This window comes from Pelodiscus sinensis, chromosome 2, assembly GCF_052426305.1.
Source record: "Pelodiscus sinensis isolate ZL-2025 chromosome 2, ASM5242630v1, whole genome shotgun sequence".
Taxonomy (NCBI): domain Eukaryota; kingdom Metazoa; phylum Chordata; order Testudines; family Trionychidae; genus Pelodiscus; species Pelodiscus sinensis.
This window is the reverse complement of record NC_143053.1, coordinates 132,344,281-132,488,459: the sequence shown is the minus strand read 5'-3', so window position 1 is coordinate 132,488,459 and position 144,179 is coordinate 132,344,281. Positions and strand designations below refer to the sequence as shown.

General features: G+C 46.3%; 1 protein-coding gene across 1 annotated transcript; it reads left to right on the top strand.

Moving 5' to 3' along the window:
* The first annotated feature begins 23,170 nt into the window (after positions 1-23,170).
* Positions 23,171-142,982, top strand: BASP1 (brain abundant membrane attached signal protein 1). Its single transcript, XM_006135811.5, has 2 exons — positions 23,171-23,382; positions 141,385-142,982. Exon 2 carries the CDS (start codon positions 141,395-141,397, stop codon positions 142,127-142,129), a length of 735 nt encoding a protein of 244 aa, XP_006135873.3. The 5' UTR covers positions 23,171-23,382; positions 141,385-141,394; the 3' UTR covers positions 142,130-142,982.
* Positions 142,983-144,179: the final 1,197 nt, after the last annotated feature.

The following is a 144,179-nucleotide window of genomic DNA, read 5'->3' as shown; positions in this document are numbered from 1 at the left end:
TCTGCAGATCCCTGTCTAGACAATCGCGCTGTGCCGACAAACAGCTGATCGACACAGGGCAGCGGCCATTTTGATGTAAACGAAGCGGTGATTATTTAAATCGCCGCCTCATTTCCCTTTGCCGAGTAAACTCATCTACATGGCTCTGTCGATGGAGCCATGTAGTCTAGACATACCCAGTAAGTATAAAATCAGCAACATGTAGCACCCCCTCTCCACCTGGTTACGTTCTTTAAAGCCAATCTCCTTACAGGTTTTGATGGATAGGTCTGGGTTCTTCTGGATCCCGCCACCCACTCAACTTTATTTTTTCTGATGGATTTATTTGGCGGTGCCTCCACCCCCCTCACTCCTTCCTGGCAGGGTCACCAGGGCAGCTTGGGAGGAAAATTCTAGCCCAGGGCAAAATCCCCTCGTATTTGCCAGATAGTTGGAGACTCCCAGAAAATAGCACAAACACATACACTATAATAAACACAATTATAATAAACAGGAGACAAATATAACAGAACAGGGTAAAACACTATATTTGGGTCACCGGTGCCCAGCAACTGTAAGATCAGTGTCCCGTTGGTACGCATACTTTGTTGGGGCCCTTGATGACTGTTGACCACAAAAGACTTCTCTGCAGTAGTTTAGCAGTGGGGCTGACTAGGTCCAGTACAGCCCAAAGAACTCACAAATGGGAGCAGGCAGTAAAATCCCTCCACAGGTTTAATATGCTTCAGGTAATAAAATCCCCAAACAAATTCCCTGAGGGTACGTCTACACTACAGCGCTAATTCGAACTAACGCGTCTAGAACTAAAAACTAGTTCGAATTAGCGTTTTGCTAATTCGAACTAGCATGTCCACATTAAGTGGACCCTGAACAGGGCTTAAGGATGGCCAGAAGCAGTGCCGGCAGGGCATCAGAGGAGGACTTAGAGCGTGGAGCTGCTGTCTCAGGCTAGCCGAGGGCTGCGTTTAAAGGGTCCCAACCCCCACCCCGGACAGACAGTTCTCAGGGGTGCCCCGCTTGCAAAGCAGTCCTGGCTTGGAGTGCCCGGAGTACCCACACTGGGCACATCACAGCACTCGGCCATCAGACCGGCTGCACTTGCCGCAGGCTGCCATCTGAGGAGAGGGGGCAATTGGGGGGCTGCGGGAGAGCTTCCACCCCAAAAGCCCGCAGAGCCAGCCCAGTCCTCCCCATCGGGGGCTCGTACCCCATTCCTCCCTCACTTCCTTCCACTTACTCTTCCCTAGCCCCCCTTCTTGATGTACAAAATAAAGGACAATTGTGTTCAAAAATGGAATCTGTCTTTATTGAACAAAACTGGGGTAGTCTGGGAAAAGGAGGTGGGAGAGGGGAAGAGAGAGGCTGGGAGAGGGGAGGGCAACTAAAATGATCAGGGGTTGGGAACAGGTCCCATATGAAGAGAGGCTAAAGAAACTGGGACTTTTCAGCTTAGAAAAGAGGAGATGGAGGGGGGACAGGATAAAGGTCTCTAAAAGCAGGAGTTGGGTGGAGAGGGTGCATACAGAAAAGTTCTTCATTAGTTCCCATAAAGAAGGACTAGAGGACACCAAAGGAAAGGAATGGGTAGCAGGCTTCAAACTAGTAACAGAAAGTTGTTCTTCACAAAGCAAAGAGTCAACCTGTGGAACTCCTTGCTGCAGGAGGCTGTGAAGGCTAGAACTAGAACAGAGTTTAAAGGGAAGTGAGATCAAGTCATGGAGGTTAGGTCCATGGAGTGCTATTAGCCAGGGGGTAGGAGTGGTGTCCCGGCCCAAGGTTTGTGGAAGGCTGGAGAGGGATGGCACGAGACAAATGGCTTGGTCACTGTCTTCGGTCCATCCCCTCCAGTGTCCCTAGGATTGGCCGCTGTCGTCAGACAGGCTACTGGGCTAGATGGACCTTTGGTCTGACCCAGGATGGCCATTGTAAGCTCAGGGCTCAGGGTCGGGGGTCTCAGTGGACCCCCTTGATTTTCATGCACACCTGCTCCTGGGTGGCCAGGCTGGCAGCTCTCCTGCCCTACCTGGCCACTTTCCTGTGCCTATTGCAGAGATCGTGGACAAGGTCCACGATGTCTGCACTAGCCCAGGCGGGTGCCCGCCTCTTGCGGTCCCGGGCAAGCTTCCGGGAGCTGCCAGCCTGGTCCCGGGAAGAGGGGGAGGGCTGGGGGGCATCGGGTGGGTGCTCGAGCCGTGCCAGGGTCTGCTGGCTGGGTGCTGGCAGGCTTGCACCTGGCACGGGCACCGTAGCCAGCCCGTGCCCCTTTAAGGGGTCCGGGGCCGGGAGGGGGGCATACGAGTTTCCCTGGTGTTGGCCAGAGTGGCCACCAGGGAAACCTGGGGAGGGCTAGCCTCCCACTAGTTCGAATTAAGGGTCTACACAGCCCTTAATTCGAACTAGTAAGTTCGAACTAGGCTTAATCCTCGTGGAATGAGGTTTACCTAGTTCGAACTAAGTGCTCCGTTAGTTCGAATTAAGTTCGAACTAACGGAGCGCTAGTGTAGCGTCTATGAAAGTTAGTTCGAACTAACGTCCGTTAGTTCGAACTAACTTTGCAGTGTAGACATACCCTGACTTACTAACTAAAATTGACGCACTCACACACTCCATGAATGAGCCTCAGGTTGAGAGATGACTCAGTCACTGCAGAGGGGCTGCTCTCTTCCCGCAGGGATCCTCTTTGGGCAGGAATCAGGCTGCTTCGGTACCAGGATTTCCCCTCACCGTGAAGGGGTACAGGGCTCAACGTGCAGGCCACACAACTGCACCAAAATTCAAACTATAACCTCCTAGCCCAGCATTCAGACCCACACAGCAGGCAGCAGCCCTGAACTCCAGCTAGAGCAGAGCTGACCATGCAGTGACTGGTCTCACCCAGGGAGCTGGAGCCAACTCAGCCTGGCTGGGGAAGTCTCCCAGCAAACTCCACAAACTGGGAATCAACAGTGGAGACATAAAACCCAGCTGAGGGATCCTGCCTTCAGGTCCATAGAGGCCAGTTCTCAGGGGGAACCCTGCATGCAGGCCTGGGGCTTACTAGCTCCCACACAGCCAGTCCTGCCCTTGCCCTGGCTGGCTCCAGACTCTCTCCTTTCCCCTGGGAGGGGCATCTCACTCCGTGTGGGTTGCCGGGCAGACTCTGGCCCTGCGAGGGAGGGGGAGCCAAGGCAAACTCAGAGTGCCTCTCCCTGAGCTGCCAGCAGACAAGGCCCCGAGAATCTAAGTAATCTCTTTGGGGGTTACAAACATAAAGTGGCTCCAGCGAGAAGGGGGAGCACAAGGTAACAAGGGGTATGTCTAGATTACATGCCTCTGCCGACAGAGGCATGCAAATTAGACATACCGACATAGTCAATGAAATGGGGATTTAAATGTCCCTTGCTTTATTAGAATAAAAATGGCTGCCACATTGTGCTGGCTCAGCTGTTTGTTGGCACGAAGCGGCAGTCAAGACGGGGATCAGTCGGCAAGGAAAGCCTTTGCCGACCAATCCTGTAAACCTCGTTTACAGCCGCAGCAGCAGCCATTTTTATTCTAATGAAGTGGGGTATATTTAAATCCCCGCTTCATTGACTATGTCAGTATGTCTAATTTGCATGCCTCTTTCGGCAGAGGCATGTACTCTAGACATACCCAAGGAGTTGAGCTTCTTCTCCGCAGGCAAAGGGGATGAAAAATCCTGGAAGGAAGAGATGAAGTACTTGGAGTGAGGATGGGACTGCTGGGCTGGAGTAGTGACCATGGTGTATAGGCTGGGGGAATGGCAGTGAGAAAGGACTGGCAAGGAGGATGAGATTCCATTGTGGCAGAACTGCTGGTGGTTGGCCGGGGAGGACAGCTGTAAATTGCTGGGTGTTTTGCAGAGGGAGGGGCCGTAGGCTGTGGGGCAAATAGTGGAAGGGATTTAGGAGAGGCCAGAGAGCTGCTGTGCTAGGGCCTGCTGCACACCTTCTCCCAGACAGCTGTATCTCATAGCACTGCTGTTCATCTGTTTCAGGTAAGCTTGCTTTGCAGTGGCTCCTCAGCATGCAAGCTCCAGAATGCAAGTGCTGCAGACTGCAGCCATTTCTAATTATAGTTAGGCAACAGCTGTATTTTTGACATGTTCTTAAACTCCCAGGGCATTTAACTGCCACCAGTGGCTTTTCAATGTAACCGAAAGGAAATGATGTAGCCCTGGACTTCCTAGCACTTCTGCTGACCTCTGCCTGTCCCTCCACACTTCCATTATTTGCAAATTAGAGTGTATGTGTATGAAAACTTGGCAGAGTCTTTGGAGATTAGGCTGTAGCAAAGAAAACAAGTGGGGGCTATGAGCACAGCAATCCCTGCTGTCCCAGGCCTCATCCAGCTGTGCTAAGCATCAGGAATTAGACCTATGGTCTGCATCTGACTCAGCAAACTTCTGGCTCTGGCTCACCACTAGCCTGCAGCCCAGAGAGAACCTTGGGTACACTCCCTGTGCTCCTGGATGCCACTTAAAGTGGCCAATTATGGAGGCCATGTATATCTGTGCATGTCATGCACCCAAGGGGTGTGTGTGTGTGTGTGTGTGTGTGTGGTGGAGGTGGCAGTTGTGTGCGTGGCCCCTGCCCCCAGCACAATCTCACAGCTTCCATTGTCCAATTTCTGACCAATGGGAACTGTCTGAGCTGTGCCTGCAACCAGGGGCATGTGTTGCTTTGAGCAGTGTGCAGGGGAGCAGCAGGCAGGGTCACGCTGGGCTGCTGGCCGGAAGCTGCCTAAGGTAAGCGCCTCCTGCCAGAACTTGGACCTAGCAGTCCACCCCTTCCCTCCCCTCCCCTCAATCCTCTGCACCCCTGATCCTGCACCCATATCCCCTCCCAGACCCTGCAGCCCAATACCCTGCCCCAGGTCACAATCCCCCTCCCACATCCTGTACCCACTCTTACACCCTCCTCATCCATACCGCCTACCCCCTTCCTGAACCTTAGTGCCCTATCCCAAACTCTTTTCTGCACAACCTGAAACCCAGACCTTGCACCTCCTTCGTTAATATCATGGAATATCAGTGGCCCTTGGTCACTTACCAAATTCTTAGAGTGACCCCCACCCCATCAAAAATTATTGCACACCTCTGAGTTAGACTGTAGCAGGGTAATGGCATACCAGGTGTGGGTTTTTGTTTGGTTTGACCACATGTTCTCAGTTTATATATAGTTCTATTATATTTTAGAAATTAAATGTGTGTCTGTTTTTCTGTCTGTCTGTCTGTTTGTTTGTGCAAGAACTCCTCCTAAACTGGAACAGCTAGAGCCACCAAATTTGGTAGGCAGCTTCCTCTTTCCCTAACTTAAAGCAAGGTCAGAGTTAATTTATGCTGGGAACATAGGAAATGGTGGGAATGGGGCTGTTTTCCACAATGTGGAAAGGGAGGGGCAGAGAGAAGGGACGTGATCCTCACACTCACCACCAGGAGCAGTGAGTGGAAATGGGATACTGCAGAGTGAGCATGGGGGACAGCCACACCAGCATTAGACTGATCAGCTGGGGATGGATCTCTGCGCGTTGCCAGCCATGCCACCTTCTATCAGTAAGGTTACTCTCCAACTCCTCTTGCCCCGTAACTACAGGGCCTAGGCATTATCCCCCATCCTGCTACAGGGCCTCGGGGTTTCCCACTCCTGAACACTACAGGGGCCTGAACACTCCCCCTCTTCCACTGCTCCACATGGCTGTAGGAAGTTCCCCTCCCCCCCCACAGACAGCTGTGAGGTTCTTATGGAGCCTAGTAATTTTCTCCTCTTCCACACTTCACCCGGAGCGCGGGGATTCCCATGCCCTCCCCCATCTCGGACCTCCTCATTGGGCCTGAGGATTCCCTCACCCTTTCTCCCATGCTGATTCATCCGGGATCTGTGGATTTCGTTGCTCCCTGCTGCACGCCTCCTCACAGGGGCTAGGGATGCCCTAGTTCTCCTCTCCCCCACAGGGCTCCTTTCAGGGCCTGGAGATATCCTCCTTCCCTCCCCCGCCCATGCCCAGGTGTTTAGTTCTCAACAAAACCTAATCAACCATTTCTAGAGTTACATACCTGAGCAGTGCCTACGGTAGTTCTACAAAGAAGAGAGGGTATGTCTACACTACCACCCTAGTTCGAACTAGGGTGGTAATGTAGGCATACCGCACTTGCAAATGAAGCCCGGGATATGAATTTCCCGGGCTTCATTTGCATAAGCCGGCCGGCGCCATTTTTAAATGCCGGCTTGTTCGAACCCCGTGCCGCGCGGCTACACGCGGCACGGGCTAGATAGTTTGAACTAGCAAGCCATTCCAAACTATCTGTACGCCTCATGGAATGAGGTGTATAGATAGTTCGGAATGGCTTGCTAGTTCGAACTATCTAGCCCGTGCCGCGTGTAGCCGCGTGGCACGGGGTTCGAACAAGCCGGCATTTAAAAATGGCGCCGGCCGGCTTATGCAAATGAAGCCCGGGAAATTCAAATCCCGGGCTTCATTTGCAAGTGCGGTATGCCTACATTACCCCTCTAGTTCGAACTAGCGGGGTAGTGTAGACATACCCATAGAGTGCTAATTGGTGAAGTACCTGCTGGCATACTTTCAGTTTTGCCCTCTGCTTAATTAACTGAGAAAAATAGCTCTCCCAGGTGTGATAAAGGGAAACCAGTCCAAAAATATCCTAATGAAGAACTTTTCTTTATTCACCCTCTCCACACCACTCATGATTTTAGAGACCTCTATCATATCCCCCCTCAGTCTCCTCTTTTCTAAGCTGAAAAATCCCAGTCTCTTTAGCCTTTCTTCATATGGGACCTGTTCCAAACCCCTAATCATTTTAGTTGCCCTTTTCTGAACCCTTTCCAAGGCCAAAATATCTTTTTTGGGGTGAGGAGATCACATCTGTACACGTACTGAAATTATGGCGTACCATAGTTTGATACTTCCCCTCCTCCTTCTTCCCCTGGCTTCCGCCTTCCAGCTCTCTCCTCCCAGGTTTCCCCCTTCCCTCTTCCACCCTTTCTCTTCCCCTCTCCCACCTCCTTTTCCCAGTCTACCCAGAGGTTAATCCCCCTCCCTCCCGTTTTGTTCAATAAAGAGCTTTTCTATTTTTGAACACGTGTCCTTTATTTTTTACATCAGGAATGTGGGCTAGGAAGGGGTAAGTGGAAGGAGGTGAGGGAGGAATGGGGCACGATCCCCCGATGGAGAGGACTGTGGTGTCTCTGCGGGCTCCTCGGGGTGGAAGCTCTTCGGCAGAGCCTCCTGGATCTTGTCAGCTCCTCGATTGTTCCCCCTGGATAGCAGCCTGCGGCAAGTGCAGCCGGGCTGATGGCCGAGTGCTGTGATGTGCCGAGTGCGGGCACTCAGAGCACTCCAAGTCAGGACTGCTTTGCTGTCCCTCATTGAGTTAGACAAGAAAGTGGGGAACCCTGAGAACTGTTTGTCTGGGGTGGGGGTTGGGTCCCTTTAAGCACAGCCCTCGGCTAGCCTGAGGCAGCAGCCCCACACTCCAAATCCTAACCTGATGCCCTGCTGGCACTGGTTCCAGCCAGCCTTTACTTCAGTTCAAGGTCCACTCAATGTGGACATGCTAGTTGGAATTAGCAAAATGCTAATTCGAATTAGTTTTTAGGTCTAGATGCACTAGTTCAAATTAGCTTAGTTTGAATTAACTAATTTGAATTGTAAGGCAGAAATGGATATTTAAATGTAAAGTGTAAATTATAAATGCAAATGTAAGCTATTTAATGTAAATTCTTCTTGTGAATATTTGTACAGTGTATGGAACTGGTGTTGTGTGAATTAATATACTCTTTACTATGTATAAAACCTTAATTATAATGGAGTTCTGCAATATCTCAAAATGAAGTCTGAAACTCCATTTTGAAATCTTAGAACTTTCTTTAGACTTCCATTTGAAATATACATTCTGTCACATCCACAGGTAACTGTTAGATTTGAAAACAGCAATGCAGTTACCTGGCAAGATTTGAATAAACTATGAATATTCATTAGCTGTTGTGCCAGCCAATCAGCTTATAACACACATCTTTCAGGAGCCAATCAATTTGAACCAGGCAATAAGAGCATTTCACCGACCAATCATTTTAAACCTCAAACCCTCATGCATATTCATGAGTGTTGAGTATAAAAGGGCTTTGCTGCATAGCAATTGCTGCTGGCCCCTAGGCTTATCCTTGGGTCAGACAGCGTCGGGTCGTCGGGGGTAGGTCTGAGAGAGAGAGAGAGAGAGTGTAAAGTTCTAGATACTCTTGTCCTAGGTTGGATGAGTGAGGTCTTATACAGAGTTTCTCTCTTAGAAGGAACTGACGGAAAGTCATGCTCCCTCAATTTAGTCTAATTTAGTCTTTTACAGGGATAGGCTGATGGAAGGTCAGACCTACTCTGATTAGGTTAGGTATTTAGTTAGGTAGTGTTTAGTTAGGATAGCTCCCGTCATCGAGTTTGTACGTCAGGCTGCGTCGGTCACTGCCTGTCGGCCGTCATCGTGTCTGTTCGTTGGGCTCGTCGGGTTTAGATAGGGTTTTATTTTTAAATTTAGTTAGGATAGATAGGAAGGATCTGATCCGGCTGATCCGGCTGCACCGAAGTGCAGAGATTATGTTTTTAATAATATAGTCTTGTGGTTTCCAGTTAAATCCAAGTCTCCAGTTTTCATTTGTGCGCCATATAAATCTAAGATTGGTACTTCCGGTGATCAGATACGGATTTGAGAGTCACTACCTTATATACCATCCCTTGTGGATGAGCCGAGTTATTAGATAACTCTCGGGGAAGTTGTCCTTAAGACATTCTTCCTAATTCTGTCAAAGAGACACCATAACAGAATTAAGTTAGTTTGAATTAGTGCGGTAGTGTAGACATACCCTAAGAGTGGGATGGAGTGCAGGGGGCTCATAGGGTTAGGGTGTATGTGGGTGTGGGAGAGCTTAGGGCAGGTGGCAGGAGGTTTGGGAGGTTCAGGGCAGGATTTGAAGATGTGGAGGGTGCAGGAGTCAGGCTCAAGGGTTGGGAGTTGTGGGGCTCAGGGCTAGTGGTTGGGAGTGCAGGAGTCAAGGCAGTCAGGGCTCAGGGCAGGGATATGAAGGGACGGGATTCTCAGGGCAGGCAGTTAATGGTGTGCAGGGGAACTAGGGGACGGGAGTGTGTCTATTACACTGCCCAGCTGCCGGATCCCCAGGGCTGGCCAGGGCAACAAGTATGGCATTGCCCGACTGGATCACCCTGGCTGGCCATGGGGACTGTGCTGCCTAGCCACTCGCGCATTGGGGCTGGCTCCTGGGCACTCTTGCTAATGTGCAACACTGGGGTGAACTGGCCTTCTTTCAACTTTGCCTGCAAGGCAAAGTAAGAGCTGGCAGAATTCTGTGCAGATGGCTTGGATGGCTAACAGACCACGACTGTCAGTGAGCAAAGTGGAGACAAGTTGAGATGGCGGCGACTCACAAATCAGGGCACCCCACAACAGCTTCTCACCCACTTCTTGTGGAATTTTGAATTCATATTGAAGAAAGTAACATCACTGACTTTCTGTGAGCCTAAATAGAACTTCCAAACTTTAAGCTTAGGGCACCCTCTAGAGACCTGTGCTCCATAACATAAAAACATTTAAAGATAGTGGGCTAATTCGAAAGTAAAAGTCTGAGTTAAATGCTTTACATAAAAAACACAATAGTACTTGATTACCTGAGTTGTACTACTGTGTTTATTATCAATATCATATCAGGGAGCCACAGAAAAGGGGGATATTCTGGAAACTCCATAGAAAAGGGAAATTTTAACAATCATGATTTTACTCAATTAAATCATGTCTTACAATTATCGTGATATAAGTGAACACTTAAGAATACAACCTAGAGCAACCTTGCAGTAAGAAACAATGGATTTTAAAAAAAATAACATAAATCTTCTTAACATAAAGCTTCTTTGAGAATGTCATTCTTATTTAGGGTCTGCAGTGTAATTATATCTGTATCAGTCCAGAATACTTGAGACCAGTGGGCAAAATAGTATCTTTTTATTGGACCAACTTCTGCTGAGCTCTGTATGGCTCCAAAGCTTATCCCTTTCACCAACAGCAGCTGGTTCAATAAAAAATATTACCTCACCCACCTTGTCATCCTTATTTAGAATATTCATGTTCTCTGCTCTCTTCTGGAGCATTCTGATATTGAAAACTCCTTCCTAAATGTTGCACCTTACTTTGCCTTACTTAAGATTCTCATGAATCTGAATGGCTAGGGTTTTAACTCCACTGGTAAGAATGGCAACTTTTTTTTTCTGAACTCTAGTTTCTATGGGTATGTCTACACTACAAAATTAATTCAAACTAACGGACATTAGTTCGAATTAACTTTGATAGGCGCTACACAAGCGCTCCGCTAGTTCGAACTTAATTCGAACTAGTGGAGCGCTTAGTTCGAACTAGGTAAACCTCATTCTACGAGGACTAAGCCTAGTTCGAACTTACTAGTTCGAATTAAGGGCTGTGTAGCCACTTAATTCGAACTAGTGGGAGGCTAGCCCTCCCCAGGTTTCCCTGGTGGCAACTCTGGCCAACACCAGGGAAACTCGTATGCCCCCCTCCCGGCCCCGGACCCCTTAAAGGGGCACGGGCTGGCTACGGTGCCTGTGCCAGGTGCAAGCCTGCCAGCACCCAGCTAGCAGACCCTGCACCTAGCACAGCTCGAGGCAGCCACCCGATGCCCCCCAGTCCTCCCCCTCTTCCCGGGACCAGGCTGGCGGCTCCTGGGAGCTTGCCTGGGACCGCAAGAGGCGGGCACCCGCCTGGTCTAGTGCGGACATCGTGGACCTCGTCCACGATCTCCGCACTAGGCACGGGAAAGTGGCCGTCTCGGGCACGAGAGCTTCCAGCCTGGCCGCCCAGGAGCAGGTGTGCATGAAAATCAAGGTGGTCCACTGAGACACCCGACCCTGAGCCCTGAGCTTAGAATGGCCGTACTGGGTCAGACCAAAGGTCCATCTAGCCCAGTAGCCTGTCTGACGACAGCGGCCAACCCTAGAGACCTTGGAGGGGATGGACCGAAGACAGTGACCAAGCCATTTGTCTCGTGCCATCCCTCTCCAGCCTTCCACAAACTTTGGGCAGGGATACCACTCCTACCCCCTGGCTAATAGCACTCCATGGACCCAACCTCCATCACTTTATCTCACTTCTCTTTAAACTCTGTTCTAGTTCTAGCCTTCACAGCCTCCTGCAGCAAGGAGATCCACAGGTTGACTCTTTGCTGTTGGAAGAACAACTTTCTGTTACTAGTTTGAAGCCTGCTACACATTCCTTTCCTTTGGTGTCCTCTAGTCCTTCTATTATGGGAACTAATGAAGAACTTTTCTTTATGCACCCTCTCCACCCAACTCATGCTTTTATAGCCCTCTATCATATCCCCCCTCCATCTCCTCTTTTCTAAGCTGAAAAGTCCCAGTCTCTTTAGCCTCTCTTCATATGGGGCCTGTTCCAAACCCCTCATCATTGTAGTTGCCCTCCCCTCTCCCACCCTCTCTCTTCCCCTCTCCCACCTCCTTTTCCCAGTCTCCCCCAGTTTTGTTCAATAAAGAGAGATTCTATTTTTGAACACAATTGTCCTTTAGGGTATGTCTACACTACCCTCCTAGTTCGAACTAGGAGGGTAATGTATGCATACCGCACTTGCTAATGAAGCCCGGGATTTGAATTTCCCGGGCTTCATTAGCATAAGCGGGGAGCCGCCATTTTTAAATCCCCGCTGCTTCGAACCCCGTGTAGCGCGGCTACACGGGGCTCGAACTAGGTAGTTCGGACTAGGGTGCCTATTCCGAACTACCGGTACACCTCGTTTCACGAGGAGTACCGGTAGTTCGGAATAGGACCCTAGTCCGAACTACCTAGTTCGAGCCCCGTGTAGCCGCGCTACACGGGGTTCGAAGCAGCGGGGATTTAAAAATGGCGGCTCCCCGCTTATGCTAATGAAGCCCGGGAAATTCAAATCCCGGGCTTCATTAGCAAGTGCGGTATGCATACATTACCCTCCTAGTTCGAACTAGGAGGGTAGTGTAGACATACCCTTATTTAGTACATTAGGAAGGGGGGCTAGGGAGGGGTAAGTGGAAGGAGGTGAGGGAGGAATGGGGTACGAGCCCCTGATGGGGAGGACTGGGCTGGCTCTGCGGGCTTCTGGGGGTGGAAGCTCTCCTGCAGCCCCCCCAATTACCCTCTCTCCCCAGATGGCAGCCTGCGGGAAGTGCAGCCGGTCTGATGGCCGAGTGCTGTGATGTGCCCAGTGTGGGTACTCCGGGCAATCCACGCCAGGACTGCTTTGCAAGCGGGGCACCCCTGAGAACTGTCTGTCCGGGGTGGGGGTCGGGTCCCTTTAAGCACAACTCTCGGCTAGCCTGAGACAGCAGCTCCACGCTCTAAGTCCTCCTCTGATGCCCTGCCGGCACTGCTTCCGGCCATCCTTAAGCCCGGTTCAGGGTCCACTTAATGTGGACATGCTAGTTCGAATTAGCAAAAGGCTAATTCGAACTAGTTTTTTAGTCTGGATGCGTTAGTTCGAATTAACTAATAGCATGAAAATAGCATGTGTAGATAATAGCAAACACTGACATTTATGAAACAAAACCATTTGTTAAAATTCTGAAGCTCATATAGTGTGTATTCTTATGAATTTCAACATTTCTTTAAGCCTGGGAAAAATACCTAGTTTGCTCAAAGACTGTAACAGTCACTACTTCTATTTAAGGTATCTATCTTCTGATTAAATAGTGTGATTTGGCAAATAATGAGTGCTATGGAAATATATTTGTTGTCAGACATATTATATTTCACAATGCACCTGTTGTTTATTAATGAGAATTTTGCAAGCATATAAGAACCTGAAACCAAAATTGATTGGGGACTCACTGGATGTAATTATCCCTACTGAAGAAAGTGAAGGAGAACATCATTCTGTGAAACATAGGCCACATGCGTGTTTTGTAACTCCTTTAATAACCTTATCGCTCTTCTAAGTTAGGTAACTTCTTCTTTAAAAAAACCCCGAACCACCCCCCCTCAAACATATCAATTTTTGAACCTAGAAATGGACATAGGCTTTGTATGGTGCAGGGATGAAAGGGAAGGCATGATGAATCTTCCCGAGAAGGCAGGACTGCAACAAAACCACATTTCTCCAGTCTTTTTTTTTTTAAGATAACTTCTCTGTTGTTACTGCCATTAGTCATTTCTTCTTAATATACTCATTTACACTTACACCAGCTTGCTCAGTAAAATACACCAGGGATAAGGAGAGAGAAATAAGTATCTGAATACTAACAACTCTGGAGAAACTGCTACTGCATAATGTACTAATTAAAGCCTTCTGCCACGAAGAGTATTCATTTGACTTGTCAGTAACACATAAACACAATTTACATCATACCAAGTAAGAAAATTTAAATGTAATTCTTTTTATAACTGATGATACATTTTCTTAACAAAATCTTTTCCTCTTAAATTCCTGGGGCCAAATCCCTCTCTAAAGACCTTGGAGTTGCAGAGTAAACAACACAAATTGTAACATACAAGTCTGGAGTTCAAGGTCAAAATTCAGTAGTTTGCATTTTCTCTATAGTCATGGTATCTCAAGCTGTTAATTAATAACTTTCAGCCCATTAATCACACTGCTGAGCTACGTCTACACTGGCATGAATTTCCGGAAATGCTTAAAACGGAATACTATTCCGTTTTCAGTTTTTCCGGAAAAGGAGCGTCTACATTGGCTGCGGAGTTTTCGTGATAACGATGCACTTTTCCGGAAAAGCGTGTCTACATTGGCGGCACGCTTTTCCGGAAAAGCAAAAGCCCGGAACCATTTTGAAGAGGGCAAAGGCCACCAGACCTTTCCGGGGGCGGGGCCGGAGCTCCGTCCAGACGCGTGGTTAAAGGGGTCTCGCCGGGCAGCCGTTGGTCTCGTGCTCCCGTGCCTTGGGGCCTCTGCCAGGGACTGGCACCCTTCGCAGGGTCAGTGGTTGCCCTGTGAGTTTTGGGGACACCACCCTTTGGCCCCCCAACAGCTTTTCCCGGCATTTTGTTTTATCTGTCCTGCTCTCTGCCATGGAGCCGTGGGTGGCCATGTACCTGCTCGGGCCCCTGTTGCAGCTGTACAGGTGCCTGGAGCTCGTGCTGCAGGCTGGTGCCCTGGTGTTCATGTACCAGGAGGCAGAGATCGCCTTGGACTCCCTCACCAGGGAGGTCCTGGCAACCGTGTGGCATCAGCGCCCCACTGTGGAGAGGCCCATCTGGACTTTGGAGACCAGCACCGACTGGTGGGACCGGGTGGTCCTCGGACGATGGGACGACTAGCAATGGATCGGGAATTTCCGAATGAGAAAGCGGACCTTCTTGACGCTGTGCACCTGGTTCACCCCCGCGCTGCAGAGAACTGCCAACCAGCTGCGGACACCCATCCCCGTCAACAAGAGGGTTGCCATCGCGCTCTGGAAGCTGGCCACACCGGACAGCTACCACTCGGTGGCACACCAGTTCGGGGTGGGAAGATCCACCGTCGGAATGATTGTCATCGAGGTAAGTCCCAGGGGGAGTGGGATGGGGGGAGGGTGCTGCACTCCAGTCCCAGGGACAGCCAAGACTCCAGGCTGGGTCACCATGGGGTTTGGGCCGTCCCTCCCTTGCACAGGCCCGCTGGTGGGGGGGAGCGTGGGGGGCCCTGGTGTGTGTGTGTGTGTGTGTGTGTGTGTGTGGACAGAGGGAATCAAGGGGGGGGGACCCAAGGGAGTGCACACTCACCCCTGCCGTATGTGATGTATTCCCTTGTGTTTCTCTGCACCCTTCTGCAGGTCATCCACGCCATCAATGACGTCCTACTCCCACGAATCATCCGCCTGCGCGACGTGGATGATACCATGGCCGGCTTCGCTGCCCTCGGGTTCCCCAACTGCGGGGGAGCCCTGGACACCACCCACATCCCCATCCGGGCCCCGGAGCATCGAGCAGCCCATTTCATGAACCGAAAGGGGTACTGCTCCATCATTCTGCAGGCCCTCGTGGATCACCGGGGCCGCTTCGTGGACATCTACGGGGGCTGGTCCGGCCGGGCACACGACGCCTGCATCCTCCGGAACTCAGGACTATTTCAGAGGTTGGAGGCGAGCACCTACTTCCCCCGGTGGGACTTGACTGTCGGGGATGTGCCTATGCCCATCTGCGTCGTCGGGGACGCGGCCTACCCCCTGATGCCCTGGCTCATGCGGCCCTACACGGGGCAGCCGGACCAAAACCGGGCCCGGTTCAATGACCGCCTCAACCAGGCCTGAAACCCAGTGGAGCTGGCCTTTGGACGCTTAGAAACCCGCTTCCGTTGTTTGCTCACCTGTCTTGACATGGGTGAGCAGAATGCAACGGAGGTGCTGGCCACGTGCTGTGTGCCCCACAACATTGTGGAGCGCAGTGGGGAGGCCTTCCTCCCTGCATGGGTGGCAGCTGAGGTACAGACCTTGGACCAGCCCGACACAGCTGCCATCCGCCAGGCGCGCCAGGAGGCGGTGCGCATTAGAGAGGCCCTGGTGGACATGTTTGCCCAAGCCCCGTAGTAGGGTCGCCTGGGTCACCTCAGACTACTCCGTCCCATCTCCTACCCTTCCCCACCTCCTCCCCTTACCTCCCCCCCCCCGCAATATTAAAGCGTCGGGTCACAGCACATCGGCCGTCATCGTGTCTGTTCGTCGGATGCGTCGGGCGTAGTTAGGGTTTTTCTTTTAAGTTAGGCTAGGGTTTAGGCCACCATCGCCTGTTCTGAAGAACAGCCAACAGGATTTGGGACTTGTGCGGAAGGCTCACGTCAGTGCCATCTTCGACAGATCTCCTGGCTCTTCCTCTCCTGAGGCCCGGAAGGCCCAAAGGACTGACATGGCCAGCTTCGCTGTCATCGTCCGTCGAGGGATCTCCTGGCTCTTCCTCTCCTGAGGCCCAGAAGGACCAAAGGATTGAGGTGGCCAGCTTCGCTGTCATCGTCCGTCGAGGGATCTCCTGGCTCTTCCTCTCCTGAGGCCCGGAAGGACCAAAGGATTGAGGTGGCCAGCAACACCACAATCGTCCTCCCTGCGCCTAGACTATGTTTTAGAATCTGTACTGTGCATCTTTTAACCATTTGTGCTTGTTTGTTGCTATGTAAATATAGTTTGTGGTTTACATCTTTACTGAAAAGTCTCAGTATTTCTTTATGTGCCGCAAACCAATGACCACTGAAAAAGGTCCCCCCCCCCGGTAATAGAGTCATGAATTTGTTGTCCACAGTCTGCCGCTGCTGCTGAAGTCGTGGGTCTGGTGCTGGGTCCCGCTGCAGGGAAGAGAAGAAAGGACGGGTCAGTCAGGCAGGCCATCCACTGTCCCCACACCGCATGCCCTCCACCCCAGAGCCCAGGTGACCGCACAGTTGTGTGGCTTGGGCCCACTCGGTTCCCCTCCTGCTCCCATGTTGTATGTTGGCAAGGAGAACCGCCCCTGGAGTAGGGTCCTGCCTCCAGTATTGTAAGCACCGGTCTGTATCCTGGCCCCGTGGAGGGCGGGAGGGTTCTTGTGCTGCGTTCACCTGTGGAACTCCCTGCCAGTGGAGACTGTGAAAAGCTTTGGGCTAATCACTGGTGTTTGACAGGGAGCGAGATGCATCCCCACAGCAGTGCCTGGGAGCACACCTGTCAGTGGCGGTCTGGGCTCTCAGATCCCCTCGCGTGGGATATCTCCTGGATGGAACCAGAAAGAGTGACTGGGTGGGGGGATGTCCCATCCTTGCAGCAAAACTCAGGGGCCCTTCTCCCTCCCACTATCCCTCCCACAAGCCCGGTAGCCCAGGGACAGGTGTGGCCACAGTGGGGACTTCCCTCGGGGAACCTGCCAAGGCACCGGGAGCAGGTGAGGGGCTTGGTGGGGGTCCACGGTCACAGGACTGTGACGCTGTGCTTTTCCCAGGAGCAGCTGGCTATGCCTCACAGCCAGGCATGGGACAGTGTGCCGTTCTCTGTGCTGCACCCTTGGTGGAGCAGCGGGCTCTGAGCTGAGTCCCTGGGGCCCTGGCTGGTTCCAGCCAGCATCCACCCTTCCCCCTGGTCCCGCCGAATGTGTGTGAGCAGCACGGTCCCAGGCATGCCCTGCAGCTGCCTGCCACGGCCACCTGCCGCTCGGTCACCAGGCTGCATGTGGTTGCACGTGCTGCTAACTGCCTCATGCTACGCAGCGTGCAGCTCATGTGGCCTGAGTGACATGCTCTCTCCCTCCCCCCACCGCCCTCCGCCCCCCACCCTTTGGGAGTGTAACCTGCAAAGACTTACCAGTGGGTTCCTCCCCAGCCTCAGAGGAGCTGCTGGAGGGGGCCTGCTGGGTGGCAACGCTGGCCTCCTCTCCTGACACGCCGCCACTGTCCTCTCCCTCCTCCGGCTCGGTGGGACGGTTGATGGGGGGGTGCTGGCAGGTGTCCACAGGGACAGCTGGGGCTTGCAGGGCTGGCTGGCCCAGAAATGAATTCAGCCGCTCAAAATAGGGGCAGGCATCGGGTCCTGCTCCCCTCCCCTCCGAGGCCCGCACGTACCCCAGCCGCAGCTCCTTCACCTTCGACTGCACCTGCTCGCAGTTGCAGCTGGGGTGTCCTTGCTGGGCCAGGTTCCGTGCCAGACGGTTGTAGATGTCTGCGTTCCGGCGGCGGGACTGCAGGTCATGGAGACCCTCCTCCTCCTCCCACAAGTCCAGGAGGGTCTCCAACTCCCTGGGGGTCCAGGATGGGGCCCTGTGTTTGCGGCCCCTGGGAGCTTCCTCCCCTGCCCCGGGTGATGGTGGCTGACCACCCAGAGCTGCCATGCCTGCGCTGTGAGGTGGCTGGGCAGCACAGTTGGCATGTTGCAGAGCTGGGAAGGGTGGTCTCCTGCGGGCTCCTGCCACATGCGGCCAGTAGCGTCCGCGCTCTTTAAGACCTCGGCTTACCCGGAAGTCCACGGCTTCTATGGGGTCTCCCGCCGTCCAAACCGCTTTTTTCTGTTTCTTCTGCTTTTCCGGAAAAGCTGTCTACACTGGCCCTTTTCCGGAAAAGCTTTTCCGGAAAAAGGACTTTTGCCCGAGCGGGAGCAGCGTAGTGTTTCCAGAAAAGCGGCTGATTTTGTACAGTACAGCGTTAATGCTTTTCCGGAAATTCAAGCGGCTAGTGTAGACAGCTCGCAGCTTATTCCGGAAAAGAGGCTGCTTTTCCGGAATAAGTGGCCCAGTGTAGACACACCCCTGATGTTGAGAAGTCCAGGAGTAACATGTCTCCAGCCTGTTTAACACATTATAAAATCACTCATCTTTGGCTAGAATGATTGCATAGTGATTATGATACATAGTGATTATGATAGCTGCATGATATATTAAAGATATTTTGGTATGTAGGGCCATTTCTATGTAAATATTAGTTGCATATATATATGAACTATAATAATATATAGTAACCTTCCTATAATAAATAACTTTAAATAAATAAATTTCTGACTTCCATTTTCTCTTTGATCTACCTATAGGAGGAACATTTGGAAATATTGTACATGGACCTCGTAATTCCATTTTCCTTTGTTATATGTGGTCTAATTCTGTTAACCCTACAACTAATGAACAGATCAGAGCCATATAAATGAATGTGCATATTCATGTAAGAACTGGTGGTACTCTGAATTTAGGGAAGGCAGGGATTCCATCTAGTAGCATTCACTTCACAATCTATCCAGAAATTACGTACTTCTGCAGATATGGTGTTTCTTCTATGAAAAAGTAGCTTGGAGAAACCAATATACACAGAATGTCCATGGACCTGAGTCTCGCCTCTCTTGCTACTTGTATGATCATTTTTGCCTGTGCAAAGCCAATGTAAAATGTTACCACCATTCTGACTGGACTTTTTACTTCTACTTTGCACAAGCATAACTGATGACACAAAACAGAGGGCAAACATAGGGAATCCTATGTTTTGCACATATATAAATGTTAAAAGATTGCAAAAGGTGTGCTGCAATTCTTCCTCAGTCTTCCCACTTTACTACTTTTGATTTCTATGTGAAGAGGCATATGGGGTAAAAGGTCTCTTATGCAATTTGGACGGCCAGCATCTCTTTCAGAAGTTGTCTGAGTACCTTTCGTTCTGTAATTTTCACACTAAAACTAAGCAGGTCACTTTTTTTCTGTCCATCCAAGAAACACTCCAAAGCTTCTTAAAATGTCATTCTTGCCTTGGGTGCTTCCAGAATCTCAGGAGGTAAGAATAGTAAAACTGATCAGGATCAGGTACCACAGGTGAGCACATAGGTTGTGAGCAGGAGCAGTAGTGACTCTGCACACCCAAAAGTGGACACCTCAAAATAAGTGAGGGTGAAAAAAAGCAACATTGGGCCCTTGTAGTTAGGCAACAAATTCAGCCTCATCCTTTCTTGTCAAACCCTTGCTGAGCATTAGGAGAATATTAGTCAGCTTAGTCAACATAGCTACTCCTGCAATGTCATTGTACCTAACTCAAAACCTAGGGCCATCCTTACCCACCTGCAGAATATGAAAATGCATAGGGCACCCAAAAATTTGGTCTGAGTCTTAATGTCCACCCTCCCGCTGAGTTAACTTAAAAATGAAAAAACCTGCCAGAGCTATTAGCAGAACATCTAACTTTGTGAAAGAGCCATTCAAGGGCGAATTAAGCCATTTAACAGTTATTTAGCAACCCCAGGTACACACTATCAGTTTCTGAATTTACTGTGTTAGTCAACATGACCCTAGTTTAAAATTTGCTTTAAAAACTATTTCATTATTATGTTGCTGAAGCTTATTAAAAAACAATCTGTAAAAAATCATACCTCCCTCCCAGGCTATGGTATTGGGACTAGGGGCACCAGTTTAATAATAGTGTGTAAGGCCCCATAAATCCTAAGGTTGCCCCTGTCTGAACCTATCCTATATTAGAATTACTTTAATTTGGTGGAAAATCCCTTCTAATTCTTAAACATGACCCTAAATTTCAACTCTGGGTACCAATTAGTCAGGTTCCTTTAACCACACTAGTTTCAAGGCTCTGCAGTCAGTGAAGTTAATGCATAAAGATGTCAAACAGCCATTTTACATTACAATATTTTACCATTTCACCATACCTAAATTGCAAATGATTGCTCAGTGGAAGAGAGGTTTAAAAGTTAATAAGAAATCTCCCTAACTGTATACATTGGGAACTGTCAGAAGACATTTTTACAAATACGAAATTGTTCTTCATTTACAGGCTTAAAGATATTAAGAGTGGCATTAGTTAAACACTGATTTATGTTAAGACTTAGAATTTCGAGATTTGTTATGCTAATAAAACCATGTAATCATTGCATACACAGGGTGCAGCATTTTTTATCTTGATAAGAACAAGGAAACCACAACCTGTATTCTTGTGAATTTGCAGCCCTTAATCCCAGTGCAGGCTCTCTCTCTAGTTTCTATGGTAACTTGTGGATCTATATTCCAGTCACGCGCTCTCTCATGCTTGATGTCTCCAGCATAAAAGCAAGTCAGCAACACAGTACGTGTGGCTGGCTTGATGCTTTCCATTTTTGGAAATGTACAGGAATGGCATAAGTATGGCATACTGAAAGAGGCAGATTAGCCAGGCTGAAAAGACAATTTTGAAGGCAGAAATTTGCATGTCACACACAAACTGTGTATTTGAATTTCTGCAGAACCCTGGCTTGTCATTACTCCTGAGATATAGACAGCATATTATGTGTAATACTCCAGTGGTATCACTTTGGTGAGAACTTTATGAGCTTGTGTTCACTAGTTTCCCCAGTCTAATATATTTATGTAATTCTTTGTAGTATAAAGAGTCCATATAAGGAAAATGGGAAGTGTATTACTTTGCTACCTATGCACTCCTCTCATAACAGTATGATTTATTGATTTGTATAGGATGGGTTTTTGAAGTGGAGCAATATATGCATGCAAGCAGAACCTTCTTACAGAAGTCTTCAGTTCAATTTGATGGTAAATTAATCTGAAGTACCTAATAGCCACAATTTATATATTATGGTAGTCATAAGAAATGCATTTTACTACATTTTAAAACAAGTCCTGCTGTATTACTGTTCACCAGGGTATGTCTAGACTACAGGGTTTTGTCGACAAAAGTGGACTTTTGTCGACAAAACCATACCTGCGTCTACACTACCGCTGAGTTCTGTCGCCATAACGTCGACAGAACTCAGCAGTTTTGTCGACAGTAGTAAACCTCATTCTATGAGGAATAATGCCTTTTGTCGACAGAGTTCTGTCAACAGAAGGCGTTATTGCATCTATACTGTCCTTTGCTTCTACACTCTCATATCGACAAAGCAGCTTGCTTTGTTAACAGAACAGGTAGTCGAGATGCTCTTTGTCGACAGAAACCTCCTGGAATGAGGTTTACCTGGGAGGTCAACAAATGCCTTTGATGTTGACCACAGAGTGTCCAGACTACCACGTTGAGCCGACAAACAGCTGATCGGCTCAGCACGGCAGCCATTTAAATTTAAACGAGTGGCGATTATTTAAATCGCCGCTTCATTCTCCTATGCTGGGTAGCCTAATCTACATGCCTCTGTCATCAGAGGCATGTAGTCTAGATGTACCCTGTCAACAAACCTCTGTCGACAAAAGCCTGTAGTCTAGATATACACTCTCTGCTGCGAAATCGTATCCCTGAAGCAAACTTGCTACTGTAGTCTGGTGTACTCAGAGATATAGAGTCTCCATAGCATAATGCAAGTTCTGAATTTCTTCTTTCATCGTGTTGTACTCTGTTCATTTCTGCTATCTAGAATGTGAAACTGAATCGGTCTCATACTTATTAATCATTTACAAGTAGGCATATTATTTCGATTCTTTACCTCCAAGTAAGTGAAGAGAATACTTTGATTTGCTGCCTTTTAAAGTTCTGGCATAGCTGTCAATTCCACTTCCAGACTATGAGACCCTCAGTTCCACGATTTTTAAATTTTGTCCTATGAAATGAATCCAGATTTACAGTGTCAGATTCTTTCCCCCTTTACTATATACTCATGAGCACTGTAACAAATCATATCCCTTTACTTGTGTTTACAAACTGTCCTGACCTTTTTTAAAGCACAGAGGGCGTCAAAGTGCTGCAAATCAAATATCAGGTGAATAGGGAGGCTAGCATTTTCATTGATATATAGACCTTTAATCAAATAAATAACCGAGTTAACTGAAAATAATGTTGTTTCCCAAAATTCTGTGTTTGGGGAAAAGCTACGATTCCAGACTGCGTGTATCATTCACTTTCACGTGGGGAACGGGGGAGAAGGGAAGATCCAAGGGCACACGGTCTATGCAGGCTTCAAACATGACAAGAACTGTGGGGCGGTCGGACCTCAAAAAAACCTTGTGATTTCCAGGCTAGTTGGTCAACAGCGGGCGCGATCGAGAAAAATCCTCGCCATACACTTGAGATACGAGTGGCCTTCGTGGCTTTTAAAAGGCAGAGCTGGTCCTGGGCTTGTTAATGGAATAAACGCCTGAGAAGAGCTCTCCCCGCCGCCACCTCGCTGGGTTTCTTTACTCTCTTCCAGAAAAGGTGACATTGGAGGCAAGCAGCCCAGTTTGCAACTGAATGGACCCATCGCGTTTCCCCAGCAGCACCGGCGGTCTCCTGCTCAGACTTCCCGAGCTCTGGCTAACTGTAGGAAAGCGCTGCTCTGCGGGTACTGCGTGGGCGCCGGCCGCTCTGCTGCACGAGTGAGGCGTGGAAAGCTCTGTTGTCTTGCTCCAGATGCAAATCGTGTGGAAAGCGGCCAGGGCCAGCCTGGCCTCGCAAAGGGCACCTGCCGCCCTGCCCCTCGCCAGAGACAGGCTGTGCGAGAGCTCTTTGGGAAGGCGGCATGGTCCCTCGCCTCCCAACAAATCGCCGCCAAGGTCCTTTCGGGGACCCTAGAGTGGTACATGAAAAAGAGAGTTATGCACCTTCCCAACAAAGCCTCCTCTTGCCTGCAAGCCTCTATTTAAAAGCTTGGGTCAGCGCGCCCCCTATTCGTGGGCGTGGGCAAGCGCCTCGCCTGCTTAGGAGCCTCTTCCGTAAATAAATAAATAACTAGTGCGTGTGGCGTTTGAACTGCCCACAGACTGTCACAGAGAGGGCGGGGGAGTGAGAAATGCAGAGGCAGCAGCAGCAGTAGCAGCAGCGGCGGCGGCGGCATTGCTCCAACAAGCACTAGTCACTCCAGTCCCAGCGATCGAGCAGGGGACCGGCTCAGCTGAAGGCAAGCGGGCGCTAGGCTACCTAAGACTCTCTCTGTGACACCAGAGCACACAAACACACAAAGGGGGAGAGAGGAAAATATAAACAAAAGGTAAGAAACGCAGCGTCTCCCTTCTGCCATTTCCGTGGCAGATACCATGAGCTTTGCATTTGTTTCGGTCTAGATTGAGCTCAAAAGTGGGGAAAGGACTTTTTGTTTTCTGTTAAATAAACAGCTCTGGGGAGAAAGAATAGCAGATTGGGTGGTGCCCTAGCTAAAACCCCTCTCTTACCACGGGCGGTATGAAGGGCTCGATTCCTCGAAAGGGAAAGAGCCTATGCATTCACGTGGGAATCACAAATGGATTAAATTCTATTGCTTTAATTTAAATACCTCTTACCGCCCTTTGGGGATCGTGCGTGTCTTTGAGGGAGGAGGTTGGGGAAATAGGGTGTTTGTAATTCTGCGTAATTTTTAGTGGCTTCTCAGTAAGGTTGCTTTAAACAACACATCTCTTAATCTACTCACGAAATGAAGCACATAGAGAAGAAAATGCATCCATATTAAGAACATGGAGAGGAGGAGAAGAGACATTCTAGCGTCTAACATATACCTGATACTAGGGCAATGTCGTAGATTTGAAAGGATGGCTTTCTGTTTTACCTGTAGGGCATTTGGTTTTTGGAATAGGAAATGTATTTGAGTAAAATATAAATGTTGACGCAAACCCTCACTAAGCTAGAACCTTTCTAAATGGAAGCTTGCCAATTAACCTATTGTGGCTTTTAACAATGTGATTGTTCTTGATTAGGCAATACAATAGCTTCCCTTTTGTTTTAACAAGCACGAATGGGTTTGAAAATGACAGCATATGCTGCAAAAATTTTAATCCTCAGATTTGTCAATTCTTTATGCAAATTTCTGGAGGTTTAGTAGCGTGTTAATTCTGTCAGGGCAGCACCTAACAAACCTGACACCCACACCCCAAATCCAAAACCCCTCCTCTCCTAACGCAGCCTAAAAGTGCGTGACTCCTAAACGCATTTTCCCCTATTCTTTCTCTGTATCTTCACCCTCCCAGTGAAATCTACATGGTCAAGTAATATTTTTGCCTTATTTTTCCCCTCCACCAGCTCCTTATAGTTCAGGGAAGGATCTCTCTCTCTCTCACACACACACACACACACTGTATTTACAATGAGGGAGTTTATTGACTAATACCAATACACACACAACCCGTTTGCCGGGTGTGAATAAACCACATGGCATTGGTTCTTTTTGCTAAAAGAGCAATACTGCAGTGAAAATGAATGAAACTGTACTGTAATTACCTATTCCTTTGTCTTTGCCTCACGCATGCGCCAAACACCAGGGTGTGGAGAGCGGGACAAGTCAGAAAGATCTCTTCATCATTAATCAAGCTCATATTAGAATCAATAGAACAAAGGCATTCAGAGATGTTGCAGTAGACACATGGAAGCCAGGATGTTTGTAGATTCAATCTCCTGCACATTCCTCTCCCACGATCTCATTTTTTAAAAAATAACAGTATTTTTTTCCTTACTGGAGAATTTTAAGAGGGACTACATTACACACTCGTCAAATTCCATGTAATTTTTCTGCAATATTTTCTACGTAATTGTTACACTAAATGAGAATTAGATTTTGTATTGGTACTAAAACTATAGTTTGAGTTGAAGTAGCCATCTGGTCTCCCATATCTTGATCAAGAAAGAACATGAGGTTGGAATTCGCTATCTTCTAGCAAAATGGCCTTTCAAGGTCTGTGCTGCAAATGGGGTAACCATATTCGGCTGCCATGGTTTGACGTTCCGTTTCTTGTGGGAACTGCTGTCTGGCTCGCTCATCTGTAGACAAAGGGGTATTATATAGTAACTGTGAGGAGGCAGATCCATTTGTGAGTCCACTGGAATCGTGGCTGAAGACGATTAAGCGGGTTTAATGTATCTTCAAGCAGTTACACTCCACGTTAATGATCTTGTAAAAGAAACCGTGCTGGGGTGGGGGAGAGACACTTGCTGTGACGGATCATGCCGGGATTCCATCTAGATGGGGATTCTCATGGGTTTTATATATCAAGGGCTGTCTTTTAAAGCACCTCCATTTTACTCGATTTTTATATAAGAAATGTTCTCTCATTTAGAGTGCTGCGTGTTAACATCTCAGCTGTTAGTCCACGCTCTTGTCAAGGATTCTGATGAATACTTGCAGGCTATTACTGTTTTCTGGAGGTTATTACGCGTGGAGATTGTGCAGATCTTGTAGATTATGCCTGCTGTGTCGCAGCTACAAAACGAGCGGGTCCATATGATTAGCTTTGGCCAAAACGTGGAAGTTGTAGACTCTTCCCCCCGCAGGCTGCAGTCATTCACCAAGACGATTTTGGCTATAGATGTTATTGCCTCTTCTCAAACCTCACTTGCAAACATTGATTGGAATTCTTAGGCCTTTTGTCCCCAGTGGATACTGTTTAATCCGATAATCAAGAACAAGGAGTCGAGTGGCACTTTAAAGACTAGCAGATTTATTTGTGCATAATCCAGAGGACTCCATTTTATTTCTTTACAGATACAAACTAACAGGGCTATCCCTCTGAGATTGCCATTAAGGACACTTGTGAGAGAGGGGGAGGAAGCAGATGCACTGTCCATCAGTGCCTTTGAATTTGTCTTTGAATCAGTGCCTTTGAATTTGAGTGGAGCCTGTCATGGCGTACAGATGCATGCCAGACAGTTCCTACAGGGCTGATCAGACTTTAAACACGCAAACAATTTTTAAGCCTATCTGTTTCTCCTCCCCCAACAAAAGTCTCGCAGGAGAAGCAGCAGGAGATTGGGGGATGGGGTAACTGTGTCAGTGAAGCTGCAGTGTCACTACCAGGAGAAGCACCCTCTCTACTAGCAGCCTCTGTCTGCTTTGATGCTTATAGAGTGCGAGAGGGAGGAAAATGCAATAATAATGTTTTAATACAACTGGTAGCAGGAGATAGAAGTGTGGATGGAGAAAATGGGTTCTTGCCTTTGCTGTCGCTCCATGATTTCTTACAGGACTGGAACTTCCTATCAAAGAGAGGCTTATGATCTTCCTCCCTGCAGTATGTGTATATAGGGATTTCAGTTTTAGTTTCAGATGGAGAAAGTAAACTAAATTCCATGGTATGACACCCCCCCCCCTCAGAGACAGGAAACACAGTGGTTTCGCCTGGTGTGTTAATGTATAAAACAGCTGATTGTGTAATTCAGGGAATTTGTTAGTACATAGCTGCTGGAACTGCACACCACACTGAACCCTTGGGGATATCCTAATTGTATCCCATTAAAATAAAATCTGGGCTAAAATATGAAACTATTCCGTTCTGGGTTTTGTGTGCAGTAATTTTTCGAGTTTTGCTTGTTTTCCCTATGGGTTTCAAAGACAAGATAAGTGACATGTTAATGATTTCTGAAACTGTTTCAGTTTTTCTTATCCCACACATCTTGAACACCTATTACATTGAAAATCACTTAGGGAACCAATCCTTTAATTTTGAACCTTCCTAAATCTCCATGAAAATATTTGCATATAGTCATCTTTAAACATGAAACCACTGGAATAAATATTACTATTTAGCTAATAGTTCATGTATTTTTCCTGTCTTTCATTGATGGATTTTCCCATATTACATCTACCCCTGAAATCCTGAAAAGAGTGTCCTGTGTGTTCTAGTGATAGAAATGTGTTCTGGGACTCTAAAACATTTTTAGTGAAAACACCAGTATTACAAAAACCTTTCCTGCATAGAACTTCCCCATCTCAACTGATCTTTATCTCTGTAGCAAGATTACTTCCTGCTTAGTGGTTAAATCATCTGATGAAACAGTTATTCATCAACTGTTTACACAGTTAAGTCTAACATACACTAATCAAACTTGCACATCATAGGCTCAATGTAGATATGCAGAATATCTTTTGATCAGCATAGTTTCCTTTCTCTTTGGAGGCAGAATCTTTTTTTACTTACTTAGAATATTTATTCTTTTATCCATTACAGATGTATGAGAATTAATAAATATTCATTAGTAAATAAAAGAGTAAAACATGTGAGAATTAACACCTGGAAATGAACTGCAGCACCAAATGACATAGATTCTTTAATGTGCAAGAGACCACTCTGCAACCATTTTTGTTTTAGTGTTCATACCAGACAAGAGTCCTTGATATGCATACAAAATGGTAGTTGGTCAGGCTTATTAGAGGTTTGGTGGCTCTCTGGGGGTATGTCAACACTACAAAGTTAATTCGAACAACCGTTAGTTCGAATTAACTTTCATAGGCGCTACACTTAATTCGAACTAGCGGAGCACTTAATTCGAACTAGGTAAACCTATTCTACGAGGACTAATGCTTAGTTCGAATTAAGGGATGTTTAGCCACTTAATTCGAACTAGTGGGAGGCTAGCCCTCCCCAGCTTTCCCTGGTGGCCACTCTGGGAACCACCAGGGAAACTCTTCTGCCCCCCTCCCGGCCCCGGAGCCCTTAAAGGGACACGGTCTGGCTACGAGGCAGCAGCTCCACACTCTAAGTCCTAATCTGATGCCCTGCCGGCACTGCTTCCGGCCAGCCTTAACCTCGGTTCAGGGTCCACTCAATGTGGACATGCTAGTTCGAATTAGCAAAATGCTAATTCGAACTAGTTTTTAGATCTAGATGCACTAGTTCGAATTAGCTTAGTTCGAATTAACTAATTCGAATTAAGTTAATTCGAATTACTGCTGTAGTGTAGACATACCCTGGGTGAGGGGGACAGAGGGCCAGGTTGGCTCCCAAAGCAAATGCCTTATCCACTATATCCACTAAGTCACTTACGAGCCCACCTTACCTCCCTACCATCAGGATGTTCCTTATCCTGTCTTCAGGGTGCTGGTTGCTCCCAGGGTGGGCAGAGAGGGGTGGGGCTAGAGCCGTGGTCTCCAACCTTTTTACACCCAAGATCACTTTTTAAATGACAGACCAAGCCAAGATCTATCGCCCCGCCCCTTCCTTGAAGCCCCGTCCTCTCTATTCTCCTCCTCTCCATCACTTGCTATCCCCAATCCTTATACTGCTACTTTAAAAAAAAATTCCCACCATTCCTCACAGCTACTCACCTGTGCTGTTGCTCAGTGAGTAGCTGCTCCTCAAATGAGGAAATCTAATGTAAATGTACTGTGCAGGCGTGCAGTTCAGAGAGGGCTCAAGAGCTACTCTTAGAGCCTCCAAGATCTACCGGTAGATCGCGATCTACTGGTTGGTGACCACTGGGCTAGAGCCTCCTACCCTCTGCTCCCCAGGTGAATACACTAGTGCCCTAAGCCATGGGGGAAATCCACCCTACCTACTTACCAACCTTCCTTCAGGTCATCCCTTACATCCTGTGTTGGAACCCTCTGCACCCCAGGCCAATGCCCTATCCTCGGAGCCATGCAGGAACCCACCCAAACACCAGGATGACCCTTTTACACTGGAACCCGCCCCACCTCTGGGAGGTCCCTTATATCCTGTATTGGCAGTCCGGTGGCTCCCAGGACCAGGCTAGAGCCCACCACCTGTGGCTCCCCAGGCCAATGCCACAGGGGACTGCACCTTACCTTCAGACTGGTGGGTTGGCAGTCAGGTGGATCCTGGGGTGGGGCTAGGACCAGTCACTCTCCGCACCCCAGGCCAATGTCCTATTCCCTGAGCCAACCACCCCACCATGCTCCTGTCAGGAGGATCCTTATACACTGGAACCCACCTCACCTCCCTACCTTCGGGAGGTCCCTTACATCCTGTGTTGGCAGTCTGGGGGTTCCCAGGACAGAATTAGAACCCACCACCCTCTGCACCCTGAGGCAAGTGCCCCTATTCCCACCCCCCTTCATGATGAGCTTTATACAGTGGAACCCACCCCACCTCTGCACCTTCAGGTTGTTCCTTATTTCTTGTGTTGGTGGTCCCGTGGCTCCCAAAGGGGTCCAGATCCCTCCACCTGCTACTCCCCTATCCCATGCAGGAACTCACCTCATCACTCTACCTTCAGGAGTTCCCTTATAGCCTATGTTGGCAGTCCAGTGGCTCCCAGGGTGGGCAGAGGCGGCTCTAGAATCCAGCACCCTCTGCTACCCAGGTGAATGCTCTATCCCCATAGCCAGGCCACCACCCTTCTTTCAGGGCATCCCTTATATCCTGTGTTGGAGGTCTGGTTGCTCCCAAGATGGGGCTAGAACCTGCCATCATCCGCTCCCCAAATAATAAAATGGACAGTATTCATTGTTCTAATACCAGGAAGTGATAACTACTTAATTTTTTTAAGGTAGTTTTCTTTCACCTGCCATGCACAAAAAAGAGAGGGAGGAGGAGCCCATAAGGCTAAATGTACATTGCGGTGCTATTTCGGGATACCGGAATCCCGAAATAGCTACTCTGCATCTTTTGAGTTCACCCATTATTTTGAAATAGATTTTGAAATATCTGGTGTGCTATTCTGGCATCCCTATAATCCTCGTTCCATGAGGGTTAAGGGACATTTCAGAATAGCAGTTCATTTTGAAATTTCAAAATAAGATATTTCAAAATTAGATTGAAATAAGCTACGCAATTTGTGGGGTACAAATTGCGTAGCTTATTTCAAGGTAAGAATGCAAGGACCAAGATAGATCCAAAGCACGAATGTTTTTGAATAGTTTCTTCTTTGACCAAGAGAAAACTAAGGGGAGACTCTGACAAGGAACAAATCAGTGTGAATAAGAGTGAACCACCAACCAGAGAAGTGAAAGAAGAAATTCCTGAAAGTATTAAAACCCTGAAAATAGAAACCATATGCAACATAATGGAGACTTAATGAATTAGGAAATATTTTCAAGACAAAATATTGAGAAAATGTCTTATGGAGACTGAAAAGGACTCAAGTTTCATCTCTTCTCTTCAGCATTTTAGCATCCTACTAAGCAGAACTTTCTTGGTCAAAAATAGTGATGTCAAGTAGGCATCTTGTTTCAAAATGGGGAAATTTTCTTATTACAAATACGTTGACATTGGCTTTCTGATTTAAAAATTGTGTTTTATAATTTGATATTTGATTATATTTGGAAAATATGGCACTTTTAGTATGTGTAAAGGGGACTTGTATAATAGTATGATTTGGTAGATTTTTGAGAATCCCCCTTGGCCTTTTACAATTTTATTTCAGCATTCCAGTAGATATAAAGAGGACTAATTTTCAACAGGTGACATAGTCAGAATTTCCCCAAGAGCAAGCTATGTAGTAATTCCTGTCTCAAATGTGATTTAATGGACTTTAATTCTAGAAAAATAGTTTTAATAATAAAAGCTTGCTTACTTAGTTTTGCCTTCTTATCTAAGCATTGTCTTTTGATCTGTTTTATTCTTCTAGGCTGCAGACTGCTATGTACCATCACCATGACTGAAAGCCATGTGGCACTGTCTGTTATATGCTACATAGTTTGAATTTTAAGCTAGAAACATAGGTGCCACATGATTTATGCCAGAATATTCTGATGATTTTCTGGAATTTTTCATTAGTTGTGTCCACCACCTAGGATGTTGGATTATTTTTTTGTAAGATGAGAACTGTAACTATGTAAATTTCTTTTTTAGCTATTCAGAGAACAGCACCCATTTGGTGTTGAATACCATGGGCTCTGTCCAAGTGAGTTTCAATATTGATTAATTATATGTAGAGTCTCAAGGAAGTTAGTATTAATACTGAAACTTTTAAACGTAATAAGACACTCAGATTTTTACTAATAATGTGTATAATTACTAATAATGTGTTAGAATAACAACTATAGAAACTTCCATTGCCCTGAAAAAGAGTTACTTTAATGCTCCATTGAAGCATAACTGTCAGCTACTGGTAAAAGTAGCTGAGCTACAAAATAAATCCTGTAAAGTTAATTGCAAAAACACGTGCCATCAGCACAAAGTGAAAAATGTAAGTTTCCATATGTGAAATTAGTAAATCCAGTGACTAATATCCAAGTTACATTTAAGTAAACCTTGAAACACTCCAAGGGCTGGCTATTGCTGTACAGTAGGAATCGTCTAATTGATAAGGTCTTTTATCTTCATGGTATATTCTACACTGATAGTCATCACTCTTCCTTTGATTTATTTGATTCCTTGATGATAAAGTAGAAATAGAGTCCTCGTGTTCAAGAATGTCTGTTGGAACTGCTAACTAGTTTAGAATCAAATTAGTGTTCAAATAAGTGCAACACGTGATTGCATTCTAAACAAAGCTAAATTGACAATAGCGGCATAGAAGGGAAACAAAACAAATCTACAGACAGGACAGACTAACAACAGGGCTGCCACACTTAGTAAATATGTAGAATATGATCACACACTGTGAGGTAAAAATACAGAGAGTCAGTATGCCTGCGACAAACTAAATCACAGCCCACAGATCCTTATTACACTGAACTTTCAGAAATAATAATTCTTCCTCAAAGCAGAGAAGAGTTTAATTGTGGGAGAAAGTACAATAGTATAGAGTAAATTGCTACTGAACTGGAAATGGACATTGACCAATGGAGAGAGAACAAAGCCCTATTCACTATTGTTAATAATGAGTGTACTGGGCAAATGTTTGATGTACTGAGGAATTGCCCACATATACTCCAAAGCATTTTTTTTGTTTCTGTTTGTAATTTGTTTTGTTAACAGGAAAATCTATGTGACTATTGCCAAAGGTATGTGTGTTAGTTTATTACAGCAGTGAATGACTTGCTTGCCCCTTGCTTGTTCTGAGGGGAGCAAAATTACACTGGATGGGGGTGGGAGGAGAGAATGCAAAGATGGCTGTGCAGAATGGAAAGCAGTTCCTTTGAGATTCTTGCCTTCTCCTAATGCGATTGAGGTAAATGGGGACAAGCTAGCACCTGCTCTAAAGAGTATGGCTCTGTGTGCAGAGTGAAGCTGGCTGTGGAAGAGTATCTTGAGTATTCTAATGCTACACTCAGAGTAGGTACAGCCCATGCTGGGAATATGTGCCTGACTGGGGCATGGGCCAGAATTTCATGAGGATCTCTGCTTTTCCTATTTTTTACTTCATGTCTGCCAGCTTTCAGGGATGCATTTTGTATTTTTGCTTCAAACAATGTAAAATAAAGATCATGTACCTTTATATAGCTACTTAATCTCTGCCATAACCTAAAAGGGAGGATGGATATAGGAGCATGCTTCTGACGAATCATTTGAAGTTTGCATTTGCAGTTTGGCTGAGACTGTCCTTTCATGTGTTTCTTCACTGCTAATGCTGAAATGGTGATGATGTGACGTAGTGCTGCCTCTGTGGCATTCTCTTTCCTTGCAGATCCTCTTTTATGATTGAACAGAAGTAATATGACTAGATTTGTGGAGAGAGGTCTTGGAGCAGTAAAGAGCAGGTCACTGCTCATGTTCTGTGTTCTCTGTGGATTGGCTAGTTTTTGATGTCAGATGTCATGCAACTGTGTGCATTAGCACTGTATGTTCCCTGCATGGTTTATACTGAGCAACTGCAGGGGCCTAGCCAATGGAAACATGGCACTTCCAGAGCCATGTTGTCAGAATGAAGCGTGTATAGCCAAGCAGCTTGGAGATACAAGTCATCCACACAGATGACTTATCAGTATGGATCTGGTATTTTCCTTCCTGTGGATATGAGAGTCTGGGAGGCCTTGTTCCATTTTCACTCTACATTCCTGCCTCTGGAAAGATTTCTTCTATATGAAAGTTGCAATGAACAGTATAGAGATCTCCTTAGGCTCACTCACAAACAGCTTGGAATGTAGCTTGTGTGAATATGTTACTTTACAGCTATGTCTACACTGGCATGATTTTCCGAAAATGCTTTTAACGGAAAAGTTTTCCATTAAAAGCATTTTCGGAAAAGCGCGTCTAGATTGGCAGGATGCTTTTCCGCAAAAGCACTTCTTGCGGAAAAGTGTCTGGGGCTTTTTTGCGAAAAACAGTACTGTGCTGTCTACACTGGCCCTTTTGCTCAAAAGTCTTTCGGAAAAAGACTTTTGCCCGAATGGGAGCAACATAGTATTTCCGGAAAAGCACTGATGATCTTACATGAGATCGTCAGTGCTTTTCCGGAAATTCAAGCTGCCAGTGTATACAGCTGGCAAGTTTTTCTGGAAAAGCGGCTGATTTTCTGGAAAAACTTGCCAGTCTAGACACAGCCTACCTGTTTAATTCAGTCTTACATAGCATTACAGGCAGTCCTCTATCTCTTGCCTCTTAGGATGCAGGAGTTGAAGGACATTGATAGCTCAGTATAAAGCTGGAAGATCCCATTTTAAGCTCAATTGCCCCAACTTAATTACACTGTTCCAATGAGAAATACATTTTTCAGCACAGATGTCAGTAATTGCTGGAAGGCCTCCTTACTGACTTGAAGATAGTCAAGAATTATATTAATAGAACACTGAATAAAGTCACCAGAATAGCTCCAGAAAATGAACAGTACTTTTTTTCCACAGACATTTGAGTAATTGTTAGGTCAATGAAAGTTCAGCTGTCATGCTTTTCTCTAGATGAGCCAGTCACTGACAAATGGATATATAAACAGATTATTGATAGTAATATCAAGAGAAGTGTGGAGTTCCTCATAGCAACTCAAACTTTGCTGAACAATATAAAGTATTGGCAAAGTCCTTTAAGGCGTAACATCTAAAGCTTTTGTGTTGAAGGTCACTTCCCACAGTTGGTTGCTTTTGTTTCTAAGTGCTCAAACTTGGCTGAATTATATTTAAAGGTATTTCTTTATGTGAACTTCTTTTGTGTAAGTACTATTACCAAGCAATATAGCCAAGCAAAAACATCTCCAGGTTAACAAAACATTAGATGTTTTGTAAGGTCTTTCTTGTATAGCTCATGAAAGAGTGTTAAGTTAAGAGACTTAAGCCAATATGTGAAAGCAACTCAAAAATTGAGGGGAAGGAGCAGAATTTATGTTGCTTGTTCCTCTGCAGTTATTTGGGTATAAAGCTGATAATGTGGACTAACAAGTCAAATAGCAATGCCCTGTTAGGCACCCCTACCACCAAGACACCCTCCTGAATAACTTGACTTCCTGTCCTTTTTACAGGATTGCAATTCAGAAGAACTCCAGGAAAGAAATACACTGTGGAATCATGACAGTGTCTCCATAGGCTGATAATGGAAATGTTTCCCTCAGGAGCTTCTCCAAATATAAAAAGGCTTTCATTGTCGTGAAAGCTCAGGCTCCTCCTGAAGGATAATGCCATTAAAGGATAATGGGGTGTACAGTGTGTGCCTGAGTAAAGTAATTTTTCATTTTTCATAAAAATTGTTCTGTGGTGACATACGTGGGTCCTCCCACCCACCTAAATATTGTACACTTTGTGGCAGAATGGTGGTTTTGTCTTTCTGAAGACCTATGAATTTTTTAATATAAAATTCTAGAAGATTTACTGTGTTGTTCAGGTTCCTCAATTACGATTTTTTTTCTTCATTTAAATAATTGTCATGGAGTGGGGCTAGAAATGAGGGGTTTAGTATACAGACTGCCCTGGGAGAGAGGACAACTCCAGCTCTCCCTCACAGCGTTAGCTTACAATCAGGTAAAAAGCACCTGTCCATGGTTGCTATAGCTGCAACAGGCACAGTTAGGGGAGTGGTGCATGTCCTCCAGACAAACACATGGATAGAAACACAAACAGAAACTCTCTGAAATATATAGTAGATAGCTTGTCCCTTTCTCCACCCCTGCCTCCTGTTGACAGTGAGGTTATAGTTTTACATATAATGGGGCTATAGCCAGGGGCGGATATAGGGTAGGGCGAATGGGTCGGCCGCCCCGGGCCCCGCGCTTCAGAAAGCCCCATGCATGCGCCATGGCAAAGGAGGGGCCCCGCGGAATTATGCTGCCCGGGGCCCCGCAAAATGGTCATCTGCCCCTGGCTATAGCTGTCCCAGTACCCATCTCTGGCCCCTTATGGTCATTCTTTAGTAATTTTTCACGGGGGAGAGGGGACACTTCATGAATTTTAGTACCTGGTAATGGGCCGGCTCCAGGCCCCTCAGAAAGAGTGGGGCTTCGGGCAGAAGGGGTGGGGTTAAGGGCTACAGAAAGAGACAAAGAGAGTGTGTGAGTTTGAGAGCCACTCTGTGTGGGAGAGCAGGGCCGACCTTATGGAAAATGGCACCCTTGTCAAACTTGTATGTTGGGTGCCTGCCCCTGCTACCCTCCATTTCACTTGGCTGCCATGGGGTCTCCCACCCCTGGACTCCCATCCTGTTCCCCCTTTGCCATTAACTCCTGACTCTCCTGCACTCTAACTCCTACACTGTGCCCCAACCCCAATTTTTTGTCACCTTTATCCTAAACTCTGCACAATGCCATCTTTACCCCAACCCCTGTACTTCCTTCCCACCTACACCCCCAGCTCCAGTCCTGTGTTGCCAGTGTGCCTGCCACATTGCCTCCCTGACCAGTATCACCCAATACCCAGCAACCCCCATTCCCACTAGCACCTCACTGAGAGATACCTGACAAATACCTATGTCCAGTGCACCCCCACCCACAGACCCTCCACACTGTCCAGCACCAAAACTGCCTAGCATCCCATATTTCTGAGGGAAGGAGCAGGCTGGCGGGAGGGTGTCTGGGCAGAGGGAGGGTGCAGGAGCAAGTTGGAAGTATGGGGTCTTTGCGGGGTGGTGGTGCATGAGGGGGCTGGCAGTGCAGGGGGCTGGGTATGAGGGGGTGGGAGGCACTTACTTGCCTTTGTGCCCCATGCTGGGCCCAGGAACGGCCTTCCGCTGCTCCCATTGGCTGGATTCTGTTAGAGCGCCAGTGCCGGCTTCCCATTGTTGGGGAACGCCCATGTGTTGCTGTTTCCCCCTGCCAGGAGAGAGGGATGGAGAATGCTTCTTCCCTGCGACACAGATTGCTCAGCAAGGCTTGGGGCTTTCTCTTGGCCCCCCTGCCAGTGGGAAGCTGGAACTCAAACCATGCAGGCGGGGAGGGAGGGCGAAGCTGCAGCACCAATGCAGGCTCCCTGCTGTGAGGGGAAGGAACAGAGCTGAGCTCAAGCTGTGGACCACCAGGAAGGCCACTGTGGAACCCCCTCACACTGACTTGGGGGACCATGGGAGGGGGTGCGTTGGCACCCTTTGCACCCGCCCTGCGTAGAGGCCTGAGAAAGCAGAGGGAAGGGGAAAAGAGGAAAGCCAGCCAGCAGGAGAAAGGAGTCAAAAGTGAGGGTAGGGTCAGAGCCCTTTGCAGTGCCCCTTTGGCTGCAGCACCCTGGGCCTAGGTCCGGATGGCCCAGCCCTAAAGCCGGCCCTCTGTGAGACAGACTTTGTGACAGATTGAGTTTGTGCAGCAGGGTGTATGGCACAAACTGGGGGGGGGGTGTGTGAGAGTGATATGGAGAGAGTCTGTGCTGGCTGTTGTAGGGTAAGTTCCTGAGAGAAGCCACTCTGTTTCTTTAAGGGAAACATGTTCTGCTCTGTTTCCCCCCTCCTTGGCTGAGTATTCTTCTGAGTCACTTACCATCCACACTTCAGACTGGAGCAGTACTGCTGTGTGCCTCCCTCTCCCAGATCCCTGCCCTGCAGAGACTGGGTCCAGGGCAGGAAGATGCCCTGACTTCAGCACTCCCTCTCCCCTTATTGTCGCCCTTCCCAACTGCACAGCTAGCAGGAGAATCCTGGGAGCAGCTCTGCTGTAAGACCAAGCAAGGTGGAGGGAGGGTAGCTGAACTCAGGCTGCCAGCTGTTAAGTATGCACCTGTTAATCATCTGGGCTGGCCAGAGAGAAATGCTTGGCAGGCTGGATCTGGACACCAGGCCTGATTTTATCCACCTGGGTTCTACAGTATAACTCTCTCCTACCAGACTCCTCCATTTCCATTTTATGAGAAACAATTGAATTCCAGGCACATCCCATTGTCTTGGCACAATCAGACCTTGACCTTGCTCTAAGTTATGATAAGAGGAAGTTACATACCAAATGTAGTGCTCCCAATTCTTACCATTTAGGAGGAGTTCTTGAACAAATGGACTCACAGATAGACACACAGTTCTAAAATAGATAAGAAGATTGATTGGCTGTCAACTGAACCTAGGTATCCATGACTTTTAAAAACATTTGAAAAGGCTGAATGGTTAATCTTGGAGTTATTACTTCTAATAACAAGCTTTATGAAGCCTCTAGCAGTTTATAAATTCTTCAGGAATGTCTTGCCTACTCCCTAATCCCCATAAAACCAAATAGCTCTTCTTTATGGAGCTTCCAGCAGACATTTTATCAACACACTGAGTTGAGCAGAGTGAATTGCCTCTGAGCGTTAAGGTTGTAAGCTGACAGGTTTTGCTGTCTGAACTTACAATGTCTGCTTGTGCAGCCCATCAACCTCCTTGTGCTGACTGACACAGAGATCAAATGTTCTGATATTATCTACAGAGTTCCCAAAGTGACCACAAGCATGAAGTGAATAACTGATTTGTCAGCAATTTCAAAAAATCAAAACCAATTTGTTCTGGGACACAGTCTAAATGCAAACATTTCAAACATTTTTGGCATATTGAAAAGTTGAAAAATTAATTGTGTTGTACCAAATGTTCAGCTCAAAATGATTTTTTTCAAGCTTTTAAAATGTCTAAAAACTTCTAAATAAAATTTCAAAATGAAAAGTTGTTTCATACAAAACCAAATATTTTTTGTTGTGAAAATATATACATGAAAATTTTTTTTTTTTAAATTTTTAAATCCATGAAACATTGTCTCAATGAATCTGATGTATGTGTTTTTGATACGTAAAATTTTGTCTGGCTCCATTGATCACTTCAGAGTCCTTGCAGAGTTGGGCCTGTGGACCTTATCCTGTGTACTTGACACATTGTTACAAAAATGAAAGAACAACATTTGCCAAACTAGACTCAGGTTTTACTTTTTCACCAGAAAGGTTGGGAGGAGCAGCCAGCAGTTGTGTGGAATGTAATAAGATGTTGTTTGTAGTAAACAAGGTGGACAGCTTTTCTTGTACAACATTAATAGTATTAATTGTGAGTAATCCTTAGTCTGACTAAAGATGTACAGGGAGCTGCAGGTTCATTTTTTTCTTCCCATTCTAAAACTAACTTTGGGTTTTGAGGGTAGCTGGCTCATGCCTCAATGAAAAACTGTATGGTTGCTTGCCTATACCAACACTTTCTTATTTTCAGAACAATCAGACCTGTGTGGTTCTTGTGGTGTATTTAACTAATCACTGAATTACTGCAGTTGCTTTCCAAAGTGCCTGTATAGTGGTAACAAATATCCTGGGTAAGAGTTGTTTGGCAAGCTGTGGCTATTCAGAGTGGTTATTAAGTAAAGGGCTGCTATTGGCTCCATCCTATTTATTTGCCTTATATTGCATGTATTAAAACAGGTAGCACATTTTCTTTGAAACTGCCATCATGCCTGATTAGAGTGTACCATCTATAGATGATGGGTGACATTTGTATGATTGCGCTCAGAATTCATTATGAATGCTATCCAGATGAGTGCCATGGTTGGGCCAAATGGATTGATCATGGCATGACTGAGGTAAATAAACTGAAGATAAAATGTGAAATTCTTCTTTCAGTTACAATTTTGTGCCCATGTTGGTTTTAATGTGTTCTCAGGCAGAGCATAGCCCAGGGTGCTTGGCATAAGTGATTGTAGTAAATAGTATCATGAGCTTTTGTGGGCAAACCCACTTCTTCAGATGACCGGAGTATAATACAGGCAGTCCCTGGGTTACGTACAAGATAGGGACTGTAGGTTTGTTCTTAAGTTGAATCTGTATGTAAGTCGGAACTGGCGTCCAGATTCAGCCGCTGCTCAAACTGATCAGTTTCAACAGCGGCTGAATCTGGACGCCAGTTCTGACTTACATACAGATTCAACTTAAGAACCCCAGGCATCCCCAAGTCAGCTGCTGCTGAAACTGATCAGCGGCTGATTCCAGGAAGCCTGGGGCAGGGGCTTCCTGTAGTCAGCCACTGGTCAGTTTCAGCAGCGGCTGACTTGGGGATGCCTGGGGCAGAGCAGCTGGGGTGCTGCTGGGTTGGTCCAGTAGCGCCGCCGCTCCTCGGCGCTACTGGACCAACCCAGCAGCACCCAAGCTGCTCTGCCCCAGGTGTCCTGATTCAGCTGCTGCTGAAACTGACCAGCAGTGGCTGAATCAGGACATCTGGGGCAGAGCAGCTGGGGTGCTGCCCGGTTGGTCCAGTAGCGCCCAGAGCGGTGCTACGGGACCAACTGGCAGCGCCCCAGCTGCTGTACCACAGGTGTCCGGAGCAAAGCCGTGGAACACGGGGGCAGCGGGACAGCCCAGACGTGCTGTGGCTGTCCTGCTGCCCTCGGGCTTCGTGGCTTTGCTCTGCTTTGCTCCCCGTCCCCCTGGTCTGCAGACCAGGGGGACGGGGAGCAAAGCGGCAGAACACGCGGGCAGCGGACAGCCCAGACGCGTCTGGGCTGTCTGCTGCCCGCGTTCTCCGCGGCTTGGCTCTGCTTTGCCCCCCATCCCCCTGGTCTGCAGACCAGGGGGACGGGGGGGACAAAGAAGAGCCAAGCCACGGAGCATGCGGCCAGCTGACAGCCCAGACGCGTCTGGGCTGTCAGCTGGCCGCACGCTCCGTGGCTTGGCTCTGCTTTGCTCTGCTTTGCCCCCCCATCCCCCTGGTCTGCAGACCAGGGGGACGGTGGGGGGGGGCAAAGCAGAGCAAAGCAGAGCCAAGCCGCGGAGCGCATGGGCAGCGGACAGCCCTGTCCGCTGCCCGCGTGTTCCGCCGCTTGGCTTCCTTTCCCTGGTCTGCTGGAGACCAGGGAGAGGAAGGACCCCGTTCGTAACTGCGGATCCGACATAAGTCGGATCCGCGTAACTCGGGGACTGCCTGTATTGTAAAACCTGATGGTTAACAATTAAAATGAACGCTATAGATGCTTTGGCAACCTTTAATTAAAGCAATCTAGTGATTTTGGTCCTTGGTTTAAGTGGCTAGGGAGGAAAATTTAAATATAATCCTGTGATTCTGGACTACTATAACTCGTCCCCCAGCTAGTGAAATCCACTTGCAGTTCCTAATAGACTAAGTAGGCAAAGTTAAATATAAAGGTTTAGAATACTTAGCTAATTGTACTGCATGTTTGCTAGAAACACAAATGTGCCACTTTTGTCTTAAATATTGTTCAGTTTAATAAAAAGAAACATTTGCATTTAGCACTTTTATAAAAAGTGTTTTATAGAAGCTGGTAGGAATTTGCCCTATTCTATGGGTGGAGAATTTCAATGATCAACTGGTATTGCTTCCATCATTTGAGAGGATGCATGCAACCTTAAGATTCTCTAGTGAGCGCTCTATTCAGAAAAAGTTAATCTCCAGATCAGATTCTGTCCTCTCACTCAATATAATTGACCTTAACTGATTAATATGGGCATGTGAACCAGTGCAAAAGGTAAACAGTAATTTGTGAGAGTTCGAGTCATTCAAAATTATCTTTAAATTTTATTTAGATATAAACATTCCCCTGTGATGGGCCAGATACTCTGCTTTGCTAACACCTCTTTTGCACCACCAGGAAAGCACAAAGGGATCTTAAAGGGAGCTGTCCAAAAGATCAGCTGAGGATTCCTCTGGCTTATTTTGGCTATTTAATATTCAAAATGTGTTAGCTGTGATTGGTCATGAAATAGAAATATTGCTCTAATGCATGAACATGCAAACATGTGTGATGCAAACACATGAGTGACGTTGGTGTCTGAGAACTTCTGAGTTTATCACCTAGCTCTGTTCACAGAACTTCAGGCACAAGGGAAGCAAGTCTTACTCAGAGGCACTGAGACCATTGACAAGGAGAGTGAAGCTTGCTCTACAGCCATAGTAAGGGCTAGTTGGCTTTTAGCTCATACAATAGAGGCTCATAGCTTTAACACCTCAGGTTCCCAGGTTCAATTCTGCCTGCTGATAACCCAGCTCTGCCATATTACAGGAGCATGGGTGAAGCTAATTAACTTTACAAATTGAATGACCACTGGTAAAATTCTCAGACACCTATGCTTCATTTTCAAAAGGGCCTAAGTCATTTAGGCCCCTATTTCTAATTTCAAGTCAATGGAACTTACTGTCTGAAGTTACTTAGGTGCCACTGAAAAAGTGTATACCATCACACATTGGAGTCCATAGTGATGTGTAATATAGGTGACCCCTGCACTTACTACCTAATTGGTTCCTGGAGAACTGTCATAAGTTGGGCTGTAGTAAGTCAAACCCTTATTGCCCATGGGGGCAATGTTATGAATGGGGTTCCATTCCTGGCCTGTTTTGCCTCCTGGGAGTTGTAGTCTCCTGGAGCCAGCGGAGTGAATGGGGCCCAGAGTTGGCTGGGGGCTGTGCCGGGCGGTAGGCAGCCCTGAGGCTCCCAGAGCAGGGTGTCCATAAATGTGGGGGGGGTCGTAGGTAGGGCGGTTATTAAATTGGGGGTCTCCTGTATTATATGCTTGTGCAGTGTTGACTTGAAAGGGCAACAGTAGTATACACTATTGCCTGAACCAGATACTTGCAATAAAGCAAAAGTAAATCTATATAAACAAACAACACCCCCCTTGCTTATCTTTATCCAACTTCTGTTCATTTCTCTCTTCTTCCTCTCCTATAGTATTTATTCTAGTATATTGACTCTGCACCAAAGGTTCATACATTAACTTACAACAGGAAAGCCTCTAGTAAGTTCAAATATAGCAGCTCTGTTCATGGTCCTGCATTTATTCTAGTAACCTAAATGTAAAGTCAGAGGAGAACTAATATAGTACTTCAATACTGATTCCATTGACGTTAGGGTCAAAAGTCTCATTGGTGACAGCAGAAGCAGGATTGGATCCTTAATCTCTAGAAGGCACCTATCTGTAGCAATGCAATTGCACCATGATGGGAAGCTAGGTCAAGAAAAGACAAAACTGAGAACAAAGCTGTTGTAGGATTTTTCTGACCAGTGGTAAAAGTCTCCTAGATCATGACCACATAGCTACTTCCTAGTATTAGTTAAGGGCCCACATAACTGTTACAAATGAGATCTGTAAGGCATGCATAAACCACTTCCCTTCAAGTACTCCTGTTCAAAGGACATCTGTACCAGCCACAGAAGTGATGGTGATGTGCACTGAAGAGAGTGGAATATATAGCAAGGAAGGAAGAGGTGTGGGCTGGGCTATCTTGCAGTCCTACCATAGATGTTTGCACTGGGGCCATTGAAATTCCTGAGTTATACTAGCCTCAGGACTACCCTAGCTTGCACTTGGGTTTGCCTCATCCTCCTGTGACTAGAGTGGGTAGATACTGTTTGCCTGAAGCTATTTTACTGAAAAATGCAGATTTGGGTTGACCAAAATAGATCACAAATCCATGTTGGTTTCAATTATTAAACCACAGAAGGAAGAAAGGAGAGCAGCACAATACAGATCCTAGACTTCAGAAAAGCAGACTTTGACTCCCCCAGAGAACTGATGGGCAGGATTCCCTGGAAGGCTACTATGATGGGACTGTAGTAAAATGGGGGCCTGAAACATAAGCCTATGTATTACAGGCCAGGTATGAATAGAAATGTTTTGACATTTCATGAATAAACCATTTAGCCCTTTTTAGGCTACATTCACAAGGAAACTTAAGCACCACTGACATTCACAAAGTAAGGGTTGTGGTGGTGCCCTGTAGCCCAATGGTTAGTGCCCTCAGCTGTCAGGGGAGAAGCCCAGGTTGGAATTCGCACTCTTGAGCCAGGAACTCAAACTCAGATTTGTCCCCTGCCAGGTGAGTGCCCCAGCCATAAGGCTTCCAAACTTCCTTTTGAACCTGTTCTACTCTGTATAAATATTAACTGGAATCTGAGTGTTTGCCACCACCCACACTGTCCAAAACTATTGTATCTGTCTCTCGCTCCTGCTCTGGATCAGTGAATATTAAAGTAATTCATGCTTCAATAGGAATGATTAAAAGAGACCTGCCAGAATACCCAGTAGCTCACTCACTGATTTGGGTACTTACCTGGAAGTATGGCGAGTTCTGAGTTAAAGTCCCTCGTCCAGAGTGGAGATTCAAACCTGGGTACCCACAATCAGGTGACTGCTCAGTGTTCAGGTGTTGGAGTGTAAGGAGCACCATTTTATGACTGCCAAACTCTCCTTGTCAGTCCACCACATTTTACTTTAAAAATGGGGAAAATGCTGAACACAAAATATTTTTTTTCAAACTCTTATTTTTGCTGAAATTTTGGAAATACTTGATTTCAAGTTTACCCAAATCAATCCTCTTCTCTCCCATAACTTCCAGAATTGCTAGAACTGACAAACTGAAAAACAAGTGAGTACCACTATTCTAACAGCAGCCATCCATTTGTTCATGTGCTGGCCTGAGCAGTGGTGCAGCAAATGAATTTGTCCTGGGATGAACTGCTTTGCCTGTGTGTCCATAAGAAATCCAGTCAGATTCAGCAAGTGCTACTGGTGATCTATAGCACAAGCAATACGAGTGTAGGATGAAGTGCTAAAAATTCTTGTCAGAATTCAATTCAGAGTTAACATGCTCTGGAAAATATCTGCTTTTCCCCACTTGCCCAAGCATTATGTGAATGCTGAAGATTATACTCTAGAGTAGTTGTTTGTTGTAGGAAACATATGACATGTATAACCCAGACAAGAGACAAGTTAATAAAAATAAATAAATCAATGAGAAGTCCCGTGACACCTTGAATACTAACAATTTTGTTTGGACATAAACTTTTGTGGGCTGGAAACCTATTGGTCAGGTACATGAAATGGAACTTTCTATTTGGCAAGTAATAAATACAAAGATGTGTGTGTTGTATTACTATGCAGAGGAAGAGTGTTAATGAGGTCCATTCAGTCAGGGTGGATGTGGCCCATCCTAAAATCAATCCCAAAGTTTGCACTGAATGATTAAAATGTACTTTCAATCTGCGCAGTCAGAGGAAAAAATATCCCCATTTTCCAGCACGAGGTGACCAGACACTTTCCACAGTTCCATCTTCTTGGGAGTGTTTGGATGCAAGGCCTTGAAACTTGTAACACTGAACACTCCTCATGAGCTAGTGAGTGCTGTTTGAGGGTTGATGAAAAAGCAAAACAGCTTGCCACAATGACTATGCCATCATCTTAAAACTGAATAACTGTAGTGGGTATTTGGTGACTTCCATACTTGTTTTCTGATCAATTAGTGATTTCTGAGGGAAGCAAACTTGTGTAAAGTCCCATCAGCAGTTTTGAGTGAAGTAGGGATATAAACATATTTATTTTAAATTCTAACCCTGTATGTATTTAATTTATTACTAGGGCTATCCCTAAAAAAGCTTGAGCTTTGAACATTGTCACTAACATGGTCTTGAAGGTTATAGTATCAGAGGGATAGCCGTGTTAGTCTGAATCTGCAAAAGCGACGAGGAGTCCTGTGGCACCTTATAGACTAACTGAAGTGTAGGAGCATAAGCTTTCGTGGGCAAAGACCCACTGAAGAAGTGGCATCTGACAAAGTGGGTCTTTGCCCACGAAAGCTTATGCTCCTACACTTCAGTTAGTCTATAAGGTGCCACAGGACTCCTCGTCGCTTTTGAAGGTTATAGTTTTGCTTGCATTTGTAAATCAAATTCCTATGCAGGCATATATTTCCCCCACTCTCTTGAAAAATACCATGAACCTTGAAAATAGCAAGCTGAACATTCTCAGAAGATGTTTTTCCAATTAAAATGTAGATATATCAAATATATGGTGTATGTTTAGATAGGACTTGATATGGCTTCAGTTTAAGCAAATGGCAAAACATGAGGTGAACTTCTGCCTGCCCCTTGTGTGTGCCTCAGGGTATGTCTACACTACAGCGCTAGTTCGAACTAACTTAGTTCGAATTAGTTAATTTGAACTAAGCTAATTCGAACTAACGCATCTAGAACTAAAAACTAGTTCGAATTAGCGTTTTGCTAATTCGAACTAGCAAGTCCACATTGAGTGGACTCTGAACAGGGCTTAAGGATGGCCGGAAGCAGTGCCGGCAGGGCATCAGAGGAGGACTTAGAGCGTGGAGCTGCTGTCTCAGGCTAGCCGAGGGCTGCGCTTAAAGGGTCCTGACCCCCACCCCGGACAGACAGTTCTAAGGGGTGCCCCACTTGCAAAGAAGTTCTGGCTTGGAGTGCCCGGAGTACCCACACTGGGCACATCACACCACTCGGCCATCAGCCCGGCTGCACTTGCCGCAGGCTGCCATCTGGGGAGAGGAGGCAATCGGGGGGCTGCAGGAGAGCTTCCACCCCCAGAAGCCCGCAGAGCCAGCCCAGTCCTCTCCATCGGGGGCTCGTACCCCATTCCTCCCTCACCTCCTTCCACTTACCCTTCCCTAGCCCCCCTTCTTATTGATGTACAAAATAAAGATAACGTTTCTTCCAATATTGACTCTGTCTTTATTGAACAAAACTCGGGGAGACTGGGAAAAGGAGGTGGGAGAGGGGAAGAGAAAGGCTGGGAGAGGGGAGGGCAACTAACATGATCAGGGGTTGGGAACAGGTCCCAGATGAAGAGAGGCTACAGAGACTGGGACTGTTCAGCTTAGAAAAGAGGAGACGGAGGGGGGACAGGATAGAGGTCTCTAAAAGCAGGGGTTGGGTGGAGAGGGTGCATTCAGAAAAGTTCTTCATTAGTTCCCATAATAGAAGGACTAGAGGACACCAAAGGAAAGGAATGGGTAGCAGGCTTCAAACTAGTAACAGAAAGTTGTTCTTCACAAAGCAAATAGTTAACCTGCGGAACTCCTTGCTGAAGGAGGCTGTGAAGGCTACAACTAGAACAGAGTTTAAAGGGAAGTGAGATCAAGTCATGGAGGTTGGGTCCATGGAGTAGTCTTAGCCAGGGGGTAGGAGTGGTGTCCCTGCCCAAAGTTTGTGGAAGGCTGGAGAGGGATGGCACCAGACAAATGGCTTGGTCACTGTCTTCGGTCCATCCCCTCCAGGGTCTCTAGTTTTGGCCGCTGTCGGCAGACAGGCTACTGGGCTAGATGGACCTTTGGTCTGACCCAGGACGGCCATTGTAAGCTCAGGGTCGGGGGTCTCAGTGGACCCCCTTGATTTTCATGCACACCTGCTCCTGGGTGGCCAGGCTGGCAGCTCTCCTGCCCTAGACGGCCACTTTCCTGTGCCTAGTGCGGAGATCATGGACGAGGTCCACGATGTCCGCACTAGCCCAGGAAGGTGCCCGCCTCTTGCGGTCCAGGGCAAGCTCCCGGGAGCCGCCAGCCTGGTCCCGGGAAGAGGGGGTGGGCTGGGGGACATCGGGTGGGTGGCTCTGTGCCGTGCCAGGTGCAGGGTCTGCCGGCTGGGTGCTGGCAGGCTTGCACCTGGCACGGGCACCGTAGCCAGCCTGTGCCCCTTTAAGGGGTCCGGGGCTGGGAGGGGGGCATAGAGTTTCCCTGGTGTTGGCCAGAGTGGCCACCAGGGAAACCTGGGGAGGGCTAGCCTCCCACTAGTTCGAATTAAGGGGCTACACACCCCTTAATTCGAACTAGTAAGTTCGAACTAGGCTTAATCCTCGTAAAATGAGGTTTTCCTAGTTCGAACTAAGCGCTCCGTTAGTTCGATTCAAATTCGAACTAGCGGAGCGCTAGTGTAGCGGCTATGAATGTTTGTTCGAACTAACGTCCGTTAGTTTGAACTAACATTGTAGTGTAGACATAGCCTCAGTTACACTGTGGAATTTTTGAAAAATATTTGACTTTAAAATCTATTTTGCAAATTAAAATCAATACATGAATACTTTCAGTGAGAAAATATTACAAAGACTAACATGAGTTCAAGAAACTTGAAATTTTGTAGAAAACTGTTTTGATTAGCTCTGCCATAGATTTATTAAAAATACACTGAAGTTTCAAAGGCCCAATTTGTAATAGTTAAATGATAACTTGTTTCAGAAGATCAGGCATAGAGTTTGCTTTTCAGCTGTAACTTTTGGTCTCTATTAGGGTATGTCTACACTACCCCGCTAGTTCGAACTAGCGGGGTAATGTATGCATACCGCACTTGCTAATGAAGCCCGGGATTTGAATTTCCCGGGCTTCATTAGCATAAGCGGGGAGCCGCCATTTTTAAATCCCCGCTGCTTCGAACCCCGTGTAGCGCGGCTACACGGGGCTCGAACTAGGTAGTTCGGACTAGGGTCCTATTCCGAACTACCGTTACTCCTCGTGAAACGAGGTGTACCGGTAGTTCGGAATAGGCACCCTAGTCCGAACTACCTAGTTCGAGCCCCGTGTAGCCGCGCTACACGGGGTTCGAAGCAGCGGGGATTTAAAAATGGCGGCTCCCCGCTTATGCTAATGAAGCCCGGGAAATTCAAATCCCGGGCTTCATTAGCAAGTGCGGTATGCATACATTACCCTCCTAGTTCGAACTAGGAGGGTAGTGTAGACATACCCTTAGAGACTAGCTTATTCAAAGTATAAAGTATACTACTTGATATAACTAAGAAGTTCTGTGATTGATAAATGAACATATGAAAATACTAGCAGATTTACTTGGTATTGCTCGGGTCCTTAACTGCTGTACACAGGCAATCCAGGAAGGTTTTGGAGAACGTTGGGGACAACCTTCTGGTACAAGTGCTGCAGGAACCAACCAAGGGCCATGTGCAGCTTGACCTGCTTTCACTAACGGGGAGGAATTAGTAGGGGAAATAGAGGTGGGTGACAACCTGGGAAGCAGTGATCATGAGATGGTAGATTTCAGTATCCTGACAAAAGGAAGAAAGCAGAGCAGCAAAATACAGATCCTAGACTTCAGAAAAGCAGACTTTGACTCCCTCAGAGAATTGATGGGCAGGATTCACTGGAAGGCTACTATGAGGGGGAAAGGAGTCCAAGAGAGCTGGCTGTATTTTAAAGAAGCTTTATTGAAGGTGCAGGAACAAACCATCCCAGTGTGCAGGACCTGGGGATTACAGTGGATGAGAAGGTGGATATAAGTCAACAATGTGCCCCTATAAACAAGAAGGCTAATGGCATATTAGGTTGCATTAGGAAGATCATTGCCAGCAGATCTAGACAAGTGATTATTCCCCTTTATTCAGCACTGGTGAGGCCACATCTGGATTCTTTGGCCAATTCGGGACCCCTCATTACAGAAAGGATGTAGTCTCAGCTGGAGAAAGTCCAGCAGAAGGCAACAAAAATTATTAGGGGGCTGGAGCACATGACTTAGGAGGAGAGGGTGAGTAATTTGGGCTTATTTATAGTCTACAGAAGAGAAAAGCAAGGGGAGATTTGATAGCAGCCTTCAACTACCTGAAGGGAGGTTCCAAAGAGGATGGAGAGAGGCTGTTCTCAGTGATGACAGATGACAGAATGAGAAGCAATGGTCTCAAGTTGGAGTGGGGGGGATCTAGGCTGGATATTAGGAAAAACTATTTCACTAGGGCTGTGTCTAAACTGTAGGTTTTTTTCGAAAAAAGTAGCCTTTTTTCGAAAATACTTCACCTGCGTCTAGACTACAGCCACGTTCTTTCGCAATTAAATTGAAAGAACGCGGCTTTTCTTTCGAAGGTGGTACTCCTCATTTCACAAGGAATAACGCCGTTTTTTGAAAGTGCTCTTTCGAAAAAAGGCGCTATGTAATGCAAACTGTGCTTTTTTGAGAGAGAGCATCCAGACTGCCTGGGTGCTCTCTTTTGAAAAAGCGGCTTGCTTTTTTGAAAGTACTGGTTGCAGTCTAGATGCTCTTTTGAAAGAGGCTTGCAGTCTAGACATAGCCTAGGAGGGTGAAGTATTGGAATGGGTTACCTAGAGAGGTGGTGGAATTTCTATCCTTAGAGGTTTTAAAGTCCTGGCTGGGATGATTTAGTTGGGATTTGTCCTGCATTTAGCAGGGGGATGGACTCGATAACTTCCTGAGGTCTCCTCTAACCCTATGATTATAACTCAAAATTAAGTTTTATTTTTCTTCATTTAACTCATTGCTCTGGGGTGGGGCTGGCAATGAGGAGTTCAGTATGCAGGCTACCCTGGGGATAGAGGACTACCCCAGCCCAGTCTCACCACAGCAGTTTGGGGTCAAGTGAGAAGCACTTCTCCATGGCTGCTGTAACCAATTAGTTTTAAGTTTCCTGTTTCAAACAATGGATGAAAACTGGAAGTAGCCTACCTCAGTAAATTTAGGCCACTATACATTCATTTCCTTTTGCAGTCATTAAAATGAGTGATAATGTTTCTATACAGGCTGAACCTCTCTAGTCTGGTACCCTCAGGACCTGACTGACACTGAACCAGAGAATTTGCTGAAGCATTGGAGGTCAATATTGTCTAGCAGCATTACCAACAATTCCACTGCTTATTGGGCTCTTAAAAGACATTTAAGGGTAAAATAGAGCTAAATAATAGTACAGAAGACTGACACTTAATGGGACCACAGGAAACTTGGTCACACCCATAATAAGTGGACATCTGGCTAACTAAAATCATGCCAGACCATAGATGTTGCCAGACTAGAGAGTTTCAACCTGTACTAGTAATGGCTGCATAATAGACTATTCAATGTTTTTATTTAGTTGTTTAAACTGAATAAAATAGTACTGTACAGAATCCAATTTCGAATGTTGCATAGACATGCAATGGAAAACAGTTGAATGGGTCTTCTCTAATTTTATTTAAATTTTTTGATTTAGTGATCTTGACTCTTTATAAATAGCTGCAAATTCAAAGTTTTTAAAATGACTGTGAACTTTTATATTACTTTAAAGACTGCTAGTCTTTAAAGTGATACCAGACTATTTGTTGTTTTTTAAGTTTATCCTGTACAGACTAACTCGGCGGCTACTCTGAAGCTTTTAAATTATTGAATACTTAAAATTTGTATCCAGATGTTGACTTGAGAAATTGAAAGAGAGGAGTCTTGTTCTATCCATCTAATTCATTATATTAGACTTGAACAGATGTATGAGTTTTGTACAAATGAATGATACATATAATTTTTCAATCTCTACTATCATGCCTATTGTGCAGGGGGCAGTTCTCTAATATGGTTCACACATTTGCAAAACTGTTATAGCATAATGGTGTTTTAGGACTCTGGCTCCAAATTGCTTAAGGCTCTTATTAATTTATAATATTGGCTATCCATAACGTACACTTGGCTTGGCTCCCACAGAATAAGAGAACAATGGTACAGTAGTTTTACATTCATATGGCAAGTACTGTATAGGTGAGTTTCTATTATGTAGGTCAAGGATATGAATCTATTAATAATAACCATCCAAGATGAAATTGAAGTTTTGCGAGTAATGTTTCAGGAGATTGTGATCAGATGGAGTAACCAGTTTACCGCCTGATTAAGGCAATGTGAATGCCCTTTAGCTCTGAACCCAGATAGCTAGTCTGAGCTGCTTCCTCTGCCACAATGTCCACACTGATATTTTTAGTGTGCTAGCTCCAGTTAATATAGTGTGAGTCTGTATACTCAGGCTGGGACACCTCTCAGCTATAGTGTAGGACCTGATTCAAAACTTGAAAACAATGGAAAGACTTAGCTGATTTCATGGGTTTTTGATTAGGCTCAAAGGATTGCTATGGCTTATCAGAGTAAGAAAGTTGGTGAAAAGAGCCCTTTGTGACAACTGGAACAGACAGACTCTATATTAATTTTGTATCAGATCTCCTTATTGATGGTATCTGGTCATTTCAAAAATCTAGTATGGATGTTAACAGTACCCTGCACTCTTCAGGAAGGACAAACTTTTTTTATAAATTGCAGCCAAGCGAGTTTCCAGCATGGATCAAATGCAAACCTCGTTTATGAAAAAGCAGCTAAAGACAACTTGATTTTTAATTTCAATAAAAGAGGCTCCTCGTTGACCCTTGAAGGCATGTCAATGGAATCTTCCAGCACATGCCTCAGTAAACAACAAACGATTCACTGAGGTGCTCTAACAAGGATTGCTGTGTTTACCCAATTAGAGGGATATGAAGAGCTCTCTGTTGAAATTCTGAGTTCATTTTAGTTACTCTGTTGTTTCCCCAAACTAATGCTGAAGCACCACTTGAAGGATATTGTTGGCATCAACTGACTTGTATGCTAATTTTTCTATATAACAAATGTTATTCTGTCCATGTTGAAACAGCTACATTTAAAAAAAATTTGAATATTAGAATGAAGCCAGCCAATACTCTCAACTCAACAACTAAGTACAAGGGCTTTTCTAAATATAGTATCACTATTATATATAATCTGAGAAGACTCTGGAAACTATAAACACCTATTTTCAGGTGCTTATAACATCCCAGATTTACTTTTTGGAGCCCAAGTTTCTCATGCCAAAAATTTGGTTTTAGTTTCTGTGCATGTAGTGCTCTTGGTACAGATTTCTATGCATGTAGTGCTCCCTGGTTCGACACTTTTGGGACCTGACCCATCCCAAATGAGGGAATCTGCCAGATTGGGGAGGTCCCCCTGCCTCTGACCTCTCAGGATACTGCCCCTCTTTCCAGGGCTGCTTTTACAGGGCTTGGATGTGGCTCTGGCCAGCTGCTGTCAGCCGGCTGAGGCTCTTTGGGAAGTGAGCTCCCCAGCCGCTGCGGCCCCACTTCTGTCCCACCAGGACGGGACTCCACGGCTGCTCCACTGTGCTGCCTCCGGCCGGGTCCTACTGAGGACAGGGCTCTGTGGCTGCTATGCTGTGCCATGTCTGGCTGAGGCTTCCAAGGGGCAGGGCTCTGTGGCTGCCTCACTGCTGCTGAGTCAGGTTGGTCTCCATGGCTGCCCGGCTATGCTGCACCCAGCTAGGTCTTTCTTGGACAGGGCTTGCCTGTTCCGCTGCTGCCCCGTCTGGCAGGGCTCCCCAGGGACGGGGCAGACAGGTCCCGATAGTGGGGCTCCCCATCACTGGATTCCAGACTGGCTCACACTCCCGGTCACCAGGGCTGTTTGGTCCAGCAAAATCCGTGATCTTGTCCAACCACAGATGTTGCTGGACCAGAAAAATCATAGAATCATAGAACTGGAAGAGACCTCAGAAGGTCATCAAGTCCAGCCCCCTGGTCTAGGCAGGACCAATTCCAACTAAATCAACCCGGCCAGGGCTTGAGACTTAAACACCTCTAGGGATGGAGACTCCACTACTTCCCTAGGTAACCCATTCCAGTGCTTCACCACCCTCCTAGTGAAATAGTTTTTCCTAATATCCAACGTGGACCTCCCACCACAACTTGAGACCATTGCTCCTTGTTCTGCCATCTGTCACTACTGAGAACAGCCTCTCTCCATCCTCTTTGGAACCTCCCTTCAGGAAGTTGAAGGCTGCTATCAAATCCCCCCTCACTCTTCGCTTCTGCAGACTAAACAGACCCAAGTCCCTCAGCCTCTCCTCATAAGTCATATGCTCCAGCCCCCTAATCATTTTGGTTGCCCTCCGCTGGACCCTTTCCAATGCGTCCACATCCTTTTTGTAGTGGGGGGCCCAGAACTGGACAGAATACTCCAGATGCGGCCTCACCAAACCCGAATAAAGGGGAATGATGACATCTCTGGATCTGCTGGCAATGCTCCTCTTAATGCAACCTAAAATGCCATTAGCCTTCTTGGCTACAAGGGCACACTGTTGACTCATATCTAGCTTCTCATCCACTGTAACCCCCAAGTCCTTTTCTGCAGAACTACTACTTAACCGGTTGGTCCCCAGCTTGTAACTATGCTTGGGATTCTTCCGTCCCAAGTGCAGGACTCTACACTTGTCCTTGTTGAACCTCATCAGATTTCTTGTGGCCCAATCCTCCAATTTGTCTAAGTCATTCTGTACCCTATCTCTGCCCTTAAGTGTATCTACCTCTCCCCCCAGCTTAGTGTCATCCGCAAACTTGCTGAGGGTGCAATCCATCCCCTCATCCAGATCATTAATAAAGATATTGAACAAAACCAGTCCTAGAACCGAACCTTTTGGGCACTCCGCTAGAAACCAACCGCCATCCTGACATCGAGCCATTGATCACTACCCGCTGGGCCCGGCCTTCTAGCCATCTTTCTATCCATTCTACCGTCCATTTATCCAATCCACAATCCCTTAACTTGCTGGCAAGAATATTGTGGGAGACTGTATCAAAAGCCTTGCTAAAGTCAAGGTATATAACATCCACTGACTTCCCCATGTCCACCGAGCCAGTTACCTCATCATAGAAGCTAATCAGATTGGTCAGGCACGACTTGCCCTTTGTGAATCCATGCTGATTATTCCTAATCACTTTCCTCTCATCCAAGTGCCTCAATATGGATTCCTTAAGGATCCCTTCCATGATTTTTCCAGGAACCGAGGTAAAACGGACCGGCCTATAGTTCCCTGGATTTCATCTTCCCTTTTTTGAAGATGGGCACTATATTTGCCTTTTTCCAGTCATCCGGGATTTCTCCCGATCTCCACGACTTTTCAAAGATAATAGCCAAAGGCTCCACAATGACATTTGCCAACTCCCTCAGTACCCTCGGATGCACTAAGTCCGGACCCATGGATTTATGTACGTTTAGCTTTTCTAAATAGTTCCTAACCTGTTCTTTACCCACCAAGGGCTGTCCATCTTCATCCCATCTTGCGTCACTTGGCGCAGAAGTCCAGGAGCCGACCTTGTCCGTGAATACAGAGGCAAAGAAAGCATTGAGTACTTCAGCTTTCCCCACATCATCTGTCACTAGGTTACCTCCTTCATCCATTAGGGGCCGCACACCTTCTCTGATTACCTTCTTCTTGTTAACATGCCTGTAGAAATCTTTCTTGTTATCCTTCACATCCTTAGCCAGTCGCAATTCCATTTGCGCTTTCGCCTTCCTGATAACCCCCCAGCATTCTCGAGCTATACCTTTAAACTCCTCCCTGGTCATTTGTCCAAGTTTCCACTCTTTGTAAGCTTCCCTTTTGTGCTTAAGTTCATCAAGGATTTCCCCTGTAAGCCAGTCCGGTCTCCTACCATGTTTGCCTCTCTTGCTACGCGTCGGGATGGTTTCTTTCTGTGTCTTCAATAAGGCTTCTTTAAAATACTGCCATCTGTCCTGGACTCCTTTCCCCTTCATGTTAACATCCCAGGGGATTCTGCCCATCAGATCTCGGAGGGAGTCAAAATCTGCTTTTTTGAAGTCCAAGGTGTGTATTTTACTACTCTCTTTTCTTCCTTTGGTCAGGATGCTGAAATCTACCATCTCATGATCACTGCTTCCCAGGTTGCCACCCACCTCCACTTCCCCTATTAGTTCCTCCCTGTTTGTGAGCACAAGGTCAAGCTGCGCACGGCCCCTGGTCGGATCCTTCAGCACCTGTGTCAAGAAGTTATCCCCAACATTCTCCAAAAACTTCCTGGATTGCCTGTGTACTGCCGTATAGGTTTCCCAGCAGATGTCAGGGTGATTAAAGTCCCCCACGAGAACCAGGGCCTGCGATCTGGAAGCTTCGCTCAGTTGTCCGAATAAAGCCTCATCTACCTCATCCACCTGATTCGGTGGCCTGTAGCAAACACCAACCACAATATCAATGCTGTTGTTTGCTCCTTTAAACTTAACCCATAGACTCTCAACAGGTTTTTCTCCCTCTTTATACTGGAGTTCAGAGCAATCGTAGTGCTCTCTTACATATAGTGCAACTCCTCCTCCTTTTCTCCCCTGCCTATTGTTTCTGAACAGTCTATACCCTTCCATGACATCGCTCCAGTCATGCGAGTCATCCCACCAAGTCTCTGTTATCCCAATTAAATCATATTTCTTTGTCTGGGCCACGGCCTCCAGTTCTTCCTGTTTGTTGCCCAGTCTTCTCGCATTAGTGTACAAACACTTCAGGTAACCAGTTGATCATCCTATCTTCTCCATTCGAAACATGGGTCCTCCTTTCTTGCCCCTTCCTCTCTGCATTTCTTTCCAGTATCCGACTTTCCCACTCCCCTCAGGGTTTTGGTCACCGTCCCCTGACGAACCTAGTTTAAAGCCCTCCTCACTAGGTTGTCAAGCCTGCCCACGAAGATGCTCCTTCCTCTCTTCGTTAGGTGGATCCCATCTCTTCCTAACAATCCTTGCACCCGGAACAGAGTCCCGTGGTCGAAGAAACCAAAGCCCTCTCTGAGACACCATCTGCGCAACCACGCATTTACGTCCTCAATTCGACAATCCCTGCCCAGTCCTTTCCCTTCAACAGGGAGGATGGAGGTGAATACCACTTGCGCTCCAAATTCTTGGATCCTTCTTCCTAGCGCTACATAATCCGCAGTAACACGCTCAAGATCATTCTTGGCCGTATCATTAGTTCCCACGTGGAGAAGCAGGAAGGGGTATCGATCCGAAGGTTTGATCAGCTTGGTAAGCCTCTCAGTGACATCCTGAATGCGAGCTCCCGGTAAGCAGCACACCTCTCGAGATTCCGGGTCCGGACGGCAGAGGGATGGCTCAGTCCCTCTTAGGAGGGAGTCCCCGACCACCACCACCTGTCGTTTCCTTTTGGGCGTGGTGGCCATGGAACCCCCATCCGTAGGACTACGCATCCCATGCCTTCCAGTAGATGGTGTTCCCTTCTGGTTTCTTCCTTGTGAGGTCCCTTCCAGAGCTTTCAGCACTGCAGAGCCTGTGGAGAGAGCTTGAAAGCGATTGCTTACCTCTATAGCATCGGGGGATTCCCGTGCTGGCCTTTTTCCCCTTTTAGAAGTTACATGCTGCCAGTTCTCTTCTTGGTCACGTACTGCCCTCTCTGGCTCTTCTGCCTGCCGTGCTTGAAGGATTAAATGCTGCCTTCTATCGAGGAAGTCTTCATCCTCTCTGATCAAGCGTAGGGTCGACACTTGGGCCTCCAGTCCTCTAATTTTTTCTTCCAAAATGTCGACCAGCTTGCATTTGGTGCAGATGAAATCCGTTCTTTCTTCCGGGAGGAAGACAAACATGGCACACGCTGTGCAGGTAACAACAGCAGACCCATCCCCAACCATCGCTGCTGTCCTGGAAAAGGGATTTAAAAAGAAAGGCAAGAGAACCTCCCGCCCTTCCCAACTCCCTCTCAAAACTCCCTGTTAGCACTCACCTGTTCGCAAGCTCCTTGGTCGCTTGCCCACTGCCTTATAAAGCCCCTCCCACTACCAAGGCTCAGCCAATCAGCAGAGGCTTCTAGAATTCAAACTTTAATTAGAAGCCAACAGTTTCCTTCTGCCAATCACAGCCAATCACAGCACAAACTCCATCAAGGGGAGGGGGAGGGGGAGGGGAAAGCCTCACTCTCAAACACAGGGGCAAATAAATAAATAAATAAACAAAAAACAAAAAAGAACACACACCAACCCTCACTCACAAACACAAGCTCAGCACACAGCAAGAAAGCCCCAAACACAACACCCACTTCCCTCAAGACTCCCGTATCTGCTTCTCCTCTACCTGGGAGAACTCTCTCTCCAAAGCCTCACTCAAACAGGGAAAGACAAAATAAATAAATAAATTAATTAATAAAAAAAACACACCACCACCACACACCAAACAAACACAAACTCAGCACACAGTAAGAAAACCCCAATAACAAAACACACTTCCCTCAAGAGTCCTGTATCTGCTTCTCCTTCACCTGGAGAACTCCCTCTCAAAACTCCCTGTTAGCAATCACCAATCATGGATTTAGGAGGTTCAGTCTATGCAGTGACTTAACTCAAGTGGACAGATGGAGCAGTGAATAGAAAGTTAATCAAGAACTTTTTCTTTTGAAACATTTCTTTCACTTACCATTTTACCCCTTGACTTTTACTGCTTCAGAATTAGTTTCTTATTGCCATCTTAATAGAAAATTAGAAATAATGGTAATGTTCTCCAACTACAGAGTATGTCTACATTTTGAGATAACTAGCATTATTTCAAAATAACAAAGTGAGCATCTGTACAGCCATTATTCTGAAATCTGTAAACCTCATTCTATAAGGAATAACACATTTCTGAAATAGCTATTTTGAAATAAGGCCTGTGTAGATACTCCACAGCTGCTATTTCAAAATAGCCCATCCCCAGGGTCATTCTAAGTTATTCCTCCCCAGTGCCTCCTGGGTCTCTACATCTAGATAGCATGTTCACATTAGGGAAGCCTGCCTCGGACTAATTTTGGGGCTTCCCTGCAGTGTAGATGTGCTATTCCAAAATAAGCTATTTTGGAATAACTATTCCAGAATATTTTACTTCAAAATAAGCGTGCAGTGTAGATGAACCCAATAGAGATTATTTCCATTCCTGAAAAAGCACACTACATGTCTTTTATAGAATAACATGTAAAGCAGTCATATGCAGGACATTAGGGAGGGTATTACCAAAATACAACAAACCACACAGAGATCAGGTTACAGTTGATTGTTTCAGCCAGATACTCTGTGGTGTGAGTTCTACATTAGTGCCTGAAGCACTTAAGCTCTTAAGTCTTGTAGACGCTTTACGACTTCACTGTGACAAAATGTTGCAATTAAAGATGTACTACCTTAACTATGGTTCCAGTAAAAGAAAAGTACATCATGTGCTGTACAGGGTGCACTGAAAGTTCAGAAATATCAGACATTGGTATGTGTGTAATTCCGTTTCCTAGACAACAAATGAAACTCTAACTTGTGAAGCAAATAATCTAAATCTAGCAGCAAACCATTACAATATTGCACATCAAAAGAAGACCAACTGATTTACCTTTTACTTGTACACCTGTAAGGAGCCAGCACACATGTAGAATAATGGAACTACTGTAACTCCTCATTTAACATTGCCCTTATGTTCCTGAAAAATGCAACTTTAAGCAAAATAATGTGAAACTAATCCAATTTCCCCATAATAATTAATATAAATGGAGAGGGCAGATTCCAAGAATGTTTTGTCGTTACATATATAAACAGTATAAGTTTTAAACTAGTAATTTTATAAAAGTTTAAACAAACTATATAATAGAGGAGAAAATAATGTTTGCTGCAGGACTGTGCCCCTCCCTTCTGTGTGTATGCAGGGGCAGAGAAATGCAGCTCATTAGTGGGTGTATTGTGGACATCCGGCTGAGGGAGCTATGCCGGGAAGGAACTTGGCTCATGTCAGCCGTACAGCTCCTGAACAGCCACACAACATACTTGGGGCTCCAGGGGAAGTGTCATAGGGAAGGATGGAAGATAAGCCCTTTTCTGGAAGATCCCTTATTCCTACTTGAATAAGGGATCTTCCGGAAAAGGGCTTATTTTCCGGAGAATCACGTCTACACTGGCACTTTTCTCCGGCAAAAACCCCGAGCCGGAAAAAAACGGCAGCCATGTAAATGCAAATGCCGCAGGGGATATTTAAATCCCCCGCGGATTTGCAATTCCGAAGTGTCTCCTTAGCATCCCTTTTCCAGAAAGGGATGCCAATGTAGACACAGTCCTGGGCTACATCTACACTGCAGGCTTCTTGCTTAAGAACTGTTTTGCACAAGAGTTCTTGCGCAAGAGCGTGTTCACACTGCCATGTGCTTTTGCACAAGAGCGTCCATGGCAGTGTGGACGCTCTCTTGTGCAAGAAAGCTCTGATGGCCATTTTAACCATAGGAATTTCTTGTGTAAGAAACTCCTGTTGCCCATCCACACTGCCTTCTTGCACAAGAGCTCTTGCACAAGAAGGTTTATTCCTCATGGGGAGAGGAATAACTCTTGTGCAAGAAGCCCTCTGTTCTGATGCTTTACTGTAAATTTACCTGTGCAAGAATGCACGTGCAGTGTAGACGCTCTGCAAATTTTCATGCAAGAACATTCATTCTTGCTCAAAAAGCTTGCAGTGTAGGCACTGAGGTTTAAATAAACCATCACTGGAGGATTCCTGTATAAAGAAATGTGCAAACTTAGTTGTGAGATAAAGAGAAAGGAAGAGCAGGGGCGGATATATGGCAGGGCGAACGGGGCGGCCGCCCCGGGCCCCGCGCTTCAGAAAGCCCCACGCATGCGCCGTGGCGCTGCTGCGCATGCGCATGGTGTCACTGTGCACGTGCCGTGGCAAAGGGGGGCCCCGTGGAAGTATGCTGCCTGGGGCCCCGCAAAACTGTCATCTGCCCCTGAGGAAGAGATACTGTAGTGCTAGTGCTTACATTTCAAAACAATAAAAGTTTGAAATATATAATTGTGACGGGGTAAACAGCAGAAAACTAGATCAAGGTAGTCTTGCCCCTCTTGGCCCTGCAGAGCATATTCAACTGCAGATAGAGTTAGGAAAGAAGCGACCTAGCTCAGAAGTGGGAGGTGGGTTCCTGGGAAAGGGGCTAGAGAAGCCTCCCTGAGGAACAGGGCTATATGCGAAGTGTGCCTGAAGCTGATGGTTTGGTTTCTTTTTCTTTTACCTTGTTTGGGACCAGAAGCAGAGGGAGAAACATGAGGTGACTCAGGGAAGGTAACATAGAGGGGACAAACACTGCCCCTGTTAGGGCCTTGGGCTGAATCCTGGTGGAGGAGGCCTTGACTCCTCTTCTACTGCCACAACTACTGGGGGGGGGGGGTACCAGCCACTAGGTCACCAGGCCCTCCAAGAACCCTGTTACAATTATGCAATATAAAAACAATTTGCTTTACTAAAAAAAAAGGGAGAAGATCTGACATGTATAAAATTAATTAACTGAAGACAGCAACTGTCAAGCCTGATGAAGGCTTTCTCTTGAACAAGTGTGACCTACTTTTCTTGGATTGGTTTATTCATTTTTTTTATATCTAACACAAGATTATTGTATTAATTGATTCCCTGTGTATGAGATTTAATTTTTTTTATTTCTATTGTTTTATGTGGTTTTTGGTCACTGACCCTTTAAAAATGCAGTAGCCTACAACTCAGAGGTCCAAAGTGTACATATCAGTCTTGAGTCATTGGCCTTTGTGTCTATAAACTTATTTGCTGCTGTCTAGTCATAATTATGGTTGCTAAGTATATCTGCATACCAAAGCGTTGACTGTACAAATGAACCAATGTATATTTAATAATTGAGGCTTTTTTGTTTAAGGCTTTGGCACAGGAAAATGCTAAAACTAAAATTCTTAATTAATTGTGGTGACTGAGATACCATCTTTAAATGATGAATAACTCTAATAGATCAGATTAAACATTCAGGAGGGTGGAAGAACTTGGTTGGAATTAGTGCATCTGATGCTACTTCATTGCTTTTCATGTTCATTTAGAAAATATTTATACTTTGGGTTTTGTCGCTTCTGTTTCTTTATATTACTTTCTTACACGTGTTAATTTCTCCTGCATCATACCTTCCCAGCCCTGTATATGTAATAATGAATGTACTGTTACCTGCCTTAACAATTGCAGAGTATCCTGGAAACTAGCAACTGCTCTTTTTTTAGATGGCCACTGGCCACTTCATCAATTGGATCTTGCTGAAATTGTCCTAAGGGTCACTTAATGCCTTAAGTTTCATTTTTTTCTAATTATAGTTAATTATTTCTAAATAAATATCTGAGAGCAGGATTTGGATTATCTTATTTATTGGAGTTTTATTTTTTTAAATGCCTTGTTTTAAAATTCTTAGAGGAAAATTATTTCATACACATTTCATTACATGCTCCAAATCCTGGGTCAAATATAGTGAGAAAGCTTGGGCAGGGCCAGCCTTAGGGAAAATGGTGCCCTGGGTGAACTTGTATTTTGGCACCCCGTGGCTGTGTCTAGACTGGCAAGTTTTTCCGCAAAAGCAGCTGCTTTTGTGGAAAAACTTGCCAGCTGTCTACACCGGCCGCTTGAATTTCCACAAGAACACTGACGATCTCATGTAAGATTGTCAGTGTTCTTGCGCAAATACTATGCTGCTCCCGTTCGGGCAAAAGCCCTTTTGTGCAAATGTTTTTGCGCAAGAGGGCCAGTATAGACAACGCAGTATTGTTTTGCCCAAAAAAGCCCCGATCACGAAAATGGCGATCGGGGTTTTCTTGCGCAAAAGCGAGTCTAGATTGGCATGGACGTTTTTCCGCAAAAAGTGCTTTTGCGGAAAAGCGTCCGTGCCAATCTAGATGCTCTTTTCCGCAAATGCTTTTAATAGAAAAACTTTTCCGTTAAAAGCATTTGCGGAAAATCATGCCAGTCTAGATGTAGCCCTTGAGTTTAAGCAGGTACCAGTGTCAATGAACATTTCAGAAATAAAGTGATAATCTCAAAAGTTTTCATACATTTACTGAAAAAATGACACAAAATTTGATTCAATTTTATTAAAGTGTCAGAAACAAAACATTAAACACTAAACTAATGAATAAGAACAAACACAAAATGTTGTTCAGCAAGATGTTTTTGCTGCTGCAAACTAGGACAGTGCTTGTGACAGGGTGAGATTGTGAGCCACAGCATTCTCCATAGACAGGAGATGGAACTGGAGTCTCAGGAGATTAAGGAACAAGGCATGTCCTTGGGGCATACAGGCAGTCCCCGAGTTATGCGGATCCGACTTATGTCGGATCCGCAGTTACAAACGGGGCCCTCTCCCTGGTCTCCAGCAGACCAGGGAGAGGAAGCAAAGCAGCGGAGCACGCGGGCAGCGGACAGCCCAGACACGCGTCTGGGCTGTCTGCTGCCCGCGTGTTCCGCCGCTTTGCTCCCCGTCCTTCTGGTCTGCAGACCGGGGGAACGCGGAGCAAAGCAGAGCAAAGCCGCGGAGTCCAAGGGCAGCAGGACAGCCACGGCGCGTCTGGACTGTCCCGCTGACCCCGTGCTCCGCGGCTTTGCTCCAGACGCCTGTGGTACAGCAGCTGGGGCGCGCTGGTTGGTCCTGTAGCGCCGCTCTGGGCGCTACTGGACCAACCCGGCAGCACCCCAGCTGCTCTGCCCCAGGTGTCCTGATTCAGCCACTGCTGGTCAGTTTCAGCAGCGGCTGAATCAGGACACCTGGGGCAGAGCAGCTTGGGTGCTGCTGGGTTGGTCCAGTAGCGCCGAGGAGCGGCGGCGCTACTGGACCAACCCAGCAGCACCCCAGCTGCTCTGCCCCAGGCATCCCCAAGTCAGCCGCTGCTGAAACTGACCAGTGGCTGACTACAGGAAGCCCCTGCCCTGGGCTTCCTGGAATCAGCCGCTGATCAGTTTCAGCAGCAGCTGACTTGGGGATGCCTGGGGTTCTTAAGTTGAATCTGTATGTAAGTCAGAACTGACGTCCAGATTCAGCCGCTGTTGAAACTGATCAGTTTGAGCAGCGGCTGAATCTGGACGCCAGTTCCGACTTACATACAGATTCAATTTAAGAACAAACCTACAGTCCCTATCTTGTACGTAACCCGGGGACTGCCTGTATGAAGGAAGCTGCTTAGTCCTTTGCTCCTCTGTATGCAGGGACTGCAATTATCTCTGACCCTTGCAATTTGGTCCTTTGGCCAAGTCCTTCCTTTAAGAGCTACATGGGCACTGGATTATTTTAGATTAAATATTTACCCTAAGACATGAGGCACAGAAGGCAGGCTGCTATTTTTGAATGGCATCAGATTGTGAAATGACATAGTGGGTGAAAAACCTGAGTGTGTCACTCTCCCTTTCTCAGTTTGAGCTGCTTTCCAGAAGCCCTGGCAGCTCCCTTGCCGCAGCTGCATTTCCCCCTTTTGTCTGGTGCTTGGCCTTCAGCTCAAGGTGTGCTCCATGCTGTCAGATGGGGGCTGCATCTTGCCTGAGCTGATGGCCCTCCTGTAGCCCTCTAAACACTCCTGACTTACCATGGGTGCCATTTCAGCTTTGGGGGACAGGGAGAGCAATTGTGTTTCCAGAGGATACTTAGGGTATGTCTAGACTACAGGGTTTTGTCGACGGAAGTTTTGTCGACAGATACTGTCGACAAAACTTCTGTCGACATAGAGCGTCTAGACACATTCAGTTCTGTCGACAAAGCAAGCTGCTTTGTCGACAAAACCCTGTAGTCTAGATGCAACCCTACAGGCAATAACACCTTTTGTCGACAGAACTCTGTCGACAGAAGGTGTTATGCCTCGTAAAATGAGGTTTACCAGCGTCGACAAAACTGCTGAGTTCTGTCGACGTTATGTCGACAGAACTCAGCGGTAGTGTAGACGCTGGTATAGTTTTGTCGACAAAAGTCCACTTTTGTCGACAAAACTCAGTAGTCTAGACACACCCTTAGGCTCCTTAAATCTCTAGGATTTTTTTTCAAATAGCTTAGAAATTAGCTGTTGATTTCACAGGACACACAAATCCTGAAATATTTCCATCAGTCATATTAAATGATTTATAGATAGGAACAGTAAGAAAAAATGCTGCTTGAGAACTTGTTAGAGTTATAATTAAGTGATATCAACTTCTGAACTGGGCCGTTACAAATGAGTGATTGAATGAATAGTTAAAATCAACAAATCATGTCTGGTTTTAGGATATTTGTTTTGTATATCTTGACCTGTGATAGTGACAGTAGTGATAGCAGTTTTTGCTGTTTTGTTGTAGTCATGTTGGTACCAGTTTGAGAGCTGGATCTGGCTGGTGACAGAGACAACCTTTGGAACTCCAGAGAGCTCTTTTCCATGTCTGTGGAGCTCAAAAGGGCTAATCTCTCAACAACCAAAGCTTGTCCAAAATAAAAAAAAAATTATTCTTAGAGTGCTTGCTCATGGACATTCAAATTATATGTGCTCACGTCGCGTGCATGGACTCTGGAGCTTTTTTACCCCAGCGGTATCTGTCGGGCCAGTAGGGAGCCCCCTAGAGTGACACCGACATAATGGTGAACAAGTATCCCTGCTGGCCCTTCCCTCCCTCAGTTCCTTCTTACTGCCCATGACGGTAGCTGGAGCGCCTTGTCTCTCTGTCTTTAAGACCTAGGCTACGTCTACACTGGCATGAATTTCCAAAAATGCTTTTAACGGAAAAGTTTTCCGTTAAAAGCATTTTCGGAAAAGCGCGTCTAGATTGGCAGGATGCTTTTCCGCAAAAGCACTTTTTGCAGAAAAGCGTCCGTGGCCAATCTAGACGCGGTTTTCCGCAAAAAAGCCCCAATCGCCTTTTTCACGATCGGGGCTTTTTTGCGGAAAACAGTACTGTGCTGTCTACACTGGCCCTTTTGCACAAAAGTCTTTCGGAAAAAGACTTTTGCCCAAACGGAAGCAGCATAGTTTTTCTGGAAAAGCACTGATGATTTTACATGAGATCATCAGTGCTTTTCCGGAAATTCAAGGGGCCAGTGTAGACAGCTGGCAAGTTTTTCCGGAAAAGCAGATGATTTTCCGGAAAGTCTTGCCAGTCTAGACACAGCCCTAGTGTTTAGATAGTTTAGTTTGCAGTTGTTCTTTATAGTGTAAATAGTTAATAAATAGTTAGATAGTTCCTAGTTTACCATCCCTCTCCTGTCCGGGGGAGGGTTATGCCAGGTCCACAGGGTTTTAAACCTTGTGGCTGTGTCTAGACTGGCAAGTTTTTCCGCAAAATCATCTGCTTTTGCGGAAAAACTTTCCAGCTGTCTACACTGGCTGCTTGAATTTCCGCAAAAGCGCTGACGATCTCATATAAGATTGTCAGTGCTTTTGCGGAAATACTATGCTCTCCCGTTCGGGCAAAAGTCTTTTTCCAAAAAACTTTTGCACAAAAGGGCCAGTGTAGACAGCAGAGATTTGTTTTCTGCAAAAAAGCCTCGATCACGAAAATGGCGATTGGGGCTTTTTTGCGGAAAACCGCGTCTAGATTAGCCACGGACGTTTTTCCTCAAAAAGTGCTTTTGTGGAAAAGCGTCCTGCCAATCTAGACGATCTTTTCCGAAAATGCTTTTAACAGAAAACTTTTACGTTAAAAGCATTTCTGGAAAATCATGGCAGTGTAGACGTAGCCTGTGAGTCCTGTTCAGAGCCCATGTCCTGCAGGGACTCTCATGACTCCTGTTTAAAGTGTCTGGGGGAGGACCATCTCACAGATTCCTGCAAAATCTGTAAAAGCTTTAAACCTCATATTAAGCAGGAGAGAGATTCCCGCCTAAAACTGACACTTTTGGAATCTGCTCTTCAGCCGGCTTCGGAGCAAGTGCTGGCAGTGCACAGTGCACCGGTGTCGGTGAGGGAAGCCCCACTGGCACCAACACATACGACGGCACCGAGAAAATCCACGGTGCTGAGGCAGGTTTCCAGGGAAGCAAGGACATGGGAGTCAGTACCAGGCCCACACCCTGATAGTGGACTCTCCGCCGCAACACTGAGGCATTCCAGCCCAGTCCAGACACTGGTTGGGCTCTGTGCAGGCGAGAAGCCCAGGGCAAGACAGACCCTTACAGATAGACAGGCTGTCCATGCCACAGACCTTTGCTGCTGCGAGGGAGCTCATAGAACTCATGGCCTTGCCGGCTTCGTCCCTGGCACCAGACCAGACATCTCGTCACCACTTGGGGCAAGTGGTGCCAGTAGCAATGGTACCAGTAGTCATGGTGGCACTGGCAGTACCCATGGCACCGAGGGCCTGGTTGGCACCGAGATCATCGTCAGCACCAATGACCTTTTTGGCAGCCCTCAGTGGCAGCGATGTCCTCATCGGCACCATTGCCGGCACAGGGAGCCTTGGTGGCACCGGGAACACTGTTGGCACCTGCAATATCTCTGGCAATGGAAGAGCAGCTATCCACAGCACCAGTTTGGATGGTGCAGGGTGCTGAAGGGGTGGGCACAATCCAGATGGCTTGTTTGTATATGAGGGCCCCGCAGCCAGTACACTGGGGAAAACCAGAATCCATGGCTCGGCACCATCCTCGGCACTTCTCACATGCACCTTCAATGGCCCTGCCCTGGTCCGCATCAGAATATTCATCTGAATTTGAAGAGGATTTGTTGTGGTCAGGGGCATCTTCTCTGTGACCATCCCGGCACTGCTCCCACTTGCAGCATCAGTCCCAGCACTGGGAGTACCAGGCCCATCAGACATGGCTGATGCAGATGCAGCCGCAGTGGCCTTTCTGGACCCTCTGGGCCTACCATCAAATGCAGGGACCCATGCTATCCTCTCAAGGCTTGGGTATACCTCGGTCTAGGGGTACCCCATTGGCCCCCCCAATGTCAGATGCCCCTGCATCTGAATATAGGGGCAGCCCACAGAGGGTCGTGCCATGACCAGTGGCAGAGGGGGATGGCTCGAGTGCCCAGGACCAACCAAAGGTTGAGCCAGGCCTCCAGGCAGCAGAGGCTCCTCAGGACCAACCCCCAATGACAGAGTCCTCATCCCCAGATGAAGCAACTGTGGACGCTAGGGCCCAACAAGAGCTGCTGCGCTGCCTGGCAGCAAATCTGAGGGTGAAAGCAGAGCTCGTGAACGAGGACTCGGATCCCATGGAGGACATTCTATCGGTAGACACACTGGCAAAGCTGGCACTGCCTCTGAACAAAACACTGGCTAATATCACCACTAATCTGTGGCAGACTCCAGCATCCATCCCTCCAACTCACAAAGGGGTGAAAGATGTTATTTCAGCCCACAGCCTGGGCCCAAAATTTATATTCTCACCCCACACCTGGCTCATTGATGATACAGGCAGCAGGTCAGAAAGAGAGACAGGGTCAACCTGGGCCTACCCTCAAAAGCAGGAAGCCAAAAAAGCTGGATCTGCTTGGCAGGAAGGAATATGCTACAGGGGAGGGGTCTGCAGTTACCCATTGCCAACCGACAGGCAATGCTGAGTAGGTGTGCATACAATAGCTGGACAGCAATGGTTAAGTTAAGGGAGCACCTGCTTCAAGACTCTTGCCAGGAGTTCACAGCTCTGACAGAAGAGGGTAGAACCATCTCCCTAACAGCGCTGCAAGCTGCGTTGGATGCGGCAGTCTCAGCAGCACGCACAGTGGCCACAGGGGTAGTTATGAGATAGGGTGCCTGGCTTCAGGTCTCCAGTATACCCCCAGAAGTACAGAAAACCATCCAGTACCTGCTGTTTGAGGGAAAGGACTTGTTCTCTCAACAGACAGATGCCAAAAGATTCTAAGGCTACACTTAGATCCCTGGGAATCCCTGGCCACACAGAGGAGGTCATATAACCCTAGGCCATTTGGGAGACCTCCCTACCAGGCCTTCAGGCATGACCAGGCACAATGTAGACCTCATAACATGGGGAACAATAATAACAATAATGGTGGCAATGGCTGTAACAGGAAACAGCGGTCATGATCAGACATGGAGAGGAGTGGAGGGCCATCCCCTCCCCAGCAGCCAAAGTCCTCATTTTGCGGGTGCGCCCAAGGACAGAGTGCCAGTCCCATAGATAGACCCTCCCTTTGGGGACAGGCTATTCCACTTTTACCATGCTTGAGCCTGGATTATGTCCAACAGATGGGTCCTCAACCTGGTATCAGAGGGGTATTCTATCTCCTTCCGCTCTTTGCCCCCTTCCCACCACCCTTTCCCATCCCTCTTCAGGAACCTCTCTCATGAACTTCTTTTAAATTAGGAAGTGATAGGGTATGTCTACACTACAAAGTTAATTCGAACTAATAGCCGTTAGTTCAAATTAACTTTGATAGGTGCTACACATACAAACCGCTAGTTCGAACTTAATTCGAACTAGCGGAGCACTTAATTCGAATTAGGTAAACCTCATTCTAGGAGGACTAATGCCTAGTTCGAATTAAGCAGTTCGAATTAAGGGCTGTGTAGCCACGTAATTCGAACTAGTGGGAGGCTAGCCCTCCCCAGCTTTCCCTGCTGGCCACTGTGGGCACCACCAGGGAAACTCGTCTGCCCCCCTCCTGGCCCCGGAGCCCTTAAAGGGGCACAGTCTGGCTACGGTGCCTGTGCCAGGTGCAAGCCTGCCAGCATCCAGCCAGCAGACCCTGCACCTGGCACGGCTCGAACCAGCCACCCGCTGCCACCCAGCCCTCCCCCTCTTCCCGGGACCAGGCTGGCAGCTCCCGGGAGCCTGCCCAGGTCCGCAAGAGGCAGGCACCCACCTGGTGTAGTGCGGAGATTGTGGACCTCATCCATGACGTCTGCAGAAGGCACAGGAAAGTGGCCGTCTAGGGCAGGATAGCTGCCAGCCTGGCCACCCAGGAGCAGGTTTGCATGAAAATCAGGGTGGTCCAGTGAGACCCCCGACCCTGAGCCCTGAGCTTAGAATGTCCGTACTGGGTCAGACCAAAGGTCCATCTAGCCCAGTAGCCTGTCTGACGACAGCGGCCAACACTAGGTACTCTGGAGGGGATGGACCGAAACAATGACCAAGCCACTTGTCTCGTGCCATCCATCTCTAGCCTTCCACAAACAGAGGGCAGGGACACCATTTCTACCCCCTGGCTAATAGCACTCCATGGACCCAACCTCTGTGACTTTATCTCACTTCTCTTTAAATTCTGTTCTAGTTCTAGCCTTCACAGCGTCCTGCAGCAGGGAGTTCCACAGGTTGACTATTTGCTTTGTGAAGAAGAACTTTCTCTTATTAGTTTGAAGCCTGCTACCCATTCATTTCATCTGGTGTCCTCTAGTCCTTCTATTATGGGAACTAATGAAGAACTTTTCTTTATGCACCCTTTCCACACCACTCATGCTTTTATAGACCTCTATCATACCCCCTCAGTCTCCTCTTTTCTAAGCTGAAAAGTCCCAGTCTCTTTAGCCTCTCTTCATATGGGACCTGTTCCAAACCCCTGATCATTTTAGTTGCCCTCCCCTCTCCCACCCTCTCTCTTCCCCTCTCCCACCTCTTTTTCCCAGTCTCCCCGAGTTTTGTTCAATAAAGAGAGTTTCTATTTTAGAACACACGTGTCCTTTATATAGTACATCAGGAAGGGGGGCTAGAGAGGGGTAAGTGGAAGGAGGTGAGGGAGGAATGGGGTACGAGCCCCCGATGGGGAGGACTGGGGTGGCTCTGCGAGCTCCTCAGGGTGGAAGCTCTCCTGCAGCCCCCCGATTAACCTCCCCCCCTTTGGATGGCAGCCTGTGGCAAGTGCAGCCGGGCTGATGGCCGAGTGCTGTGATGTGCTGAGTGTGGGCATTCAGGGCACTTCAAGCCAGGACTGCTTTGCTGTCCCTCATCGAGTTAGACAAGCGAGTGGGGAACCCCTGAGAACTGTCTGTCTGGGGTGGGGGTTGGGTCCCTTTAAGCACAGCCCTCGGCTAGCCTGAGACAGCAGCTCCACGCTCTAAGTCCTTATCTGATGCCCGCGGCACTGCTTCCGGCCATCCGTAACCCCGGTTCAGGGTCCACTCAATATGGACATTCTAGTTCGAATTAGCAAAATGCTAATTCGAACTAGTTTTTAGGTCTAGATGCAGTAATTTGAATTACCTTAGTTCGAATTAACTAATTCGAATTAAGTTAGTTCGAATTAGTGCTGTAGTGTAAACATACTCGTATCGCTTCTCCACCGGGGAGTGGCGGAAAGGGTCCCACTAGAGTTCAGGGGGACAGGGTTTTATTCCTGGTATTTCCTCATCCCCAAAGCAAAGGGGGACCTCAGGCCCATTTTGGACTTACAAGACCTCAAAGACTTTATAAAAAAGCAAAAGTTTAAGATGGTCTCTCTGGCATCTATTATCCCCTCATTGGAACTGGGGACTGGTACGCTGCCTTCAATCTCGATAAGATCCGCTCACAGGAGATTTCTCAGGTTCATGGTGGGACGGGAACACTACCAGTTTACTGTCCTCCCATTTGGGTGGTCTATGGCACCAAGGGTGTTCACCAAGTGCATGGCCACGGTGGCCACCTTCCTCAGGAGACACGGAATCCAGGTTTTCCCCTACTTGGACAACTGACTTAAGGGCCAATCAAGGAACCAGGTGTTGGAACACATAAGCTTCATCAGGTCTCTGTTCCACGAGTTAGGGCTCCTGATAAATGGGGCATGCCAGGTTAAGACTCAGACCATTGCAAGCTTGGCTGGCCTGGTCATTCAACCAGACATGAGCTCCATGGAACTCAAGCTTCACAGTTCCATAGAACATCAACCAGTCCCTCGAGTGGTAGACACAAGAGGATGTGGTATGTGCAGGAGTACCCTTTGGGTATGTCTACACTTGCACCCTCTTTCGAGAGAGGGATGCAAATGAAGACATTTGAAATTGCAAATGAAGCCGGGATTTAAATATTCCGTGCTTCATTTGCATTTTCACGTTATGGCACTATTTTGAAATAGCACTATTTTGAAATAACAGACGCTGTTAAGACGCGGTTATTTCAAGAGAAAACCCTTCTCTTGAAATAACTGGCAAACCTCATTGTATGAAGAATAAGGGTTATTTTGAGAAGGGTTTTCTCTCGAAATAACCTCATCTTAACAGCATCTGTTATTTCGAAATAGCACCATAACGCGAATATGCAAATGAAGTGTGGGATATTTAAATTCCGGCTTCATTTGCAATTTCAAATGTCTTCATTTGCATCCCTCTCTTGAAAGAGAGTGCAAGTGTAGACATACCCTTCGTGAGTGAAGGCCCAGCGGTGAGGCTAGTCACTGGCACTTCAGACACAAGATGGGGTGCACACGTGGGCGAACTGTGGACCCAAACAATATGGTCATCCTCGGAATAGGAACTCCACATAAATGTCAGGGAGCTAACGGCGGTCAGGCTAGCCTGCCAGGTGTTCTTGTCCCACCTGAGTCACAAGATGGTCTCAGTGATAATGGACAATATGGAGGCAATATTTGATATCAACAGACAGGGTGGAGCTCATTTCTCTCCCCTCTGCCAAGAAGCCCTCCTCCTTTGGGATTTCTGTATAGCCCACAACCTTCAGTTGGAGGCAGCATGCCTGCAGGGTACCAACAATGTTTTGGCGGACACTCTCAGCTGCACCTTCACGACCCACAAATGGTCACTCAAGGCAGAGGTGTTAGAGGAAATATTCTGGAGGCAAAGTCGTCCCCGGGTGGACCTATTTGCCTCTCACGGAAACAAAAAGTTCCCAGACTACTGCTCTTCCCTGGGGCAGGGCCTAGGGTCCTGGGGGGATGCCCTGGTAACCAATTGGCTCCCAGTCCTCCTCTACGCATTCCCCCCATTTCCATTGATACACAAAGTCCTCATCAAGGTGAAGGGGCACAAAGCATCAGTCATCCTAATAGCATCGGCGTGGTCCAATCAGTATTGGTTCTCTATCCTCCTGGACATGATCTGGGATGATCCCCTAACCCTGCCCAAAGTTCCAGATCTGATCACCCAGAATCTGGGAGAGGGCTTCCTTTGCCACCCGAAGTTGCCGTCTCTACACCTAACTGATGGAGGAAAAGAGGGCATGTTTGGATGCTGTAAAGGTGGTCTTGTTGGGAAGCAGAAAACCTGCCACTAGAGCTGCCTACTCTGCTAAATGGAGGCATTTTTCCAAGTGGGTTTTACGAAAGGGGGTGCAGCCTCTGCGAGCTCCTATCCTGCTAATTCTCGATTACCTTCTACAGTTGTGTAAGTTGGGTCTCTCTGGGTACGTCTAAACTATATGGCTCCATCGACGGAGCCTTGTAGATTTGTTGTTTTGGCAAAGGCAAATGAAGCCGCGATTTAAATGATCGCGGCTTCATTTACATTTACATGGCTGCCGCGCTGAGCCGACAAACAGCTGATCAGCTGTTTGTCTGCTCAGCGCGCTAGTCTGGACGCTCCCCTGCCGACATCAAAGCCCTTTGTCGGCAGCCCCAGTAAACCTCATTCCATGAGGAATAACGGGGCTGCCGACAAAGGGCTTTGATGTCGACACCCGCGCGTCCAGACTAGCGCGCTGAGCGGACAAACAGCTGATCAGCTGTTTGTCGGCTCAGCGCGACAGCCATGTAAATGTAAATGAAGCCGCGATCATTTAAATCGCGGCTTCATTTGCCTTTGCCTATGTGTCTAATCTACATGCCTCTGACGACAGAGGCATGTAGTCTAGACACAGCCTCTATGTCCTCGCTTAAGGTTCACTTGGCAGCCATAGTGGCCTTCAACCGGGGAAAGGGGGGGTAAGTCCGTGTTTGCTAACCACATAGTCAAGAGAGTCCTTAAAGGAGTGCACAGGCTATTTCCACATGTCAGCGACGCAGTGCCTCCATGGGATCTCAGCAGCGTGCTCATCAGGCTGATGTCCTCACCCTTTGAACCACTGGCCATATGTTCTCTCAGACACCTTTCATTCAAAGTGGCCTTCATTGTGGCTATTATGTCAGCAAGGAAGGTCTCTGAGCTCAGGCCATTGATGGTAGACCCTCCATATATGATTTTTTCGGCAGACGGTATGGATGTGCCCTCACCTGGCCTTCCTTCTTAAGGTGGTGTCTGCATTCCATATGTCACAGGATAGCTACATGCCAGTATTCTTCCCAAAACCCCATGTAGCCCCCAGGGAGTGAGACTTGCATTCACTAGACACAAAGAGGATGGTGGCTTTTTACAATGATAGGACAAGAGATTTTCCTTGGTCATCTCAACTCTTTATTTCAATAGCAGAAAGAATGAAAGGTCTGCCAGTATCAGCACAACGGTTGTCTTCCTGGATCACATCCTGTCTCAGGGAATATTACAAACTGGCAGGCAAAGTGCCACCTTGCATCACAGCCCATTCCACTCATGCGCAGGCTTCCTCAGTAGCGTTCCTAGTGCAGGTTCCTGTAGTGCAGCATTTCCCAAACTATGGGCTGCGGCCTGGTACCGGGCCACAAGAAAAAAATACCGGGCCTCAGTGTGGCTGCCAGGAGGGGAGCAGAGAGGGGCGGGATGGGAGGAGGTGTGTGTGTGGGGGAGGGGGGAGGGCAAAACCAGCCACCGGGAAGCAGAGTTGGGGGCAGCGGGGCTGTCCCGCAGAGATCTGGGCAGGTGGGCGGTGGAATCAGGGTTGGGGGCAGCGGGGCTGTCCCGTGGAGATCGGGGAGGGCAGGTGGTGGAACCAGGACTGGACAGGAGCCAGTGGGGCTGGCTGGGGGAGATCAAGAGGAGGAGAAAGGGAGAACCAGCTGCTGGAAGCAGGGCTGGACGGGGGCAGCGGGGCTCGTCAAGGGAGGGGGTCATCAGGGGAGCAGGACTGACCAGGGGAGATTGGTGGGGGGTGGGTGGAACTTACCTCCGGAAGCAGGGCTGGACGGGGGCAACAGGGCTGGACTGGGGAGATCGGGAGGAGAAGGGAGGGGGAGCAGGACTGACCTGGGCACATGCAGACCCTGGCACATGAGTGAGTCTGGCCCCAGGGATTCCATTTTGCACCCCCTCCATACCCTTCCTCGAGTAGTTGCAAACTGCCTGGCAGGTAGACACAGTCAGGCAGTGTGAGCACATCTACCAGCCAGGCAGTTTGCAGCTAAGGACTGATACACCTAATTATAATAAAACTTACCTAATTAGAAAGTACCAGACATTTTATATGTCTGGTAATTTCTCAATTTGTTTCTTGGACAAAACCCTCAAATACCAGACTGTCCAGTACAAAACTGGACACCTGGCAACCCTGCCCTTCCTTGCACCCTCCCTCCTAGCCAGATACTCTACTCCCAATCTGCTCCTGCTCCCGCCTCCTGGAGTGCTCATGCAGTGCCGGGTCCCCCAAGCCCTGGCCCAGGCTGGAAGGATGCAGCCGGGTGAAACACTGGCAATTTATTCATTTTTCATTCTTTTTTTATATGTGTTTATATTTTTGGGCTGCAAAAAACAGAACTGAAAAAAAACTCGGGTTCCAACTAAAGTAAAATTCTAACAGGCTCTAGGCATCATTTAACTCCACTTCAGCAATTGCAGTGTTTGTTCCCAGTGCATCTTTTGTTCCTCCAAGAGGATATTTGCTGCATCTTAGCTTTCTATTTTACATAGAATATGGGTCAAGAATAGGAGTGACTCTGTCTTGAGTCAAACTATTCAGTTGCTTTAGGTAGCGGATTCTTCTTGGGGAAGCTGATCCAAACCTGAGTGATGCTGTGACCCTGTGCATCAGGTTGCAGTGCCACTTTCACGTACAATGGAGGGCTGGCTGGGACAAACTTGAGGCTATGTCTACACTGCGTTTGTTTTTCAGAAAAAGATATGCAATTTGCGAACCTTTTTTCAAAATTTTTTTTTTGGGAAGAGGCTTTTCTAACATTTGGCCCATATACACGGAGCCAAATGTAGGAAAAACCTCCTTTTTCAGAAGAGCCCTTCTTCCTTATAAAATGAGGAATACAGGGCTTCTGTATTTCTGGTATCCTGGAAAAACTCTGTAGTGTAGACATAGCCTAAGTGAGTGGGGATATGACCTGGTGCGTCTTCCCTTCATTTCTGCTATAATCACAGAACCATCAGAAAGCTTGATGTGCCTCCTCGCCTCTGAAAGCCTGAAATGCCTCCTGTTTGAGGAACCTCTATTCTAGGTAATAGAGATATAGCCGTGTTAGTCTGGTCTTGCTGAAACAAAAGACAGGACTTTAAAGTGCTGCATAGTCCTGTCCTCTATTCTAGGTGTGAGAATGGGTGACACACTCAAGCTTTGCCCAAGGCAGGCTCTCATCAGGAATGACTGACATCACCAACCACATAAATTCTTGTCATTTTCTTTTTTTTTAAAACCAAACCCATCATTTCCTTGTAATTGTCAAGAAAGGTAGATTGAAGTGATGCCAGTTCATCCTAAAACAGGTGGAATTCAGTTTATTTTAAGTTGAGTTGGCTCTTGTTGGCTAATCCGCTCCCCCCCCCCCGCTAATCTCTGGGCCACATGATTGAGGGGAAAGACTGGAACTGCTTCCTGTGCTCACCGGCAGTGGAAAGTGGAGTGACATGGCTAGGAGTCAGTGGAGTGGACTGGGGCCAGGTCTCTCTGCTTCCTGCCACCACCACATTACATGTAAGTTCTTACCCTAAACAATGTTATTATCTCAGGCAGAGTTGATCTTTTTCTGACCTGGGCCCAGCAGCTTAGCCTTCTTTACCCTTTCTCTATAGTTCTTAGTTTCTAGGTCTCTTCCTGCATATCCTTTTAGGATGGCAAGGCAAGTTCAAAAGCCAGCTGATGACCAAGACCTGATTGTTTTCCATTCCTTAAATAGACTTTCCCCAGGATAGGACCCCTTTTTTCAGTCTCTCATCCCCATGTAAAAGTACCAGATTCAAGATGGATTCTAGTACCAGGTGGCATCGTTCACATATCTCTCTAGGACCAGCCTCATTTTATACTTATAGGAAAATAAAGTAATTCATGGGTTGCTGGTATGAGTACTGAGCCATTAAGTTCCTAAAGTGTCACTAATGGCCCTCATTAGCATATTTAAAATTTAAAACTAGAATCACACTTAATATTTCTAACTTCACATACAAGAATGATATATGCACAAAAATAGAAATATACACATACAGCAGTTTGTAACTTACATGACCAGTTTTGCATAAAGCATCTTTGAGTTATGCATTTTCCTATTAATAAGCCAATTTTCCTAAAGCATGGGGGGCTGTGAAACTCTCATGCTGAATAATTAATCTGCAAACAATTCTTATAAAACTTTCAGTTGAGATTTATTTGAGAGAATGCCAGCTGTACCAATGGAAGCTTAGTTTTGGAGAAACTTTGAAAATATGTAATGATTAATGCTGGACTGGATTTGATGTTCTGGAATGCAAACAAGACTGTTCTACTAGCTCGTGCTTCAGCAGCTCAAGCATTAAATAGTTGTATTTATTACAGTAGATCAGGAATGCCAGAAATAACTCTGGTTCCAACTAGTAAGTTCTACAATCTACAGTGCATTGCCAAACAGTTATAAATTCTTTCTCAGGCTGCTTTTGCATCGACTCTGCACTGCTGGAGGCAAGACCATCTAGCATGTTACTGAAAGAAAGCCTAAACCTTTTCCTAAATGGTTAAGACTGCTGGGAATGCACATCTCAGACAGAGGGGGAACCTTCATTAATTTATTTATTAATTTAAGACCAAAGGTTACAATTTAAGAAGTAGGCTTGCTGCAGAATGAAAGAAATATGCTCCCGGATCTGACATGCTACTAGTTAGAGTGGAGCAAATGTAGCAGTTGGATTTAATAAGATTTGGTACCTTTGCAGTAGTATGTGGCAATTTGTAATTAAGATCACTACAATTTCATTTAGTTCTGTTTGTGTCTGAATATGAAAACTGATTTTTGACAAGCTCTTGTTTCTGGGCTGCTTGGAACTGATAATTTATTCTCTTATCTTTTGGTCATTTTATCACTGTTCTTTGCTTTGGAAACCAATTTACACAGATGATGCCGTATTCTTCTTCTCTAAGAAGAAATAATATTGTCATTCCTGTCTCCTACCAGCCCTAATGAAGTCCAAGGTTGAAGAAGCATTTTTCACTTTTGCAATTCTGTTGGCTGGTGGTGAAAATATGGTTGGCCAATCAGGTAGAAATAGTCTTCTGTTGCTACTGCCTCTACTTTTCTGTCCGTGGTATGACTTCATGATCTTGGTCTGAAAAACTACTTGCACTTTTTTTGCTATGGGCAATAGAACCTTAACTGCTTGGAGTCTGACAAATATTCTACTTTGCTTTAAGAGTCCACTTAGAAAGGTTATCTATGGGTATGGAAAATTGGAATGTGTACCAACTGTAGTTGATATAAAAGCATCCTATAAGGGTCATTGACAGGAGTGGGAAGGAAAGGGGCAGTTGCCCTGGGGCTAGGGATTGAAAAGGGGCTCTGGCTTTGGTTACCACAGCACCAAAGGCGGCTGGAGCCTCAGCCCCTTTAAATCACCGCTGGAGCCCCATGTGGTCCGTTCTGGGCAGCACTGAGGGCTGGAAGAGGAGATGTGGCCCAGTCTGGGTAGTGCTGAGAGTTAGCTTCCCCTAGCTCCACCCCTTTGAGGGGTGCCTGGAGACAAGCCTCCCCCACCACGTTGCCCAGGACCCAGGGTATGTCTACACTACAGCGCTAATTCGAACTAACGCATCCAGACTAAAAAACTAGTTCGAATTAGCGTTTTGCTAATTTGAACTAGCATGTCCACACGGAGTGGACCCTTAGCCGGGGTTAAAGATGGCCGGAAGCAGTGCCGACAGGGCATCAGATGAGGACTTAGAGCGTGGAGCTGCTGCCTCAGGCTAGCCGAGGGCTGTGCTTAAAGGGACCCGACCCCCACCCCGGACAGACAGTTCTCAAGGGTGCCCCGCTTGCAAAGCAGTCCTGGCTTGGAGTGCCCGGAGTACCCACACTGGGCACATCACAGCACTCGGCCATCAGCCCGGCTGCACTTGCCGCAGGCTGCCATCTGGGGAGAGGGGGCAATCGGGGGGCTGCAGGAGAGCTTCCACCCCCAGAAGCCCGCAGAGCCAGCCCAGTCCTCCCCATCGGGGCTCGTACCCCATTCCTCCCTCACCTCCTTCCACTTACCCTTCCCTAGCCCCCTTTCCTGATGTATAAAAAAATAAAGAAAACGTGTGGTCAAAAATAGAATCTCTCTTTACTGAACAAAACTCGGGGAGACTGGGAAAAGGAGGTGGGAGAGGGGAAGAGAGAGGGTGGGAGAGGGGAGGGCAACTAAAATGATGAGGGGTTTGGAACAGGTCCCATATGAAGAGAGGCTAAAGAGACTGGGACTTTTCAGCTTAGAAAAGAGGAGATGGAGGGGGGATAGGATAGAGGTCTATAAAAGCATGAGTGGGGTGGAGAGGGTGCATTCAGAAAAGTTCTTCATTAGTTCCCATAATAGAAGGACTAGAGGACACCAAAGGAAAGGAATGGGTAGCAGGCTTCAAACTAGTAACAGAAAGTTCTTCTTCACAAAGCAAAGAGTCAACCTGTGGAACTCCTTGCTGCAGGAGGCTGTGAAGGCTAGAACTAGAACAGAGTTTAAAGAGAAGTGAGATAAAGTGATGGAGGTTGGGTCCATGGAGTAGTCTTAGCCAGGGGGTAGAAGTGGTGTCCCTGTCCAAAGTTCGTGGAAGGCTGGAGAGGGATGGCACGAGACAAATGGCTTGGTCACTGTCTTCTGTCCATCCCCTCCAGGGTCTCTAGTTTTGGCCGCTGTCGGCAGACAGGCTACTGGGCTAGATGGACCTTTGGTCTGACCCAGTACGGCCATTGTAAGCTCAGGGCTCAGGGTCGGGGGTCTCAGTGGAGATTTTCATGCACACCTGCTCCTGGGTGGCCAGGCTGGAAGCTCTCATGCCCTAGACGGCCACTTTCCTGTGCCTAGTGTGGAGGTCGTGGACGAGGTCCACGATGTCCGCACTAAACCAGGCGGGTGCCCGCCTCTTGCAGTCCTGGGCAAGCTCCCAGGAGCCGTCAGCCTGGTCCCGGGAAGAGGGGGAGGGCTGGGGGGCATCAGGTGGCTGTCTCGAGCTGTGCCAGGTGCAGGGTCTGCTAGCTGGGTGCTGGCAGGCTTGCACCTGGCACGGGCACCGTAGCCAGCCCGTGCCCCTTTAAGGGGTCCGGGGCTGGGAGGGGGGCAATAGAGTTTCCCTGGTGTTGGCCAGAGTGGCCACCAGGGAAACCTGGGGAGGGCTAGCCTCCCACTAGTTCGAATTAAGTGGCTACACAGCCCTTAATTCGAACTAGTAAGTTCGAACTAGGCTTAGTCCTCGTAGAATGAGGTTTACCTAGTTCGAACTAAGCACTCCGCTTGTTCGAATTAAGTTCGAACTAGCGGAGCGCTTGTGTAGCGCCTATCAAAGTTAATTTGAACTAACGTCCATTAGTTTGAATTAACTTTGTAGTGTAGACATACGCCCAGAAAGGTCTGTTGCCAGTCTTGCTCCCATATAATGAAGTTCAAGAATACTACACCACTTTTAACTGTCAAAAGTCCAGGGTAATTGTGTGCAGATGTGTGGGAGCGGTAGAAATATGACTTTATAGGTCCATTCCTTAAACAGCTATATATGTACTGCAGTACTTGAATAGTAGTACAACATTAGGATTAATGATTAGCACAACTTACATAGGCCTAACAGAATAAGACTCTTAAAAGGTGATAGACTAATGGAAGTTTTTGAAACATGTTAGGGCTTGTGTATTAAGGCTGTCTGCGAAAACAAAACTGGTTGAATTAAATGAAACGTCAAGATTATTGACCTGTTTAGACCATCTCCAAAACTATTTAAATCTAAAATTCAGTGTTTGTTCAGAGCTTCCTTTACCATTTTTCAATTAGCTTGCATCTGTACACAGTTACATTGCAGAAACTACAACTGCGCAGTAAAATTACTTCACTACCATGCAATTGCACTGATCCAATACTACCTTATTTTTCTGCACAGTCAGGCATATGGATGTGAATCTCTCCTCTTTATGAACTGTGCTCAGAGTAATGAATAAGAGGTAGCCATGTTGCAATGCTAGGAAAAAGAGCAATTGAAAATGTCTCTCAACCATTTTGTATCCCACGATCTGATTAGTCTGATTATCTCCTTGAAAAAAGGTTGGACAAAAGTACTGTTGTTTTTCATTTTAACTTGACTAACCTGTAACTTCCTGGTGCTTGAAATCACACAGCCACCTTTAAAAGCCTTTCAGAATTTTACTTAGGTGGAAACTTGAAATATCTCATTCCTACCTTCCTGCATAACAAGATCCTAGTAGAAATTGTAAGGTTAGGTCAACTTGCATTTAGGGATGTAAGTGACTAGTCAATTAGTGATGTGACTAGTCGCTCCCCCACAACCTTCCTGCCTCTACAGAGAGAGGGAGAAAGGGATGGGGGAGCAGAAGTCAGTTCTGTGGGGAGCTAGCTTAAAAGCTGGACCTGCTTCGTCTGGCAGCCTCGGGATCTGACCAGTTCCAAATGAGGGAGATTGCTGGACCAGGGAAGGTCAGTGCCCCTCCTGGTGGCTGCTCCCTGCTCCCAGGCTCCCTTCCCAACCACCAACCCCATTGTTGGCCCCTCACTGGGCTCCGCTCCCAGCCCTAGCCAGGTTTCTGACCATTGGACCCCTGCCGCCAGCCCAGCTCCACTCCAGGCCCAGTTGCTCTTCTGGCTGCTGGCCCAGATCCGCTCATAGCTGCTGCTGGCCCCTCTGCCACCGGACTCTCAGCTGGTCCCTGCTTCCAGCCAGACCACGAATGTTGCCGGACCAGAGAGTCCCAGATCAGAGCGGTTCAAGTATATTTATATTGGAAGGCTTAAGCCCTAAGAACTAAGCTAAATCTTACTCCCATTGCCACTGCCCCTGCCTTCCAACCGTCCTGCCCACCCTCCTATGGCCCTTGCCCATCCATCTGCCCACCCTGCTATGCCTCTGCTCCCTCCCCATGCTATGCCTCTGCTCTCTGCCTTCCCCATGTCCATCCTCTGTCCCCAAGTGATGCCTATGCCCCCTCCTCCTGCCCCCCTGCGAACCCTAGCCCAGCTGTAGCTGCCCCTCCTGCCCAACCCTTTCAAGTCCCCAGACCACCCAATCCTGAACACATCCCCACACTCGAGGTGGCAGAGTAGGCTGCCACACTAACCTTCCCAGTCCTGAACCTCCCTCCCAGTTCAGGCAATCTCCATCCCCCTGTCTCTCTTCTCATTATGTTGAATAAAAATAGACTCATCTTGTTTTCAAACCAAACAGGTATGTTTATTGGGAGGTCAGTAAAGGGGCAAGGAGAGGGGATGAGAGGGGGAAGGAAGAGAGTGGAAAGGTAGAAGCTCCTGTTGGGGAGGCCCTGGGGACAATTACTGGGGGGGCCTCAGAGAAGCTGTCCCTCAGGGCTTCCCGGATATGCACCCCAACTGATGGGCCTGGTGGATGGCAGCTGTCTGGGGCTATTGAAACACTCGGCCCTCGTGGCCAGCCTCCCCCTTGCACTCCACAATATTGTGGCGCACACAGCACGCTGCCACCACCTTGGGGATTTTGCACTCCCTGATGTCCAGGTGGGTGAAGAGACCGCGGAACCGTCCCTTGAGATTCCCAAAGGCGCACTCTACCTGCATCCAGGCTCACTTGAAGTGGGCCTTGAACAGGTCCTTACTGGCCTCGAGGTGGACAATGTAGGGCTTCATTAGCCAGGGCATGAGTGGGTATGCCGCATCCCCCACTATGCATATGGGCATGTTGTGCTCACCCAGCAAAGTCCCGGCAGGGAAAAAAGGTGCCCACGTCCAGCTTCACGCACAGTCTTGAATTACGGAGCACTTGGGCATTGTGCACCCTGCCCAGCCATATAAATGTAAGTAAGGTGGCCCCAGTGGTCCACCAGGGCCTGCAGGAGAAGTAGCCCTTTCTGTTAATGAACTGGGCTGCTTGATGTTCCGGGGCCCGGATGGGGATGTGTGTCACGTTGATGGCTCCCCCAAAGTGGGGGAACCCCAGGACAGCAAATCCACCCAAGGTTGCCTCCAGGACTTGGAACCAGATGACTCTGCACAGCAGCAGGGAATTGTTGGCCCAGACGACCAGCAGAAGGAGACAAAGAAACACAGAAGAGAGAATGAGAGAGGGGTGGTGCGAGCCCTGGGAGGTTCCTGTCCCCCTCCTTTCCTGTGCTCCCCCAAGCTCCCAGGAGCCACCCCTTACCAGTCCGTGCCACCCTCCCCAGCAGCAGGGCTGTGTAAGGGTGGGACTGAACCAGCCCCTGAGGCCAAACCTCTCCCCCTAACCCCAGTTCATCCCCTACAGTCCCCAGCCCCCCCCTCTCCCCAAACTCCCCCTTATCTCGCACCCTTTCCCCCGCCCCGGGCAGGCACTGCAGCCCGTGAGCTCCTTACCTGCATAAGGATAGCCCCAACGGTGGCCTTCCCCACCCCAAACTGGTTGGCCACTGAGTGGTAGCTGTCTGGGGTGGCCAGCTTCCTTATCTAAATATAAGGGCAAGAGGATTGTTAGGAACAGATGGGATCCACCTAATCAAGAGAGGAAGGAGCATCTTTGCGGGCAGGCTTGCAAACCTAGTGAGGAGGGCTTTAAACTAGGTTTGTTGGGGGATGGTGACCAAAGCCCTGAGGTAAGTGGGGAAGTCGGACACCGGGAAGAAACACAAGGAAGAACAAGCAACAAAGAGGACCCCTGATTCGAATGGAGAAGGCAGGGCAATCAACGGGTTATCTAAGGTGTATACAAATGCAAGAAGCTTGGGAAACAAACAGGAAGAATTAAGCCCTGGCCCAGTCAAAGAACTGTGATTTGATTGAAATAATGGAGACTTGGTGGGATGACTCGTATGACTGGAGCACTGTCATAGAAGGGTATAAACTGTTCAGGAAGAACAGGCGGGGGAGAAAAGGAAGAGGAGTTGCACTATATGTAAGAGAACAGTATGATTGCTCGGAGGGAGATAAGACTGTTGAGAGTCTATGGGTTAAATTTAGAGATGGAAGCAACAGGAGTGATGTTCTGGTTGGTGGCTGCTATAGACCACTGGATCAGGTGGATGAGGTAGACAAATCTTTTGTCAGACAACTGAGAGAAGCTTCCAGATGACAGGCCCTGGTTCTCATGGGGGACGTCAATCACCCTGACATCATGGGAGACCAATACAGCAGTACACAGAGATTCCAAGAAGCTTTTGGAGAATGTTGGGGATAACTTCTTGGTACAAGTGCTGAAGGAACAGACCAGGGGCCATGCACAGCTTGACCTGCTGCTCACAAACAGGGAGGAACTAATAGGGGAAGTAGAGGTGGGTGATGACCTGGGAAGCAGTGATCATGAGATGGTAGATTTCAGGATCCTGACCAAAGGAAGAAAGAAGAATAGCAAAATACACACCCTGGATTTTAGAAAAGCAAACTTTGACTCCCTCAGAGAACGATGGGCAGGATTCCCTGGGATGCTAACATGAAGGGGAAAGGAGTCCAGGAGAGCTGGCAGTATTTTAAAGAAGCCTTATTGAAGGCACAGGAAGAAACCATCCCGATGCGCAGTAAGAAAAGCAAATATGGTAGGCGACCAGTTTGGCTTACCAGGGAAATCCTTGGTGAGTTTAAACACAAAAAGGAATTTTACAAGAAGTGGAATCTTGGACAGATGACTAGGTAGGGGTATAAATATATTCCTTGAGAATGCAGGGGAGTTATCAGGAAGGTGAAAGCGCAATTGCAATTGCAGTTGCAGCTAGCAAGGATGTAAAGGGTAACAAGAAAGGTTTCTACAGGAATGTTAGCAATAAGAGGGTGATCAGAGAGGGTGTGGGGCCCTTACTGGATGAGGGAGGTAAATTAGTGACAGATGATGTGGGAAAAGCTGAAGTACTCAATGCTTCCTTTGAGTCTGTCTTCACAGAGAAGGTCAGCTCCCAGACTATTGCACTAGGCAACACAGTATGGGAAGGAGGTGGGCAGTGCTCGGTGGAGAAAGAACAGGTTAAGAACTATTTAGAAAAGCTAGACATACACAAATCCATGCGTCCAGATTTAATGCATCTGAGGGTACTGAGGGAGTTGGCAAATGCCACTGTGGAGACTTTGGCCATTATCTTTGAAAACTCATGGAGATCGGGAGAGATCCTGGGTGATTTTTTAGATAAAGGAAATGCAGTGGATCTAATCTACCACGACTTTAGTAAGGCATTTGATACAGTACCACATGGGGAATTATTGGTTAAATTGGAAAAGATAGGGATTAATATGAAAGTTGAGAGGTGGATAAGCAACTGGTTAAAGGGGAGACTACAGCGGGTCCTATTGAAAGGTGAACTCTCAGGTTGGAGGAAGGTTACTAGCGGAGTTCCTCAGGGATCAGTTTTGGGGCCAATTTTATTTAATCTTTTTATCGCTGACCTTGGCACCAAAAGTGGAAGTATCCTGATAAAATTTGCAGATGACACAAAGTTGGGAGCTATTGCCAATTCAGAAAAGGATTGGGATATCATACAGGAAGACCTGGATGATCTTGTAAATTGGAGTGCTAGCAATAGGATGAAATTTAATAGTGAGAAGTGTAAGGTTATGCATTTAGGGATTAATAACAAGAATTTTAGTTATAAGCTGCGGACACATCAGTTGGAAGTAACGGAGGAGGAGAAGGACCTCGGAGTCCTGGTTGATTATAGGATGACTATGAGCCGCCACTGTGACATGGCCGTGAAAAAGGCTAATAAGGTCTTGGGATGTATTAGGCGAGGTATTTCCAGTAGGGATAAGGAGGTGTTAGTGCCATTATACAAGGCATTGGTGAGACCCCATTTGGAATACTGTGTGCAGTTCTGGTCTCCCATGTTTAAGAAGGATGAATTCAAACTGGAACAGGTACAAAGAAGGGCCACTAGGATGATCCGAGGAATGGAAAACCTGTCTTATGAAAGGAGACTCAAAGAGCTTGGCTTGTTTACCTTAACCAAATGAAGGCTGAGGGGGGACATGACTGCACTTTTTAAATATATCAGAGGGATAAATATCAGGGAGGGAGAGGAATTATTTAAGCTTAATACCAATGTGGACACAAGAACAAACAGATATAAGCTGGTTAGTAGGAAGTTTAGACTTGAGATTAGACGAAGGTTTCTAACCATTAGAGGAGTGAGGTTCTGGAACGGTCTTCCAAGGGAAGTAGTGGGAGCAAAAGATCTATCTGGTTTCAAGATTAAATTAGATGGGTTTATGAAGGGGATGGTTTGATGAGGTAACATGATTTTGGTAACTAATTGACCATTGATTATTAGTGGGAAATAGGTCAATGGAGGGATGATAGGAGTTACTATAGAGAACTTTCTGGGTGTCTGGCTGGTGAGTCTTACCCACATGCTCAGGGTTTAGCTGATCGCCATATTTAAGGTCTGGACTGGCGCGATCCTCCGGAATAAAGCCCTATTCCGGAGGATCTCTTATTCCTACTTGCAAGTAGGTCTGGAGCCAGTCTGGACGCTTTTCTCCGGCTTATCTCCAAGCCAGAAAAAAGCGGCGGCCATGAAAATGCAAATGCCGCGGGGGATATTTAATTCCCCCGCGCATTTGCCTTTTCCAGAGTTCTACATTAGCATGCCTATTTCGTAATAGGGGCCAGTGTAGACATAGCCTATGAGTCTATGATTGGAAAAAGGCAAATGTAGTGCCCATCTTTAAAAAAGGGAAGAAGGACAATCCAGGGAACTACATACCAGTCAGCCTTACCTCAGTCCCCTGAAAAATCATGTAGGGGATCCACAAGGAATCCATTTTGAAGCACTTGGAAGAGGGGACTGCGAACAGGAATAGTCAACATGGATTCACCAAGGGCAAGTGATGCCTGATCAATCTGATTAGCTTCTATGCTGAGATTACAGGCTCTGTGTTATATGGGAAAGTCAGTGGATGTGATATAATTTGACTTTAGCAAAACTTTTAATATGGTCTCCCACAGTATTCTTGCCAGCAAGTTAAGGGAGTATGGATTGGATAAATGGACTGTAAGATGGATAGAAAGCTGGCAAGACTGTCGGGCCCAACAAGTAAAGATCAACTGCTCGATGTCAGGTTGGCAGTCGGTTTCTAGTGGAGTGCCCCAAGTATCGGTTCTAAGACCAGTTTTGTTCAAAATCTTTATTAATGTCCTGGATGAGGGGATAGATTGCACCTTCAGCAAGTTTGCAGATCACACTAAACTAGGGGGAGAGGTAGATTCACTGGAGGGCAGGGATAGGGTCCAGAGTGACGTAGGCAGATTAGAGGACTGGGCTAAAAGAAGTATGATGAGGTTCAACAAGGACAAGTACAGAGTCCTGCACTTGGGACAGAAGAATCCCAAGCATTGTTACAGTCTAGGGACCGACTGGTTAAGTAGCAGTTCAGCAGAAAAGGACCTGGAGATTACAGTGGATGAGAAGCTGGATATGAGTCAACAGTGTGCCTTTGTAGCCAAGAAGGCTAATGGCATATTAGGGTGCATTAGGTGGAACATTGCCAGCAGATCTAGAGAAGTGATTATTCCCCTTTATTTGGTTCTGATGAAGCCACATCTGGAGTATTGCATCCAATTCTGAGCTCCCACTACTGAAAGGATGTGGACACATTGGAAAGGGTCCAGCGGCGGGCAACCAAAACGATTAGGGGTCTGGAGCACATGACCTATGAGGAGAGGCTGAGGGATTTGGGCTTATTTAGTCTGCAGAAGAGAAGAGTGAGGGGGATTTGATAGCAGCCTTCAACTTCCTGAAGGGAGGTTCCAAAGAGGATGGAGAAAGGCTGTTATCAGTAGTGACGGATGGCAGAACAAGAAGCAATGGTCTCAAGTTACAGTGGGGGAGGCCTAGGTTGGATATTAGGAAAAACTATTTCACTAGGATGGTGGTGAAGCACTGGAATGGGTTATCTAGGGAGGTGGTGGAATCTGCATCTCTAGAGGCTTTTTAAATCCCGGCTTGACAAAGACCTGGCTGGGTTAATTTAGTTGGGATTGGTCTTGCCTTGAGCAGGGTTCTGGACTTCATGACCTCCTGAGGTCTCTTCCAGCCTTATGATTCTATGAATCTTTGATAAAGGGAAATGCCCAGTTGACTATAAGTCGTTTCAGCGTAAAATTTACATTGTGGCTGTTAAATATAATTTGATATTTAGATGATGTATTGCATTATATGGTTGGTGTCTCAATTACACTGTACTATGCATTGCTGTTTCTCCACTCCCTGAAGTTCTGGCAAAACAAAATGAATGTAGTATGAGACTATCCTGTCAGAACAATCATAAATAAATATGGAGTGATGCAAGAGAGAGAAATAACACATTTTATTCTATCAAAGTGTAATATAGCAAGAACAATGAGACAGGTGAAGTAGGAAGCTAATGTTTATGAGGCTTTGTCTGGAGTGCAAAGCTTTTCCAGGATTGCAGAGGTATCCCATAAAAGCTATGTCGCGTTCAAGGAAGGCGTCTCCTTTTTTGGAACAATTTCCAAAAAAGCAGATGCATTCTTTCGCCATCCCTGTAATCCTCATTCTATGAGGAAGAAAGGATGTGCCAAAAGAGGAGGTTTTTCCAAAATTTGGTGCCATGTAGACGGGCCAAAATTGAGAAAAGCCTCTTTTGAAAGAAAAGTGGAAAAAGATAAACAAATTGTGGTTCGCAATTTGTGTATCTTTTTCTGACTTTTCTTTGCAATGTAGACATAGCCTGATATTACTATTTACAAAATGAGCTTTGCTGACATTGTCATAAAAAACTACAAACAACTCCTTAAAGAGACCAGGAGGAGACAGGATGACTAGAGTTGATTCTTGCCATGCTCATGAATTATGGACAAATACTGCATTATAAAAAAGCCATGGAATCGGATTATACATTTATCTCCTGTGAAAAGATCTAACTTCTATCTAATCTTCAATTTGGGTAGAAATTTTGGTAGAGATAAGAACAAAGTAAGATCATACATCTTTTCACAACCTGCTCTTCCTATTTGGGGGAAGAAAGGTTGGATATAAGTTGCTAGAACCAAATCCAGTGGTATGGTATTTAGGTGTGTGAGTCAGAACCATAACCAGAAATATGCTATTTCCTGGGAGATAAGTGTTTTCAGTTATCGTCCATGAAGTCTGATATGCTGTTCCCCCTTGAATTACAGCAAAAGGATTTCTTATTAAAGATCACCATGGATACAAATAATTTTGGGAAACCTCTACTGATTGTCTGCAGCTCCAAAAGTTAAACAGCACTGTGTCCTTAGCTGCAGCAATAATGACATGGATTTTTTCCTCCAGAATTACAGTAAAGGCCTTAATAAGATGTGCTCAAAAATCAACCGAGAAGGAAGAGAAAGGAGCAATTAGATGATCGTGGACTCAGTATTCCCTCTAACATTTTCTATCCCTGGTTGGGTTGAATTTTCTTTTGGGCAAGTTGAAATCTCTTATGTGCAACACTAATATTGAGGTAGTGTGTGGGTGAACACCACCAACAGTGATCTGTCCTCCCCCCCCCCCACATGCATGGGCAGCAGTGGGACAAGCAGAGCAATGTAGTAATATTTGAAAGGAGAGCATGATTTTTCTAGTTGACTCATAGGTGTTTTTGTTTGTATTGGTGTTGCAGGCACTAGGCTCTACAGCTAGGCATTGTCTGCTGCCCAGAGGCTGCTAGACTCCCACCCATGGCAGTTGGGGGGCATGCGCCCCCTATGCTTATTCTAGTACAATTGATTAATGCCACCACATTGCCAATCAATGTAATTCAACAGCCAACTTTCTTAGAGGCAGATTAATGTATTTAATGTAAGCTATACAGGTCAGAGAACTGCCTTTCCGTGTGTGTATGAACTGCCAAGCACAATAGAGCCGTGATCTCACTTGTCTCAATGGGTGGAGGGGACTCGAGGGCTGTGTCTAGACTGCATCCCTTTTCCGTAAAAGGGACGCAAATTAGACACATCGCAATTGCAAATGAAGCGAGGATTTAAATCCCCCCCTGCTTCATTTGCATAAAAATGTCTGCCGCTTTTTTCCGGCTCAGAGTTTTGCCGGAAAAAAGCGCCAGTCTAGACGGGGATCTTTCGGAAAATAAACCCTTTTCCGAAAGATCCCTTATTCCTTATTTTAAGAGGAAGGCTTTATTTTCCGAAAGATCCCCGTCTAGACTGGCGCTTTTTTCCGGCAAAGCTCCGAGCCAGAAAAAAGCGGCAGCCATTTTTATGCAAATGAAGCGGGGGGGATTTAAATCCCCGCTTCATTTGCAATTGCGATGTGTCTAATTTGCGTCCCTTTTACGGAAAAAGGATGCAGTCTAGACACAGCCACTGTGTCTGTGCTACACATGACTTTTGGTGGCATATTGGGTACATACTGCAGTGAAAAGCAACCTGTGTCCAGCTATCTGGAGCGGCCCAGGCCTATGGAGTGGGATGAGCACACAGGCAGGGACTGCAGTGGCCCCCCCAGCTTGCTTCCCCTTTAATTGATTAACCAGTTTAAACATCACATGTAAATAGTTAACCTATTAAATGGGATTTTACATCCCTAGAGGCTACTCTACCAAAAATAGCACTGTAACTGGGGAGATACCGTTTGGGTGAGTAGAGAGAGATAGGTAGGGTATGCAGTTGGATACATACCCACACCATTCAGGTGTCTTCTACTCTCCTAAGCCATGCTTTACTGTCTACACTGACACTTAAACCCTTGCAGTAAGGCTGCCCTTTCCCTTTAATGCAGTGGGGCCGGAGTAGTTTGTCCAGTGGGGGTGCTGAGAGCCATTGAACCAAACTATAACCCCTATAAATAAAGGAACTACAGTACCTCCAGCACCTCTTAGATCGAGCATCTATGCTCTCAGGTAAAATCTCTGGTCTCAATTTCCCTCTGCCTTGTACTTTTGTATAGGGATTTATGCCACTGCAAAGTAAATGTAAAATTATACTATTGGTATGCTCTGTGTTACACAAAATGCATCCAGTGGTGAGGGGAGACCACTGTTGGGATGGTTTGTAGTGTGATTATAGAGGGAATGTGGTGAGGGATGGGTCTTTAGTAAGTCACAAGGAAATAGGTATCTACAGGTCCTCTGTATGCATGGGTGTTGCCCCTCGTAGAGGTGGACATGACAGGAAGGCTGTAGCAGAGCTCAGGATTGAACTTCTGCCTCCTCTGTGTGAAGCAAAAGATGGAATGACCTACTAAAAACTCCACAAGAAAGACCTCATGAGATTTTCCTTCCTCAGGTCATTTCCCAATATGTTTTCCATGGGAGGGGTGATTTGTCTTGTGAGAGTGTTTGATATAAAACAAGATATGAGATATATCCCTTCTAAGAATGTTCTCAAGAGATTGGCTGGTTTCTTTGTCACACCAACAAATAAAAACAATCCCCAAAACAAAACCACTCACATATAAAACTCTACTGGACACTACTCACAATTTTAAAATTACCCTTTATGTTTAGCACAGGGCTGATGACAGACTTCTCAAGACTCTGGGCAATGTGGTGGTGGGCTTAGGCAGAAGGGGCAGGTTAGGAGCAGCCAGTGCTCTCTGCTGTCTGGACCATGCCACGCTTCCCCCCAGCAAGCTCCTAGTACTGCCCCTTGAGCATGTTGCATGGGACACCAGCAGCAATGTAAATCGTTCAGCACCCTTTTTGTCACTCATACCCCTGCCAGTGGCCTTGGTTTACTAACATATTGGCTTCTACAAAACTCAGTGGTCTCCCAAAACAACTGGCAGCCTTGGTGGTCTGCAACAGTGTATCTTGAATTTAATGCTTAGAAAATCATGGAACCATGAAAATGGCAGTACTTTTGGCATAATTTCCCCAGGAATATCAGTGCTAATCTGATAAATTATATCTGACACTAGATAATTACACATTCATTTTTCTGTAGGGTATCTTGCAAAATAGATCGTGAGTTTCTATGACAATATTTATCAATGCACATTCTTTCTTCAGAATAGAATAGCCATAGCTCTAATAGAGAGCCTTAGTTTAGTATCTGTTCAGGACTTTCTTAGTTTTGTAATTCAGCACCATCAACTCTTTTGCCTTCTGGTTCCACACACATGATTTTCCTGGCAGCCAGTCCTCTTCTAGTGTCCAGGTGTGATCACAAATGATTTAACCTATGCTTAAGATCAAAAACACAATGCTGTAGGTAACTGAGCCAGAATGCTTCAATAGACTAGTATAAAACAGAAAGCTGTGGGAAAATAGAAAATAAAGTAAGAGTTCAATCACCTAACCAAACTATGCAAAAAACACACTGGTTTCATTATGAACATGAAACTGCATCTAGGTTTCTAAGCATGTGGGATGGGTTATTTTTGTATGAGGTGTGGGAAATAACTCAGGCAAAAATGGGTGAGTTTGGTTATATTTCTATTTCAGAGTGTAGCTGAAATTTTAAATATTAATGGGAGTGGGGAGTTGCATGTGAAGACAGAAACTCACGTAGACCTATAATACTCATGGTGACGCTTAGGGCACATCTACACAGCAGGGTTAAAGCTGAAATAAGCTATGCAACTTCCACTATGTCAGTTGCATAGCCTAAATTGAAATAGCTTATTTTGGCTTTTGGTACTGTCAACACAGCAGGAAGTCTGACGGAGAGCACTCTTCTTCTGACTTCCCTCACTCCTTGTAAAATGAGGGTTATAGGAGTCAGAATAAGAAGTCCTCCAGCTTGACAGCATTTCAACATTATGTTGAAATAACTGCTTGTAGTATAGACGTGGACTGTGTTATTTCAGAAAAATGTCAGTTATTGTGAAATAACACTGCTGTGTAGATGTACCCTTAAGTATCTGATAAGGATTAGTCTTGGGCTAAGTCCACGCTGGCACTTTACTTTGCTGTAACTTTCCGGTTCAGGGGTATGAAAAAAACACTTCCCCAAACACAGTAAGTTAGGGTATGTTTACACTGCCATCCTAGTTCAAACTAGGGTGGCTAATGTAGGCATTTGAACTTGCAAATGAAGCCCGGGATTTAAATATCCTGGGCTTCATTTGCATATTCCTGGGCGCCGCCACTTTTAAAAGCTCCTAATTCGAACTACCGTTATTCCTCCTGCAAAGAGGTTTAACGGTAGTTTGAATTAGGAGCTTTAATTCAAACTACCTAGTCCGTGCCGCGTGTAGCCGCGAGCAGGTAGTTCAAACTACGGGGCATTTAAAAATGGTGGCACCCGGGAACATGCAAATGAAGCCCAGGATATGTAAATCCCGGGCTTCATTTGCAAGTTCGAATGCCTACATTAGCCACCCTAGTTCAAACTAGGGTGGCAGTGTAGACATACCCTTACAGTGCTGTAATGCACCAGTGTGAACCAGGCTACAGCACTGGCAGCTGTGTTCCCAGAGCGGTTAGGTACTTGCCTTGTGGAGATGATTTAGGTTTACATAGAGCACTGGGAAAGCTCTCTCCCAGTACTCATGCCAGGGCCTCACTTTCAGTTTAAAGTGCTGCTGTGGTAGCACTTTAAACTTGTAAGTATAAACAAAGCCTTTCTTAGCTTTGTGGAGACCTGTTAGTAGTTCATGGAACGTGATACATAAGTAAAGTTTGACTAAATGTGCATGCATTAAATTTGAAGAAATGGTTTAGTCTCATGACCATTGTTTCAGTATGGATTTTTGGTTTTGTCCGACTGGTAGTTCTTCCAATAAAGCTGAACAAATGGTCTTTAATAATGAGACTACCTCACCTTTGTGAAGGGATGAGTGCGGAGATATGGACCTTTTCAAACAGTGTTTAATTTATAACTTGTAATGAAAGAGGTGCTGAGCTCAAGCAGTTAGTTCTGGGGCTCAAGTAATTTCTTTTACTTTTAGAAACAATGCGGAAACTCTGGAAGTGCCAGTAATTGGCAATCCTGGCTAGTTAGGATGTAGCTGGAAAGTAGTGCTTTGGCTATTTGGATACACCCGGTTGATCTCAGCCCATTTCAGATCAGCAATTGTGTACATAACAACTAGTATATTTCAGCTTCTAAACAGAAGATCCAAGGAGTCTGCAGGGAAATGCAGAATTAACTTTTCTCTACTCCTAAGGTGAGTAGCTTCAGGTCAGATTTGAGGCAAAATGGTAGAACAGCTTGAGGAAGCTTGCAGTGCCATTCCCATTCTGAATTTGCTCTGTAGAAAGGAAACCATGTTTTTGCAGTGCAGTAGCTTTGTTTCCTTCTTGCAAAAATTAAGTGCTTTCTTTCCTGGTGAATCTAATCTCAGCAATGCTCTAGTATTTCAATTGATTAAAGTGCAAAATATGTCTGTGACAAAAGCTTCTTTCTATCAGCACCTAATCCTTTTTATTGGCAGATTTACCAGTAAGGAGAATTGAGCTTTGTTTCTCTAGTTCAGCCCAGTATTTATTTCCATGAGAGAATACAGACTGTAAATGAAGTCATGTTTTTATTTTTAATAGTTCACTGCATACTGTGACTTACATCTCTGGAAGGTCATGCAAGATGTGGTTAGGCCCACTCATGGGGGTGGGATGGGAAAGGGGGCAACTGCTCTAGGGCCCAGAGATTCAAAAGGCCTTTAAATCACCACCAGAGCCCTGGGTAGCAACTTTACAGTACCAGTTGAATCTCTCTAGTCCAGCCCTTTGGGACCTGACTGGTGCTGAACCAAAGAATTTGCCAAACCATGGTAGGTCAATATTGTCTAGCAGCATTACCAACACTGCCACCACTTGCTGGGCTCTTACAAGACATTTAGGTGTAAATGAGAGCTAATAACAGCTCAGAACATGGAGAGCAAGGACTGGTGGCTGTAAACAAATCTTTATGGGGCCATAGTAAACTTTGCCACACCCTTGATAAATGGACATCTGGTAAATGGACATTAATATCATGCAGGACCAAGGATGTTGCCAGACCAGAGGGTGCAAGACCAGAGAGGTTCAACCTGTGTAAACACTAAGGCAGGTGGAAAGAACTCAAATTTTCAAAAGCACCTGAATCTTAAAGATGTTGGCATGGAAATCTTTGGGACTTAGACAAAGTAGTGACTGAAGTGCTTTTGAAATTTCATCTGATATAAATAAAAATGAGTTGTTCAAAAAACAAATGAGTCTTGCCTCTCTTTCTCATGTGGAAGATCCCTGCTCTCTGTTGAAACAAAAGACAGGACTATGCAGCACATATGCATATTCCTGTCTTTTGTTTCAGCTAGATCAGACTAACACGGCTGCAGCTCTATCCTTGCTCTCTGCTGTAGCATTGCAATAACGTACCGATGTATACATCAGATACCAAGTGACGAAGACAATAAAACATGCCATCTAGGGTGCCTCTAGACTACAATCCTCTTTCGAGAGAGGAATGTAAATGAAGGAAATCGAAAATGCAAATCAAGCACAGATTTACAAATATCATGCTTCACTGGCATAATCGCGTCCAATTACTTTTTCAAAAAATATTTTTTTTTAAAGCAGTCTAGACATGGTTCTTTCAAGAAAAAACACCCTTTTTAAAAAGAACCCTTATTCCTGAAAAAATGAGGTTTATAGGGTTCTTTCGAAAAAGGGGTTTTCTTTCCAAAGAACTGCATCCAGACTGCTTTTTTTTGAAAAAAACTTCTTTGAAAAAGCAATCGGATGCGATTATGCAAATGAAGTGTGAGATTTGTAAATCTGAGCTTCATCTGCATTTTCGATTTCCTTCATTTACATTCCTCTTTTGAAAGAGGAATGTAGTAGTCTAGACGCAGTGGCAACAGTACTCTGAACAGATTTCAGAACTTTTTTTCTAATCTAGACAATAGAAAGCAGCTACTTGTAATAAAACAGATTCACTGATTAACTATTAATTGTAGTGTAATGAGGTCTGGGGAGAAGTGAAGTCTGGAACAAACTATCATAATGACGTACAAAGCAGATAATTTCAAGTTTCCATATTTTCATGTTATCAGTTGTGTGGCTTCTTTATGCTCCATAGCTATTTAACATGGCAGCAAATTTCAAATGACGACATATGCCTTTGTTTCTCTAGAGATGTATTGGAATGCTGTAAGAAATCTAAGAGAGAAACAGAAAATATCAGATAAGTGCAAGTGAACAAAGACAGGCATAAAATAACAGACTCAAAACACAGCAGACTGGTGGATGAAAATGAATTGTGTATGCAATCTTGCAGTGATTTATAAGAACTACTCAGCAGGTTACCTTATCAACTGTTGACATAAACATCACTGGATAATTACAGGAAAAATGTCACAAACTTTGTACATTATGTTTCTTGATCTAACCTATCTTTCTACATGGTCATCTGTACAACCTTCTGGAAGTTGCCTGCTAAATTTGGGTGTCTACACAAAATTATTCTTTTAGCAATTGCCCAAAGGCATAATTAGAAGTGATAGTGTTTATGGTGATGTATCAGATCCATTTTTGATAATAAATGGGGTGAAGTAAGGATGTGTCCTTGCTCCTAGCTTTTTTGATATATTCTTCACTGTGATACTATAGGAAACCCCTCCATGGCTCTTCAAATGATGTCTTTATATGTTTTTGTACTGACAAAATTTTGAATTTCTCTTGTCTACTTGTAAATACAGAGGTATGTCTACACTAACAAGTTTTGTCAAGGAAATCAATGTCAGCTTGCAGAGGTCACCAACAAAAATCACCAAAGTGTGTTTATACTTGCTCCGTCTGTTGACAGATTATGTCCACATCTTTAGCTATTGTGTCAGCAGTGGGAGCAATGCACTGTGGGTATGTGCTCCACAGTGCTTGATGACACCATTTTCCTCTTGGTGTAGTGAGACTGTGGAAAAGAGTGCAGGGCATCTTGAGACCATGCAAAACATCACATCAGGCATGACTTTGTTCAGAGGCTTCCAGCATGCTTTTGCACTTTTTTTCTAACAACCATTACCTGCTGTGCAACATGGCATCTGCAGTGAGAAAGAATGGATCCCGCACTTCTCTTGCACGCTCTGTTAACTAGAGGACATTGCACATGGCAACAGAGGTCATCCTGAAATTATTGCCAGAGGAAGTAGACTTGGAGGAGCCTGACAATGTGCATGATATGGACAGCAGCAGTGTGTCATTAAATTTGGCAGTCACAGAGCAGCTGTACAGGATAGATTGGCAATTTTGGAGTGGGGAAACTAGCACTAAGTAGTGGGCTGCCTCATCACGCAGGTGTGGGATGAAGAGCAGTGGCTACAGAACTTTAGGATGTGTAAAACAACCTTCCTAGAGCTGTGTGTTGAGCTGTGAACTGCTGCATTAAGACACCAGAATGAGAGCTGCCCTCTCACTGAGAAGCGTGTAGCAATTGCTGGGTGGAAGTTGGTGATTCCTGATTGCTGCCAATCAGCTGCAAATCATTTTGGAGTGGGGAAGTCTACCATGTATTACTTGAGCAAGTGTTCAGGGCAATAAATCACGTTCTGCTACAGAGGACCATGACTCTGGGAAATATGCATTACATAGTGACTGACATTGCAGCTTTGGGATTTCCCAACTTGTGGGGGGAAGAGGACAATAGATGGCACGCACATTCCAATTTTAGCGCTAAGCCTCCTTGCCACTGAATACATTGACAGGAAGGGCTACTTCTCAATATGGTGCTACAGATGTTTGTGGATCTCCATGGGCATTTCACAGACATTAGTGCGGGATGATAGGGAAAGCTTCATGATACACACATCTTCAGAATCACTGGCCTGTATAGAAAGCTACAGGTGAGGACTTTTCTTTCCAGAACACAAGATTACAGTGAGGGTTGTGGAAATGCTCCTTGTGATCCTGGAAGACCCAGCTTACCCTTTGCAGTCCTGGCTCATGAAATCAACTGCACATGGACATCTGGACAACAGTAAGGAGCATTTTAACAACAGGCTGAGCAAGCACCTTCTGTCAGTGGGATGCACATTTGGGAGATTGAAGATAAGAGGGAGGTGTCTCTGTGACAGTCTAGACCTTGCTGAAGATAATATTCTCATGGTTATTGCAGCTTGTTGCACTTTGCATAATTTGTGTGAATCTAAGGGAAAATGAGGACTCCCAGGCTATGCCTATACTGCGCCTATTTGGTGTAATAAATATGCAAATGAGGTGAAGCGTGGAATATCGCTGTGCCTCATTTGCATAATTAATGAGCAGCCACTTTTGCACAAGAGGCTTTTGCGCAAAAAACCCCTCTTGGACAAGAGCCGTTCTTTCACATTTTTTTCAGGAAGAACGGCTCTTGCGCAAGAGGGTTTTTTTGCACAAAAGCCTCTTGCACAAAAGTGGCTGCTCATTAATTATGCAAATGAGGCACGGTAATAGTCCATGCTTTGCCTCATTTGCATATTTTTTTGCACAAGAGGGGGCGATGTAGACATAGCTCCAGAGAGGAAAAGGAATGTGAGGGCATAGGGTGGGTGGGGATTGCTGGGCACAGAATTTTGAATTTGCTGTAGAGTGGGGGAATTGCTGTTGGCTCATTGTGCTGTTTCAGCTAAGCACTCCAAGATCTCAGTCTGTTCCTCCTTCACCCTGGTTATTCTGTGGCCTGCCTGGCGAAGACCTGGTTGTCCTTGTGGTTCCTCAGCTCCCTTTCCAAACATTGTTCCCGACATCTGCCGTCACTTACTGATTGATTTAGCACTTCATGAATCTCCCTGTTTTTTCTAAGGCACTTCGTTATCTGTTGTAATCTCTGAGATATAATCCATGGCAGGGTCATCAATGTCTTTACTGTTCAGCACAATACACAAAAAGAAGTCTATTAACAATGAGTCCTACATGGTAACATTTCACTTAAAAACTCTTTTCTAATATTTCCACTCACTTTCCTGCTGACCCTTGCAAGGAATGCATCTCAGCATCCACTGTAATCATAGTGAAGGTGAGGATAGCTGGCAACTATGCATAAAGACAAAAGACATTCCAGATGGGTCTGGAAAATTCCCTTTTCAGGAACATAGTTCTAATTATGCCAAACTGCCCCACAGCCAGGTAACACCCTGGCAGACATCTCCTTGCTCATAGTAAGCAAGGAAATCAGGGCACAACTTCTCCAGACTTGTGGCTTTCACCCTGATCCATATGTAGCCCACCTAAATTCTGGTTTGGTTCCTGCACAAGTGATTGATGAATGGTATGGCCTAATATCCTGCATTGGTGGAGGGGACAAGACTTCACTGCAACAACAAAAAAATAACAAGTACTCCTCCAAAAGTTTCAACAGCCTCTCTCTGCAGGATTCCATTGAGATCCTTTGAGCATCAACATCCTGCTCAGCCATGTGGATTAGCTACACAGGGATGCATGCAGCTCACAGGAACACAGCCAGCCTCCCACATTTCCATGACCTCAGCCCTGCACCCCACAAGCCACAACCACTTACTTTGCATCTTATCCCCTGCTTCCTGGCCCCTGGAAAGCAGCTGATCAGACTGGCTATGTCTGTTGGCAGTGGAGAACAGTTCCTGGGTTCTAGACACACTTGGGGACTATGGAAGGGGTCCTCATTTACCTCAAACTTGCATCTATAGATTCATTCTCTGGCTTAGGTATTCCATGCCTTCTGAATTATCCAGAGGGTTCTTGGTGATGGAGGTGGGTCACTGCCGAGGATAGTGTACAGCTCCTTATGGAAATGGCCGGTCTATGATGAAGCACTGGAGCATCTGTTGACTTCATGGACCTTATGATAGGCTTGTCTCAGTTCTTTAATCTTCTCTCTGCACTGCAGCATCACCCACTCAGATTGCTTTTTCATACAAGATGTAAGAAATGTGCCTGTATATTTTCTCGTTCCTATGGGTCACTTGCAACTGGGGCTGAACAGACTCCTCTCCACATACACTATACAGATATAACAGCTCTGTAGTGCTCCAAGCATGAGAGCAGGTCCAGGTGCTCAGGCAGCAGGAAATGGGATTTAAATTTTATGTGGATAGCCAGGGAGTGGGGTAGAAAGCTGGTCACCTGGCTTACAGGACAGTGGAGTAGAAAATGATGACCAGAGGATCTGAATGAGAATTGTGGGCTGCTTGAGAATTGTGGGAGGTCAGAATCAGCAACAAAATGCCTTATGCTGTCTACTCTGAATGTTTGTTGACAACACAGAGAGAGGGAAAGAAAAATCTGTCGTGAAACTGGAAGATTTTTGTTGCTGAAAAAGTCAATTTTTAGTGACAAAAGTTGTGTTGTAGTGTGAACATTCATGCAATTTTCTCAACAAAGGCACTTTTCCTCTACAGAACTTGCCAATGTAGTCAAAGCCTAAAATGACTGAAGTGTTGATCCAGGAAGTGCACAATACTGATGGTTGAACATTGGTGGTACACTCTGAAGCAGCACAAGATCTTACAAACTACTTTGCTATGGCAGCTTGTATTTTTTCCTTACCATCAATTGGACAAAAATGGACTCCTTGTACCAACTAGTTCCTCAATAACCTTACCAAGATCTACCAATGAGTTTGGAGGTTACCACATTCTAAGAAACCATACTGTTTCCTTATCTTGGTGGCATGTAAAACAATGAAATGACAAACGCTTAGGAAGTAGGTATGTGAATTAAGAAAGCCATCACAGCATATAGTCACCTTTATCACTAAATCTGGAAGTAATATGAAATCTGTAACAAAAATTACAATGTTCAATGCTTTTGTTGTCATGACATTGCTTTGTGGTTGTGAAAGATGGATCTGTTATCAATGGTACATTTTAAAGGTCTCCTGAGGTCTCTTCAAGCCCTAAGATTCTATGATTCTATTATTCTAAAAGCTTGACAGTTTCCATTTATGACACCTACAATTGCTAGGCATCATATAGTGGGACTGGGTCTAGACCAAAGCTGGTCCAGTCAGTATTGAGGTTCATGTGATTTGATTTGCCAGACAAGTAATTCATATGCTCAAGAACTGTCTGTCCAAATAAATTCTGCATCCCAAATTGGAGATTAAGTCCATCAATACTTCTTAGCCTGGATGTGTAGGAATGGTGTGCCTAGCCACTGTTTGCCTGGGGCTGAACATGGGTTACAGGGAAAGGATCACTTGATAATTACCTGTTCTGTTCACTCCCTCCGGGGCATCTGGCATTGGCCACTGTCAGAAGACAGGATACTGGGCTAGATGGACCATGGTCTGACCCACTGTAAACGTGCCCCCCTTCACCCATGGGGGTCTGTCCGTTAGCCCCCTTTCATCACCCTTGTCCTGTGGTCCCAACACCCTCCAAATCGCCTCCCGGCGTCCAAGTCAATCGCACTGTCAATTCCCCAGGTCTCCTCCGAAATGCTGGAGGCTTCGCTTCCCGCGATGGGGAGAGGGAGGTCCGGGCCCGCCTCCTCTCACGGACCCCAGCCCAGGGCCCTAAGGACTCGGACGCAATTCTTGTCTGGTCCGACTGGCGAGGCCGTAGCCAAAACACGCCAGTCCGCAGGCTCCCTTCACCCGCCCTGGGCTGCTTCCTCTCCCCACGCAGGTCTGGCCCGCCGAGTTGGGGCTTACCTCCTCGGCTTGGGGCCCATCCGTCGGCTGCTCTCGGGGGAGGACGCTCTCGGCACTCCCCCCGGTCTCGCTCCCGGCGGGCGTTTAAATCCCTGCACCGCGTCCCGCCGGCGTGGCCCCGCCCGGTGTGGCGTGGGCGCGTTTCCGGTCTGGCATGGCGCCTAGCTGTTGACGTCACCAGCCTGGTGACGTCCCAGGAGATCCCTGGAGTTCCCGGTCGGCGCGCCGCCGCCACCAAACAGCTGGTGCAGCGGCTTGCGGCTTGCGAGGGCTTGCGAGGGCCGTTCTCAGCTTGCTCTGCTTGGGGCTCCCCGGCTTTCCCCCGAGAGCCGCCAAACAGGCGGTCAGCTGGGGGCCCTTAGTGCGGGGTGCCTCTACCCCGTCACACCCACTATGACTGTTCTTATGTTGTTATGAATTAAGTTCTGGCACTTGTAAGCCCAGAGAGGCAGGTAAAATGATTTAAAGATATTCTGAAACAAAATCTGTACAAGACAAATGTTTCTGACTAGATCTTTGACCAACTAGCTATTGATCATATTGTGTGGCACCATGCAGTAACTGTGGGTGTCCATGACTTTGTGCACAGTGAGTCTTCTCAGCTGGAAGTGCAGCATTAGGTAAAGAAACAACATGCAGCTTAATCAACCCAATCAGAGAAATGACTATGTGGTCAATGCAGTAAATATTTTATGTCTCCCAAATTGGTCTGTGGAGCCATGCAAAGCCCGATTAGTGCAAACTGTGATTGTTGTCCTTGAAATTGGAGTGACGAATATTACATTGTTGCATCTGTCGGCTTAGTGCAATTGGGCTTTCCTGAGTATGGCTAATAATTCCCAATGCATCTAATTTTAACACATCAGAAGGGCTTATAGCCATTATGATAATTGGGGGGGGGGGGGAGCAGGGGAGAGAGATTGAGATAAAGAGAGATTTGGCATTTAAGAGGATTGTGAGGGTTTAGTTAGCAATCCCCCTAAAGAAGTTATTACTGCAGCACAATTAAAATTGCCCTGGAAGAGTTAGTGGACCAAACTTGGAGAGTAGTGCAATCACTTAAATAAAAGGGATTTTTGTCCTGCTTTAAAAGCAAATTGTGCAACACTATGAAGTTGTTGCCAATGCCTCCAAGATTAGAAACACCCATCTCAGAATCTCTAAGGGTATGTCTACACTATCCTGCTAGTTCGAACTAGCGGGGTAATGTAGGCATACCGCAATTGCAAATGAAGCCCGGGATTTGAATTTCCCGGGCTTCATTTGCATAAGCGGGGCGCCGCCATTTTTAAATCCCCGCTCGTTCGAACCCCGTGCAGCGCGGCTACACGGGGCACGAACTACCGTTACTCCTCGTGGAGTTACATTCTTATGCAAATGAAGCCCGGGAAATTCAAATCCCGGGCTTCATTTGCAATTGCGGTATGCCTACATTACCCCGCTAGTTCGAACTAGCGGGGTAGTGTAGACATACCCTCAGGGTATGTCTACACTACAGCGCTAATTTGAACTAAGCTAATTCGAACTAACGCATCCAGACTAAAACACTAATCATACCAATAAATAGGTAATAAAATAATTGCTTTTGAATTGTGACCATTCTTCAGAATCAATGACCCTCTTTCCATATTTCTCGAATATTGCTCACTTTGAAGGATAATTCTTGTCTTAGTCTTCCTAGGTCCTAAGTCTATTTGATGTTTCCTTATTTCTGTTATTGCAAATGAAAGTTTCATTATTATTTATTTCCAAACTTCCGAGAGTATTCCACAATATTTAAAGACTTTTGCGTGAATAATTTTACTTTGGGTCTTTAACACATATTGTGTTCCACATTTGGACTGTGAAAGGTGAGATTTTAGGTTTGAATTCTGATCAGAAAACAAACTGGCAAACCCAGACTTCACTGATGGGCAGACAACAACAACACAAGTATTATTTCTAGTAATTTGATAGAGAACTGCAGAAAATGAGTGGAAATAATAGGAAATAGTGTTTGTCTTTCCCTCCAGAAGAAAACCCAACCCTTACACCCTCAGTTCATGTTTTCTCAGATTTCAATATTATTTTTTGTCCTGCTTCCATTTTGTGGTTTATCTTTTTTCAGATGTCTTTGAAATGGTCAGGCTGTGTAATAATAGATCACTGACACTAGCAATTTTAAATAAAAAAGAAAAGTGCAAGCTGTTCTACAGTTGAAGGGAATGCTGAACTGAAAAGACTTTTGCTTTTAAGTATCCCCTTTTCACAATTACAATTTTTTATTATATTCCTTTTCAGTGTTTGCTCTTCAAAATGACATAAAGTTACTAGGCTGGAGTGGTTCTGCTTGAGTAATCATTAAACTAGGATTTTGAATGGTTTGTCTGATCTGAATGTGAATCTCTCAGTAGAACCCTATGGATTTCAGTTGGTTGCTTGCCTTAAGACTTGCCAAAAGGATTGTCTGTTGTCCATTAATATGTGCCTTGATATTAGCATTAGCATGTCTATACTTGTAAGATCTGGTGACAAAAGTGCTGTCAACATGGCCACATCTGCAGTTCTCTCATTGACAGAAGGAGTAATGCATTGTGGGTATGCATCCTGCAGAGCCTTGCCTCACCTTCACTTGCTAAGTCCTGTGGAAATGCACAATGTAGTGCTAGACATGTTGGGAACATGAAAAATGTCCCATCAGCAGTCTGTTTTTCCTCAGCTTCTAGTTTAATTTTGCGCCAGCTTGTGTATCCGTGCTGAGAAAACATGGATACCATACTTCTGTAGGTTGTTGTAAGCAGTGTGCAGAAGATATCACACATTGCAGCATACCTACTTATGGAGCTACTAGCATACAACTATGACTCAGATTCAGGCACAGAAGATGGTGAATTGTTATATCATTGGGCTATGTCAGGCCTAGTATACACAGTGAATTGTCACTTTTAGCTAGGGAAACCAGCTTTGAGTGGTGGGATCACATTGTCATGCAGTTGTGGGATGAAGAGCAATGGCTACAGCAATGGCTAGGAGGTGTGTAAAGCAACCTTCCCAGAGCTGTGTGCTGAACTGGCCCCTGAACTTCAACACAAGGATTCCAGAATGTACACCAGTGTGCTCTGCTGATGGCCTCACTTTGATCACAGATAGTGCTAAAATCCTTGACTGCTGGGCTGAACATTTCCACGAAGTATTGAACCAGACCTTAGCTTTTGACAGCAGCGTTCTTGAAGAGATTCCTCAGTGGGCTAATGATTTACAGTTGGACATACCACCAACTCTTGATGAGGTACAAAAAGCTGTTAAACAGATGAAATCTGGAAAGGCACCTGGCAGTGATACAATTCCATCAGAAATTTATAAAGCTGCTGGTGGCCAGCTGATGTACTGTCTCACCCATTTGTTTAGCACCATTTGGGAGAAGGAGCTACTCCCCCAGGACTTCAAAGATGCCTTGATTGTACATATATATAAGAGGAAAGCTGACCGTGCATGTTGTGATAACCATTGGGGTATCTCTCTCCTCTCTATAGCTGGTAGGATCCTGGCCCGCGTTCTTTACAATCAGCTCTCAGTACATGTGTTTAAAAATGGTATTATTCCTGAAATCCAGTGTGGATTTCATGCCGGTCGAGGCACTGCCAATATGATATTTACAGCCAGACAGACACAGGAGAGATGTAGAGAGCAACATCAGGACCTCTATGTGATTTTCATCAATTTGACAAAGGTATTTGATATGGTCAACAGAAATGGGCTCTGGAAAATACTTGAACGATTTGGTTGTCTGAAAAATGTATCAGCGTTGTTTGGTCTCTCCATGATGGCATGCTTGGTCACGTCCTTAACAATGGAATCACATCAGCACCTTTTGAAATATCAAATGGTACAAAACAAGGATGTGTCTTTGCTCCTCTCCTGTTCAATATCTACTTTGCAATGATACTGTTAGTTGCTTTTAAGGACTGCACATTGGGCATACCTATTCAGTTTCAAACAGATGGCAGTATTTTCAATCTCCAGAGACTCCAGGCTCACACTAAAGTGGTTACTACAACTATTCGTGACCTTCTGTTTGCCAATGACTGTGCATTGCTGGCTCATTCAGTGAAGGAGGCACAGGAGCTTTTTGATCACTTTGTTACTTCTGCTCACCATTTTGGACTCACAACGAGCCTCAAGAAGACAGAAGTTATGCCTCAGCCTGTCTGGAAAGAGCCCAGCACTCCAGTGATTACTGCTGCTGATACAGTCCTTAAGGCTGTTGACTAGTTCTGCTACCTGGGAAGTGTACTGTCTTCTAGCATAAATGTGGATCATGATGTATCTGCTCCACTAGCCAAAGCCAGCGCTGTCTTTGGAAAACCTTCCAAACGCCTTTCCGGAAAAGGGATGCTAATGAGACCAGTCGGAATTGCAAATGCCACGGGGGATTTAAATATCCCCCACGGCATTTGCATGAACATGGCTGCCGCTTTTTTCCGGCTCAAGGTTTTGCTGGAGAAAAGCGTCAGTCTAGACAGGATCTTGTGGAAAATAAGCCCTTTTCCGGAAGATCCCTTATTCCTACTTGAATAGTAGGAATAGTACTTTATTATTATTAAATAGTACTTTACTATTAGGTCTTACCACAAACTGAAATGATAGAAGGAAACACTGTCCTTTACCTACCCATCAAACAGGGCCATCTCTACCAAAATGCAAAATACACAGCCATGCAGGGCACCATGGAAGTAGGAATAAGGGATCTTCCGGAAAAGGGCTTATTTTCCGCAAGATCCCGTCTAGACTGGCGCTTTTCTCCAGCAAAACCCCGAGCCGGAAAAGAGCGGCAGCCATGTTCATGCAAATGCCATGGGGGATATTTAAATCCCCCGCGGCATTTGCAATTCCGACTGGTCTCATTAGCATCCCTTTTCCGGAAAGGGGTGCCAATGTAGACACAGCCCTATGGAATGACCATGGTATTAAACTTCATACCAAGATAGCAGTTTATCAGACAGTTGTCCTGAATGTCCTGGTGTATGGCTCCGAGGCATGGACAATATATCGCCGCCATGTTTTGAAGCTCGATCAGTTCCATATGTGTTGTCTGAGGAAGATTGCCCATGTGAACTGGTGGAACAAAATTCCTAATACAGAGGTTCTTAAGCTGTGTGGTGTCATGGGCATGGAAGCAATGCTTATGAACAAACAGTTTCACTGGATTGGTCATGTTATGAGGATGGATGATACATGGATACCAAAGAAGGTCTTCTATGGCCAGCTTGCTCATGGAAAGCGCTCTATCATGGTCAGTATAAGTGCTATAAAGACATCTTAAAGGCCAATATGAGGTGATGTGGCATATCTCCTAATGATCTAGAAACTCTAGTTCAGGACAGATTGTCCTGGTGACAAACCATTGTACAGACTCTTAATTGCTTTGAGAGTCAGCGTATCCAGGCATTGCAGGAAAAGTGGAGGATCCGAAAAGAACATACAGCACCTGCATTTGGCGGCTTTTTATGTGGCATCTGTAATCGGCTCTGCTGATCAAGAATTGGTTTAGTTGCTCATCAAAGGTGTCATAGAAGATGAGATCTGTCAATTGATGGCTCAGTCCAGGAAGGGCTATATCAGGCCTGGTATACACGGTGGCTGTGTCTAGACTGGCAAGTTTTTCCACAAAATCATCTGCTTTTGCGGAAAAACTTGCCAGCTGTCTACACTGGCCGCTTGAATTTCTGCAAGAACACTGACGATCTCATGTATGATCGTCAGTGTTCTTGAGGAAATACTATGCTGCTCCCGTTCGGGCAAAAGCCCTCTTGCGCAAATCATTTGCACAAGAGGGCCAGTGTAGACAGCACAGTACTGTTTTGCACAAAAAAGCCCCGATGGCTAAAATGGCGATTGGGGCTTTTTTGCACATAAGCGTGTCTAGATTGGCACGGATGCTTTTCCACAAAAAGTGCTTTTGCGGAAAAGCATCTGTGCCAATCTAGATGCTCTTTTCCGAAAATGCTTTTAATGGAAAACTTTTCCATTAAAAGCATTTCCGGAAAATCATGCCAGTGTAGACGTAGCCAGGGGATTGTCACTTTTAGCTAGGGAAACCAACTTTGAGTGGTGGGATCACATTGTCATGCAGGTGTGGGATGAAGAGCAGTGGCTACAGAACTTTAGGAGGTGTAAAGCAACCTTCTTGGAGTTGTGTGCTGAACTGGCCTCTGAACTGCAGCACAAGGACACCAGAATGAGAGCTGCTGTCTCAGTAGAAAAGCATGTTGCCATTGCTTTGTGGAAGTTGGTCACTCCAGATTGCTACTGTTCAACTGAAAATCAGTTTGGAGTTGGGAAGTCTACTGTCAGGGAGCACTTCTGCAATTCAGGGCGGGGGGGACGGGACGACAATAAATCACATTTTGATGAACAGGACTGTGAGTCTGGGAAATGTGGATGACACAGTCTTTGCTGAAAAGAGCTTTCCTAACACACATACCCATTATAGCACCACTCCACCTTGCCTCAGAGTGCATCAATTAGAAGAGGTACTTCTCCATGGTGCTTCAGGTGCTTATGGATCATCATAGACATTTCACAGACATAAATGGCGGGTGGTCTGGAAACATGCATCTTCAGGAACAGTGGCCTATACAGGAGGCTGCAGGCTGGCACTTTCTTTCCAGATCAGAAATTTTCATTGGGGGAATGTGGAAATGCCTATAGTGATCCTAGGTGACACAGCATCTACCCCTTGCAGCCCTGGCTCATGAAGCCTTACACGGGGCACATGGATGAAAAGGAGAGGTTCAACAGGCTAAGTTGCTATCAAATGATTTTTGAATGTGCGGTTAGCAGATTGAAAGGGAGATGGAGGTGTCTTTGTGGCAGGCTGGATCTTTTGGATGATCATATTTCCAAAGAGGTAACCACATGTTGTTGCTTACATAATTTCCGTGAGAGTAAGGGTGAAGTTTTGGGTTGGGTGCACAGTTTGAACAGCCAGACACTGTGCTGTCAGAGAAGCACATAGGATGGCCATCAATATCTGAGGAACCACTTTGACAATGAGGGGACCTGACACTTCTGTGTGTTGAGGTTGCTTACTTGCCTCTAAGGGGATGTCTAGACTACAGGCTTCCGTCGACAGAATTTTTGTCAACAGAATGTGTTGACAAAACTTCTGTTGATAAAGAGTGTCCAGACTACATCGCTTTGTCGACAAAGCCATCAGCTTTGTCGACAAAGAGTGTCCAGACTGCAGGACGCTCTGTCGACAGAAGAAGGCAGCTGGAAGTGCTTCTGGAAGGTCACTGGGGCAGCCTTAAAGCCCAGGCACTGCAGTGTGCTTAAAGGGATACTCCTAGACAGCTGTAGCTCTGCTCCTGCTTCTGGCTTGCTCCTAGAGGGAAAGCAAAGCTGCTGCAGTTTTTCTGGCTCTCGTTGCCCTGCTTTGTCGGACACCACAGCAGTTTATTTCTAGTTTGTCTGTTTGTCTGTTTGTTTCTGTGTTTGCGTGTGTGTGTGTGTTTGCTTGTTTGGGTTTTGGATTTTTTTGGTTTTTTGTTTCTTTGTTTGTATTTTTGTCTTTTGTTTGTTTGTTTCTTTTGTTCTTTTGTTGTTTGTGTGTTATTTTGGCTTTTTTGGCCATGGAGCCTGAGCTGTCCCTGGGCAGGTGATGGCCCCACACCATGCTGATGGAAGCTATGCTGCATGCTCAGGAGAGCATGATGACCTTGGCAGCAGAGCTGGATTCTGAGCCCAGCTTTGAGCCCCTTGCTCAGGCTGCAACCCTGCTGCCCTTACCCCCCAACTTATTCCTGGAGAGGTGAGTTTGGAGGATGGACACCAGTTCCGACTGGTGGGACCAGCTAGTGCTGCAGCAGTGGGACAACGATCAGTGGCTCCGGAACTTCCGGATGCGGAAGGCAACCTTCTGGGAGCTCTGTGTCTGGCTCGCCCCTGCCCTGCAACACCAGGACACCCATTTGCGGCCTGCCATTCCCCTGGAGAAGTGCGTTGCCATTGCGCTGTGGAAGCTGGCCACCCCCGACAGCTACCGCTCCGTGGGGCATCCTGCTCCACAGAACCGTCTGCCTTGGAGACATGCAGACCATCCTGGCTGGATTTGCAGGGCTGGGGTTCCCAAACTGTGGTGGAGCACTCAATGGGACCCACATCCCCATCTGTGCCCAGCCCCATCGAGCAGCACATTACATCAACAGGAAGGGCTACTTCTCCATGGTGCTGCAGGCCCAGGTCGACCACAGGGGACAGTTCCCCGACATTGTTCCCCGACATTGTATTGGGTGGTCAGGCCAGGCACGGACACGGACGAGTGTCAGGCAATGGTTGAGGCTCCCACAGAGTGCTGAGAGGCCTGCGGCTGTGTGGCAATCCCAGCGTCTCCAGCCCATGCCTGCATGTGGCATCCCTGCCTGCAGTAACAGGCGGTGCCTAGCAGCCATGTGAGTGCAGGGGGGTAGCATGGCTCACCCTGAGGGAAGCCATGGGTGTGCTACCCCTTCCTCCCAGGCCGTGCTCAGCATGACATGTCACAGAACTGCACTGTCCCCTTTGCTCCCGCCTGCCCTGCCCTGCCCTGTGTGTGTTGGACCCTTACAGCACTCACCTGATGTTCTCTCCCCAGTGTCCGAGGTGGTCTGTGAGGCCTCCTGCATCTGGGTGCCTGGCTCCTGGTTGCTCTGGGTGCCATCCTCCTCCTCTTCTTCCTCCTCCTGGAACTCCTGGTCTCCCAGCAGGTGTTGCAGCCGCTATACCACAGGGGTCTCCAGCCCGGACTCCACAAGCCTCTCAGGAAGCAGTGGTTCCCCTGCCTCTAGGATCCTGTCCAGGTCCCCGTAGTAGGCGCAGGAGTGTGGCCTTTCCCCGGAGTGGGAGCTGTGCTCACGGGCCCGGACGTACCCCTGCCTCAGCTCCTTCACATTGGTCCTGATCTGCGGTGCTGTGCGGGGGTCGTGGCCTTTCCTGGCCAGGCCATCTGCCAATCTGTTGTAAATGTCCACTGAAGTGCCTCCTCCTCAGCCCACAGCTCCAAAAGGGCTTTAATCTTGGGCCCAGACCAGGAGGGTGCCCGCCGTTTAGTGCCCCGGGGTTCCTGGGGGGGATGAGTCCCTGGAAGGGCCAGAGGGGTTTTGGGGGGCTTGTCCCTGGGAAATGGCTCACCACACAACAGGGCTCCAACATCAGGGTCCTCTCTGGAGGTGGCTTGTTGCCAGAGTGCCGATCCTGGGTGCTTTTAAAGATGGCTGCAGGCAGGAACAATAGAGTGGAAAGCTGTGGCAGGAGTGTCCACTAGGGCTTCTTCCGGGAGGCCTTTTCTGTCGACATAACTTCTCCCCTACGTCCACACTGTGTCGACAAAGGTGTTATTCCTCATGGAATGAGGTTCACAGCTGTTGACAAAACTGCTGAGTTATGTCAACGTTATGGCGACATAAATCGATGGCAGTGTCGACGCAGGTATAGTTTTGTCAACAAAAGTCCACTTTTGTCAACAAAACCTTGTAATCTAGACACACCCAGGGTATGTTTATACTAGCTCGTTAATTCGAGCTAGGTAGGCAAATCAGGCAACCAGAGTTGCAAATGAAGCCCGGGATTTAAATATCCCAGGCTTTATTTGCATGTTCCCATCCGGCCACCATTTTTAAATCCCCCTTAGTTCGAATGAACTGCCTGTGGCTACACACGGCAGTTTAAAGTTAATCCTGAACTAAGGGGGATTTAAAAATGGCGGCCGGACAGGAACATGAAAATAAAGCCTGAGATATTTAAATCCCGGGCTTCATTTGCAACTCCGGTTGCCTGATTTGCCTACCTAGCTCGAATTAACGAACAAGTGTAGACATACCCCAGAGATTGGTATGGGTTGTTTAACACAAAATAAAAACTCATGGAAATATGGATGATATTTGTCATTATTTGTCTTTGAAAACCTTAGAGCTGTGCTAATGTCCAGCTGTTGCAGATACTTTCACAGGGAGTGCAGTGCAAGGGGAAGAAACAGTTACTGGATTGTGATGAGTGTGAGTATGAAAGAAGGATTGCTGGATAAAGAATTACACCTTTGCAGCCATGAATGATGATGTTTGGGGGTAGAGGCACAGTTGCTGGCAAAATTTCTGCATGGAAGGCCTATAATTCTGGTCTCTGTTATTCATCAGAGTGTCCTTTTGGTCTTGCATGAGCTATAGCATGCTCTTGGTGGTCTCCTGTCTCTGTTCATTGGTCCTAGCTTGTCTCTGCTCCCTCTCCCTATTTCATCTGTGCTCTCTCTGCTCCCTGTTCACAGTTCATCTCTACTCTCTTCATTGCTCTTTTTTCTCTGACTCACTTGTTGAGCAACTCAAGAAATCCTTCACCAGATTCTTGTGTATCCTTTGCTTCCTTTTCCTCAGTTGGTGTAGTTTGTCTGCTGGGGGACATGGCTGACTTCTCAAAACCTGGTCTGCAAAAGTAACCATTAACAATAAAGTGACTGTGCTTTTCATGATAAAAATTGTTACATTTAACTAACATGCATACCCCTGAAAAATCTTGCCACTTTTTTGGATTAGCCTCGAGGCAAACATAGATCTTTCCTGACACTATGATCATGGTGGGTATGTCTACACTACAGCACTAATTCGAACTAACTTAGTTCAAATTAGTTAATTCGAACTAAGCTAATACGAATTAGTGCATCTAGACCTAAAAACTAGTTCGAATTAGCATTTTGCTAATTTAGCATGTCCACACTGAGTGGACCCTGAACTGAGGTTAAGGATTGCCGGAAGCAGTGCCGGCAGGGCATCAGAGTAGGACTTAGAGCGTGGAGCTCCTGTCTCGGGCTAGCTGAGGGCTGTGCTTAAAGGGACCCAACTCCCACCCCGGACAGACAGTTCTCAGGGGTTCCCCACTTGCAAAGCAGTCCTGGCTTGGAGTACCCTGAGTGCCCACACTCGGCACATCACAGCACTCGGCCATCAGCCCGGCTGCACTTGCCGCAGGCTGCCATCCGGGGGGGGGGGTCAATCGGGGGGGCTGCAGGAGAGCTTCCACCCCGAGGAGCCCGCAGAGCCACCCCAGTCCTCCCCATTGGGGGCTTGTACCCCATTCCTCCCTCACCCCCTTCCACTTACCCCTCCATAGCCTCCCTTCCTGATGTACAAAATAAAGGACACGTGTGATCAAAAATAGAAACTCTCTTTATTGAACAACACTCAGGGGGTATGTCTACACTACCCCGCTAGTTCAAACTAGCGGGGTAATGTAGGCATACCGCACTTGCAAATGAAGCCCGGGATTTGAATTTCCCGGGCTTCATTTGCATAAGCGGGGAGCCGCCATTTTTAAATCCCCGCTGGTTCGAACCCCGTGTAGTGTAGTTCCTGTACGAGGTGTACCGGTAGTTCGGAATAGGAATCCTAGTCCGAATTACCTAGTTTGAGCCCTGTGTAGCTGTGCTACACGGGGTTCGAACCAGCGGGGATTTAAAAATGGCGGCTCCCCGCTTATGCAAATAAAGCCCGGGAAATTCAAATCCTGGGCTTCATTTGCAAGTGCGGTATGCCTACATTACCCCGCTAGTTCGAACTAGTGGGGTAGCGTAGACATACCCAGGGAGACTGGGAAAAGGAGGTGGGAGAGGGGAGGAGAGAGGGTGGGAGAGGGGAGGGCAACTAAAATGATCAGGGGTTTGGAACAGGTCCCATATGAAGAGAGGCTAAAGAGACTGGGACTTCTCATCTTAGAAAAGAGGAGACTGAGGGGGGATATGATAGAGGTCTATAAAAGCACGAGTGGTGTGGAGAAGGTGCATAAAGAAAAGTTCTTCATTAGTTCCCATAGTAGAAGGACTAGAGGACACCAAATGAAATGAATGTTCAGAAAGTTCTTCTTCACAAAGCAAATAGTCAGCCTGTGGAACTCCTTGCTGCAGGAGGCTGTGAAGGCTAGAACTAGAACAGAGTTTAAAGAGAAGTGAGATAAAGTCATGGAGGTTGGGTCCATGGAGTGCTATTAGCCAGGGGGTAGAAATGGTGTCCCTGGCCTCTGTTTGTGGAAGACTGGAGATGGATGGAACGAGACAAATGGCTTGGTCACTGTCTTCGGTCCATCCCCTCCAGGGTCCCCAGTGTTGGCCGCTATCGGCAGACAGGCTACTGGGCTAGATGGACCTTTGGTCTGACCCAGTACAGCCATTCTAAGCTCAGGGCTCAGGGTCGGGGGTCTCAGTGGACCACCCTGATTTTCATGCATACCTTCTCCTGAGTCTCCAGGCTAGCAGCTATCCTGCCCTAGACGGCCACTTTCCTGTGCCTAGTGCGGAGGTCGTGGATGAGGTCCACGATGTCCGCACTAGACCAGGTGGCCGCCCACCTCTTGCGGACCTGGGCAGGCTCCCGGGAGCTGCCAGCCTGGTCCCGGGAAGAGGCGGAGGGCTGGGTGACAGCAGGTGGCTGGCTCGATCCGTGCCAGGTGCAGGGTCTGCTGGCTGGGTGCTGGCAGGCTTGCACCTGGCACGGGCACCGTAGCCAGATCGTGCCTCTTTAAGGGCTCCGGGGCCAGGAGGGGGGCAGAAGAGTTTCCCTGGTGGTGCCCAGAGTGGCCATCAGGGAAAGCTGGGGAGGGCTAGCCTCCCACTAGTTTGAATTAAGTGGCTACACAGCACTTAATTCGAACTACTTAATTCAAACTATGCGTTAGTCTTCGTAGAATGAGGTTTGCCTAGTTCGAATTAAGCGCACCGCTAGTTTGAATAAAGTTCGAACTAGCGGTTTGCATGTGTAGCGCCTATCAAAGTTAATTCGAACTAACATCTGTGAGTTCGAATTAACTTTGTAGTGTAGACATACCTGGTGAGTTTTAAAAATAGGGGAAAGTGGGAATGAGGGGAGAGAGTTGCTTATGACTCCCCAAGAAAATACAGACTGCAGTTGTGCAGCAGTAGTACAAGGAAAACAATTTTATAATCCTACACTTGTGCATAGGCTGCAGTCACTCTTGTTGACATATCCCTGTTGAAGGTTAACAAACAAACCTGGGCTGAGCTTTCGGAGGTGAATGGGGTGATTCCTGGCCTTTATGCAGCCAAACTATGTGCTACCTTATTTTTGGCAGCACACATTGAGGACTGGTTTGGGAAAGTGTTATACTACGTCATCATCATCATCAACAACAACCATGGGCTCAACACGTGCTCGTGTCCAATGCCTCCCTCACTATTTTCTCCCATCTTTCCCTGTCCAGTGCAGAGTGGCTTAGTTTCTGTAGACTAGCTGCGCACCAATCTGCTATCTCATCTACCCATTCTCTGTGGGGTCTGCCTCGAATACCAGGGTCTTATCTTTATTATACCATGGACGTGGGGCAATTGCAGCCCTGCCATGGAATCTCCATGACAATTTTTCCCAGGAAAACTCTATTGCTACATGTACCTATATCAAAGCTGTGTTTGGCCAAAATGTTGACCAAGGAGAGTGCTAGCCAACTCTCAGAAATACAGCCTCAGGTAATCCCGTATTGTCATCCCGCCTCTCAACGAAATAGAGCAACTCACCACCCCATATGGCTGCCACCCACCCTTCCCCCAACCCTGGACACCTGCGCAGCCATGGCACCTCCTCCATTATTTGATTAGAACACATGATTGTCTCTCAATGAAAGATTTCTATTCGTTCTGATACACTTCTTGTGGGGTCCTCTGATGGCAAGGAGGGGCAGTTGCCCTGGGGATAGTGATTCAAAGGGGCTGGGGCTCCAGATGCAGCTTCTGCTACTGTGGGAGCAGCAGTGTCCAGAAACCTGGGCCCTTGAAATCAGCGCTGGATCACGGAGCACTCTGGGCAGCATTAAGGGCTGGTGAAGCTATGCTGCACTAAGGGCAATGCCAGTGGCTGCCTGGGAGCTGGCATGGTGCATTTGGGCCAGGTTGCCCCCAGCACCGCTCCTTCCCCTAAGGACCTGTCCCTTTCAGGAGTGGGAGCCAGGCCCCATACACAACTTGCTCAGAGGACTGCACAGGCTGTCGGCACCCCTGCTTCTCATTGCTACATGCCACAGACACACAGAAAAAAGAAATGTGCTTCTCTTCTGTTACTCTCCAAAGGTATTAGGCATCTCCACTGAAACTGTGCATATACTGCTAGGAAAATGCAATGTATGTGCCACAGGACAACATCGGTACATAGCTATGCTAAAATCAGCTCTGGGTCAAAATGCTACTTTTGTTCCTGAAGTTTATGGGAATATACCTAATTTTATCACCCAAGGCATCCTTTAATTGTAAATAAGCTTAGGGAAAGGCATATTGAATCATCTCTAAAATGGATAATAGGGGAGAATGTGCAGTTAAGTGCTTAAACTCTCTGAAAAGTTGGTGGTATTTAGGTATCTTCCTTCCCTTTGTTCTTTTGAAGATCTCCTCTAGTTTTTTAAAAGTGACTTCGAAGTAGGAATAAGATCCTCCGGAAAAGGGCGCTTTTTCCGGAGGATCGGGGCCAGTGTAGACGCTCTTTTCCGGCTTTTCTAAAAGCCGGAAAAAAGCGGCGGACATTTTTATTTAAATGCCGCGGGGGATATTTAAATCCCCCGCGGATTTCCCTATTACGATCTCTGAAATTAACATGCCCCTTTCGGAAAAGGGGCCAATGTAGACGTAGCCCTTATGTTTCAATCCAGACCCCTGAAGGGCTTAAGTACAATCAGTGTTCTATAATGCAAAACATGACTTGACTTGTGTTCAATGAATTCTTCACTGCATTGCAGCATAACATTTTGTACTGAAGTCAGACCTATACACATTTTTTTTCCAAAGATGGAATGTAAGCCCTTTCAGGGTCTGCATAGCCTACAAATCCTACTATTATAATTACTGAGCCAATGGCTCCCTCCATGGTACAGCCCCCACTTTCGGCAGGGATGCTTCCAGCACCATCCCCAGGACTTATACCAGCATTGACTCTGGCTCAGAATCATGGCAAGCTGACTCTGCTACAGTGTCGCTTCCTATCTCTTTGGCACCATTTTCTATTGGGCACCATTCTTCCATGGCCTGGCTCCAAATTAGAGGCAAAATCTTTTATGTCCCACAGCGGCTGGTACTGCTCCAGCTCCTGGCACTCCCACAACACCACAGGCATCCTGGTTCACACATTGGCAGGCACGTGTGCAGTGGCCATTCTAGACACCCTGGGCCTAACATCAAAGTCTCGGCCCAGTGTCACATGTGGCTTCAGTGGCCTCGTCTCACCTGCCACCTTTGGTCACCATCATGGCTCCAGTTCCTTCCAAGCACCCTGAGCCACTTCCAGTACAAGTTCCACCTCAGCATTTGTTTACATCTGACATTGAACCACCAATATCTCTCCTGCCCAGTGTCTCCAGGGACACCAAAGAGCCTGATGATCAGCAGGATCCTGTTCCTAGGGTGTCATCCGTCTCCTCCTTGGATGAAGCAGCTATGGGCACATCCTCCTCCCTCCCTGCCCTGAAGCTAAGGAACGCCACAATCTTTTGTGACAGGTGATCCATAGTCTTAATGTTTCTATGGACGAGGTGGTAGAAGATGCGGACCTCATGGCCAACATCTTGGCCACTGAAGGTCCATTCAGGTGGCACTGTACTTGATAAAGACCACCACCAAGATGCGGTAGCAAACAACGGCCTCCCTCCCACTGATGGCAAAGGGGGTTGAGTTACATTTATTTACAACCACTCGCAGCAAGGATCACTTGTGGTCAATGCGGTCAATCATGAGAAGTGGCAAGGGGCAACTGAGACACTGCTCTTAAGAATAAGGATGCCAGGAAGCTGGACCTTTTCAGTTGTAAGGTCTACTCGACCTGCTCTCCAGCTTCGTGTTTCCAACCAACAGGTGCTATTGAGCCACTATGCCCATAACTCCTGGAACATGTTGTCTAAGTTCCAGAAATTGTTCCCACAGGATTCACGCCAGGAATTCATGGTAGTCCTGGAAGAGGGAAGGACCATGGCCCACACCTCCCTCCAGGTGATTTTGGAGTTGGCCACATGGTGAAAAGCTAGGCTCCTTGTGTCTGGGCTTCTCCCAGAGGACCAGATTACCATCCAGGTCCTCCTATTCAACTATGCAGGCCTGTTCTCTGAGAAAACAGACACCAGGATGCACAGTACTAAGGAATCCTGGGCTACCCTCAAGTAGCTCAGTATACATATTCAAGTACCTCAATGTAAGCCATTTAGGCAGCAACCTCCTTCACACGTTTTCCCTGTTCCTCCTCTGCAGAACTACTTTCACAGGCAAGGTAGGAATAACCACCGCAGGAGGCTTTCCCATTCTTCCTCAGGTCAGGGCCAGGGCTACTCCAAGCCATCCTGTGGCCTCAAACCCAACTTTTGAGGGTGTGCCCAAGGACAGATCACCAGTTCATCCCCTCTTCCCCTGCAATGTCTAACTGTTCTTGGGCCAGTATTACCCTGAACCATTGGGATAGTCCATCCAGTTGTCTAGCCTTCCACCTTCCCACATCCTGCCTTTCCCATCCCTCTTCAGGGACCCTTCTGATGAGCAGCTCCTCAGTCAGGAGATTTAGTACCTCCTTGTGTTGGGGGCAATAAAGGAGTTTCTGTACTTAGCCAAGTGGCGATGCTTCTCACTTTGGTCTCTGCAGAAGGGCCAGTTGGTCCTAGATTACCACATGTACCTGAAGAACCAAGGCCTGGCTCTTTCATTCATCAGGGTCCACTTGGCTGCAATTTCAACTTTCCATCCAGGAGTGGGAAACAGACAAAGTGCAACTCTGTCCCCACCTGGCTTTTCTTCCTGACGTGGTCTTCCACTTCCAAATTAACCAGGACATTTTCCTACTCGTGTTCTTCCCAAAACTCCATGCCACTTCTAGGGAGAAGGCCCTTCATTCCCTAGATGTTAGGTGTGCCTTAGCCTTCTATATTGAATGTACCAAGCCATTATGTAAATTGCCATAACCTTTTTATTGCAATAGCAGAATGGATGAGGGGACTACCCATCTCGTCCCAGCACTTCTTTTCCTGAATCATATCTTGCATCAGGACCTGTTATGACCTGGCTAAGGTCCCACCCCTGGCCCTGACAGCTCACTTGTGCAAGTTTCTTGTGCAAGTTCCCATTCAGGACATTCCAGGGCAGAAATATAGTCCTCCACCCACACCCCTGCAGCGTACTATGCCATCACCCAGCAGGCCTGGGATAATGTGGTGTTCAGTAGAGCAGTTCTAAAGACAGTAGTGTATTGCTCTTCAACCCCTTCTCCAGATAAACTGATTGCATATTACCTATTAGAATGTACATGATCAATCACTCAAACAAGAAAAAATGGTTACGTAGCTTTTTTAACGGTTGGCCTTCAAGATGTGTTGTTCATGTCCATTCCAAATCCCATCCACCTCTCCCTTCTGTGAGAAAGCTGGCAAAAAGGAACTGAGGTGGTGGAATATCAGCAGAGCCCTATATACCCTGCCATGCAGGGGCCATCTAGATGGCTTCACAGCTGACCTGATGGGTACTGTTAAGAGAAAAACCTTCCAATGATGGTGTTCATAGTGTGTACATATCTACTGAGCAACACATCTCAATGAACAACAGTTACAAAAGGTAAGTAACCATTTTTTTGACCGATCCAGAACCACAGATTCTGCAAGTCCTATGGTATCTGGGGACCCAAGAAACACGGGAGTCCCCAACTTGGCAGTCCAAAGCCTCAGTCTATGGAAGCTCAGGTTCTCCAGCAGCTTGCCAAATGGGCTGGTGAGCTGACATGTAATCCTGACCAGTTTCCAGAGAAAATGTGTTGACGTCTGTCTCTGTGGAATGTTTTTATGTTAATGAATCAGCAAAAGGACAAAAAACGTGTTTCACAGGGATTTTTCTGATCTCTATTTTTCATAATTAATTGTGAAAGTTCTTTAGGAGTTGAGGGTGTTCAGTATCTCTGAAAACCAAGCCATTTCTATTGAGGAGTACAAATAATGATTTAGGTGCCTAACATTAGGCATCAAGGTTTGAAAACTTTTTTAATATTGTGAAATTAGTAAATACTCTTTGCTGGGAAGAAATACACACTAAACCAACCAGTATGGCAGCTTGTAATTTGTATGCAAAAAGAATGTGCCAGTTTTTGGCTGTTGGTTTAGTTTATTATTAAAGACCTGCTTTTATTTTCCAGAAAGTCTTTCTTGTAAAATCTAATTCTATTAAAAGCCTAAGAAAAGGAGTTTATGCCAGAAACCTTGCTTCCAGTTGTGAACAATGGTGTGATTAAGATTTCTGGTCTTGGGCAGACTGACTTTTTGCAATACATTTTTTCAATGTTTAACTTGTTGCAAAGAGCCTTTTTATTGGAGGCTGACAAAAGAAAATGACCCTTAACCTGAAACGTCCAGTGCTGTAGCCACTACCTTGCATAGCTGATGGGAAGCTGGACTTCCATTGTGTAGCATGTTTCCTAGATTCTATAGCACTCTGATGTGGCAAAATGAAAATTCTGTGTCTTTCTTGTAAATTAAAAAGGGAAGTTTTGAATGAATTAAACATGAAGATGAAGAGTTCAACCCATGTGTAGCATTTATTAAAATAATCTCTTACATTGTTCCTTCATTTTACAATTTTCCATGTGCCAAATCTTTTGCTTGACAGTGCATAAATGTTTTGTGGAAATTATAGGAGAGGAAACTGGTGGTATGGTAGTTGCATGGGGGATAGTTGGTGCATTTTTGCCACATAGAGCATCGCTGGAGGCAGTCTGGGACTTCATGGTAAACACATTAATTGATTCTATTTAAAATCTGCAGTAGTGAAATAGTTAACGATGGGGACATTTAAAGTTGACTTCTCTGTTGTAGAAAATGCACTGAGTTTTAATGGAGAACTTCATACCTAGCAGAGATGCTGTATGATGGTGCCTGTGAACTCAGGAAGACACATTGGTTTATGCTGTGTTCATGTATTCAGGGTTTTCTTTGCAACCATAAGGGCTAGACACATAACCTTTTTAAATGAGCATTGACTATCAGGCTGATTATATAGCTTCATTATTTCTTTTTACTCTCTCTCCATCTGAATGTAATCTATTTTATATTTGGACTGTAAGCTCTTTGGGGCACAGTTTGTTTTTTTTAAATTCTGTTTTTACAACACCTACCACAATCAGGTCCTCATCTGATAAACAAAATAAATAAATAAATAAATAAATAAATTAAATAAAGGGTTACATTCAGGAGTAAAATTATATTACAGATTGTGGATTCTACAATAAATGTTGTGATCAGAGTAGATAGGGCCCAACTTGTACAATACTGCACCAATATGACTTGAATACAAGGTGACAAATAATATAAATCACAAAATCAAACACCTTCAGCTTTTGGTTTCCTCTTCTACAATGAAACATGCTTGTTTTTATGGCTTCTCCTAAGAACAGAATAGTTTGTGTGATGCCAAGTGTATTATGTCTTTATTGAACATATGGGCTACAATATTCAGCTCTTTCATTAAATCACCTCCTGAAACATGATCAGTGGTGGGAAAACTGAATGACATTGCAGCATTAAGCCAACAAGCCCTGTTATCTGGAGCAGAACAACATTAACAAGCCTTGAAAAATGTTGCTATTTGAGCGATGCTACTGTAATCTGAAATACAATAGGTATATTTAACTAATTTAATTCCACTCCAGCACTTAATATTGAAATAACAGTATATCTGTATATCTTGAAATATTTCAGACACTTAATTGATCAATTATACTCTACTTTAGTATTCTCTAACTGGCTGGCTTTCTCCTGCAATGGTGATTAATATGACGCATTCAAGCAGATTACATGTGATTTCAGTTTGGTGCTAATTGGATTTGGTCATTATGGTATGTCTTGAGTTTTTAATGAATCTGGCTGAGAGACAGTGTTTCATCTTTGTTCCTTGAATAATAGATTTGTCTCTTATTTTTTATTACTCATCAACAAATATGTGATATCAAGTATTTAAAGTAAGTGTGGACAATATCTCATGTATCCTTTCCTTTTTGACCTGTTCTCACAATACTGACAATTCTACCATGTGCATACTTTTTTTTTGTTTTGGTTTCCAGCTATCTGTACTTGTCCATTCCAAGGTGGATTGCTTATTCAGTACCTTGCAGCTATTATTATTTTGGACTAACAAAGCTTGGCAAATTCTTGAAACTCTGCATTCAACAACTGGGGTTTGTTGTCAATAACCAGAACTTCATTTTTTACATATTCTAAGTTTTATATGGGTCATTGTCATTTTGCTTTTCTCTGGTAGTAATAACATCTCCATGAATTTAGAACAGTGGCTCTGACAGACTTGCTGGGCCACTGGGCTGGGTGGAGGGGCTGCCTCCGTGCCTCCCTCAAGGAGAGAGGTTGGGGCTGGTTTCCCCCAGGAAGCCTCAGTACTGTCTGGGGTGTGATAAGTAGGGCTCTGGTGTCAATTTAAAGAGCCCAGAGCTCTGGCTACCACCGCTGCTATAGCAGCGGTGGCAGCCTGGAGCCCCAAGTCAGTTGTTCCCTTTACCCCAACTGTTGGTGGGCCTGATTAAAAATAATTCTTAACAATTTTTTTCCAGATCTAAATACATTTTCACTCAGCCTTTTCCATAGTTTACAAGAGATAACATGACCCTGAACTGGCTCTTCTGTTGGTGTTTTTCAGAAGAAATTAAATGTATTGCTTTGTATAATTCTGGGAAGCAGTGATAGAATACATTATCTTCAAAAATTGTGCCTGTTACTGAGAATTTTATATTTTAAAAAAATTATGGGGCAGACACACTCCAGTTCTGCAAGGAGAGAAGTAACAGTGAAATCTATCCATCTGGGAACTAAATACCTAGTCTTCAGGTACACAATATTCTGGAAGTGCCGTATTGGCTTGCACATGGAAAAAAATAATGTTGGTTTTGATAAGGAACAAAGGATGGCCCATATCTGTTTAACATTTTATGTGGGAAATGAGGTGACCACTGTTTTTGTATTTTAAGGATGTCTCCTCTTACTATGTAGTTTTTTACTCTACCTGAACATTCCTGAAGTTTTTGAAACGGTGCCCATGAGAAAGGCGAGAGAGATTATAAGCTCCAGAATCAACCTGCAGCATGAGGAAATGAAAAAGGTTCTTTGTTGTCAATATAGAAAATAGGCATGAAAACTATGTGACATCCAAGGTCAAGAATCTCTCAGTTTATTACCTGAGTCCCTATTTTAATAAACAAATGTAACTGCTAGCTATTAAGGACATAAATTGAACAGTTTGGGGGAATCTGGAGACTGCTGGCAACTTTCTCTCCTGTTACATAGGCAGCAGGTTTAAAACAAACAAAAGGGAGTTTTTCTTCAGGCAGCACACAGTCAACCTGTGGAACTCCTTGCCAGAGGATGTTGTGAAGATTAGGACTTTAACAGGGTTCAAAAAAATCTAGATAAATTCATGGCAGTTAGGTCCATCAATGGCTATTTGCCAGGATAGGTAGGAATGGTGTCCCTAGCCTTAGTTTGTCTGGAAATGGATGACAGGAGAGGGTTCATGTGATGATTATCTATTGTGTTCCCTACCTCTGTGACATCTGGTATTGGCCACTGTCGGCAGGCAGGTTACTGGGCTAGATGGACCTTTGGTCTGACCCATGTAATTAACTTCACTGATGTTAATGGCTTTATATTAGATATACATCAATGTAATAAGAGCATAATTTCATAATTTGACAATGTACCTACAGACTTTGAAAAGTAAAATTTTCCATGGCTTCTTAATTTCTTTGTGTTAAGAAGCCTGAACGGTAAGCCTTTATGTCATATTTAGTGTAATGATGACTGAGGATAAATGTGAATAGGAAGCATGGATTTTTGGCTAAGGAACAGGACTTGGAATCTGACTCTGCCAGACTTCTGTTTACTTTGGATTAGCCAAGTAGCTAGTTAGCCAGTACTGGTACCTAGGGTTTGTTGTATACACTGTGAAACAGCAAGTGAATTTGGTTGTTTTTTCTGTTGCAATGGAAGTAGACCATCAGGATCCCACTGTTCAGATTTTCAAAAGTGTGCAGCACCCATTGTTCAGTGAGAGCAGTTGGGTGTGGAGTACTTTTGAAAATTTGGTCCTAAATGTACATGTAACTCTACTTAATTAAAAGCTAGGAACACTTCAACTAAGTTCTTAATGCACACACTATTTCATGATCAATATCTATGGCTTTTTCTAAAAACATGAGGATATTAAGTCATTGAATTACTGAGCTTCATCGATGTTTGATTACTTACAGTTTGTTGCAAAACCTTATTAGATGGCATTTGGTTGGGTAACCTGTGGGCATGGTATCTATCTATCTCTTTTGCATTTTGCTTTGAATAGTAGACTTTTGTCTTACAGTATTTAGCTGGGAAAGAGATGGAAAGTAGCTGAGGCTGAGGTAGCTTGGCAGCTAATTTTTGTAGTGGGTGTGATTGAGGCTGACTTCTTATTTCCTCCAGATAACCTGTGGAAATTTACTTCTATTCTCTATGGTGTGCCAAATATTCTAGTTAAGGCCTTACATTATTTAAATATATACTTAAGTCCCATGGACTTCAATTGGATTTAAATATATTCTTAAGTGATTTCTTGAAGAGGAGCTTTGGGGGCTTAATTTTTGGTTTTGCTGAGTACCACACACTGCCATTGAAGTTGAGTGGCAACTTCTGAAAGCAGACCTTTAGTATAGCTTTTCCACACAGTAGTCTTTCTAGTCATCTTTGAAGTTCTCTTCATTAAGGATGTTTGCAATGATCTAATCTGTTGCTAGAATGTGAAGGCTTTTACTAAATGGTGCTTTATATAAAATACGTATATGGCTGTGTAAATCAAAAGTATAACTTTATAGAGAAATCTTGAGACACATGGTTATATAAAAAGCTAGTTCTGTTGATTTTTTTTCTTCAGAAGGATGCAATTTCATTATAAAGGCACAATTTAATTATGACTTTTAAAAACTGCTCAGTCAGATTTTTATACTATACTATTTTCCAGTGTCTCCATTTCTAATCTATCATCTGCCTATTGAATTTTTAAAACATTATATTCTGTGAATACTTTACAGTAATCCATGGCCTTAGATTTTTGTGATGCTGTTATTCTGGGCATCTAACTAATCATGTTTATTGAATCTTGGGGGAGTGTTTGACAATATGTTATGGGTGAAGGACAGTTGCTAATTTAGTGAGAGATATTATTTTTAAATGAATTGTGAAGAATACTTAACTTGGCTGCTACTTTCTGAGAGTGATAAACTTCAGGCTGAGTAGTTTAATGAAGAAGACAAGGATGCAGATTGTTAAAAATCTGGTCCTTGAAGCTTTTGGAAGGAGTGGAACAAAGTCTGTTAGTATATACTGATATTCTTTAGAACATCTTGGCTACGTCTATATTGGCAAGATTTTGCGCAAATACTCTTTAACGCAAGAGTTTTTGCGTTAGAGTATTTGAGTAAGAGAGCATCTACACTGGCATGTGCCTTTGCACAAAAGATGTGCTAGTGTAGACACTCTCTTGTGCAAGAAAGCTCCGATGGACATTTTAAACATCGGGCTTTCTTGCACAAGAAATTGATGTTGTCTGTCTACACTGGCCTCTTGCTCAAGAACAGTTGCGCAAGAGGGCTAGTCCCTGAGTGGGAGCGTCAGAGTATTTGTGCAAGAAGCACTGATTTCATACATTAGAATGTCAGTGTTCTTGCGCAAGTACTTGCGGCCAGTGTAGACAGGTGGCAAGATTTTGCGCAAATGTAGACGTAGCCCTTAAGTATAATAATTGGGTACAAGCTTCTTTGTTTTCTTAATGTTTCTTCTACCTTTGAATGAACACTACAGTGAAATAATTCTGGATGGATTGAAATGCTTTTTATCTTTGTTGCCAGCTCACTCTGCCTACTGGGAGCTTTGCTTGGCCTGGAGTCCCTGCCCCCTGACTTCTGGCCAGGGGTTAGCCTCCTCCCACAGTTGTCTGCAGTGGAGGCTTAGATTTCATATAACAGGGCTTGCAACTCCTGGCCCCCTGCTAGCCTGGTGTCTGGCAGCTGCCTGGCAGGTACAAGCCCTTTGAATAGAAGCAGCTGAAAGGGCTCATGCTTACAGGCAGCTCCCAGGCAATGGGCCAGTGGGTCAAAGCTGTTAGCTTTTTTCAATTGGTTCTGTGTAAAGGGCTTGCACCTGCTGGGTGGCTGCCAGGCATTGCAGCTACCCAGCAAGTGCGAGCCCTTTAAATAGATGCAGTTCAAAGGGCTCACGTCTCTGGCTCCCTAGCAACAGGCAGTTCCAGGCCCTGCCCCCTAGTGCATTACCTCGGAGCGGGAGAGGGGAAGAGCCCTTCTAACTGCTTCTATTTAAAGGGCTCGCGTCTTCCCAGCACCTTGCCTAGCAGCCACAGGGAAGGAGGAAGACACAGGGAGCTGCGAGCCCTTTTAAGTGCTTCTGTTTAAAGGGCTCGTGCCTTTCCCACTGCTGAGAGGCAGTGTTGCCTAGCAGCCATGGGGAAAACGAGAGCCCTTTAAATAGAAACAGCTGAAAGGGTATGTCTACACTAGCCCCCTAGTTCGAACTAGGGTGGTTAATGTAGGCATTCGAACTTGCAAATGAAGCCTGGGATTTAAATATCCCGGGCTTGATTTGCACCTTCCTGGCCAGTTGCCATTTTTGAAATTTACAAATCCGGACTAACTGCCCGCCTCCTTGCAGGAGGTTTAACAGGTAGTTCGAACTAGGGCTTTATTTTGAACTACCGGGTCCTTGCCGCGTGTAGCCGCGGGCAGTTAGTCAGGACTTGTAAATTTCAAAAATGGCGACTGGTCAGGAAGGTGCAAATCAAGCATGGGATATTTAAATCCCAGGCTTGATTTGCAACTTCAAATGCCTACATTAGCTTCCCTAGTTCGAACTAGGGGGCTAGTGTAGACATACCCAAAGGGATCACGTGTCTCCAGCAACGCATTAGAGGTACCAGGAGCTGCAAGCTCCTGACAGGAGCAGGGAAGGTGCCAGGAATAACTCCTTTTTGTGCTTCAGCTCTTGCTCAAAAAGGCAAGTGTGGATACTCTAGAGGGTTTTTTTCGTGCAAAAACTGGCCTCCCAGAAAAAACACAGGTGGCCTGTTGGATGCTCCATAGCAAGCAATCACAACTCCCTTGTTCCTGTCTGCTGGTCCCTCTTAAAGGGGCAGGCACCCTGCAGAGCCATTGTGACAGGAAGGTTGCCCACAGCCAGCTGCCTTGCTGCGTGTCTCTGTCAGCACAAATGGCAGAGGAAGCAGGTGTCCGAGACCCCCTGGCCCTGTCAGGGAGCAGCCACAGGGCTCCCAGCCCACCTGCCCCAGGGGCAGCAAGTGCCGCGCACCAGCCTGGTCATCTGGAGAAATCATGATCATCCATGAAATGTGGGGCGAGAGGGAGTCACTCCAAGAACCCTGGGCAAAAAGGCACAATGCCACAATCTATTCCTGCATGGCCACGTCCCTGACAGAGTCAGATCACCCTGCCCGGACCATGGAACAGGCCCGGGCAAAGGTGAAGGAGCTCTGTCAGGGATACGTCAGGACAACGGAGCAGAGGGGGTACTCAGGGACAGGACCCCACACCTGCCCCTACTACAAGGAGCTCCACCACAACCTTGGGGGGGGGGGGAACCCTCTTCCCCCACCATCATGGTGGACTCCAGGCTGGAGCAGCCCATCTTCCAGTGACCAGAGCCTGTCCCCGAGATGGAGGAGATGGAGGGGCAGGTTCAGCCCCCGACAGAGGAGGAGAAGGATGACCAGGACTGCGGGACCGTCACCCTGTCCCTGGAGCCAGTCCCTGCTAGCCTGGACATCTCCAAAGCCTCCGAGGATCTTCAGGTATATTGGCACACACACAAACACACACACGGCATGGGAGGTGGGTGCACAGGGGGTGAGCCGCAGTGTCATGTGGACTGCTAGGCCAGCACATGCTGCTACAGTCTCGGCATGTGCAACCACATGCAGCAGCCCCTCAACGTACCTGGGAGCCTGCTGCCAGCCTCATGAGTGGCCTCCCAAGGGGGAGGAGGCACAGCCAGCTGCAAGCAGGCTAGCTGCAAGGGTGCAGGCACGAGCCCATACACGCCCTGGAGCGCTGCACACAGCACACAGGCATGCCTGCGAGGAAGCAGTCACTCACACACACACCAGAGCAAGCCACAGCTTGTGTGTGCATCCCCTGGGGAGGGGCAGGCTGCACACAGCTCCTCTGCCACTCATCAGGGGATATCTCTCTGGCTACACACTTGCCTGGCCATGGTGTGTGTGCGCGGGGGTGGAAGGGTGGAAGGGTAGGAGGAGGAAGGAAGGTGGGCAGCACGGTCCTCTGGCTACCTCAGGGCCCCTGTGACATAGGGCGTGTTGTGCAGGACACACGTGGCCTTGCACCCGGGACATCCCCCTCCTGTGGGCTGCAGATTGGTGAGGCCTCCACTCCCCCAGGAGGGCACAGCCACAGAGAATGTGTGTGCAGGGAGGACTGACCGCCACTCTCTCTTGTGTCTTCTCCACAGCTGTACCAGCTGGGACAAAGGGCTCTGCCACACCACTGCAGCCACCTGCCAGAGTCTGCGGGAGCTGCAGATCAGCCCAGTCTGGGGAGGAGCTGATGCGCCAGCACATCAGGGTGATGTGTGACATCAACACCACCCTGTCGCACCAGCTGAACGCCAACCTCAAATGGTGGCAGCAGGCCTGGAGTGAAGTCACGGTGAACTATGACACCATATGTGGCATCCTGTCCTGTATGGGGGAACAGCCGCCTGCTGTCACTGCTCCTGCCTTCCACCCTCCTGTCCCTTCTCCTATCCCCATGGCCCACCCAGCCATGCATCTGCTCCCTCCCTTCCCCATGGCCATGGGTCCTCCCCTAGCCATGCTTACTGCCCCTCCTATGGCCTCTCCTCCTGCCCCCCCGCTGACTCTGGCCCCGCTCCAGCCGCTTGTCCTGCCCAGCCCTATGGGGTCCCTAAACATGCCCAACCCCTGACGATGTCCCTGCACCCGAGAGCGCTCAGCAAGCTGCCCCAACTCTCCTCCCAGTCATGAACCCTTCTCCCAGTTCACTGATCCCCACTCCCAGTTCAGATAGACCCCCTCCCCCTGCAAACCCTCATTTCTGTTCAATAAAGAAAGACTCGTTTTGTTGGAAAACCAAGTAGGTGTATTTATTCATAAGTTGGGGTAGGGGCAAGGAGAGGTGGTGAGAGGGGGAAGGGAGAGAGAAGGAAGGGTTTAGCCCCTGTTGTGGAAGCCCTGGGGAGATTTACAGTGGTTCCTGTAAGAACCTCTCCTTCAGAGCCTCCTGAATGCAAACCCAGCCTGATGGACCTGGCAGTTTGCAGCAGTCTGAGGCTGCTCAAAGCCCCAGCTCTCATGGGCAGCCTCTGCCACCCACCCCGGGAGGAAAGTCTCCCCCTTGTGCTCCACCAAGTTGTGGAGCACACAACAGGCCACCACCACCTTGGGGATATTCTGCTTCCTGACATCCAGGCGGGTGAGGAGGCAGCGGAACCGTCTCTTTAGACGTCCGAAGCAGCACTCCACCTGAAGGCAGGCTCTGTTGAGGCAGGCATTGAAAATGTCCTTTGTGCGATCCAGCTGGCCGGTGTAGGAGCGCATTAGCCAGGGCATGGGTTGGTATGCTGCATCCCCCACTATGCACACTGGCATACTCAGGTTGCCCACCGGAAACTCCCATCAGGCTGGAGTTCCTAAATACTCGGGTGTCATGAGTCCTGCCTGATCAACCCACATAAATGTATGTAAAGCAGCCCCAGTGGTCCACCAGAGCCTGCAGGACTACAGAGAAGTAGCCCTTGCAGTTGACAAACTGGGCTGCTAGATGTTCCGGGGCCCAGATGGGGATGTGTGTGCCTTTGATTGCTCCCACACAGTTGGGGAACTGTCACGTTGCTGAATTGGAGGGAAGCAGCCAGATCGCTGCTGCACCCCTAGGGGGGGGTGTTGGCCCCAGAAATTGGTATGGGGGGAGCCATGTGGGGTATTGAATGGGAGATTGTTGTTTGTTAATCTTATGTACACTATTTATGTGAGTATATAATGTCTGTGTGTGTAGGTATGAATCTGTAATCTGTGTGGAAGCTGAATATTTCTCTGAATGTGGTTAAGCATGGCTATGGACAGGCTGAGTAGCAAAGCCCTGTGGAACAATGACTCTCAATAGGCTATGGACACACCCAAAGAATGGGATTTGTCACCTGAGGACAGCCAGCAGGAAACATAGAGTTTGGCCTCTGACCAGGTGACTTGCTGCATACAAGAAGAGGCCAGGAAGGGAATAAAAGGGGCCATGTGGTCGAGGCCATTTTGTTCTCAGCTCAGCACTTCATCCCAGAGGCAGCACGGCAGGGATTGAAGAGCCCGGAAGACCTGTGAACCCATCCTGATCGTAGGATGTGCAATAAGGACTTTTAACCAGCAGCTGCAACATCTCTGCTAGAGCCTGCATCGAGGACTGGGAGATTCGGTGCATGTAACGTACTGTACTTTAATAACCTTACTCTCAGGCTTTTCTTTCTTGTAATAATAAACCTTTAGATATAGATTCTAAAGGATTGGCCCAGCGTGATTTGTGGGTAAGGTCCAGAGGGTAAATTGACCAGGGATCTGTGGCTGGTTTCTTGGAACCGGACAGAACTTGTTCGGGGTAGGTGGGATTGGGTGCTAGGACCCCCCACCCGTGTATAGGCCCGGGGCCATCTGGGGCACGGATATTGCTGGGGTGTCAGAGGGGTTTTGCTCGGGAGGCTTCAGGCAGGCAGCTGAAGTGCTCTGTGGAACTGGTTTGTGGCCTGTTTGGAGAGGTCGCCAGTCAGGGGGACTGTAAAGAGCCCCGGATTTGAGCAATTCGCCCTGAGCGGACGCCCTAAGCTGTGCCCAGACACGGCCAGGTCTGTCACAGTGGCGTAGTCGGCAGGATCCACAGATCTTGGTCAATTGAGCTTTGGGATCAGGACCCCACGCTGTCTAAATTTGATTTTTGGTGTTGAGAGTTTGGGTGATTAAAGAGCCGCTGCGATGATCCCGGAACTATATGAGAGTCTGAGCAAAAGTGCTCTGAAAGACTTGTGCTTGGGGAGAGGCATTGCCTTTAGGAAAAGGGCCTCTAAACTAGATCTGGTAGTGCTGTTATTAACCAGAGATGTGGATGAAAAGGAGCAGAAGCAAGCCAAGGAGGCTGCTGAAAGAAGGCGGAAGGCAGATGAAGAAATTGCTAAGAGAAAGCAGGAGATGGATCGGGAACTTGAGATGAGAAAAGCAGAACATGCAGAGAGAATGGCAGAGTATGCAGAGAGAAGGGCAGAAAGGGCCAGACGTCAGCTTAAGGAAATGGCAGAGCATGCAAAGAAGATGGCCCTAGCCAAGGAGGAAAACGCTAGACTTGACCTCCAGCTTAAGAGACTAAAAGAACAAGAGAGACTGTATTCTCCTGGAGGTTCAATGTGTAACTCTGTGGGTATGCGATGTGCTTATGATATGGCAGACGTATTTTACCCAGCTGATGTGAAAACCCAACCCCAAAGCATGTGTAAATGCAAACCTTTTGTGTTACCTGTAGCTAGCAGGGAGGTTTGGGAAGGGGGTGCATGTGGGTATGAAAAGTTTCCTGGAGCTGGTCAGTCTCCCTGTAACCAAGGGGAAAGTGTCTCTACATGTGTGCCTGTGGCAGATGCCTGTGTGTCTGTGCAGGGGGGCAGTGAGCCTGTGGGTGAGGGCCCGTCTGATGCCTCAGAGGTGAGGCTGGAATCAGAACCAGGGCAGGAAGAGCCCAGAAGTCAGGGAAATGTTTCTCTGGGGCAGCCTGAAGTGGCTGGCCAGAGTGAAGTTTTAGTTGAGGAGTTGGTGGCTGGTGAGGTTTGTGGAATTGAACCTGCACAAGCTGAAAGTGATTTGTGTGAAGAAGCACAGTGTGTGCAAGCTGGCAATTTGGCTGGTGGAAGTAGCAGTGGGGCAGTAAAGGAAGCTGTCCCAGTGGCTAGCTATATGCCTGAGATTAGCCAGGGGTGTTGGGACAAGGGAGAAGCTGTCTCTGGTTGTCTGGCTGTGTGTGGGGAAGAGTTTCTTCCTATGTCTGCGGAAGGTGCCCCACAGCCTGTGAAGGCTGAGAGCAGTGTGGTTGTCCCAAAGTTGGGTCTGGATATGGCTAAGGCCCAGGAAGGGGGTGACCCAAGGTTTGTGTCTGCTGGGGAGAGGGATGAGGTGACTCAGGTAGAGTCAGTCAGTGTTTTACCAGAACCCCAGAGACCAGACAGTGGTGACCCTGATATTGTGCCTGATGCTGCTGTGTTGCTGGCAGAGGGGGGAGCTACTCGGTGGGAGCAGGGAGACCCCTTAGCCCAGGCACAAGGTGAGATTGATGGCACGTTAACTCTGGAGCCTAATGATGGTGTGGAAGTTTACAGCCATCTAAAGAGTTGCACAGGGAGTGAAGGTGCTTCTGACCCTGTCTCTTGTGGGTCTGTCTGTGTGCCTGAGAGGGGATTGTCTGTGAATCCACCAGAGGGGCCAGAGGTGACTCAGGGAGTAAGGGAATTGCAGGAGGAGTTGGTTGTGGCTCAGCAGGGCAAGGCTGCTGCAGAGCCAGAGAAGGGTGACCTGCTGCTTAAGGAAGCTCATAGGGAGGAGAGTCCTGGCAGTACTTGTAGCAAGCAGTTTGCTGTGACTGAGAGAGGTGACAGGACCTTGCTTGGAAAAGGCATTCAGGAGAAAGCTCTGCCTGTAAAAGGCAGCAGCTTGTTGTGTGAGGCACTTGTTGCAGTGCCTGATGGACAGAGCTTGTCTGTTAACAGTGACTCCACTGACTTGGGTTTAGGGAAACCTGGCGTGGATGGTGGTGGAGAGGTCTTGGAGGGACTGAGGGTTGTTCCAGAGGAGGCAGGAACATCCAGAGAAGTGGAGCAGGCTGCTAACCCAGTGACTGTGTGTGACCAGCTTGCTGGGAAGTCAGTGTGTGTGGGACAGGATTGTTCCCAGGTGAAGGAGGAGAGTGGGAACTTAGTGTCTCAGATTCAGGAGAAGGGCTGGGTAGCTAAGTATGCAGAGCAGAACGGCTGTGTGGTCACTCTCCCTAGGATGCAGGAGATGGCAGTTAAGCTCCCATCTCTGGACACGGTGGACACTCATACTCAATCAGGGAAGTTGATATCTGGTTCCATGTGGAAACAGAGGTTAGAGAGGGACAGAGGAGAGACTTGGGAGTCTACAGCTTACTGCTGTTACCCCACTGAGTGGGGGAAGGGGGAGAATTCCAGGGCCATTGTGAGCCAGGGAGTCACACCCAGCCAGCCCTTTGTCTTGCTCAGGCCAGAGGCTTCAGGCCTGGAGCCCAGAGGACAAGGGGGAGGGGCAGGACTTGCTTTGGCCAAGAAGGTTTGCAGTTTAAACCTGAAGGGCCAAAACTGCAATGGTGTGGGGCCAGAGAAGGGGCCTGACGGAGAATTTCAGTATACACCTGAGATAGGATTGTTCTTGTTACTGATGTTAATTCTTGTAACCAATGTACTATTGTTGCAGAGAATTGTAACGGTATACAATGTGCATGATCCTATGAAAATACCATGTAATCTGTCTGGAGATGTACCAAATGACAGACGGTATGTAAGGGGACCTTGTGATATTGATATTTCGTGGTTAACACTTGTAACTGGTCTTGGAACTTCTTACAGTACAAAAAGGGTTCCAGCCAGAAGGTCCTGTGTAAGAAGGGAAACTGAGGCACACCACCATTTTGTTGGGGGAGGCCTGTGATGCCCTCAGTGATGTTACTGGCATCACTTCCTGCATCAATTTTGCGTTGGGGGTGTCACGTTGCTGAATTGGAGGGAAGCAGCCAGATCGCTGCTGCACCCCTAGGGGGGGGTGTTGGCCCCAGAAATTGGTATGGGGGGAGCCATGTGGGGTATTGAATGGGAGATTGTTGTTTGTTAATCTTATGTACACTATTTATGTGAGTATATAATGTCTGTGTGTGTAGGTAGGAATCTGTAATCTGTGTGGAAGCTGAATATTTCTCTGAATGTGGTTAAGCATGGCTATGGACAGGCTGAGTAGCAAAGCCCTGTGGAACAATGACTCTCAATAGGCTATGGACACACCCAAAGAATGGGATTTGTCACCTGAGGGCAGCCAGCAGGAAACATAGAGTTTGGCCTCTGACCAGGTGACTTGCTGCATACAAGAAGAGGCCAGGAAGGGAATAAAAGGGGCCATGTGGTCGAGGCCATTTTGTTCTCAGCTCAGCACTTCATCCCAGAGGCAGCACTGCAGGGATTGAAGAGCCCGGAAGACCTGTGAACCCATCCTGATCGTAGGATGTGCAATAAGGACTTTTAACCAGCAGCTGCAACATCTCTGCTAGAGCCTGCATCGAGGACTGGGAGATTCGGTGCATGTAACGTACTGTACTTTAATAACCTTACTCTCAGGCTTTTCTTTCTTGTAATAATAAACCTTTAGATATAGATTCTAAAGGATTGGCCCAGCGTGATTTGTGGGTAAGGTCCAGAGGGTAAATTGACCAGGGATCTGTGGCTGGTTTCTTGGAACCGGACAGAACTTGTTCGGGGTAGGTGGGATTGGGTGCTAGGACCCCCCACCCGTGTATAGGCCCGGGGCCATCTGGGGCACGGATATTGCTGGGGTGTCAGAGGGGTTTTGCTCGGGAGGCTTCAGGCAGGCAGCTGAAGTGCTCTGTGGGACTGGTTTGTGGCCTGTTTGGAGAGGTCGCCAGTCAGGGGGACTGTAAAGAGCCCCGGATTTGAGCAATTCGCCCTGAGCGGACGCCCTAAGCTGTGCCCAGACACGGCCAGGTCTGTCACAGGAACCTCAGGACAGCAAAGCTGCCCATGGTGGCCTCCAGGTTGTGGAGCTGGATGACTCTGTGCAGCAGCAGGGAGTTGATGGCCCAGACGACCTGCAGAAGGAGAGACAGAAACACACAAAACAGAGATTGAGAGAGGGGTTGTGTGCTCCCAGTGGGACATGGTTGCCCCTCTCCTGGCCCCCACCCCAGCTAGGCCAGTGTGAGAGCGAGAAGGCACCAGCCCCCGGGGCCAGTGCTTTCTCCCCCAGTCCACTACATACAGTCCCCAGCACCCCTATCCTGAGGGTCCCCCTTATGTAACACCTCCTCCCCCCTCCATGCAGGGGCTGCATCCCATGATCTCCTTACCTGCATCAGGAGGGCCCCGATGGTGGACCTCTCCACCCCAAACTGGTGTGCTGCCAAGTGGTAGCTATCTGGGGTGGCCAGCTGCCATAGCATGATGGTGACATGCTTCTGGAGTGGGATGGCAGGCCACAGGTGGGTGTCGTGTTGTTGGAGAGCAGGGGCGAGCCAGGCGCAAAGCTCCTGGAAGGTGGCCTTCTGCATGTGGAAGTTCTGCACCTATTTCTGGTCATCCCACCGCTCCAGGAGCAGCTGGCCCCACCATTCCGAGCTGGTCTCCAGCCTCCAGAATCTTCTGGGTATGGTGGGCTGGGACAGACAGAGTGGCGCACCAGCCATAAGACAGAGGCTGATGAGGAAGATCTTGGGGTCCACCTCCAGGTGGAAAAGGACCCATGCTTGAAGCAGGCACTTCAGGGAGTGCAGCATGGCCCTGGGGGGTCTGTCTCATGCCCAGGGGCTAAGGTTACCAGGTGTCCGGTATTGACCCAGACAATCCGGTATTTTCGCCTCCTGTCTGGTAAAAAAATTCAGAAAATGCTGGACACCTAAAATATCCGGTATTTTCTGATTTTTTTTTTCCCGGCCAGGAGACAAAAATACGGGATACCTGGCAACCCTATGACACACTCAGCAACTGGGCTCAGCCCCTGGCCTCTCCCCTGCCTGGGCGCCTGCCCCCAGACTCCCTGCTTACCTGGCTCTGCAGGGAAGCTGCGTTTTGGCTTGATCACAAAAACAAAATGGCCACCGGCAAAAAGCCTAAAGACCAAGGGGAAGCAATGCCTTTCCTGGGTCTTAGTGCTCAACCGCTCCCCTGTTCCTATCCCTTTTCTAACTCTGCAGGCACTCTGAAAGGGGCCATGCCGTTTTAATGATGTTTTATTTAATTTTTTTTTTGCTTAACTCTGAGGTTTTTTTGGATGGGGGAAGGAGTGTTCGGTATTTTTGGTTAAACCATCTGGCAACCCTACCAGGGGCAGCTCCAGCTCTAGAGCACAGGGCAGAGTAGGCAAAAGCTGTGTACTCCCCAAAAAAACAAAGGGCAAACACAGCAGGCAGTGCTGAAGCTTAGCTTTGCCAAAGAGGCTAGCAAGCAGGCAGCAGCAACAGAGAAGTGGCTGTCCAGGGGAGTCCCTTTAATCACACATCTCAGGAGGGCTACAGCAACAGCACTCAAGAGCATCTAGTGACCTCTAGCCTGGCTAGAACCAGTTCTTGGTGGCTTTATGTGCGGGATAGTATCCAATAGTGTGGCAATGTGCTTTCAGGTATGGACATGTTTTTGTGTAAATCACACACCTAGTGTGGTTACTGAGCAATGCAAGTAGTAGCTAGACTACAGCAACAGCTAAGCTCAAGAGACCTCTAAAGCATGGGCTAGGAGCCATCTGGCTTTTAGCTCAGAGGGTAGAGGCTCCTATACTCAGCTTTGAGAGGTCCCAGGTTCAAATCCACCTGGTGGTGGTTACGTTTGCATAAGAAGTTTTTGCACAAAAACTATTGCGCAAAAGGCTTCTTCCGCAAAAACCCTGCAGTATAGACAAAGGCTGAGTGGAGGCCAAAAATAAAGCAAACCTTGGTATGCTGGCATTAAATTTAGGATTTGAGGTAAAAACTGAAATAAATGTTATAAACACTTTGAATATATTTAAGGATTCTCTTTTGCCTTTGGTTTGAATTAACCCAAGTGTGGGTATTAAAGATGGCATTTGACCCATCAGTAGTACAATATTCTAAGGGAATAGTCTCCAGAGGAAGCCTTGTATATGTTACATATGTGATTACAGAGCACCAGACATCCTGAGCTCTGCAGTAGAACTTATGACCGCTGTATTCTCTTACCAACAGACCACTCTTGAATTTTGTTTGCTAAGTTTCTTTGCATCTGCTCCAAACCATTTGTTGTTTAATATTCTGTTCAGTTATGTGCAGCAGAAGCCCTCTGTATCTGATCTAGCCTGGGATTCCTTACACTAGATGCACAGAGCCTTTTTTGAAGCATGGTCGTTAGGATACTGGGGATGATGGCACCTTCTTCAGACAATGGTAACAAAGATAAGGAAGCACTTCAGGAGGAGGAAATGGAGAGAAGGAGAGAGGGGACTAGGTTCATTGAGAGAAAGAGTGATTGACTGGAAAGTAGGATGGATTGGGGAGAAGAAAATGAAAACCCATCTTTACCTACTGCACAAATTCACCTCCATAGTAGCATTGATAGTTCCTATGTCCTTATTTTGTGTTATAACCTGACAACGAAAGGAAGGGAAAAGAACAGTCTATTTTATTATAAAATGAATAGAAACAAGGCAGCTAGAAAACTTACTGAAAAGATGAGTGATCTCTGTGCAGCACTTCTAGTTAAGTAAATGACAGTTAGTGCATTACTCTTAGCAACATCTACTAGGGTAGGAAACTGCTAACAAATCAGCTGGCCCACTGGTTCGAGAGTGGTCTATCTTGTTTTTTTGAAATATAAAAACAATATAACAAAATATAAAAACCCTTATCTGCTTTTCTTTGCATATACCCAAACCTGAAAAGTAGCAGGGATTTTTAACTCGAAGCATCTATAAATAGACCTGAAAAGTAGTTGGTTCATCTTTCGCCCCACTTTCTGTTATAATGCATAATGACAAATGGTGGTAGGTAAGTCTGGGGCACTGGAACCACACAGAAAATACATTTGAACAAATAACATACATGCCAATTTTATACGTCCTTGAGCATAGAAAAATAGGGTTAGAAGAGACCACAGGAGGTCAAGTCCAAGCCTCAGGCCAAAACAGGACCAACCCCAACTAAATCATCCCAGCCAGGGCTTTGTCAAACTGGGACTTAAAAACCCTCTAGGGATGGAGATTCTACCACCTCCCTAGGTAACACATTCCAGTGCTTCACTGCCCTCCTAGTGAAATAGTTTTTCCTAATATCCAACCTGGACCTCTCCCACTGTAACTTGAGACCATTGCTCCTTATTCTGCCATCTGTCATCACTGAGAACAGCCTCTTTACATCCTCTCTGGAACCTCCCTTCAGGAAATTGAAGGCTGCTATCAAATCCCCCCTCACTCTTCTCTTCTGTAGACTCAATTAGCCCAAATCCAGCCCTGTAATCATTTTGTTGCCCTCTGCTGGACTTTCTCCAATGGGTCCACATCCTTTCTGTAATGTGGGGTCCAGAATTGGATGCAATATTCTACATGTGGCCTCACCAGTGCTGAAATAAAGGGGTCTAATCACTTCCTAGATCTGTTGCCAATGCTTCTCCTATCTCTGCCCCTAGCTTAGTGTCATCTGCAAACTTGCTGAGGGTGCAATCCATCTTCTCATCCAAGTCATTAATAAGGACATTGAACAAAACTGGCCTCAGAACTAACCCCTTGGGCACTCAACTTGATACTGACTGCAAACCAGACATTGAACCATTGATCATTACCCATTGAACCCAACAATCTAGCCAGATTTCTGTCTGCTTTACAATCCATTTTTCCAATCCATACTTCCTTAACTTGCTGGCAAGAATACTGTGGAAGACCATATCAAAAGCTTTCCTAAAATCAAAATACATCACATCCACTGCCTTTCACCTATCCACCGAATCTTTTACTTCCTGATAGAAGGCAATCAGGTTGGTCAGGCATGACTTGTCTTGGTGAATCCATGTTGACTGTTCCAGATCACTTTCCTCTCTTCCAAGTGCTTCAAAATGGATTCCTTGAGGATTCCTTCCATGATTTTTCCAGAGACTGAGGTGAGGCTGACTGGTCTTTAGTTTCCTGGTTTGTCCTTCTTCCCTTTTTTAAAGGTGGGTACTACATTTGTCCTTTTCCAATCATCTGGGACCTCCCCTGATTGCCACAAGTGTTCAAAGATAAAGGCCAATGGCTATGCCATCACATCAGCCAACTGCTCAGCACCTTCAGCTGCATTAAATCCAGCCCCATGAATTGAGTATATTCAGCTTTTCTAAATAGTTCTTATCCTGTTTTTTCTCCACTGAAGGCTGCCCACCTCCTTCCCATTCTGTGCTACTTAGTGCAGCAGTCTGGGTGCTGACAATGTCTGTGAAGGTAAAGGCAAAAAAAGTATTGAGTACTTCAGCTTTTCCCACATCATCTTTCACTAGGTTACCTCCCTCATTCAGTACTTTCCTTGACCACCCTCTTACAGCTAGCATGCCTGTAGAAACCTTGTTACCTTTCACATCCCTTGCTAGCTGCAATTCCAATTGCGCTTTGACCCTCCTGATTACATTCCTGTATGCTCAAGCAATATATTTATACTCTTCTCTAGTCATCGGTCCCAGTTTCCATTTCTTGTAAACTTCCTTTTTGTGCCTGCATTTCTCTCTTAAGCATACATTTCTGCTTCTTGAAGGACCTCTATATCCTAGAGCATTTTGTGATGAGAAGTATTCAGAGCAAAAATAATTTGCATTAAAAAAGCAAGTTTGGCAAATAGCAATACATGTTAGAGTAAAATCTAGAAAAATAGAGAAGGAGCAGCAAATGAAATTAGGCTCATGGTATTTGGGCACTATTACTGGAAAACAAATAGAGGCTTAATTAGGGATTGGAAATCTGGAAGTGTACACCGCTCTGGTATAAATCTTTTTCTGCTGAATTGCAGAAACCTGTGATGCTCACTTGGGTGTGTAAACTGCCTTTTGTTTCTATAAGAAATGCTGGAATTGAAATCAATGGACTAGGCTAGTAAGTAGTGAGAAATGGGGAGGCCATGATTTTATCAGCTGGCAAAGTCCATGGCTTGACTTTAAATAGATAACAGATTGACCTTCGTTCAACAAAAGTAGTCCTTAGAATCTTCTGGTATCATTCAACTACGGTTAGAATTCTTTTACAGTTGTTCACCTGTGAACCTCTTTGGGAATAGCATTTTACTTCTGAGCATAAGTCTTCTAAGATACAGTACCATTGCAAGATTCCAAACCTGCCATTCTTCACCTTGTGATTACTCTCCTGTTTGAGGCTAGAGTTCTGAAAGTTCACTGTCCATCATAATTTCCAATTTCAACTGCAGAAGAGCCAGTGTTAGGCTGTGCAATACCTTGTTGATACAGAAGCAGGAACTCTACCTCTCTACAGAAAGTTTCCTTGTCCAGACTGCTGAAAGAAAATGTTCTCCATCAGGATCAGTGGTAATTTGCTAATCCAAAACAATGAGGACTGAATGGCACATCACTGCTTCTTGTCAAGTAATGTGCTAATTAATGGGGGTTGTATTTTAAAATCGGTCAGGAGATGGAATATCACCTGGTCATGTGTAACTTGAGAGTATGGGCCACCAAGGGTGGAAGGATGGAAAAGATTATTCCTCTCCCCTCACAACTAATATTATCACTATTTTACTAAAATTTGATATAGAGTGCTGTTGTACCTTAAAGGGGCATAAACAGTTTAAAGTATGCCCTAAAATTAAATTTGTGTAAACGAATAATTGCAGTAAAATACTAATAGAAAGTTATTAAGGAAATAATACATTTCAATCTTTGCAATATAAAAATGCAAGATTGTCCTAGAATAGAATTTGATGAGTCAGATTCACTTTAATTTTTCTGTATTATTTTCATATTCCAAGCTAGGAGAAATACAAAAAGTTAAAGGGTCAAACGATGCAGATTAAATTGGATATTTGTAAAAAGAATTTCAGGAAGATTTAAGGTGTTTAAGGGACATAATCAACTGAAAAGCTGGTCACTTCTGAAAAAATGCTTAAGACTAATTTCTGATATTATACTTGCCCTTGATTTTCCCTGATTTTTTTTTTGTGTATCTTTACATTCACAATTTCATATACTTTTTTCTCCCTTATAGTTGTATGAAAGAACCACCCAGACAGAAACTTAGTAATTTGACTCTTCAGAGGAAACTCTGAAAGTGGATGTATGTTTGATAGTACATTTGACTGTTCACTGTCTTCTAAATATAAAACTGAAAGTGTGATTTTTCTCCCCTCTAAACTTTCATTTATGATGACCTTGAGGTTACAGCAGTGGTACTACTGGTACCAATAGTAGGTAAATATTTTTCAGACAGAACGGTGGATTTTCAAGTTGGGGCCTATTAATAATGTCATCTTTTAATCTCTGCTTTGTTTTAACCAGATCAAATTTGTGTTTTAATGTATAGTTCAGAATTAAAGATCTTGTTAGCCAAGACTTTATCTTCTTACCAAGGGTGTATCTAGACTACAGTTTTTTTTTAAAAGTAGCCTTTTATCGAAAAAACTTCTGCTGCATCTAGACTGCTGCCACGTTCTTTTGAAAGTAAATTGAAAGAATGCAGCAGTTTTTTCGACCACGGAAAACCTCGTTTTAGAAGGAAGAACACCTTTTTTTGAAAGTACTCTTTCGAAAAAAGGTGCTATGTAATGCAAGCTGTGCTTTTTTGAAAGAGAGCATCCAGACTGCCTGGGTGCTCTCTTTTGAAAAAGTGGCTTGCTTTTTCGAAAGTACTGGTTGTAGTCTAGATGCTCTTTTTTCGAAAGATGCTATTTCAACAGTATCTTTAGAAAAAGCCTGTTTCGAAAGAGGCTTGCAGTCTAGACGTAGCCCAAGAAGATATAAAATCTCACATCATATATGGATGTACGCACCCATTTACAGAACCCAAGATTTTCAGAAATGACAAGGGATGTTGGATTCCTTTCCTTTTGCAGATCCAGCTTGAGGCATATTTTAAAGGTGTATGACTGGGGGAAAGGGGGGGCCTTAGGGTTCTGAAAGTTGGGTCTCTTTTAAGTGACTCAGACTGGGGAATTAATTGCTAGTATACCTAAAAATCCTGGAGAGAAGCTGTAAGAAAGAGGTTTAATATTTTAAAAATGTGAAATAGATTATATTACACTGTGTACTACATATAAACCTGCATGTAAAAATTCCTACTTTTGGTTTGTTGCTCTCTATTAGAAGTCATGCTGTATTTCAGGTTGTAAGTGTTTCTGTTTCTTAATTCAACCTCCTGTGCCGAACATTGCAGCTCATAAAGTTCCCTGTGTGTTAGAATTAAAACTGTGGGAGATTCTTACATGCCATATGTGTTGCAATATGAAGAAACAACAAGGTAAATTGCACAATAAACCAGTTTAGTCCTCGTTTCAAAGTCTTTCCTGATTCTTGATTCCATTTTAATATTGAGCATAATGGATATATCCATTTAATAATGTGTGTGCACATTTTTGTCCTCTGTGAATACACTTTTAGGGGGCAAACTACCTTCTTAATGGAAATGAATTATGTAAGCCATAGGACATTGTTGTGAAGTATATGCAATCTTTTAAGTTAGGTAAAACATAAATATGTTCTATGTCACTGTTCAATGGGTCAGCACTTTCTTTCTAAAAACAGTGTGAATCCATTTATAGCTTGTCTGTAAAAAAATCTTTCTAGGCTAACATGTGGCTTGTGGTCTCAACTCTGCATCAAAACATAAATAGTTGAGTTATTAACAGGTGAAATGTGGCTACTGAACATGTGTTTTTTGTTATACCATGTACCCTTAGTATGGATCAGTGCTGTCAAGTCACTTGTATGGGTTCACTACAATCACTGAGAAGTGACTATGTTTAATCTCCAAGCCTCTAAAAATATTTTAGGGGCTAGTAAATCCTTAGTCAGTTTTTTTTTTAGGGACAGAGTAATAATGGATTTTTATGATAGCTGAAGATGGATACAGCAACTAGGCTTTGTAAGGAATCAAATTTAGTATTTGCCTAACTTGAATGGTACTGCTGAATTCTTTTTATTCCCTTTGAATACCTTTCCATGGCTTAAGAGAAAGTGAGTGAGTGAGTGAGTGAGTGAGTGAGTGAGTGAGTGAGTGAGTGAGTGAGTGAGTGAGAGAGAGAGAGAGATTGCATCCTTTTTCTTCTTCCCTTTTCCATTCCTTTTGACATAAATTGGAGGATTGAGGGGTGAATAGCACTAACAGCTGATTCTTCTTGACTTCTTGGGGATGATGATTAAAGGATCTGCTGGTCCAAGTATTGCAGGGTCTCTTGGGCAGGGCAGGTAGCCCAGATAGATGTTTGGAACATTAGTGGACCGTTATATTCAGCAGCTAATCACTGATCAAATTTCTGCATTCTCTACTGGAAAAATCAGCAGCCAAACTTTCCAGCTCCTGATGTGAGAAGCAGTAAGTAATTTAGCTTTTAGGAAGGCTTGATAGAGTTTTTGGTAACCATTTTTTTTCTTTTTTTGCAGAGCTCCAAACATGGGAGGCAAACTTAGCAAGAAGAAGAAGGGATACAATGTGAATGATGAAAAAACTAAAGACAAGGACAAGAAGACTGAGGGAGCAACTACTGAGGAAGGGGGGACTCCAAAACAGAATGAGGATGCCCAACAAACCACAGACACTGCAGAAGTGAAAGAGAACAACATGGAGGAGAAGGTTGATAAAGAGTCCCAAATTGCTGCTAATAAGATAGAAGACAAAGAAGGGGAAAAAGAAAAAGCAGCAATCCAGGAAGAAGACCAGAAATCTGAAGCAGAGAAGCCAGAGGCTGTTGTTGATGCAAAAATAGAGCCACAGAAGAACAATGAACAACTGGCACCTAAGCAAGAGGAACAGATTCCAGCTCCTGCTGCCAGTAGTGAAGCACCTAAAACTTCCGAGCCCAGCAATGATGCGAAAGTTTCCCAGCCTTCAGAAGCTACAGCTACTAGTAAAGCAGATGACAAAGGCAAAGAGGAAGTGGAAGCCAAAAAGACTGAGGCTCCCACAGCGCCTGCAGCCCAAGAAACTAAAAGTGATGTGGTGACTCCAGCTTCAGACTCAAAACCTAGCAGCAGCGAGGCTGCACCTTCTTCCAAGGAGACCTCGGCAGCAACAGAAGCACCTAGTTCTACTCCCAAGGCTTCAGCACCTGCAGCCCCACCAGAGGAAGCTAAATCTTCCGAAGTTCCAGCGACTAGTTCGGATCAAACCATAGCAGTGCAAGATTAAACTGGACAGCCTGTTGAAATTAACCATTTAAAACAACCTGTGTCTTTTTTTTAATTTTTTTTCCAGCTATACTAACTTGTTTCAGATTTGAAATAACAATATATATTGCCCAGGGGGGAAAAAGAATGTCCTATAATTTGGGAGGGAGCAAGGGGGGGAGGTCGAATCCAAATAGTATTTTTGTGGGGAAATATCTAATATACTTTCTGCCAGGATTTAAAAAAAAATTATGAAAACTATGGATGTCTGAAAGTACAGCAAATCTTTTGTATCTGAACTGCTGTAAATGAACTCCACCAATGAATCAAAATCTTTTTTTTTTTTTTTGGTTCTGTAATGGGGTTTAGGAGTGATATATTTGATTTTGCCCACTGGGCTTGTGCCAAGGCAATCAGATCTTTATGAAAGCAGTATTTTCTGTGTGTTTTTTTAATTTACAGCCTTACTTATTTTGATATATTTTTTATGCAGTGGATGAATGCCAACTTTCAGACAAAACCCACTTAGCTGTCCACATTTTTCTCAATGCCAATCCTCCAATTCTTCTTCCTCTCCAGATATTTTTGGGAGTAAACAGCATTCTCATTCTACTTAGCCTACCTAGATTTCTCATGACGAGTTAATGCATGTCTGTGGTTGGGTGCACCTGTAGTTCTGTTTATTGGTCAGTGGAAATGAAAAAGTCTGCGTTCATTGCAGTTCCAGTTTCTCTTCCATTCTGTGTCACAGACACCAACACACCACTCATTGGAAAACAAACGACAAATAAAATGTACAATGGATGCATTGAAATTATATGTAATTGTATAAATGGTGCAACAGTAATAAAAGTTAAATAATTAAAAAAAATAAAGCTGTAAAGACTGATAGTTTATTTAGACTAATTCTTCATATTAGTCCTTTGACAGCCTAGCAATCACAATCCACATTTTCAGAGGAAAAGGGTAACTAAGGGAAAATCAAAATCATTAGGGTCAAGATTCAGCTACCCACATTCACAATGAATATCCACATAAAGTGCTATTCAGTATCAGTAAGATTATTTGTATCTGGCCCTAGAGATATCTTGTCTTAAAGTCTCACATGTGGCACAGAGCTCCATGTGAGTTTAGAGGTAGTGAGATAACATAAAATACTTTATACCCTATGCATAGGCAGACTATGAAGTCTGTCATATGCCAATACAATTGTTAATCAAAATAAGGGTTCTGAATATTCTCACTTGCCATTTTACACAGCTACAGGTGTCTTGCTTGATTTTAAGTGCAAGACGAATAGTCATCAGTGAAAAAAGATCCAATACATTTTTTTTTTGCAAAAGATGCATCTTTTCAATTGATGCAATAGAGCTTAGTCCTAGGTAGTAGGAATCCTATTAAAATACTTTCAGTATTAAATTTGGTTAACTTCTCAATGCTGCTCATGACTTAACAACAAGCCAAATGCTTTTTTCTTCAAAAACGGTTATATGTGTGTAAGTGAAAATTGATCACATCTTTCTTTCAATAGAACTTTCCTGTCATGACATTTTAAAATCAGTTTGAACTAGCAAGCACAAGTGGTGCAACAGTGATGCATTTAATTCTGTCTGTTGGGCTTATACCAAGCAGTGGCATAGCCGCAGGTGAACCTGGGTAGACAAAAGCCCACCCACCAGGGCTGGCCCGAGCCAATCGTGCGTCCTAGGAGCGCGGCACCGCCCCCAGGTGGCTGGCACATGTGTGGCACCACCCCTGCCCAGTCCGGCAGCCCCACACGGTGCCCCCTACAATGGGACGCCCCAGGTGATAGCCTGCTCTGCTACCCACCTAAGATCCAGGCCCACACACCTACAGTCCTGGCTCTGCTCCCACCTAGACACAGGGCAAGTCCTTGTGCCCTGAGCCTGCTCCACATTGGCAGCAGCAAGAGGCTAGAGTGGGGCAAGCCCCTGCAGACCTGCCCCATGCTACCTAGAAGGAGCAGGGGGTAGGAGGAATGGGGAAAGCCCCATGGATGGGCCCTGTGCTCCCTAGCAGTACCACCTGGAGGACACAGAGAAGCTGCCCTG

Coding starts and splice junctions, on each gene's coding strand:
- BASP1 (XM_006135811.5), top strand. CDS start 141,395: ATGGGAGGCAAACTTAGCAAGAAGAAGAAGGGATACAATGTGAATGAT.